This window comes from Buteo buteo, chromosome 7 (genome assembly GCF_964188355.1).
Source record: "Buteo buteo chromosome 7, bButBut1.hap1.1, whole genome shotgun sequence".
Taxonomy (NCBI): Eukaryota; Metazoa; Chordata; class Aves; order Accipitriformes; family Accipitridae; genus Buteo; species Buteo buteo.
Genome location: NC_134177.1, coordinates 15186152 through 15303058, shown reverse-complemented (window position 1 = coordinate 15303058; position 116907 = coordinate 15186152). Strand labels below are relative to the sequence as shown.

General features: G+C 44.5%; 2 protein-coding genes across 6 annotated transcripts; both read left to right on the top strand.

Annotated features, from left to right (window-relative positions):
* Positions 1 to 3905: 3905 nt before the first annotated feature.
* On the top strand, positions 3906 to 74882 carry ACAP2 (ArfGAP with coiled-coil, ankyrin repeat and PH domains 2). Of its 5 annotated transcripts, none has more exons than XM_075031665.1 (24): positions 3906 to 4153; positions 23318 to 23375; positions 26067 to 26186; positions 27516 to 27569; positions 31298 to 31356; positions 31863 to 32046; positions 34334 to 34378; positions 35496 to 35591; positions 40109 to 40183; positions 46980 to 47092; positions 50896 to 50916; positions 54143 to 54194; positions 55615 to 55715; positions 56941 to 57046; positions 57483 to 57691; positions 57907 to 57976; positions 59351 to 59445; positions 60783 to 60949; positions 61771 to 61863; positions 63192 to 63379; positions 63705 to 63814; positions 64856 to 64966; positions 65207 to 65268; positions 70144 to 74882. In XM_075031665.1, the coding sequence occupies exons 1-24, from the start codon at positions 4101 to 4103 to the stop codon at positions 70245 to 70247; spliced, it is 2346 nt and encodes a 781-aa protein (XP_074887766.1). In that variant the 5' UTR covers positions 3906 to 4100; the 3' UTR covers positions 70248 to 74882. The 5 variants fall into 5 exon arrangements, with proteins under 5 accessions (XP_074887766.1, XP_074887769.1, XP_074887765.1 ...); XM_075031664.1 differs by having other exon boundaries at positions 3907 to 4153; positions 60783 to 60967; XM_075031668.1 differs by lacking the exon at positions 61771 to 61863 and having other exon boundaries at positions 60783 to 60967.
* A 66-nt stretch (positions 74883 to 74948) lies between these two features.
* Positions 74949 to 112538, top strand: XXYLT1 (xyloside xylosyltransferase 1). Its single transcript, XM_075031663.1, has 4 exons — positions 74949 to 75397; positions 82043 to 82190; positions 97456 to 97588; positions 111380 to 112538. Exons 1-4 carry the CDS (start codon positions 74963 to 74965, stop codon positions 111774 to 111776), a joined length of 1113 nt encoding a protein of 370 aa, XP_074887764.1. The 5' UTR covers positions 74949 to 74962; the 3' UTR covers positions 111777 to 112538.
* Positions 112539 to 116907: the final 4369 nt, after the last annotated feature.

The window sequence follows — 116907 nt, the reverse complement described above, 5'->3', positions numbered from 1 at the left end:
GCAGTTAAGTCCTATTGAGTGAGTGGCAGCACTCAGCAATCAGACTGGAGCACAAATGGGTCAAGATTTGACCAATGTGTATGGGTAATGCACATGTCTTCTGCAATGCTGTAAAACAGATTACTTGCACTTTGTGATGAGTACAAGTGGGTACTTTGTACCCGCAATTAAGGCAGAATCCATCAGAAGTAGCTCTTATATGAGCTACTACTGTCCTGCCTTCCTTCCCCCCGCCCTCCCTGCCATGTTCTGTGTCCAAGACCTCATTCTCATTTTGGTGCTCCGCAGGGGTATTTTGTACTCTACAATGCCTGCAAAGCATTTTGTTTAACAAGCAAAAAAACCTTTGCTAACTTCCAGTAAAGACCTTCCCTGTAATGGCTTCCAAAATCCTGGATGAAATGGGTATGTAGTTTTGAGGGAGGTACAGTATATGTAGATCCATGAAGATGGTTTTAAATGAACCTCAGAATATACAGTAGGTCCCTTCATTAGTCGGATGATTTTGAGCTGTCTGGGTGATCCCACCTTTTCCGTGCCACCAACCTCCCAAGTTTTAGTTAGATGCCATTTTGGAACTTGTACTTGTTTTAGTTATGGGTTTTATTAAAGGCTTTGTTCTCCTCTTCATTCTCTTCAGTGCTAGCAAAAATTCTGTTCGTGCTGCTTTGTCTCGCTCACTTGGGGTGCAACCTGATGTACCTGACGCTGCTTTTAACTGAAAGGCTGGTTAACTTGATTTTATCCAGGCTTACACCTTCATGCATTTTAAAAGCTAAAATAGGCAAGCTGACTTTGCAGTAACTACAGATACTCTGTATGGCTTTTTTTACAAAGGGATGTCTGATTTCCTTCTATTCTGGAATAGCAATTATAGTTCCCTGCTGAATGGGGACAAGAGAAGAAATGCCTTTTCTCTTTTTACATTTGATGGGGACTTAGCTTGCATGCATGTCTTAATCATGAGGTGCATATGGTAAATGCTCATTCGTACAGTAAAAAGTGGTGTAAAGAGAAAACAAAAGACATGCAGCCCTTACTAATGTGGACATTGAGCTCCACAGCGTCATCATTGTGAAACTTCTTGCACAGGTTTAAGTCCTCAAGCTGCACCCTCTTTAGAGAATATATTTCCAATATGCTTCCAATAGGAAGATCACTTGCAAATAAGAGCCTTAACTCCATCTTTATAAAGTTTTTTTTCTGTTCTTAAAGTTTCTTTCACACCGAGTTGTACACAGTTCATGGAAACAGCAAATATTTTTTTCCATAGCTTGCTCTCTCATGTTAAACTTGTGTATCTTACCAGAACTCTTTGTTTCTGTAACATGCTTTTTGTGGTGTTTATTATGATACCACCTCACAAATGTAATTATTCTGTTTGAAACCAGTGTTAAGTGTCACAACATAAATAAAACCAATGTTTTCATTAGTGCCGTATGGCACTAATACTAGATGTACTGGTTTGACTTCTTGGAGCTTTTTAGAAGAAACTGGCAGATATTGTAAGGTTTGCAGGTGTGTTCATAGATGAATACTTAAACCACTATTGCAGTTTCCTCATCATTGCAAACAAGGAAGTACTCTATAGTATAACTTTGATATACATCAGTTTGTACACACCTTCAAGTTTTGTGGTGGCTTGGCTACCTAGATGTGAGGGCAGGTATGCGAACCTGAATCATGAATTTGAGACAGCAGCACTCCAGAAAAGGTTGCATTTTTCAAGGTAATTTTCTTTGCATGTTGTAGGATTAAAGCAAGACTGGTCTGTCTCTTCACGGTCACCATTGAGTAATCACTCATTAGCATTGTGTAATGGAAAATGCCTAACACCAACTAATTCTTAGGAAGTAAAACTATTCCAAAAAAAAGAGCTGGGCTTTCTTTTTCAATTGCACACTGTACTTGAAAAGTGCATTTCACCACATAAACACAGCCTAAGTGATACAAAAATATCTTAACTTGATGTTTTTTCTACATGGGTGTGATGGATGCACTCGACTCATTAACCAAACTAGTGGTAGTTTGGTTAGTTTTAGTGAGGGACAGACAGTTCACAAAAATATACAATTGTTGCATCTGTGTAACTTGTAGTTTGGACCTGACATTTCACCAGTCTTAAAAAAAAAACCCAACAAACCCCCCCCCCCCCCCAACCGTAAACCACAACTGACTGAACCAAAAAGCTTCCCTTCTGTGAAAGGACACCTTAACCAAGGGAGGGACAGTTCAGGGTACAGCAGCCATTCAGCTTCTTGGAAAGAAGTCTTATATTCCCTTCCATCCTTCCATGTTGACTGTTTATCCTTGTGAGACCAAAAAGAAGTCAGCGAGAGAGGGTAAGGTAAGAAAGAGGGAAAGGATAAAAAAATAGCGGTGAAGCTTGGTGTGGGTGATGGGGCACTGGAGGGCTGGAGGGTGTGAAGACTCCAGGGGGTGAGCAGGCTCTCTGGGGGCAGGTACGGCAGCTCCTCAGACTCCTGGAGGAGCTGAGAGTGAACGTCAGCAACTTGTGTCAGCTTCCCAGCACTGTGTCCCTGTAACTGCAGGATGGAGCCTGTGACTTGGTGCGACGTTGCTTCATCCTTGCCCAGTTTAACTTGAATAGTAAGTTGTACTCCTCTGTCACTGCCTTTGAGGGTGAGAGGGGATGGCTGACACTCCTTTGCCTTTGTCATTTTTACATCCGGGAACACTACGCAGTGCCAAACTTGTTAAAGCTGTTTTCTCTTAAGGGATCAGAAACGTACGATGTTTCTGCAGCCCTTCCCTACAAAGTGGGGGAGGACCAACACGGTCCTTTTCACTCTACCATACAGCCCTTTCACTGTCTGAAAAGCCTTCAGAAAGTATTCTCAGACAAAGCTGCCGTACAAAACCCAAACACGCACGCTTGATAATTCTTTCTACAGATTCCCCCCCTCCCCTTGCTGCTCGCGTTTCTCCTTCAAAGACGACCTTGAACCTCCCCCAAGTAACACCAATCTACAGTTATCGCCAACACCGAGCACGGAAACACGCTGCAGAGCACCCGGAGTCCTAACTTCTCCACGGCGGCCCCGAAGCTGCCGCTGTACCCTCAGCAGGCGACACCGGCTCCCCGCCGGGGCGGCAGCGTGTGTGAGCCCCCCACACCGCAGCGAACGCCTCGCCCGCTGCCCGGCCCGCTGCCCGCCGCGGGGGCCCGGCCGCCCGCCCGCTTCGGGCCTGAGGGCTCCTCCGGGGGGCGGCTGAGGGAGGGGCCGCGCGCCAGCGGCCCTCACCGCCTCAGGGGGGCGCCGGGCCGAGCCGGGCCCTCCCGCGCCCCTCTCAGCCCCCAGGGAAGAGGTCCCCTGCTTAATTAGTGGCTTTAATTTACAAAAATTAAGCAGTTAAAAACGATCAGGCGGGCGCAAACCGGAGAGCTCCGCCAGAGCTCGCCCGCCACCCCGCGACCCGCCCCGCCCCCCCCCCCCCAACGGCGGCAACGTCAACGGCCTCCAGCAGCGGGCGGACCTGCTTATCGCAGCGCTGGATCGGCCCCCTCGGTGCCTGCGAGCGCTGGGATTGGTCTTCCGGTGGCCGTGGCAATGGCGCTTGCCAATTGGTGGGAGGCCAACGGCGGTTTTCCCGTTGGCTTACCGGGCTGTCACTCTTTAGGACGCTCGGTGAGGAAGTAATCCCTGCGGCACCCCGCGGTTGGCTGCCTCCCCTAAGCGGCCCACTTATTGGGCGGTCTTCCTGTTATGTTCCTTCCTCTCGCCGTGTGATTGGCCAGAGGGCTCCCCTGCTGGACGGGCTGGCTGCCCTTCCCCCGGCCCTACGCCGATTTGGGGGAAGCCCCGCCTGCGCCAGCGTCTCGTTGGCTGTTTCTGCTGCTGGCTGCCGCCTATTGGCCGGCCGCGCCGTCAGTCGCGGTTGGGCGCGGGAGGGGGGACAGCGGAGTTGCTCGGCGCGGCGTTCCGCAGCAGCCGCCCCGCCGCTGGGCCCCGCCATGAGCGCCACCCCTGCCTAGCCCCGCCCGGCGGCCGGCCTCCGGCCTCGCCTCGGGCTCGCCCCGCCGCCGCAGCCACCAGCAGCAGCAGCGGAGGCAGCGGCGCGCCCCGCGGCAGGGCAGGATGAAGGTGACCGTGGACTTCGAGGAGTGCCTGAAGGACTCGCCGCGCTTCAGGTACCGCCGGCGAGGGGCCGGGCCGGGGTCGAGCGAGGGGACGGGCCGCGGTGGAGCGGCAGGGTGTTGGGGGCCGCGCAGGGAGCGGGGGAAGAAGCAGGTTTGGGTGCCTGCGGGGTTGACAGGCCGCGGGGCGGCGCGGGGAAGGGGCTGCTGGGGCGGGCCGGGCTGTGGGGACGGGAGTTGTGGGGGCCCCGGAGGGTGACAGGTGGTGGCGAGCTGTGGGCAACCGGCTCTGAGGAGAGCAGCAGGCTGGGGACAGCGTTTGGGGAGTGCAGGGTGGCAGGGCAGGGGCGGTGTGTGGGGAGGGGGTGGCTGTGGAGGGGGCCATGTGTGAGAAAGGGGCTGTTGTGGGTCTCTGTAGAACGAGGGGCCTGCTGGGGTGGGGGCTCTGAGGAGAAGGGGGGGATGCGGGAGGTGGGAAGTGCAAGGAAAGGGGGCAGCATCTGTGGGACTGGGTGGGCAATGTGCGGGGTCTGGGGTTCGTGGGAAGGTAGCACAGTCTGCAGTGAACGCTGCTGGGGTCACCCGCCTTTGGGCAGGTGTGTGGTGGGGTGAAGGGTGGCAGGCAGCTGGTGCAAGAAGCCATCAGCAGCCAAAGCAATGCCTGCTCAGGCTCAAGAGCGTGAACTCCCCAGTGGTCCATCTCTGGTTCTTCACAGTTGTGCTTACACTTCAGCTCCCACTGTCTCCTGCCTGCATCTGCTGCATGCATCCATACTCAGTCTGCCCACTATTGGGGTGCCAGTACTAAACCAGCTTAGTATAATCCTACTTCCCGTTGTCAGACCAAGGCATGTACTGTTTTTCTTTTCCACGCTTGAGCAACCACTTGTCTGTCATTGCTGTAGGCTTACTTCTGCTTATGTTGGGCAACTCACCCCTTCATCTTTCCCTATGCTTTTATCCATTCTACATATGTATTTTGCACCATTGTATCTGCTCAACATAATTCTGCCTCTCTGTGAGATGCGTGGCTGGTCTGTGCACACAGGCCCACTTTCTGTGCCTGGTATCATCACCCTGCTAGCTGAGGGAGAGGCAGACAGCTCCATGACTTGACGTGATGTGTCACTGCTGTGCCCCTCCTGTCCTGTGCTGAGCCCGTGTTTGGAGTGCCTGTGGCTCTGTGGTTGGCACAGGCTGGGTGCGCTCTGGCTGTTGAGGGAAATAGTCCTGCTCTTCCTCTGGTCTCTGGCTGTGTGTTCATGCTGCCTCTTTGTGTCAGCTGTAGCAATCGTGTGGTTCTGGGATGTGGAGGAAGTTGGAGAAGGTTTGAATGGCTCACCCCTGGCAGAAGTTGGAGTTCCTGTTCTTCCCTTCTTTGCTCCTGTCTCTGCTGCCAGCTTGTCCCTGGCTGCTTCAGCCACATGTTTTTCTGGTGACCGTGACTGGTATTGTTGGATCCTTTAAGGAGCTAGCTGCCCTGGCAGAAGAGACTGGATGGTTTTTCTGCTAGGTTAGTGAGTTGAGTCAGCGTTGCAAAGGGTGCGAAACCTACTAAAGCTTATGGGGAGGAGGAAGAGGTAACTTCACTGCCAGAAGCAAGTCTGGAGGAAGGCATTAGGGAGTGAGACCTCCCCTGAGGCAGCAGGGAGCTTTTACATTGGCTTAGCTGTTCCACAAAACTTTTTGCCCCGAGTTGGACATGCTTGCTAGTATATGTACTTTCTGGCACAACTATGTTTAGTGTGGGTCCATCCTATTTGGTGACAATGCAGTCTTAGATTGGCTTAATTTAACCACAGAACTATACCATTAAATATAATTTTGTGTTTGTTTTTTTTAATTCCCAATACCTGCTGAACTATAGAGTACACTTGAGAATGCAAGAAATTGTGACTAAAATTTGTGAGCAGAAGTGTGCTGCTGTCTCTACAAGTTAAGACATAGTAGTTCATTTGAACTCACTATCATTCTCCTTTTGCCCCTCTTGATTTCTTCCTTTCAAGGAGAGAAAGTGTGGAAAACCCTTTGTCAGGGTCTTCTACTACATTGTTGTCTTTTTGACAGTCTCTGATACTACTGCCTTTGAAGAAATTGCAGAAAATCTTATGGTGTAATCTCTTGATGCCCCCAAAACATCCTTCCAACCTTTAACTGATAGGAAGCAGTTAAAATCGTGAAGCAAAAATCTTGTAGTAGTTCTGAAAAAAGTTCATATCTTTTATTATTAGTCATTAGTACTTGCTGTTATAACATTGCTCATTCTTAGCGTTCATATGAATTGCCTAAACCAAATACTAGAAACCTAAATTAAGTTTACTGCAATGATTTTATTAAAGGATGGCAGAGACACTAATGCAGAGCAAGGTCATTACAAAGTCCTAGCATACTTGCAGGGAGCAGTGTGGACATAAAGCACCTTCTTGTGCTGTGTTCCTTATCTTATAGCAAAGCAGAGCTGCAGCTTTCTCCTGACCTTGCTGTGCAGGTGGGTGTAGTCTCTGTCCCTTCCCATCAGTATACCTGTTGGAGCAGTTAAATAAACCTGTTGGGAGGCATATAGTGTATAGAAATGTCACAGTTTACTTTCTTATAGTCGTGGAGAGAACTGGGAGGACATCGGTGAATCAGAGTTCCTGAGTCACCAAATCGCTGTTTTCACAGCGAGCTATTTAAATCTTCTAAAACATGCTACTACATACAGCTTCAGACACATGGCTTTCTTGCTTATCTCTTTCTTATGAAGTTTATGTTGGTCTCTTTTGGCGTTGAGATGTAATTGAGAATATCATAGTTACCCGAATCAAAGAAATAAAGGTTTGTTTGCTTGCTTAAAATGCATAAAAAGGGAGCATGGGTTGTTGCTGTTGAGTTGCTGATATGTGATTAGATAATAATGGCTGTAAAGATTCACATCAGAAGTATGGTGGGTTATTTCATAGTAAGGCATGCTTTTTTTGTTCCCCCAGTAGATAAAGAAGTCTTTGAGTTATAAAACCTGAAGCAGTGATGGCCTATTGCATCACTAGGTTTGTAAACTTATGACATACCAGATCAGTTTGAGGTTGGAAGCTTGAGGTTTAGAAACTGATTTCAAAAAGGGTAATGAAAAGGCTATGAATTCAGGCATGCTTGCAAATTTGTAATCTTTTTTTTTTTTAAACGTACTTTGAAAATAATCTCGCTGAAATCACATGCTTTTCCTTCATGACTCCCTCTCTTACAAGTGTGGACAGACCAAAGATCTAGCAAGGAAATGCGTTTGCAGTTCTCCTACAGTGTGTTGATGACTTCCTATCAAATGAAGAAGTTGCTTGGGGAGGGGCCTTGAAGCAGTCCTTGAATAGTAAGAACTGAGCTGTGCTGGCCAAGTTCTATGTATATAATCAGGAATTCCTGAAGTGGTTTTTTGATATGAAAATAGTATTGTGAAATAATATGTTCTCCTTATCTTTACACAATGAGAATTTCAGTTTCAGAGTTCAGAGGAACAGGCTTTTACACTGATGTTCCATTTTTGTGTTTTTCTTGTAACTAAAGAACGTTTTCTCTTAATGAGTGAGGTATTCAGTGTAGCAACCACATGAATCACTCTGAACCTAAATTTTTAGAAAGGAGAAGCAAGTTTAAGTGGTGGGGAAATACATCTGCTGTAAGTAACAGTTAACAAATTTGATAAACAACAAATAACAGAAAAAGCAAAATTCTGTTGCTTGCAATGTGGGCAATTGTAAGAACTCTATAGAAAAATCTTCAGTCTGTTCCAGTCTTTAAAAATGCATCAGTAAAAAGCTGTGTATTTTTGAGATAATTTCTTTGTCCTTATCTGTTAAATTTTTTTTATTTAATTTTGTATTCACTTCCTGAGAGCCAGCTGCAGAACAGATGATGGATGACGAAGGTAGACGAAAGAATATAAATGAAACTGCTGCCAGTTACCATTCTTACTAAAAGTATATCATGGGTAGTTTTTGCGTAGAACTGGTGGTTATAGTGTATTTCCTTCAAGCGACTTGTCTGAGGAGTCTTCCATTTAGATTGAGCTAAAGCACTGCTTTGTGTAGGCAAGCCTGCAGTGTCAGTAAGGCTGACTTGTCACTGAAATTCCCTGCTTTTGTGTGTTGGTTTTCTTCTTCTGTGGCTTTGATTCTGGTCTATCTAAATGGGCCCAGCTGAGATGCACCTCATGCATATGTAGAGGATACAGGCTGAATAGTTCACTCATGCCACTTTATGGCTTTCTAGATTTATGAATTTTTTTCTCTCTTCTTTAGTACTGTGTAACCAAAGTTTAGTCACTAAGCATCTGTTTCCCAGGTAACAGGAAGTGTTTTGTCACTTTAAAATATGAGTAATACAAGAAAGTGACTTATTTAACCTGTTTGGAGAAGGTCTTGTTCAATGGTCAGAGAAATTATTGTTACATGCCTAACCCATACACATTGGCCTGCTTATTACTTTCTGAAGAAAATGTAGAAATTGGAACATCAGTAAACTTGTCCCTGCTGTGTTGTCTTCCAGTGGGTATGGTGCTGCAGTGCAACCTGCTGCATTACAGTACTATGAGTAGCAAGTAAACCGCTCTTATTTATTCAGCATGGGTTTGTAGCGTGGGTAATCTGTGTGTGGTTATGGGATCATTGAAATCACTGAGGTTGCTCACTTGGGTAAACTCAGCCACATATAAAGGTGCTAAGAGGTATGTGACCAAGAACTCTGTCTGCACACAAAAAAATCTGTTTGTTTTGCTGAGACTTACCTAACTGTTTTAGGAGAAATTTCCAAAGAAATGTTTGGTCTGGGCTTTCTGCCCTTGGTGTTTGGGACTGAAAAGCAAGTTTGTAACTTACTTGGCAAGTCAAGGTGGAAAGTGTTGCAGAAGAACAGAAAAAGAAAGATACAGTAAGTCTAAAGAGAAAGCTGCCAGACATTTGCTTGTAAGTTTGCATTTACCATTTTTCATACTTATACTGGAAATTATAAACGTAACAACCACATGTGATTGTAGAACAGCACTTTTCATAGCTGACGTAGTGACGTGGAGGACAGTCTTAGTGGGATGCTGGTAAGTTACATGTGTACAACATCTCCATCCATACTGCTAGAAGTCTCATGGAGTTATTTAAATGGAGTGCTTCTAGATTTCTAATTCTTTGCTTTTTTGGAGATTACAGTGAATGTGGTGTTCTACTCAGACTCTAGTCAATGATTTATTTATTTTTAAATCTGTGACTACATCTTTCAAACGTACATTAAGAAAATAATTGACCTAAAGAAAGGGGGATGTATTGGAAGATAGGACCCAGTGTTAGAGCGTTTTCTTCCAGGTAATTATACTAAAGAAGTTTCATCGAAGATCCCTCTCAAATACATTTCATCGAAATCTCTCACGCCGAAATCTTTTAAAGCCTTTTCAAATATAATAGTAAGTTGTTACAGTCCTTCCTAACGGAGATTAGAGAAATGTGTCCTGAAGTCAGGTTGTCTTGATTTGGTTAGTGCACCTACATTTTTTGAATGGTGATTCTGATTGTGTTTCTTTGTTGTTTGATTATGATTTACGGTAAGTAACAGCAAACTGGAAAACCTTAACTATATCTCAGATTGCCAGTAGGAACTTAAAATGTTAATTTCCTTGGTTTTGGTCTACGTTTTTATCCAGGAATGTTTAAAAAACCCACACACACTGAGAAGGGAGCTTACAGTGGAAGTAGTACCAAAATCTGCTAGCTATCATAATGTTGCTGTAGCACAGCAGCAGGATCAATTGCTGAAGAACTGATATTAATTAAGCCTGTGCAACTGATCTTTAATGAGTACTTGCAGAATTAGAAGGACAGCTTATTTATGCGTGTCTGTGTGTGCAATGTAACTGTAATTATACAAGCTCTTACAGTCATTCAGGTTTTAAATATAGATTTGAAGAGGTTTGGTTCTTTAGCCTGGAGTGTCTCATATATTGGCTAAGCACATCTCATGTAATTACATTAAGAACTAAAGTTATGGAGAAGATAGTTTTATATTTAGTGGGTGGGGGGAGGAATGTCAATGTTAAAATCTCTGGAAAGCAGGGTTAGTAAATAGAATATTCATTAGGAAGTCGGCAACTATAAAATAGAAATCTGTCTATCTTAGGCTAGGTGGGCTTTGGTTAGCGTTGTTTTTTCCTGTAGGCATCTGTGAAATCATTGGCCACCGCATAGCAAATGTGCTGATTTAGCTATGTTAGCAGTGTCCTGTGATCTTTTTTCAGGCTTAGCTTATTGACAACCTTGTACTCAGAACTGTATTATTTAGAGTCAGCATTTTTCCTGTTCTTGCTTCGTGCAGTGAACAATATGACTTAAGTTATTGGTAAATTTTTACTATAGTAAATCACTCTAAAAAGTCACCAAAGCAAACTCCATACCGATAACCTGCTTTGGGAGAAAAAGGAAAGGAAAATATCTAATTTTCATTGAGTACAGAAACATTCCTACTGAAATTACAGTTTACAGAGCCAAGAACCCTTTGCCTGGCTCTTGATGCAGGCCTTCCTGGCTAAATCAATTAGTTTTGGGGAGATGCAAATGCAGCAGTGTCATGAGGGAGTAAAAAAAAAACCAACCCACCAAAAAACCCTATGTGGTTACTTAATGTTATGTCTCATAGTGCGTTTAGGTGGGCAGGAAATAGAAAAACAAATTCTGACTAATTTAGTTACTTTTTTTTTTTGCCTCTCACTTGTACATGCAGAATTCAGTTTAAGAACATGTATAGAATTTTGAACTGTGTAAATGCATTTGTGATCTCTTTGAGCAGGTACTATGCTGTTTGAGATATAGATAATCCTGTGAGTTTAGGTAATTAAGTAGTTTGCTTTTTGATAGTGGCAGGTTTGTAACAACAGCTAAAGTAGCTGTCTGCAATGGAAGACCATTATGAGGAAATGCAGATTAACATGTGGACTGTACCATTATTTTAATATATGCAGGAGTTTTCCATACTTCTCTGTGTGACAGTATAAATCCTGGTTTTGTTGCCACTCTTTCATGTGACTGAAAGGTTAGATCAAGAACATAAGAAATAGTACATATTATTGTTATGATCATAAACTAAACAATTTTAAGCAGTCCAGTAAAGTAGACTAAAACATTGTTTTGCCTTCCTGATGATCTCTTCAAGAGGAGTCCTTGCATATGTGGCAGAATAATTACTTTACAGTTAACGTTTACTTTATGAATATTAAAAGTAGCCAGGCCTCAGACCTAGGGTAAATCAGTTGTTTTGTTTTGATGGGCTGTAAATAACTTATGCCTGTGTAGAGGAGAAATCTAATTTATGGGATGATGTCCTGTATACATTTTCAAACTGACGAGACACAAGGATAGACTAAGAAAATAATTTGCTGCAAAATAGTCCCTTCAAGTGTTTTATGAATGAGAGGAGGTTTTGAACAGAGAAAATGCCTGTCAGATGGTTGGCAAACTTGCTCGTGTGGCACGAATCTTTCTGTGAATCAGGCTTTCTGTTTGATATTCTAAGTTTTCTGTTTGAAATTGTAAGACTCTACAATATGCAGGCACGATGCTCTTGAATAATTTTTAGAGTTCGTATGGCAATAGTAAAAGGGATTTAAATAGTTATGGTTTTGCATGAGATTTAGTTTAACAGTAGTCAGTGCACACGCACAAACTACCTTTTTTCTTTTCATGAATTTGTGATATGCCTTTAGTAACAGTCATTAAAGGAAGACCTGTGCATTTTGTATGAATAAACATAAAGCAGAGCTAGTGATCAGTTTGCACGTGTGATTTTGGAGTTTCTAAACTTCCAAAATGTATTTTAAGCTGGATATAATACAAAGAGAAATTGGAGAAGCCATATGTAGTGAAATGTATTCCATCTGACAGAATTTAAAAACACAAGTTATGTGCAAGAGAATTCCAGATTTCCATCTTTCTAGGTCCCAGATGTTAATTTAAGTAGGAACACATGGATATCAAACATACTCAACATTTCTGTGCATTTTAACTATCCTAGTCTTCAATTAGGAGTGATCTTGTAATTATTTTAAAAAATGTATAACTTATGTAATGCTGTAGATCATGTAACAGATTTTTGTGTATGGATGTTTAGAATGACATTTTGTGGATTGAAATTTGAATCAAATTCACTCCTTTGGTACAAAGGAAAGGCGTGCTATATTCAGAGTCTGACTTCTGGCCGTGAATGCTATCCCTTCTTCCTGACAAAACAGAGGTGTGGAATTTGAGCTGGGAGATGGGGTTTGGTTTTCTCCTCCATGGTCTCTGCCCAGGGAGGCACTGAGCCTCTTCTGTCCCCTTCCTCGCTGCCCCAGTGATCCGAGCTGGGTTCAGGGCTCCCTCTGAGTCGGTGCTGGGAAATCTGTCCTGCTCTCTGATGCCTTCCTAGACTCCAGCTCTCCAGTGATTCCCTTGCTGCTATGGCCGCTCATCAGCGGGCATTAATGGGAAACTACATGTTGCTTATTTTTAAGATAGAAAGGTGCAGCTTGTGTGTTTGTTTGTTTGGAGTACTTTGTGAAAGTAGTCAGACTCTGCATTTGACTTGGATTCTTCTGGTGAACTTCAATGTAAAGAACACATGGTGGTATTACAATATCATTGGTTTTATGTAACATGCTGTTGCTAATATACTTGAGGTTTAAAATGACCTAAGTAAGAGCTGTGTGGGTGAAGAAGAAAAATAATGTAGGTGGAGCAGTGTTGGGCCTTGTGATCTTAACTGGGACTAGCAAAAGGCATTAAAAAGACTCGCTGCTCGACTGGAAATGTAGGTTATATATTGTCTTTCCTACTCTTGCAGCATTCACGTAAGTTGGTTGGAATTGCTGGCTGTATAAAGAGTTCAGTAATTAATGAAATAGGCCCCTTCTTTCTTAACCTCCTTAGACAGGAGAGGTAGAGTTCATCTCATCTACTGTATAGCCATCTTTCTTCTTAAGGCAGATTTTAGGCTTAGGGTCCTTCAAATCTAGTGAAGATTAATAGTTGTATCCCAAGTGCCTCTTGATTTGTTTTAGCCACGTATGTCAGGATAAGGTGAACTGCACCCTGGGAGTAGAGTGTTTCTACTCTATTGTTTCCAAAGGTGATTTAGATGACTAACTTAGGTTTCTATGCATAGATATCAGTATTTGATCAGATAAGGCACACTACAAGAATAGAACAAATGTATTGGCTTTGCCAGTCAGAGTTGTTATTGAAGATAAAAAACTGTTGAAGATGACTGAGGAATCTCTGATGTTTCATTGAGGATGCAACTTCTGGGTGAATTTGTGTGTTGCTAAATTGAAGTCTGTTTAAAAAGTATATGCACATATGCACACCCTTTCTACAGGATTATTTTCCAGAGGAATCTCCAGTTGTGGAGAAAGATTTTTTTTTTTTTTTTTTTTTTTGAAAGTACTCATTTAATTTTCTGGAGTACTTTCTTTTGTTAAGTGTCTGATTTTGAAGAATATATCTGCCTGTTTATTCTATCCTACTTGACTTATCCCAAAATGAATGATGAAAAACGACAAGATGAAGTGTGAAATATGCCAACTATTGCAACGTATCCACTGTATTGTAAGTATCGATCTTGCAAGGTTTTGTTTGAAAATATTTGCAGTTGATTTGAGATGAAAAACCTTTAGTATGTAATTAATAAAGGATATGTAAGCTTCTTTTTGGTTGAGAAATAGCTTACCTGTGGTTAGCATCAATAGATGAATGAAAGCCCAGGGTCTTTAAAATCTCCTGATGACTAAAAGTGGTGGGAGAAAAGATACTAAATGTACCCAAAGAATATTTAAACCTTTTCCAAGGTTGTGGGTGTACCATATGCATTTTGTAGTTTTTATGTTATAATATTCCACCCATTATCATTTGAGAGGGATGAAGAGGAAAGGAGATTGGCTTTTCCAAATGTGAAAACATTAAATTTGAGGAAAACACCAATATACTGTATTTCTGTATTCTCCTACTCTTAATGCTTATGTACTCTGTTATCTTGAGACTGGATCATTTGACTGGTTGCTTCAGTACAAAGGCATAAAGGGCAAACAAAGACTTGTTTCTTTGCAGTATAAGGGAATAATAAAACTACACAATAAAACTATTAATTTACATGTAAAATACACTTATGGTGACTGAGTGTGAGATATGTGTATGTATATACACCTACAAGCTAAACAAAAAATTTAAGTTCAGAGTTTGTCTATTGCAATGAAGCTGCAACCTCCCCTCCGACTGTCAAATAGAGCGTTCTGATTTTGTGGAAGTGTATTACCAAAATATTCAGCTTCTGAAATGGACAAAGAGGGTAGATACTTGCTGAGGACTCAGTCTTCATAGCAAATCTGAACCTTTACTCTGGTTTTGGTAAAGCAGATCCACCCGATATAACTGGAATTGTAGAGAGCTAATGGTCCTTAGCTCTTCTGAAACATGGTGACCTCTTGTTATAAAGGCTTTGCCATCTCATGGTGGTTTGGACACAACAGTACTTTTCTAACTGTAGTAGGTGTAAGTTACCAACTAAGGAAATTACAAAAAGAAAGGGACAGATATTGCCTTAGTTTTCTGAAATCAAAGCAAAAAAAAAAAGACTCATATTAAGGTTATATGATATGTATAAAGAATGTTCTTTGATTAATTACAGAGTACTCTGATCTCCAGTTGCCTCTACTTTATAGGAGGATTTCTGTACAGGTGATTAAGTCTTGCTGTATCAGTTCTGAACATATTGATACTGAGAATCCTATACCAGGGGAATCTAGTGATGTCTACTCTTTCTGTTTTTCAGGCAGTGCTACCCTGTCTTTTTATATTGGCTGCATTTGAGGTACATAAGGTCTTTCCAAATCAGGGATTAATTTCTTCATTCTTCCTCAGGTTGTTATTACTGATAGCTTTTAAAAAAAAAAAAGTTGACATGACTTCTTAGCATCTGACTAGGAACTCCACATCTTGAGGCTGATGGGGCATAGTGTTTAGATGGAGGGATGTCCTCTCTTGTATCCCTTGCAGTTGGTTGCTTGATGGTTTTATTTATGGTTCCACTTCCTGACCTTACTACATATTTGAGTTTTCAAATGTTGATATCCTTCATTCCTTCTGCTGCTTCTGTGTTTGAGCTCCTGGGTAGTTGCTGAGATTTAAAAGAATAAAACAGTCCTGTGATGTTTGCAAGTTTTCAGCAACAAGAAGTTTCTGCATAGCACCATCAGCTTCTTGAGCTTGTTTCTGCTGCCCTTTCTTTTTTTGTTGCAACATCTTGATACTATAGTCCTACTTCCTTATCTGATGGCAAGGCCTCCTAAAAAGCTTTTGACTCAATCTTGAGATGTTGGAATTACTAGTCAGTTGTGCAGGATAGGTATTGTGATGTGTTGCATTCCTATCTGAGTTTACATTTAGCAATGGTTATCAACTTCTCTTATGTGAAGCTTTCATGGTCACCATTGTGTCCCCATCTTATTAACAGCTGTGCCATAATGAACAAAAACATTTAAGCTGAAAGGTGAAGAAAATTCTGCTTATCAGAATCTTTGTGGAAGAAAAGGGTTGCTAATTTCCTACTTAGGCTTAGTAACTACCAGTCTCTCCTGGGGTAAAAAAAGTTTAGGGGAAAACTATTAGGCAAAACTACTGGGAAAAGAACACTGTTGGGCATTTCTGACAATTTACTGCTAAAGAGTAATGAGAGAAAAAGCTTGAGAATTTAGGGCCTGCAGGTAGCACAGATGTCCTTACAGACTGTGCATAATACATTAAATGCTGCTGCAAATTTAGTGGTAATCAGTTTGACTTTCAGCCATGTATATTAAGTGGAATAGAACTTGTTCCTTTTTGAAGACTGGTTTGTTTATAATGTTCATTATCTTTTGAGCCATGTGTAGTCTCGCAGTGAAGAACAAATCAGCTCAAGCATACATCTTGGAGGGATTTGTCCTGTTTGTTTGTTATATCAAAGACCATATGAATTGCTGCGGATGAACTAAACTTTGTAGATGAAGACAACCTTAAAAACTGGTACCTACAAGCAGACTTTTGCTTAATGATTAAGTGAATTCAATAAATAGCCTTGTCTTATTTTATTTGATTGTTTTATAAGAGGAGAATTCTGACTTGGAAGGAATAGAGCAATGGCTCTTCTAATATTGAGGACTTGTTTCTTTTCTCTGGGGGAATTTGGAATGCGGATAGTGCTTGCTATAGACCTGAGAAAACTTGGCTTTTTCATCAGCATGATAATCTTCAGTTCAGGAAATGCATTTCTGTATTTCAATCCACCAAGCTCATAGAAAATTTCTAGGATTTTGGGGTGGGGGTGAAGAGGATGTCACACTTCTGATTCAAAGTCCTGCTGTTCATGTTGTAGAGCTTTTCCAAGCGATTGATAAAGTGTTTTGTGGCAATGACTGAAGAACTAGTAAGGTAAGGAGTACTAGCATGACGGAGGAAGTTTATCTCGGCATGTCAGGGAGCATTCATCATCTGTTCCTCAGCATGGAGGGGCTCTGTGCCAGCAGGGAAAAATCTCTGTGGTGCCAAGCCAGGACTTCAATGGGCTCTGTGACAGGCTGCAACAGCGTTCTTTCTTCAGACCATATTAATGGTTATGACACATCTCATAAGTTATAAAACTCTTCTTGTATGTATCTGTGCTGTTATCCAAGGTTATTAGGCCTTATTGTTCAGTGTATGACTTCTTTGTCCCTCCATATGTCATGTTTCTTTTTTAATCTGTGTTTGTCTGGTACCGTTATACGTGTACCAAATGTATTCCTTTTTAGCATGTTTAAGATGCCTCTAGATACCTTTTTATATCTAACTATAGATGAAGGAAATCAAATGGAGTACACAATGATTGGAGGGAGCAGTTGATATGCTGGAGGGTAGGTCTGCCATTCAGAAGGACCTCAGCAAGGTAGAGGAAAGAAAGCACTGGTAGAAAGCTCCTGAAGTTCAACCACAAAAAAATGCAAAGACTTCCTCTGAAAAGGAACAACCCCATGCAGCTGTGCTGGCAGACAGGGACCTTTGCGTCCTGGTGAACAGCAAAGGGACCATCCATCAGCTGTGTGCCTGTGCAGGAGTGAAAACTGCCAGTATATTGGGCTGCATTAGCAAGAGCATAGCTGGCAAGTTGAGAGAAGAGATGATTACTCTGTATTTAGCTCTCATGAGGTTAAGTCTGGAGTGTTATGATGAATTTGAGACCCTGCCGGTAAAAGAAAGATATTACAAAAATGAAGGACATGCAGCTAAAGGCAACTGGAATGGAGTACATGGAGTTCAAGGGGAGCATGAGGGCTGTGGCCTTCTTCAGGCAAAGAAGGCTCATGGAGGATCTAATTGCTACCTTGAGTTACCCAGTAGATTATAGAGTTCAGGTAATAGGTGTAGGTGTGGGGTTTTGGTTTTAGGTGCACAGTAGGAAGAGATGATGATTGAAAGATGCAGCAATTCAAATGGCATGCACTGAGGGTTAAGCATGGGAACAGGTTGCCCAGAAAGGTTGTATTACTTCCATTCTCGTTCAAAGTGGAGAGGATCAGGAGTATTGGTTATAAAGTAGGTTCAACTTGTTTCGGGTGGAACAGCATGATCAAATTATTCCCTTTTTAGTGTTTTTGCCATAGCTGTGTTATGTTACAGCCTCTTGTAGGTGAAATGTGTGTTGATCCTTGGGTTTTTTAGCAGAGAGGGCAGACTGGATATGGAGGCTTGAAAGTTGTCTCCAGTAGAACTGACTGTTTACTTGTTTGGCACAGTGTTGCTATTTTGTCTTTTCTGTGTTGTTCATAACAGATTTCTAGTTGGAGGACTTTGCTGTCAACATTGTATTTCTCTATACAGTGGCATTGGTGGTGTGTGTGTTTCCCCCAGCCTGATTTTACCCTCAGCAGTTAGTCTGTGGCTGTTTCTAAACTAATTTGTAAGTTGTTGCTTATACCTGAATTGTATTACCAAGGTGCAACTGCTATGTGTGCAGAGAGAGAGAGCGAGAACGCAGACCAATTAGGCAAGCAAATATAGTATCTTGTGTGGTATACCTGCATTTTAATTTACCTTTACATCATACTTACAGCTTGTGGCTCATCCTCTGATTAATGTCTACTGGCCTTTTTGCTGTCACCTGATTAGGCTCTGGCATACAGGAGGAGACATTCCTGTAAATCATCAGGTGCATTTTCTTGTATTTCTGTATCTCATCCTATTTCCAGTTTTTCACATTCAGTAGTACTTTTTTGCAAGTTGTCTTTAAGATGTTTTGAAGTTATCTTGCTTTGAAGTCTCTTATAATTATATGAAACAGTGACTGATTTCCTATTTCCCTCTGTCACTGAGGGTGCTGGTGCAATCACTGTCAAGAGTGGTCCATAAGCAACTCCATTGCTGATTTTGTTTCAGTCTGATAATTGGGATCAAAAGGATCTTATGACTATCTTGTTGGCCTTTTCATCTGACTCTGGTAGCACAGGTTGAAAACCAAGTCTGGTATCATGTAAAGCTATAGCATGAGTGCTTGGTAATTTTGATGTAGTTTGATTTTTACATGCATCTAGAACTGTGATACCACTGTGGGATGCACAGATAGCTTGCAGCTAATCTCTGCTAGTGTCTGTATTGGGTTTGTATTTAATATGAGAATTAGAATGATCAATTTCTTTTACTTTAGCCAGTTACAAACCAGCTTTATCCAGCTTTGGCCCTTGCAATTATTGAGCTGTGCATATCTTTGTAACCACTTTTCAGTTTTTGTCATGTCCTTAAATTTCAAAATGAAATGCAATTGAAGAGGACAAAGGGGTGTTAATCACAGTACCATTTGCTTGTTGGTTCATGTCCAATGTTCTCTGTCCCTCCGAGGCTGGATTGTTCTCCACTGGCAGTGGAGCATGGTAATGCTTCTTTATTTACTCTCCTGATATACAGCTGGTCTCATGAAACTATACTGCAGTAAATGAAAGAAAATGTGACTGTAGTCATACTTGAATATGTGTACTCAAATACTTTGATTTAGCTATTGATAATTTGTGGCTAGTCTTGCACGTCAACTTTATACTATTGAACTGTAGTGGATGTTAGTTGAAAGGACATGTCATCCTCAGTGAAGTCCAAGTTGTGTATTAAGGGGCTATTCTGCACAGAATATGTGCAAGTAGGAGAGCTGTGTCTTTCCAAAATTTGAAGACAAGACTTCAGCAGTAATAGTATTGAAATTGTGATGGTGAGAATCTGTTATTCCTATTTCATGAGTCCAAATACATGAATGTATTCAGAAGTCCCAGTCTGAATAGCAGTTGATTTTGTGTGCTTGTTCCTATTCCTCTGAAAGTATATTCAAGAGGTGAATCTAAGATTTAGGCTTTAAACTTTCCTCAATTAAAAGTAAAAAAAAAAAACAAACAACAACAAAAAAAACAACAAACCAAAACAACTCCAAACTATGGGAAGATATTTTATTAATGGGCTTTTATTCTTATGAATATTTTTTATAGTGGGACATGCTAATTCTAGAATTAAAAATAATTAATTGTTAATTATCCATAGCACCCTTGACTTCTCCAATTTGTTGTTTGTCAGCATGTAATTTATAATGACTGCTGATTGCAGCCTCACTTTCAGGAATGCAGTCTAAAAATGCAAGGTAGAAAGTGATGAATGAGTGAAAGACTAAAGGCAGGGTGTGACTTTGATGGCAGTTAGATATAATTTGAAGAATAGCTGACTTTAAAAGCATTGACCATTGCCACCTTTTACACTCTAAGAGTAAACAGGCCAAGCAGACACTTGTCTGTGGCCACAGTGTGGTTGGGATTACAGTCAGCAGTGTGTAGTGGTGTAGTCCGGACTAAGTTTTCCTTAGCACATGTCTACAGCTCGTGGCCTAAGAGAGACCAACTCTTTTTCTAGAGGAGAGTTTAGCTGTCATCTTTCTGTTTGGTTCCTGGGATTCTTGGAGTCCCATAGTACCTTAACCTGGAAGCACGTCTTTCACTGGTCACTTAAGGGGAGTGCTGTGATGGACACCAGAGTTCAGCTTTCCTTTGTCGTATGCTAGGCTAGGTAACTGGTGACGTTATCCTCATTTAAAAAGGCTGTTAAGTCAGGTCTTGGGTTTTCTTCCATAATCTCCTATATTCCTCCTGCATTGCAGCTGCAGCTGTGGAGGAAGCTGTATCTAGCAAACTGAACTATGTTTTAGGACGGGGGGGTGGAGGACAGAAGGAACACCAGAGGAAAGAAACACATTCCTGAGAGTCCTTGTTACGGAGCATGAAGGGTACGGGAGGCTGCTCGGTTATAAAAGTCGTCCTCCACCCTTAAGCAGCTGTTCTGGTTTTGTGTGTTGCCATGCAGTGTTTGAACATCTCGGGAAGCCACAGATGTTTGACTTTGATTCATATACTGAGGCAGATTTGATCCTTATTCCTAATGCCAGAGCCTTCTGGCTAAGATTACCCTGACACAAATCCCGCTCCCAGCTCCCACTTCACTAAGGAACAACATTTTTGGTACATGTCAGGTCTGGCATTTGGTCCTCAGCTGTTTTATGGCCACTTCCTGTGTTTATATCTGGAGATTTTGTCTTGGCTGTGGACATGAGATTTACTCAGAATTATGACAATTTTCTGTGAACTTTAAGTAGTTCCTGACACAGATGTTTTAGAGAGAGAAATGCACCTTTGTATTCTGTGGCTTCAAAAAGTATTAAATTAAGAAAACCAAGTACATTAACAGCACAGCTCAGATCAGCTGTTCTTAATGTGTTCCAGTATGAAAACAACCTTTGTGACTAGATGGTGTTAATACACTGTTAGATATAAGTGTCTGTATTCTGATAGTCTGAGGGCATCCTCTCCATTGTTCTTATGCTTGTGATCCAGTGTTGGTCTAATACTGTGAATATGTTTGCATGAGAATAAGTTTTCTACTAGTTTTTATATGATGGAAACAGTGAAAGTAGCCAATTCTATGCAATGAAACAAGGAGTTGAAACAGAGTTTGGCTGGAACCTAACAGCTGTTTGATCTATATCCAGCTGTAGGGCCCAGATGTGCCTTCCCTCCATCATGTGGTGGTGGTGGGAAATAGCCCAGAGAACCAGCCTGGTACTTCAGGGGCCTGTGGTAATTCAAAGATGATCTGGAATGAATCAGGTGGTGGAGGGGCTGTATGTCTCCCTTCTCCCATGATACCTCTTTCTGCTTTGCTTTATACTTTTTTTCTTGACCTGTCCCTCATCTTGTCAGTCATTTGATGTTTTGTTTTGTACTTCTTTTTCAGTTGAGCTTATTCTGTCTTAAAATTTTCCCTTTGGAATAGAGTTTTAATTGCTGAGCAGATGTGTTGTCTTCATTCTGCCTGTGCTAACTGCCTTTATCTCTCTCCTTCATCTTGAATCTTAGACTTTTAGCTCATTAAGTCCTGTGGAGCTAGAACTCTTTGCTAAAGACACTAAAAAAAAATATTCTTATCAGATCTTGCTGCAGTTCTGTAAACAAGCTATTTAATCATGCTTTTATGCTAATGCCAAAGAAACAAATAAAAATTGGTTGCACTGTGATTATAAACAAACAAATACAAAATTGCAGTCTAAATATTGAGATACTTTTCCTTCCTTGGTTGTGGTTCTGCCCCCCCGTAATGCTTTCTGAAACAAGATTAAACTCTGGAGACTTTAAGTTACTTTATTTTCTTCTATAAATTATTAAAAGAGAAATTGATGTTGCCTGAAATCCTTCATGGTCTGAAGCTAGAGAAGAGGCAGAAGCCAAAATGTAACTGTGCAGGAATGTGCTTAGATATAAAACCTAGGATGTAACTGTGGGAATGCCTTTAGATACAAAAACTGGAATGCAACTATGTGTTAGTGAAATCTGCAAAAAGCTGGGAATGTCATGCTCAATGTTTGAGAACTTCAGGCAATTGGCAGTGTTTTTCGGAACTATTCTTATAAAAACTGCTTTTCTTGAGTTTGGGGCCTGATCCAGTCCTTTTTTATTTTTTGTTCTTGGCTTGAACTCATGTGAACTAGAATGGAATTAGCAAGAGACAGTAAAGCTGTGGTTCTGGGTACTCTCTCCTCAGCGGTAAGGCTGGCTTAAGAAATTCCTGCTCCAAATAGTACTTCCCTGTCTGTCTCGCCTTTTCCAGGAAGAGTTTTTCATAAGAGTGAAATGTATCCCATCCAATTTTCCAAAAAGCATTACAGAAGCCTTCCTATAACTTTTTTTTTTCCCAAGGCGGACCACTACCGGTGACCGGTGTGGCTCTGTGAACAGTTATGCTGGAATGACTGAAAGAATGAGGCACCCTGTGATGGGAGCAAGGGATGGGAATACAGCTGTTCCTACCAACCTCAGTGTAATGTGAAATCTGAGCCTCATTGAATAGATTTCTGTAGTGTAGCATTCCTTGCCAGAAATTAGTACATTTAAGCTATCAAGGCAATAGCCTGATGAAACAGCAATGTTCATGAGTTCTCTGAACAAAGTGTCATCCTTTCTTAGTCTTCTATTTTTGTGGGTAGCAATAAGCAAGGAAGGAGGTGTCAAAGGAAACATCAGCTCTTAAGCAAAAAAAGTTATGCTTTAGAAATGCTTCACGAAAGAAGCTTTTGCTGGCAAGTAAAATTTGACTGGCCTGAAAGTTGCAACCAGTCTAGTCTAGAGGCAAATGATGTAAACAAGTGTGCCATTTGAACTTACTGCTAAGGCAGTTGACTTGTGGCAAATGCTATGTTTTTCATAATCTCATTGCAAGGTCCTTCATTAAATAGCTGTAGGTTCATAGGTTTGCAGGTTTGAGCCGGATAGTCACCAAAAGAATTACTTAAGAGATTTCACTCAGACTTTTAGTTTCTTTCCTTTCTTATTACCTTCAAACGTATAGACCATTGGTTATACAAGAAGAGAGGAAACCTATTTTGATGTGACAAACGTTAGGATTAATAAAATTTCATCTCAAATCTTTATTACTAAGCTGTATGTTTTATCAGTGATGTAGTTTTTCTTTGTACTGTCATATTTCCTGCAATTCTTGTGGTTCTCTAAAATCTATGCTTTTTTATAGCTGATGTTTAATTGAAATTGTGATGGCAGTAAATGAGTTAAATTAACATGTCCCTGCCCCTTCCTCCCAGTCCCAGAGTATTTTTGTGTAAAGTTTTACAGGAAAACATTTTTTAACCCTGCAGGGCAGCTTTAGAAGAAGTAGAAGGAGATGTGACAGAACTGGAACTGAAACTTGACAAGGTAAGCTTTTTAATTCAAGCATGTCTGCTCTGAAAAATATAAAAAGATGTGTTTAGGTTTTGTTTTAAAGTTCACAGCTGGGAAGTGGCAGTGGCTGTTCAAGCATTCTGCTCCTGCAGAGGGAACGGATTTGGGTCGAGGGCACAGCTGGGCCTCAGAGACCCAAGCTTGAGTAACAGCAGCAACAGCCAGTGTGAACTTGCTTTCTCCCCCAGCTGAGGGTTTGGATTGTGCAATACCCTCCTGACTGTATGGCCCCCTCACACTCACGTGATTCAGCTCCACAGTGGGAGCCGCATGCAAACTAATTCAGCTTTCAAGTGAGTTAAAAGTCAGGGGTTGGCCATCCCTGCACTTAGAGCTTATGTTTTATGACAACTGCATACTGTGAGGACATCTGGATACTCTTTGTTTTAGAGATTTAAAGTCAGTGCTTTCTGTCTTTGGTAGGCTGTGGCACAGTCACAGCAGGATAGGTATAGATATCCTTCACTTTCGTGTGGAGGACTTAACCACTGTAAAATTCATCCTGCTTTTTGTCATGCTTTGTGCATGTGTATAAAAGGTTATATGTCACATCTTTTCCGTGCCTTACAATCAATTTATTGGTTTTGTTACCAGTAGTATTTGGAGGCTTTTGTTCCTTCTTTGCTAGCATTTTGAGGGTGGCTTACTTTTTGTTTTACATCTGTACAAAGTCTCCTTTCCTTAGCATTTTATGTTAAATGTTTAAATTTTTTTTTGCCTATGTTTTAATATGGTAGGCAGATGTCATTTGTTCACCTCCTTAGCTACTTTTTTAATATGAACTTTTGTTTCTACAGCAGTGGGTTGGCTGCAGAAAAATAGAGGTGAAGTCAGTGTCCAGTGTTAAGTCTGAAGACTTTTTGTTACTACTTGTAATATTTCTACCTTTTGTTGTTAATAATGTAACCATTTGCTCTTTCAAAATAAATTTAAGATACTTGATTTTTGATTTGGTGTGACTTTTGGTGAACCTGATGGGCATAAGACACATTTTTACTGTATGGGTGATGAATCTGTTTTGGTAGATTAAACCATGTAAGTATTTAAAGGATCTGAAAAATCTATCTTGGAAGTTTGTGTTTTCCACTAATCTGAAAGGGTCATTCTGGGGGAAAAGAATTCTCAAATTCCATAAGGGGTGCTATTCAGGGCCTTGTCCCCAGCCTCTTGCATGAAGCCAGTGCCAGGTATACCATTCTACCATGTAAAAGCTATAATTGTAGTATTACTCTTTGCCCTGAGATTGTATCCTAGTATTCTTTAAAACAAAAACACCCAAACCCATTTACTTCCCTGACAGGAAAGCAAGTACACGAGGTAAGTATTTAAGTAGTTCAATTGTAATGTGAAGTCATCTAGTATAACACTTCAGTTGAAAGCCAAGCTTCTTGTGTGAGCTGAAGTAACTATGGCCTGAGGGTAATGATTTGTCTAGACTGGTTGGTGACTTTTTCTGCTCAGTTTTACTAAACTTATTTTTATTGTTCCACAATTGTGACTTTGGGCAATATTATCTGCATTTTTTTTTTCCCCCTCTGGAAGAAAGGACACTGGGTTCAGGATTGTGAACCACAAGAAAAAGTGAAGGAAAAAAGGATCATGTTGGTAGTGATTTTTCTGTCCATTGTTCAAGCAACTTGGCCATTCATCAGAATGTGGGAGATGATGCTCAGATTTCTTCTTTTCCTAAGAGGGTCTGAGCCAATATAAAAATTACTGGGTAAATAAGGAAGGTCACTTGGGTGGTTTCTTTGCCCCAACATAGGATCAAGTACTTCTGTGTTGTTCTTCATGAAAATTTGTCTAACATCCTTGAAAAATATTTCAGAGGCAAAGGTTCAGTCTTCTGATTTTATCCTCAGTTTGGTTTAGGATGGGGGAACTCAGTTATAATATGCCTTTTCTCAAGAGAGCATCTTAGTGATCACACTAATCATTCTTTCTTTCATTAATGGCCCAGTGCATAAGTGGTTCAAAAAGTGGGAAAACATTCATCACAAGATACTGTTGATCTTCATATCAGACTGGAGTACCATGACAGCTAAGGTGCTGACCTAAGCAATGAGTGGTAGGGATGGAAACTCATCAGAGAAGTACTAGTCTGTTGTATGAATGAAAACATGATTGATTTTGCCTTCTGAGATGTAACCATCTCTCTTCAGTTGTGCTTTGTGCACATAGCCTTTTGCTTTCTTGTGCCTGTGTTCAGAGTGTCTCAAGATGAAACAACCGGTGTGGGTTTGTTTGGGGTTTTTTTAGCTTGGAAGCTGCAAAACACTTATGTGCTTGGGTTCTAACCAGTTATGTTTTAGTTGCTGCACTTTTTGCCCTCGTACAGCCCTCTCTTGAAATATGTGCAAAATCTCCGTTAACAAAAAAACAAATTAAAAATAATAACAAAAAAATTATAAAGAGTAGTAACCTTCTCAATGGCGTATCAGTTGACCTAGAATAGTATTTTTATAGCTATCACTGTACAATAGAAAGCTTTTCATAGAATGTGGGGCTCTGTAAATTTGGAATTTAACTTCTGAAATCTTTGTTTCTTAGTAACTTTCTTTCTTTGTAGCTAAGGTCAGTGTGTTTCATGGTTATATGGTGATGTAAAAAATAAAAAACAAACACCAAAAACTTCTACTTTATCATTTTTTTTCCTCCTCTTAGCTGGTGAAGCTTTGTATTGCAATGATTGATACTGGGAAAGCATTCTGTACAGCCAACAAGCAGTTCATGAATGGAATTCGAGACCTTGCACAATATTCCTGTAAAGATGCGTTGGTTGAGGTAAGCTCTTTGAGAGATGAAAATAGAAGGAGAAAAACATAATTTAAAAGAGGTGAAATATAACAGTTGGCAAGAGTAATAGTTGAAGTTTATTATTTACCTTTTTGCTCTTTTTTTTTCTTTGAGATGTCTTAAGAGTGAGCTTTTTTGACTGTGGTGCACTGCAAGGGTCTGTGCTGTTTAGTTTCAGCTTTAACCTGCAATGTCAAGGGTTTTCCAAATTCCAGAAAATGTGTTAGGTTAGGAGTAGTCATCTTGGGAGGAGTGGAGAAAGTCAGGTTGAAGCTGTGGACAGCTGCCCTGTTTACTTTGCTAAATAAAGGGGTTCTAGTCATGAGGTCCTAAAACCCAGTTCTTTGCAACTAAATTGCCAGAGTCGATCTCTTGTGTCCTGGAACTTGCACTCTCTAATACACAGAAATTTAAATGTTTAAATGTACAGAGCCCACTTTGGTGTAACCTCAGACTAATGTCTTGTTAGGCTAATTTGGAACACCTAATATTTCCTGTCTATGTTACTTTGAAATGAGGTATGAAATTGTGTAATATGCAGGTATAATTATGTGCACATCTCTGTGTATATCATCTATGTTTAATGCGTGTTATGTAATAGGACATCAATTGTATGTATGCATCTTCACACACTAGTTGAAATAGATAATGCCTGTGAACTTCAATTTAGTCTATGTGCAACTGAAACTGTTGTCTGGAAATTTACTTGCTAGAAACAGTGCGAAGGCAAACTAGTAAAACTTATATTATTTGATTTGAAGTAGGTTTTTGTTACACTTGTTGTGTAAGCAATAAGCTGTTATACAAATATATTAGGGATTGTTGTTTTCTAACTGTTTGAGACATTGATTCTATAGATTGATGTCAGTGTTGCTAAGCATATCAGCTGTGAGGCAGTAGTTCCTACAATGTGTGTGTACTGATGACTACAACATGTTAACCAGGTTTTTGGTGTTAGAGTATTGAATGTTAATAAATATTTAGTAGTATAATATTAAATATTGTAAATTAATGTGTTTAAATTAAGTTGACTAAACTATGGGAAGTTCACATAATTTGAATTTTTCCTACTTTGCTTCAGTTTGGTCCTTTATATATAGGTAGGTAGCAGTAACATTTTTGTTGCTTGTAGCTTTAATAGATTTACTTGATATTACCCGCATGTTCTCCTAGCATAATGGTTTTAGTTTAATAGTCATGCTAAGGAAAATCAACTCCCAAGTTCTTTACTGAAAAGCTGTAAACCTCTGAAACATTGTTTTTGTGCTGTGTATTTCATAGGACTTAACTTAAACCACTTTGTTTTTCTCTTTACAGACCAGCTTGACAAAATTCTCTGACACCTTACAGGAAATGATCAATTATCACAATGTAGGTATTTCTAGCTGAAACATGACACTGATAGCTTACCTCCAGTTATATTTGATAACAGAATAATGCTAAAGTTTTTCTTGTTTATAGTATTTGCAAAGTCATGGTTTAAGTGGTATTAAATACCACTCATTTTATACTTGTTAATATTTTATTTATATTTTGTTTATGAAGTATATAAATATCCCCTTTTCTGCAGATTTTTATCTCGCTTTATTTTTTGTTTGGAGCTTGTAAGCTTTACTAAAACCCAGTGCTGTAAGACAGAGTAAATACTGGATTGTTTCATCTTTTTTAATCAAACTGATGGGCAGTAGTGACAAACTATGAGCATATTTCTTTGCTGGACTGAAATAATGACTACCTCTTCCATAATTTCTACTTTTTTTTTCCCCATCCTTTATAATGCATAAAATGAAGCACCTCTGATTTGTGTGTAGTTTTCTTTTTGGAAGTATGACAGATTTAGACAAGTGTAGAGAAAGGAGAAAATGCTAGCATTTAAGACTAATGGTGATTTTTAGCACGTCAGGCTTTATTGGAAAGCTCAGTTTTGCCTGGATTGAAAACTGATTTATTTTTTTCTCCTCTGAAGAGTTTAGTCTTGTATCCTGAAAGCCAAAGGGATGTATGTGTTCTTCTGTTTTCTTCCTCTTTCCTTGGCCCCTATTGTTTTTCTTTCACTTTCAGCAAATTGCTGGAAAGCAACTGAAGTGTCTCCAAAGTGCTGAAAATATGCAGGACACTCAAATTTTTTAATTTTTTTTTTTAATACCACTAGGCGTTTAAAATGTAATGAGATACAGAGGATGCAGTTCAAACAGCTTCAGCTGAAAATAAGTTCGTTAGCATTAACTTAGCTTCTTAGAATTGTCATCTTAATAATTTTTTTGAAAATGCATGCTTTTAGAAGGGAAGGGAAACAAAGGGAAGCAGGTTAGTGCTGTTGAGTTGGATTTCCTTTCCATTATATGAGGTGTACATAGCTACACCTAATACAATGAAAACTGTAAAGAGGGGAGGAAGTGGACAGTGATACTTTGATGGTATAGAAAAGCCAGTGCAAAGGTTCAAAGCAGCAGTAGTGGGAGAAAGTGTTACTTTCATGTCAGTGATTTCTGCAGATTAGATTGAGCAGATGAATCAAGTTGGCTGTCCCTACTTTAAACTCTTCATCACACTTCTTGCTGCTGGTTACCCTCTTAACCATGTTTTTGCTATATGGTATGCTCTTTGACACATCTGACCTAGCTCCTCTATTCTTGCTGCTGTTACTGTTCTACGTGATTGTGGATTACAGTGCTCTTGTAGAATTTGGCACAGCACAACTGTCCCTCTAGGGCAGTTTGAAGGCAGAAAGCAAAGAACAAGCTATATTAAAAGAAGATTTATTTGCAGACTTAAGTAGGACCACTCTGAGTTCTGCCCTGCTTTTTTTCCCTCCACTTCCTTACTGTGCTTGAGCACAGTCAGTAGAACAGTGCCTTTATCAAAAGGCACAAACATAAAAAGTGAGGCATGTTATGGTGTTCTGACGTAGAGCTTTGCCAGACAAGTTGTGGTCCCTGCGTTGCTTTTTGTGAATCTGTTTGGTTCAGCTGGACTTATTAGCTCAGAGTGTCAGCTCTGTTGTTGTCCTAGTTGGCAGGAGAACCATCATGAGTGAGAAGAAGCTAGAGGAAGAAAGAGGAGAAGCAGGCATCTTCTAGAAGAAGGAGGGAAGGGGTAGGAGGTGGTCCCACTGAGATCTGGATGACTGTCAGTTTTCTCATATGAGGCTTTGCTACAAATAAGGCTAGGAACCAGACTAGTGCAGCATCTTCACTGATTCAGTAGTGGGGGAGTAGCTTTGACAGCTTACAGCAAATAGCAGCTTTCTTAGACTTGGTTTGGAGTGTGTGAAAGGTAATGTGTTAGGCTGTAAATCTAGTCAGATCGTGGTCTGGGCACTTTTTTTCTGTTCTTTTAAGGAAAAAAAGTATACATATTTTTCTGCCTAGCACTTTTTTTTTTTCTCTTCATTACTGTAAGCAGAATTTCAAGGCTCATATTTCTGGGAGTCCACTAATCAGTTGAGCTCCCATCTGGTTATACTCTTTCTGTATTGATCTTGATTGGTGCACTCCTCAGGCACTGGCAAGCTTAAATGTCAGCAGTGGGAGTAGTCCCAGCATGACTTCCAGCTTGTCAAGAAGTTCTTTATCTATTCTAGTTGTCTGTTTTTCTGGTTTCCCAAAGTGGGAATACAAACAGGATCTTCCATTTGTTACTGTTGGATATAGGACAATTCAGGTTGGAAAGGGCTGCAGGAGATGTCTGGTTCAACTGCCTGCCTAAATCAGGGTCAGCTCTGAGGCTGGAGCAGGTTGCTTAGGGGTTTATCCCATTTGGTTTTGAAAACCTCCCAAAATGGAGACTGGATGGAGGATATAGTACCACTGTTAATGAGTGACTTAGTCACGTTCTCCTTCCCTCAGTGTTTCTAGAAAAGAGAAACAAGCTGGTAAGAGTTTTGCTGCCAGTACTTGGCATTGCATGGCTTTTCATCCCCAAATTTTGTGAATAGGGAAACTAAGACTGAGAATGTTTAAAGAAAACATTGTTTGACCTGAAACTTTGAGTTCTTGACCTGCTCTTTCAATAAAATTGTTTAACACTTAAATATCTTTTGCCTTTTGGAAGAGATTCTATTCAATTGGGCCAACTACTACTTTCTTATATTCTTTCACCTCTTTATTTTTTGTGATCATGCCTTGTATATTTCCATAACGCAGAATGGGAGGTGTAGAGGAGTTGAAAATTAAGGCATCATTTGTGGTTTGCACAATAAGTGGCAAAAGGATTTGTCCCATAGCCATTTACCTGTTCCATTCTGTCCTAAAACTCAGAGGGTAGATGTGAAGCTGAAGGAATGTGTGTTTTCATTCCTCAGTTAGAATTTCTGGGGTCATAGGAGAAAATACAAGTTGTCTAACATTCAGGTATGCTTTGGCCTTGGAAACTTATTCAAATTGTAAAGCTTGAGAAATTTGTTGAGTAGATTATATTCTGCATCCCCCCCAGCCTCCCCAAATCATAAGAAATTTGAGAAGCATGGCTTAGGACATTTAATCTTAAAAAAGCAGCAGCCATTCTTCTTAGCAGTTCAACAGTGGGTGTTTTTTTACAAACATATTATGTAAAGGAGATGGTACTAATTACTCATTTATGTTACATTTTCAGCATTAATTTCAATCTGTTTTTTTGCCAGAAGTTAGGGGCATGTTCTTTCTATGGTTTAATATGTCTTTCAGTTGTTGGTTAAATTGTGAAAGTCTATAAGAATTAAAAAAGGTTGTTACTTAGCATTCAAAGTTGTTTCTTCAAGGCTGTTTGTACAGTAATATTCTTGACTGTTTAATCATAATAAATATGGTCTATGAAAGCGGACATGTCTTACATTGTCAGGATGAGAGAATAAGATGCCAGGAGCTTTTGTCTCTCCTTATAACCACAGTCTTTTAAGAAAAGACCACCAAAAGGTGTTGGGTTTGTGTTGTTTTCCTTACTTTATTCCATTTTTTTAAATTTCAAAACTACTTTGAAGGGGTTTATATTTTGATATTAGACACACATTGGTTTAATAATAATTCTCATCTAATTCTGCATAATAACCATGTGTATGTCTAAAATGAAAAGTTGTAAATACCCTTAAGTTATTGACCTACATAATAATGAGTTTCTTTCAGATCCTGTTTGACCAAACCCAAAGATCAATTAAAGCACAGCTTCAGACTTTCGTTAAAGAGTAAGTTAATTTGCACTTGTAATGGGAAAATTATAGGTAAAATAGAATTTAAAAACATCTGATTTGAGTGGGTTGGTGAAACAACTTTCCTGAAAATCGCCAGCCCTAAACTGAGAAGTTGCATATTAAAGCTTGTCAAAAATCACCCTAAATCAATGAGGCTTTAGATCCAGCTGCAGGAATGTTGAAATAGTATGAATTACTGATCTTAATTACATGTTGTCATTGTCTAAACTTAGGGGAAAAAAGTGCTTACCAAAGCTTTTCCCCAGTAAGCATGAGATGCATTTATTTAAATTTCAATTTTGTCCTTTCCTCAGAAGAGAAGGACAGAGAAGCTTCTATCATACTTTGTATAATTTTCATTTGATCCAAGCATTTATTGAAGAATATGAAAACAAAGAAACTAGCTGTAGCAGTCACGAGCCTGGTCTGTCTAATCTATCTTTAAACGCTTTTTTCATGCTCTGGAATTAATTTGTTATCCATCTTTCCTCCTTCTTTAGAGATATTAGGAAATTTAAAGATGCAAAGAAACAGTTTGAAAAAGTTAGTGAAGAAAAAGAGAATGCTCTAGTGAAAAATGCCCAAGTTCAAAGAAATAAGCAACATGAAGTGGAGGAAGCAACCAATATTTTGACTGCAACACGGAAATGTTTTCGACACATAGCTCTGGATTATGTTCTTCAGGTAAGTGCAGCAATACAAGTTATTTAATCTGTTCCATATAGTTAGAGATCTGTCCTCTAGCAGTTCTTATTGTAAGCTTCTCAGAAGCTGTGGAGATTCAGTGAAAAAGGAATAACTGTCTGCCAGTAATTTCTTTTTTAATGAAATCTGAGCAAAATTAGTTTACTTGATGCATTCCTATTGCCTAATGCTTTGGTATTCAGTGCTGTTTCTGTAATGACACAGTTTAATTTTCAACTTGAACATTAATTTTGGAAAAACAGTATTTTCCTGATAGTTACCTAAATCCATTTCCTGAGTTGGCTATGTTGTAGTTCCTTATATATTTGAGGTAAAAATGTAACCTAGCCTAGGAGATACAAATTACCTGAACAATTCTGATATAGGATGTTGGCCACTACTATGATTTCAGCTGTTTGCTTTGGGTTTTATTTAACAAATCCTACTTGTCTAGAAGACTTGGGGTTTTGGCATTGTGCCGTGGGGAAATCAAGAACATAACTCTTTTGCTTTTTAGTACAGATCTCCTACAGAGTGTTGAGAGGTGTTCTTTGTCCTATTACTTTGAATTCTGTGAAATGATAAGAAATTTTCTGTCAATACTTAAATTCATCTGTTTCATAGTTACCCACAACTACAGAAAAACAGGATTATTGTAACTCAGATGGTACGAGGGGTTGGGGGGTCCTAAATGGGTCTGGGGTTCTCCTATGATCAAACACAGAACAACCCTTCAAAATTATGTTGGTTTTATATTAGACATTATCATCTTGATTTGTGACAGTCTGGTCAGTTATTTAAAGATTAGTTTAACTTTTCTTTAAATAGCATGTGTTTACCTGTAAAGTGAAGTGGAATTCATCTGATCGGCCGATGCACATGTACAGATACAGTAGTCAGTGGTCAACACTGAACTCCTGCCTTTTGAACACTAAGGACAAAGTTCATTTTGATGTTTAAAAAGTCATGTGAATTATATACCACTTGATCATTTGTTCTAACATCAAATTAGTAGTGGGGGGGAGGGGAAGCTGGCAGTCATTACTGTAGGCCAGTTCCTTGTGTATGCATTGAACTGCAGATCGTTTGCCTCTTGGAATTCGTATGTTTGAAGTGTGAGCAGTTCCTGTGATAAAGATGCATTTAAAGTAACAGGGAAAAGTTTCAGCACCTCTTAATTAATGTGAGCAAAAATTGAATTCAGCTTTAGGAATTCTTTTTACTTGGGTTACTCTTCTGGGAAAGTGGCTTCACAATTATAGTCTCTCTGTAGCTATACTTGTCTTTAAACTGTATTTCAAAACCTTTGCTTTCCTCTTTTTTTTTTGCCTCACAAGTTGAGGGTTTGTTCTATACAAACAAATCTTAATTATTTTTGCTGCAGAAGGTTTTCCAAAATACTGACTATTTAAGTATGGAAGTACAATCTGGCTTTGATTATAGCTTCAGTAGTTTATTTCTTTTGCTGGAATTTTAAACTGACTTAGAGGTATTAAATTACAAGATCATGCATGTTTCTGCCAAATGGGGCTTTTAAAGTAAAATCTGTACTTCTGGATGACAACCTTAAAGATTAGGGGACAAAGAAGATAGAGGAACTAGGTGAATGTGAAAAACCAGTTATTTTTTCTATATAATGTGAAATTCTTCAAGTTCTAAGGCAACACTATTGATCAGTGGCTTCAGCTAGCTTAAAAGTGCACGTATATCTGAAAAGTTACTTATTGAAGCTATTATGATCTTGCTTGTTTCATAGGTTGGGTCTGTATCCCAATTTTGGGACACTTTAGACAATGTCAGCCTGAGGGGAAAAAAATAAACATGCCCCTGTCCTTTCCTGTCTGCTGGCAGGAGACGGCAGTGGTGCTGAGTGCAGCTTCTTAAAGAAGTTGGTGGGCTGGGTTAGCTCATGCTGTCAGATAGGGTATTTGAAACATGTTGAATTCAGTCTCTTGAAAATGGGTACCAATTTTCCTTGCTTGAAAGGTGTGTTTATATTACTTCCAATTAGCATGTGATGTCTTATATTTTCCCTTCCAATATAAGAAAATTGTGACTATCACTGTGAAATTCTAGCTTTGCAAGCTTTTTTCTGATTGCATCACTTTCATGTTACAAAACTAGTGTGCATCTTCTTTTAAAAGTGCTTTGTGAAGTCTGATATTGAGTTACATTCTTCCAATGTTTTAAGCTTTGTTATGATTATTTGGAAGTAATACAAGTTTACTTCTGTAGAGAAAATTTGCAAGTAGAATAAAATAAGTTGCTTGTTTGTTTTTTTTTCTAGATCAACGTTCTTCAGTCTAAAAGGAGAGCAGAAATCTTAAAATCAGTAAGATACACTTTATTTTCTGTATAGAAAATATTTAAATACATCTGAAATTAAAAATGTGACTGCAAAGCATTATATTAAAAATTTATTTCTTTTACCCATCAAAACGTTACCAGCACATTTGGCACTTTGGTCACAGTTTGGCCTTTACTGTAACTGGTCGTAGATGCTTCACTGTCTTTGGCAATCCTTTTGGTTTGGAATTGAACACTTTAAGGTTTTCACTGCTGTTGACTCTTTGGTATGCGATTCATGGTTAAAATCGAGCTTTGCCAAGAATTCTGCTTTTTAGGTCTGCTATATTAATTTATAAGCCATAAGTACTACTTATAATCTAGTCTAAGATGGATTCAGCTTTTTCTACAAAAAATTGTATTTTATGTAAATAGCATATTGTAATAGCAAATATACAATAAGCTTTAGTATAGTATCTACTAAATTAATATTCAGCTGTATCTGCATGATAGTTTTCTTCTGATTGTATTCCCTTTTCTGCTTCACATTATCTCTGTAAAAAGCTTACTGAGGTAGAGACTGTCAAATTCAACGGTGCTTTTTTTTCAAAGGTCTAAAGTTGCACTCCCATAATTTCCTTAATTCCTTTAAATAGCAAAAACTTTAGTTGGATCACAGCTTTATAGCTGCTTGCCCTTCTGCTATGCATCTTCCCAACTTGTTTTCTTCTTTAAGACTAGACAGTCTTCTCAGCTATGTTCATAAAGGTTGTGGTTTTGGATCATTAGTAAATATATCCTGTAGCCCCTCTCTAATTTACATGTCCTAGTTAAACAGGAGATAACAAAAGTTTCAGGTGACATGAATTAGAAGTAATTTTCTGCCCTTAAGTAGATTTGTTTGTTTTGTTAATGGGGTTAATCCTATTAACTAATTTCTGAGATTTTTTGCTTGATTCTTTGCTGCCTTTACCTTGCATGTTTATTTGCAACATTGGAAGCTCTATGTGATATCAATGTAAAATTGCCAGGACACAAGAGAGCAGAAGTTAAGCCTGGAACTGCATTTTAAATTTGTTCATGTGGATTAGTTAAGTGATATATTTATGTGATATCTGATAAATATTTGTCCTTTAAAAAATATACTTTTTTTTTCCTTCTAGATGTTATCGTTTATGTATGCCCATCTGGCTTTTTTCCATCAAGGCTATGATCTTTTTAGTGAACTTGAGCCCTACATGAAAGATCTTGGTGCACAGGTAACAAATTACTGGAAAAATTCATAACTATATGCTGGAATTAATAAAAACTTGATATATGCATACGTATCGGGTACATCATAGATTTAGTCAACAAAAAGGGAACTGTAGTGTGATAAAGGCAAAGCATAAAAATACACTGTAAGTGGTTTGAATGAAAATAGTTAGAAACTGAAAGTTGTCTGTTTACTAAAATTAATACCACGTTTAGGACTTCCATACTTAAACATAGCCATGTGGTGATGTTTGAGGTACTCTATGGTATTCAGGAAACTGGATTATTTTGTTTTAAAATTTTTGGTATATGACTCATGTTATAAATATATTTAAAAATAAAAAGTAGATTTTTTTTCCTTCTGCTTATATACATTATTTACTGTATAAATTATACAGTGTGCCAAAAAGAACATTGATGTTAGCAACTTAGACCCTAAAACAGAATTCTGATTTTAATAAGTAGTGCAAAACTGAGTTCATACAGTGAGTCCTTCTTGCCCATTGTGGTGCTTAAGAACACACAATGGCAACTTCTGGGTTTTCAGTGAGGGACTCATAAAAAGGTTAGATGGACCACAGCCATCTGCACACAGGAGGCATTGAAAATGGTTATGCAAAATAGATTAAGAACATATAATATTTAACTGAAGATCTGTCTGTGGTGCAGGAATAAGGCTCAGCAGTATCTTGACTTGTTTTCAGTGCAAGCTGAATGGGCCTGGAAATAGTTGTACACCACTTTTTTTTTTTTCCTCCTCTGAGGACTTGCAACAACTGTACTGATGCAAAACCCTCTATTGCCGCTTCCAATCTGATCCACAAAACAAAGCCAACCCAAATTCTAAGTATCTGTCCAGATACAAAAGTAAATGAATGACAGCAAACATTTATTTGCATTCATCTCAAGTGGATGTATCGCTGAATGTCCAAGAAATTGCATTGTTCTGAGCTGGTAATTCTTGCCACAGTGCTGTTGTCATCTGTGCCCCACAACTTGCTTCTGTGTCTGTGCAGTGATGCAGATTGGGCACTGTAGAAAAGTCCAACAATCACATGTCTAAGTAGTTACTTTTTTGCTAGACTAGTTGCCAGTCAGGTTACTGTGGGTCTTAATTATTTGTTCAAACACACATCAGGGAGGTGTGTGCATGTGCGTGGCAAGCAAGTGATGGAGCTGAGAAGAGAGACAGGCTGCTTGAGCTGGCATTGCCATCAAGAAGGGAAGTGAGTGTACAGCTATAGCCCTCTGTGTTTGGTGTAATAGTGGCACTTGAAGGGTTCAGGTGCACATGACTTTCCTTAGTTGTGCTTTTTATTCTTTCACATCCTTCCATTTTGGGTTGTAATTATTGAACTGTAGTGTTTTGATAGTATCGAATGTGTCCTGTACCTCTGTAGAAGAGGGGATGGGGAAAGGAGACTAAAACTACAGAGTTGGTAGTGGTTTATGCTACCAGCTAGCCTTCAATGTTTCCATATCATTGTGTTCCTTGCTCAAATAATCTCAAGGTTATTTTTCAATGGCTGGTCATCTTTTGCCTGATGTGGTAAGGAGCATTGTGTAACATTCATTTTGGTGCTGGTATCATAGCAACTGAAAGAGTTAAATTTAGAAAAACCAAAGCTGAGAATGTTTAAAAAATATTGTAACTGGAGCAAAGATAGACTGAAGACCCTAAAGTTGTACAACTTGCTGAATTATTCTTTTGTGGCAGACTTTGGCATTTAAGTAATGGATATTTTTCATGACAGAAGTAGACTTGTAAATAGCTTATGAAAGTTTAACAGTTAATGGCTTTGCAGTTTGTATTGGTTGAAGCTTCTGCCTTTAACAGGTCAGAGAGAAGGTATGTTGTGACATAACAAAACAGGGATTTGCTAGATTTTTTCTGAAAATACTGTCGGATTCTTTCTGTTGGTGAGTTTTCATTCCCACATAAATTTTATGTATAATCTTAATTACAAGGTTTAACACCACCTGAAGTATTAAAATTGAAGTCATCTTAAATGGTATAGTTATAATTTTTAATTCTTTTGTTTTGCATTTTCAAAATAACTGGTTTACATGAATGGAATAGGATTGAGCAATTTTGCTTTCTGGATGTTTTAGGGTAGGATTACTTGTGAATCAGATCATTGTAGGGGAATCTGTAATGGCACACAAGTGTAATATAAACTTTTTGATGGAAATTACGGTATTTGGCACTTTTCACGTGAAATGTGGTGTTAGTTTAAAAAGAAAACCTACCTGAATTTCCATTCTGAGATGGCTATTGAAAAAGCTAAACATTTTAATCTGATTTAGTTATCTACAGAATACCGCTTATAGCACTATATGTTTATAAAAATACATTTACTGGTAAATGCAGTATTTTGAAAACCCTAATTTTTTTGAGGACCACCTGGTAGTGATATAATGACTGGATTTTGGTAGTTTAGTGTGATTGGCCCCAGCTCTTGATAGTTGTACGCTGTTTGTCTTTTTTGTTTAAGACTGTTGATGTGCTGCTCACCTGAGTGAAAAGAAGAAATTCTGGTCTGAGCTTGGCAACTGGAATGATGCAATGCTGTCTTGATAGTAAAAAAAGTAAATGAGGAATGAGCTGCTGTTAAGAAATTTGTTTTGGCACTTACGCTGTAGTAAATGTGTCCTCAAACACTTGCATTTAAGATAAATTAGAGGTAATTCCCCTAATCTGAACATGGCTACCTTCTGTTTCATCTAGCAGGGTAGGAGGAAGAACTTCTTGGGGGCCACATGCAGATTCCTGAATCTGAGGTTTTAGCAAGAAACTTGATTCCTATAAAGTCTTGAACTGCCCTTGGACCACAAAAGCCCTTTTATCACAAAAGAATGGGTTTCCCAGGGTTCTTGGTGCCAAACAGTCTTTGAGCACAATGACAGCCCAGCGTCTGTTTTAGAGGATCTTCTATCATTTTTAAGTCATATAGCTACATAAATAGGACATCTGGACACTTCAGTCTTTGATGTGTTCATGTTCACAAACACCTGTAAGGTGTGAAAGTGCTGGTATAGTCATTTGGACTAGAGAAGAAGCCAGGGAAAGACAAGAAAAGTAACAGAGTATGAAATTGGATCCAGATGTCCCGGTTATCTGATGGCTCCTTAACTGCTGGAGGTTCTCTAGCATAAGGGTGTAGGAGCCAGTTATTGTCTCTTTTCTTTCATTTGTATCATTTCAAGCAGGGGAAATACAACACTGGCAAAAATGACCAGAGTTGGCAGGGGTTCTCACTCGTGGTTATGAGAGTGGATGGGGGTGATCCTATTTGTGTGTGAACTGGAGGTTCTGTTAGTCATACTGTGCCCTCTGCCACGTGACTGACTTCGGCTGGAAAACTGGTGTTGCACACTTTTCCGGGTCTCCTCGTTCTAGGCCTGGAGTAGAATAAGGTCTGTCCCACAGATATAACGCTGCACACTGTACCGCTGTGTTTGGTACTGCATCTGCATCGTTATTCAGTAAGGTACTGTGACTGGTGTTAATGGCAGTCGTGTATTAAAGGCTGGATAAAGGAGGAGTTCGTCAGATTCCATAGCATGTCACACAAGATAACTGGTCTTTCAGGCAACATCTGTTCCTCCACTTCACTGTATTTCCTATTTAAAGATCGAAGTCTGGAAAAAAAATGAAGCAAACAAACACACACACACAACCTGCACCCCACCCCTAAAAAAAACCTGCAACCCAACCAAAAAAAAAAAAAGGAAAAAAAAAAATATCCCAAGCAAAAAAAACCTTACTCTCTTATAGGATATCTTACATTTCCTGCCTTTTTTTTCCTTCTGGTTTTAAAAGGAAAAAGTTAATAAGGTAGTGCTGTAGACATGCTTGCAGCAAGTTTCTGGTAGTGTTTTTTTTTAATCAGCACAGACTTTGTAAGGATGCTAACTTAAATCCTCTCTGTTGTGACACTCTGTCTTATTTGCAAAATCATATTGTTGTTATTTCTTAAACTAGAAACAGTTTGAATGATTCTACCTAAGATCTCAAGGAATCTTGCTCAAATACTGCTGGTGACCTGATCAAAGCTATCAATACAAAAGCCTGGTTGAGGCAGTTCCCCCATTTTGTGGAGGAGAAAAATCACTAACATTCACTCCTTCTAGTTTTTGCTGCTAATGCCAGTGCTGCTGCATAGGCCAGTCAGCCAGCAAGAGCAGCTAAAGCATGAGTCATTCTCTTCAGAGACTGAGCACCAATGCGGTATAGTCGCATATGCTTGGCACCATGCTGTTCTTTGAAACATTTCATCTAAGGCTTACAAGAAATGTACACCTTTTGTAGAGGTTAATTCAGGATGGTAGTGCAGTGCTTTAAACAAGGCTTCAGTGGTAATTCAAGGTAAACACTTTGTGACCAGAGAAGTAATTATACTATGCAAATAAAACAAGTCATGCAATGTCTAGACGTGTTCTTTTTTGTCAGCATTATGAAATCTACTGAGCCAAATTTCTCTTGATATCTAAAGATCCAATTTTCTATTTCTCTTTACAGCTGGATCAGTTGGCTGTAGATGCTGCAAAGGAGAAGAGAGATATGGAGCAAAAGCACTCCACTATTCAACAAAAGGTACTTGAGACAACGTAAAAGGCAGACTGCACACACATTTTTGTATCTCTAATATCTCTCCCCAGCAGTGCATCTCTGCATCGGAACTGTGAGGGGTGGTATCTTTAGTGCAGAGAAATAGACTTACACATCATTAAGCACAGGGTTGGATTGTAGATAAGCTTTTTGTATTACAGAACAGAATATTATGTTTAGTTTTGAAACATAGTACAGTAGAATTTATTTGAATGCTGGGACTCTAACATTTCGTTAGAACTCTTAATTCCTATTACATCTTGGATTCAATATAGTTGTAAAAGTTGCTATCTTCCCCTCTTGCGTGTCTGTAGAAGAGGTGTATATGCTGCACAGTCCTACAGTCATAGGACACATTCTGGACTGTGCCAAATATGAGTGCAGCACTTTGAGGTAGTGTGGCAGCTGCTATTGCACATAAAGAGCAAAAGTAAACTTTTGTAAAGGTTGTCTAATGTATGGTGTTCAGCTGTACACAAATATGAAAATGATAATATTAAATTGCTGTTTTGGGAAGATTTGTATGTGCAATAATTCTTATTTTTGCTTGTTGAGAAAAATTTAGATAATTCATTTTGTGGGGGGAATGTCTTCTGTTGTTTGGATGTTTCAGAAGCTCTAGATCAGTATTGGTTTTGCAGGTATAATGCTAGAAGTTAAAAATATTTCCACTGAACTCTCCGGTAGTGAGCTAATACTGCAGGTACATTTGAAAGGGAGTAGATACCAATTTAAAGGTAATGCAACACTTCTTACTCTCATTCAAATACATTCTGTATTGGTTCAGGTGGCATAAATTAAAGCCTAATGTAAATGAAATCTGATGAGTAAATAAATTCAGGAATGAAAACATGCTAAGATTATAATTTAGGTAGCCTTAATAGGAGTCAATATTAATACTTATGGGAAGAGGTAACATTTTTGGTTGCTGAAAATGTTTTTGTCACTTCATCCTGTCATTCCTGCAGGAGTTGGTGGGAAGCATTAGGATTGCTGTAACCATGAAATTGAGCAGACATGGTGATGGTTTTTAGGGCAGTGTTGATGTTCTGTTTTAGGAGGCAGACAGGAGATAACTAGAGGCAAAGAAGGGGAAGAAAGAGGGGAAATGGGAAGGAGATGGAACTTGAGAATTAACATTGACATTCAAATTTCAATTTGAGCTCAATAGGCCTAGTTTCAGGAGTGGGCAGTAGTTGAGGGTTTTACTGTTAGAGAACAGCAGTGCTTGGTGAAGGATGTAAGTTATGGGCAATTATCTTTTGGCCATAAAAATAATAACTTGTTATGGTGAATTATGGTCATTGCTGTTGCCAATGGTGTTTACAGTTTGTTTTTTCTTCAAATGCTGCTAAAGGCTGCTTTACAGGTAAACTGTTTCTAATAGTATCAATGGTTATTGAAACTTTTAAGCTTCATGAAACTTCATAAGCTGTATCTGTGTGTAATATAAATATTCTTGGTTTCTAGTACAAATGGCAATCTTGATGAGGTTGGTTATATATTGTTCCTTATTTTAATTGAATGACAGTTTTATGCTGTCTCTAAAATATAATCAGGGCAGTCAGATTGTATCATATGTTGTCCTCTAAAGTTCTGTGTTTCAAGTTGTGTATGTTGTCTCCTGTCCTTATCAGTGAAATCACTGATGCATTTTTGTGATGATAATGCCTAGATTTAATGCATTTAGGCTTTGGAGGGCATGCTTTATTGGAGATTCCTCTTATAACTTCTCTAATCATTTTCTTGGTTTGTTACTCAAATCATGTTGTCTGTTTAGTTTTTTGTCTCCTCCTACTTGCTTTTTCCAACCTTCCCACCAAGTTTATTTCCAGCTCATCAGGATTTCAGAATCTTGAACTGCTTTAGACCTTGGATCTGGTTCTTTATATCATTGTTTGTCATCTGGTCAACTTGACCAGGATGGCTACTTTGTTCTCTGTTCTCTTCTCATGGCTTGTCATGTTGCTTTCCACGGGGCTGCCTCTTAGGCATGTGTTCCCAAATATTCCAGTGCCAAATCCTTCCATGTTTTATAACTACTGAAACTTCTGCTTCTTGTGTTGAATATTCCATGAGGTATATATGTATTTAATATACTGAAGTTCTAATCTAATGCTTCAGAATGATGCCTTTTCTTCATTGTGTGGATAAAGAACAGTTCCTTTTCTGAAATGTATAGGTAAGTGCACATGTGCACACACCTACCCACCCACTACCTGTGTTTGCATATATGTGCATATGCATGCGGAATAATTGCACTAATTAAGTAACTCATGTCACTTTTCTTTATAATCATCATCCTATTTAATTAGGCTGTTGTCTGAGAGGCTAACACAAAAGTCATGGAAGGGCTTGGTCACCACTATAATTTGACTTCTATTGTAAGAGAACCGATGTCTGATTTTTTTGTTTGTTTTAACTTTTATGTTCTATTTACTCAGAAAATACGCAGAAAACAATTGGTTTTTTTGGTGTTTTGTTTTTTTTTTTTAGTGTAAGAAATTGTTTTTTCCATATTAATCTGGAGCAACACCTACTACGAATGTAGAAATGTCATGATCATTCTGGGAACTTTTTGCAATATATTTTTATAGGGAAAGATTCATATTAAAAGAGTGGTGTCATGGTGTCAGTATCACTTAAGAATTGTAACTGTTGTTTTCTGAACAGTTTGCAGCCCATTGCTGTAGTAACATGTTGAATTAAGAAAATTTAAAAATTGGTTGGGCCTGTAAACAGCATTATGGCTTTTTGGTTTTGTGACAGAGCTAATATTTTTTTCTAAAATGGGAGAAATGATCTAGGAAAAATGTTTGCGTCGAACTTCAAATAGTTTTCGTTGTATTCAAATCCCTTTTTCATGAAAAAAACCAAAACAAAACCAAAAACAAACCAAAAAAACTGCATCCAAAGAACTGCTCAGGAAACAGCTGGAGTGAGAATGGTTTAAAAATTTTTAACCTCTTGAGTAAACAAGGTCATAGGAAACCAGATGCTACCACAGCCATAAAGCATGCATAAACCAGAGCTGCTGATGAGAAGTAATGCAAACTAATTCCTCTCCCAAAAAACAAAGATATGCCAGTATTTCAAGTGACTTGTATGCTCAATGAGTCTCTTGCCTTCTTTCACTTTGTCTTGGACTGTAAACCTTGTTACTTGTTGTATCTGTTGTTGTTTTAAGACCTTCTGCAAGGGACTTCCAACTTAAGCATGACAAACATCTCTTTTGCCGATGGGATGGGAAGGGAATGGAAGCAACTTTCTAAATGGGTGGGTTGTACAATTAAGGTCTTCTGTTTAGTAAATGCTGGAGTAACTTTTCAGATTAGTGTTTTCTTTAGTACTTATGCTTCCCCCATTTACTGCCTTTTTAAAAACTTTAAAAATTCTGCTTCTCTAAAGTAAAAAACCATACTGAATACATATTCAGTGTTAAAATGCTGATACTCACTCTCCCTAAGATGTACTGGTAAAATGGCTTGAATAGCTTTCATGACCTGCTAGCAATCTTTATATTGAAAGTACATCGAAAACACTGCTGCTGAAAACTATGGGGATTTATGTTTTGGTAACAAAATGATAAATTGATAAGCTCGTGTGAAAATGCATTCACTGAAACACTATCAAGAATAGTAAGTATTCTGTGACACACCAGGTTAGTGTTAATTGTGGAAATGAAAGTTGTTTTTCCATTGCCAAGTGGTTTGCTATTCCTCATGGGCATTTAAAGAAAGATGTGAGGAAAAAAAAGGCACGAAAGCATGCTGTACGTTTCACTTATATAACCTACTTCTAAATGTTTCTCTTCCAGTAGCTGGCCAACCTTGAAAAATGAGTATCAGAATAGAAGCCATACATTTTCCTTCCTTCAGATCTGAATGAAATGTGTGATAATAGCACTTCAGTGTAACTTTCATAATACTGGCTTAATTTTCTTAGTTCTGGTTAAGTGAAATGTACTTCAGTCCTAACTGACACCTGATTAGTAAATAAATTATGTTTAAAATTCAGTCTTTTTCAGCTGTGTGTTTGCTTAAGGAATGTAAAATTCTGAATCATGTAAAGTGACTGGATTTATTAACATGTGATTCTCTTATGCAGGTCACTGGAAAGATATGGATGTATTTCTCTCCACCCCCTGATTATTTTTTGTGATTCACTAAACTTTTCCATGCGCCAAGATAAAAATAAACTATAATGTGACTGCTTTTCTCCTATTATTTAATTACAAAATAGCAGAGACTATAAGAACAGACACAGCTTATATAAGTGCCTTTTTCTACTTTTCTCCTTTTAATTGAAATGAAGCGTGGGGGGTTTTTTGTTTGTTCATTTTTTTTCCTGACCACAACTTTATCAATGAAGTGTTATGGATTAAAGCACATGGAAGCTTTATTCCACACACCCCCCACCCCCTCAAGTTGGTAGCCTGCTATGAATAGTTAGAAAAATATTCAACATTTCTCTGTATGCTCTTGTGTCTTTATCTGTTCTGTAAAGGTGGAAGTCAATCAGGGAAGCCATTAAAAGTGACACTAAGTACACTTCATGAGGAAGGCTCAGTATTTTAGACAATTTGGACTGAGCGTAGCATGATAAATGATCCAAAGGAGTTTTCTTGTCATGCTTGTATATATCTTCAAAGCATAAATCTGGATTCATTGGAAAAGGCGTTGCATTTTCTGCAGCAGTTCTCCAAACCTGGAGGAAAATGTGATTACATAGTAGTTTGGACAGAAGAGACTGAGGGAATGTATATTGTCTTTCACTAGACAAGGAGTTGCAGGCATCACTGAGGCAGGAAGATGCAAATCTTTAGCAGGTTTCATTATGTTTGGGAGCTGGTAAGTTAGAGTGATTTATCAGTTTTTTTGGGAGGGAGGGAATGTGACATCAGTATTTCTAAGTCTGTGCTTACAGGGGTTGGTTTTTTTTTTTTTGGAGAGGATAAGAAAAAAACAAAGGACTTTTAACACTGAGAATGTTTGTTTATGTCATAAGTTGTGACATACACCAACATTCTCTAAGTTAAAATTTTACTGTGATGTTTGTGCTTACCTGAAGTCTTTAATGTTCAGCATGTTCTGATCTAGAAAACAGAAAATCAAAGTTATTAAATGCTGAATAATAAATGCACAAATTTGTGATTTTTGAGAAGCTTTTATTTGCAACCTATATATTTATTCAGATGAGTATATGGTAGTGATACAATAGTTCCATTTGCTTTTGGAACTCTTTTGCACTGATCTTGTGCCAGTGAATTAATAAAAATCTATACTTAATATTTCAAATTCAGTTAATCTATTCAGATTGATAATAGCTGAAAACACTGAGTAATTTTATGGAATTAGATGCTGTGCTGGCCTGGGAGTGTAAAGGACCCATTTTGATATTTATAACTGCTTCACTGTCTTGTTTGTTTAACCTTGGATTGGACCAAACCATCTGCATGTATAAGAGTAAACATTGTGTGGAGCAGAAAATTTGTGTTCAGGCTGGACTATTACATAGGGCTAATGGTATTGTTTTGGAAGCTGATTTTTTTTTTTTTTGGTATAGCCTCTTTTCCCCTATGTACAGACAAATTCCTAAGGAGCATAGTACAAAACAGAGATTTACAGACATGCTTTTCACACAAAGCTGATGTTTGCAGTTTACAAAAAGTACCTGCTGAAGGTATGGGAGAGTGACATTATGAAGTGTCCTGCATCTTCAGTATTTAACCTGGGGTTTTTTTGTTCTGAAACCTAATTTTCAGTGATGTTTCTCTTCTGCCCTAGTTAAGGGGAAGAAGCCGTATGTTAGTCTACTTTAAGGATATGTTTTACTAACAGTGAAATTAAATAATAATGTCATTATTTTTTATCTCCGGACATAGCTTATGATAAATGATGTCACTCCATGTGTGCTTTTTCATGCACCCCTAGCAGCTGTTAGGCACCCACTCACTGAATACCTGAACTGTGTAGCTCCCTGGGAAGAGTCCATGCTGTTTCAGATGATATGAAAGCAAATAATCACCACATGTATTGCTACTTAGTTTACCTTTGCTGGAGATGTGAAGTAGTTAACCTTTCTAAAACTTTTAAAGCTATTATTAGCTGTTACTATTTGTTATTAGCTTGACTGAAATGTATATTCCCTTGTCCTGCTTCTAGCTTCATATTCTTGTCAAAGATCATGAAGAAAAAATTACTGCTAAGTTCTTGTCATCATTGCCAGCACCCTGACTGCTATAATTTAGAGATAACTGATAGTGTCATCTTTGTTTGGTTACTTGTCTTCTAAGTTCTGATCTGGCTCACCTGTCAAGATGACAGAGCTGAAGAAAATGCTAAAGCATGACTGGCTCTATATAGTTGTCTGTAACAGGCTGCAACTGCTTTTCAGTTTTGACTCCTAACTCCCATTGCCCCTTTTCCTCTACCTTACTCTTCCCTTTCTTTGGAATATATGTGAGACCATTTGAGCAGACACTCGAAGCATCAGATGCTCTGTCAGTAGTGTTTGGCCTCTACTTGGCCATAGAGGTCACCAATACCTGAGCAAGAAATTCCCCTTGCGTGCAGGTAAAGTAAAAATCTTTAGCATTCTGATCTCTTTAAAATGCTTTTAAAAAAAATTGTCAGGGGCTGAGAGAGTCATGGCTTGACTAATCACTGTTGCAAGCAAAACATTATTCCTAAATGTTTACTTTTTGACATTAATACTGCCCATATTTGAAGTTTTATTTGAAACTGCAATGTCTTTTTCTTCTCTTGTTCCTTTGTACTAGGATTATTCCAGTGATGATACTAAACTAGAATACAATGTAGATGCAGCCAATGGTATTGTTATGGAAGGTTATCTATTTAAGCGAGCCAGCAATGCCTTCAAGACTTGGAACAGGTAATTATTCAGAACCTCTATTTACTAGCTCATTAAGATACTGCTTGTTAAGCTAAATTCTGGTCTGACTTATAACCTATGCAACTCACTGATTCCACAGTTTTGACAGAACACTTGGAAGACTCTGTTAATTGGCATAGAGATGACACTTCAAAGCCGTTTTTCCTTATTTTCTGTCCTAGTTGTTGGCAAGCCTTTTTCTAAGAGTGTATCTTAGTCTGGAGAAGTCCTATGTATGGAAAATGTGCTTTGCTGCGCGCAGTCTGGCTCTGTAATTGTGTTTTGGCCTTACTTTGGAGTTGAAACAGAGCAATCCTTATGATTTTATACAATAAGCTATCTGAATGTATATGCTGGGAAAATACATACTGGAGAACAAAGTAAAATGGAAGTTGCATAGCTATTGGAAACTGGGAAACACAGTGAAGGACTCTAGTACTCAAGAACTCAAGTTATTTTTCCTGAAAGATAAGCATGTAATTGTTAGCCTTTACAATTCCTGTCCTGTGCAGTGACTTCTGCTTAGTAGTTTTGATGGTCCTGTTGAGATTCAAAATATGTTGTTAGTCATGTCTCTTTAACAATGTATGTTTTACTATTTTTTAAATATTTTTGTCCCTGAACAGGATTTCTTTTGCATTTCCAAGGGTGTATGCTTTTTTCAAGGAAATATTATAGATGCTGGAGCATTCGCAGTGTAGCTGGAAACAGTTCTTGAATTTTAAAGTTAATTTGTTGTGATAGAGAGCTCTTTTTATTATCTTATGCTCTGTAATTTTTGCAGGAGTGCTTCTGTTAAACTATTTGCTGTGTTTCGAAGGCCAGAATGTACATTTGGATATGTGATCCCTTCTAACCTTAATTATTCTATAATTTCTTGAGCATCTCAGAACATCACAAGTCTGTAACAAATTGGGATTGCTTCACTTAAATCCGTAGACTGATGCAAGGGTCACTGGTGTCAATAAGACTGTATCTGTATTAGCAAGTCATGTGCAACTAGTATAAGAGATCTTGCTTCAGACTACTAGTCTGGTGCTGTGGTCTGATTATCCATCTGTAATTGTAATGTATCTTCTGTGTTAGTTTCATCCAAGCAGAATTCAGAGTTCCCCAAGACTAATCTGTGAGGCATCAAAGGACAGTGAAGGGAGAAAACTGGGAGATATGCTTCAAAACCATGTTCCTGGTCTGAAGTAAAATGTTAGTGTAAGGACACTGAGAAAAATCCACAGTAACAAGGCAGGAGATTGTCCTTTATTGGATTCTCAACAGGCTGAAAGGGTCCTTTTTGCAAAGTGTTCTGCAGGATTGACTGCAGCCTCTTGATAAGTGACTGAAGGCAAAATTCTGACTCACTCTGGGTTCTTCTTTTGGATAGCTTGAAGGTCTTGCTCTGAAGGGAGGTGGCAGGAGGGAGCAGGACAGTAGTGTTAGAAGGTAGCTGAGAAATACTATTCTTCCACATGGCTTCATACTTAGTAATACTGTACATGTATCTTACTTTAAGGTGGTTAGGGAGTAGGATTCAATTAAAACTAACTCCTGTATGTTGGAAATTTAAATGGACACAAAATAAGTACAGGGAAGTCATAATTAAATCAAGATACACAATGACATTCTTTCAGGTTAAGTTACAGGTTTGAACATATATGATAAAAACATATCCAAACACTAAGTTATTTAAGTGAGCCAAGGTAAGCAGCTCAGTAATGAGTCAGAGCTACCTACTTTTACTATATAATTTATATTTGCTTATAGTTTCTTCTTCTAATTGTCACAAGAGTATTCAATAAAGCTAAACCTGTAACCTTCATTTAATCTGAGATTCTTGGTAACTTATCTCACTGTGATAGGCTAGTTGGATGCTTCAGAATTACGCAAAGAATAGCATTGGATATGCTATCTGTAAACATAGTTTAGAAATTGAATCAATCATTTTAATTTTGTACTTCACAAACCATTGCTAGTTGTTATGAAACTACTACTACTATTATTATACATAAAAATATATGTTTAAGACCTCCTTCCTGAAGACAACTATTAGTTTCTGAATCCAGCCCTGTTTTTCATGTTTTAATAAAAATAGAGAAGTATTTTCATCTTATTTTTATTTCTGAATACATTTGTAATTGCTTGATATGTTCTAGGCACTGAAGTGGTCATTGCCACTTTCCACTGCCTGTTTCCAATGATGGAATGCTTTACTTACGTACTATTGCAGTTTCAGCTGCAGGGAGATAATACTGATTAAAGTTTAGCATATATTAGAGGTGAGTGTGTTTTTCCAGTCACTAGGTAGAGTACAAGAAAGGACTGTGTTGTTGCATTGAACTGTTTTGTGCCTAAAAATGTACAATGAAATACCAAAGGAGGAAACATTTAGAGAATTATGTATTTTATGTGAGGGAATTCAGAGCTGAAGTCAGAGACACCAAGACAGACAAGATATTTTCAGTGTTCTTATCAGATAGGTAGTTTGCTGCTTTATTGTATGTCCATCTTTGGGGGAGATGGGTGGAAAATCAACCAGCTGAAACAAAACTAGAAGAATTTGCCCAGAAAGAAATACTGGAATTTCCTCATGTTCTGAGCCAAGGGGGATGGCACTGATCTTCCTTGCTAACTGCTGATTACGCTGTCAGTAGTAAGATGTATTTAAAATGGTAGTTTCTCTTTTCCTACTGTTGGTATCGGTTGGTGTTTTGATGGTTCTAGGCCTTTTTAAGTACTCCTTTAAAACTGAATTAAAGGCACCAAAAATCATTGCAATTACCACTATTAGTGTATACTTGCCACCATTAAAAACATAAAAGGAAACTGTACAATGGATTTTGTCTGGATTTGACACGCATCAGTATGGTTCTAGGATTCTAGCTGGCAAACTCAATAATTGTGATGCTTCTGTGTGCATGTCTTGGTTAATGAATCCATGGACACCATAGTGGATCGTCCTGGCAAGTCTGGTTGCTGGGGGAGAAAAAAATCAAAACCATATAATGCAGCCCTTTGAAGGGGGGCAAATCTGTTCTGATGAATGAAAACTTATTTTGTTTCCAATCCAAGCTAATTTCTTGCTAGGATGTTGTAGTTTCTTCTTGGGCAGCTGGCAGCTTGGCTTTAATTGTCTGAAGACTAGTTATTTGGGCTTTTGCTTCAGGTTTCCTTGGGATATTTCTGCATGACACTGGCTTGAGAAACAAACAGTGTTTGAGCAGGTTACAAAGTAAACCACAAGAGCTATTTGCAATTCAATGTTGCTGTGTTTTGAAAGAGCTGGAGATTTTGCAATCTCTTTTTATTGTGGCTAAATGGAGAGTGTATAATGTACCTGAGTATTTCAGATAATATACTTTAACGGAATCAAAATGATATCTTTATACTGGACAGTCTTACAGTAACAGGTATGGAGACCTATTTTTTGAATGTACGTCTATCTGTAAATGATGTATCTTATTGTACACAATTTTTCTTAAGGCATCAGGAACTGAAATCAGGTGCATTTATTATTGTGGAGCAGTGGGTGGAAAGCTGTTTGAGTTCCTAGAAATTCAAATGAAAAATAAGTCCATATCATAAAGAAAGATATTCGTCAATAAATGTATATAGGGAGAGAAGCATTTATCAAACACTAGTATGTTCTAAATAGGTTTTAGGTTGGATGCATTAAATGTTTTCCTTTTTAATTCTGCTGTATTTTCAGATCATGCTAATTCTTTGCTTATTTTGCTCATTTTGCATTTTTCATTCCTTCTACTCCTTTCCCTTATGTTTTAATCCTACCCCATTTTTTCACATGACAGGAAAAAGCCAGATCACATCAGGTACCAACCAGCTTCTTTTATACCTTCCCAATGTTTCTTTGGCACGCAAAAAGCTCTTAATTAACCCTGCATTTAATTTTGATTACTTGCAATGGATGTATAAGTGGCTCAGTCTAAGAAAATAACAGAAGGATTCTGCCTGGGATGCCAGTATACCTGCTGCTCAACACCTTTAAAAGAATTAGAAAGATTGAGTTAGTTTTAGCTAAAAAGGAATTACACCAAAGTTTCTGCACACAAACTTCTGAGCTTACAAGATCAGTGTTTTGACTTTTTCCAGTTGGCGTTGGTGAGGAGGTTCTTACCAACTGCATTGGAAATAGAAGTGTAACTTTTAAATGTTGTGCATTCTTAATCATTCTGTTTTATTTGCATGCTGATAGCAACTAATGAAGAAAACTGATTCCTTTTGAGAATCAATAAGCGTGATTCATTTTTTTAATGTAAAACTCAATTTAAATTTTATATTTCTTTTTTGTATTACTCCCAGTTCTCAGAAACTGGAAATGTTTTTCAATGAATTTTGTATTGATTCGTACTTAACAAATACTCTTTTGAATTGTGTAGGTATAAATGATGGAAAACATTCAGTTTCTAAACACAAACAGCTATATTTAAGCACTACTGAGTGAGGCAGTGCAAATTCCTTTAAGATTCCCCAGCTATGTTTTTTCCTTCACCATGCTTCTCTCCTATTTTTGACAGAATGACACATTTAATGAAACTTTGATAATGGTCAGTACTTACTGCACACATGTTGCCTAAAAGTTTATGAACGTTAATTCTTAGAACAGGATAGATGTGGTATACCCTGTAACAGCACCTTCAGTACGTATACTGTACTTCAGAAATTCCTGGCTGTTACTGCTGTAGACCCCCAGCAGTCTGTTTCCTTACGGTAATGAGTTTACTGATGATACTTGGTTAATAAGAAATAATTCAAAGTTTTTGGCCTGAATAAAACTGCTGTGGTGCTGACATGTTGGGGGGAGTCTGCCACTTGTATTTTTTCAAGCATACAATAAAATGTATTAACTTTATTTTCCATTGACACCTACTTCAGAAGTGTGATCTACAAGTTATACTACATTCTAAATTGTTGATCTTGTTCAATAAAAGTTTCTAAAAAAAATAAATAATCAAAACCCCCACACTTTGGCTGGACTGAAAAGCTCTCTTAGACTTAATTTCTGTACTAGAAAAAGAAAGGGGCTAGAATACTTTGAAAAATTCTAGACTAGGCTTTAAAGATGACACAAATTTATTTTACAATTTGTGTGCTCACTTATATCCAGTTGATCAGATTGGACCTTAATTACTTTAGTAACTCACTAAATATTTAGCTGTAGAACAAATGAAGCATTGCATTAATGAAGTTAATTACACTACCTAAGGCCATTATTAGGGTTTTGCTCCATTGCATGTTATCTTGCAAAGGCTCTGTTTTTTGGTTTGGTTTTTGTTTTGGTGTTGGTTTTTTTTTTTTCCCTTTATCACTTAGGTACTGCTTTTCATGGTTTTCTATTTGGTGTTACGTTCACAAAAAGCACATTAAAAAGCCTGGGTTTATTTTCCTTTTTTACTCTGCATTTTTGTTGAGTTATATATTTAAATATTAGCAATAATGTGTCTTAGGCTCATATTTGAGACTTAGTTACCTCATCTATGTGTTTTTTTTTTTTTTTAAATAGATGGTAAAGGTGATACCTTTTAAATAGCAGTGACCAAAACTACTGCTGCTAATAAATTGAAAAAGTAGTTAACTTTTTGCATTATTTTGTTCAATGATTTTAATCCAAAAAGATGACTTTTTATGTTGGAAATCCAGTATTAAAAGAAGATCCTGATGTTGCTTTTTAAATTAAATATATCTGCACAACATTTGAAAACATTGTTAAAAGGTAGAATCTCATCTGTCTACTGAGTACTAACTTTTCTAACAAATACTAGATTTTTCTGATTTGTATCTAACTTTTCTGTATATCTTAATTTTTCTTAACAGTCTTTGTGTGCTTCTTCTCATGAATGGCTTGTGGTGGTTGAATAAATATATGGAGCCCTCTTGTTACTAATTGTAGTAAACTGTAGCTTGAAGTTCAACAGCCTGTGGAGAATAACAAGATATGTTGCAATACAATATTTTGTATACTGTTACTATTCAAAGTAATTGGCAGTGCAGAAAAAAGTAGTGTGGCATAAAGTGGGGTATTAGAGATAATTGAGTAATTATGCAATGATAAACACAGGTTCACATTATAAGCCTGAACAAAACAAAGTAAGTGTAGCAGGACTGAATTATTTTTTACGTTACCTTGATTTTTGTCAGTATATCAAAATCAGTGATGATTGATTAGCTTTTATTTTGTGCATCCCCAGAAGAGCTAGAAAGGGATGGTTATATTTGCTGCTTTTTTTATATTCAGTGGTCTGATAAAATGCAGTTGTTAGATCTGAGGCCCTCACTTTTTTTTCCACAATATGAATGATCTTTCCACTCTCTATGAATTGTATCCTATCTGAACAGTGAGTTTGACAAGGAATGATAGAGTTCAGAGGAGTTTTTAAGCGTTACGTTATCTCTTAGATTTTATAGGATGCCTTCATTAAATCTTTTATATGTTGTTTTCCTATAAAGCTGAGGCTTAAGTTAGGATCCTATGTAAAAGATTTTCCTTGGTTTTGCTTTGGGTTTTTGTATGCAATCTTTTTATTTCAGTGTCTAAAATTTTAAGAAATGCCAAGTATAGATAGATATTAAACATGCATGGGATAGCAACATGTAGTACTTTTAGTGCCTTAGTAAGTTATTTCTTAGTTCTACTCAAAAATATTTCAGGAGTAAGTAGTTTACATATTTTAAGTATTTTTGTTATTCAAACTATCCAAATTTGTGTTATAAAACAATTACTTGTAGCTTGCTGCTAAAATACAGAAGTAAATGTTCTTTGAAATGAAAATGTTTTGTGTGATAGCTTAACTAATGTTGTCATAACATGAATGCATTTGTTTAGGACTCAAATTATTTGAACCTTGCTTTCTTTTCTGTTTTGTCTTTGCTTTCCCTTTTTTCAATGTTCTCACGAAATAGTTGCCAAAACTGACTGCGGCATTACTTCTGTGAATTCTTTTATGCAGTCTCTCTGTAGACTGTATGTTAGCGCTTTTTGGTCAAATAAGTACTGTAAAATCAGTTATGTATTCTCTGGATGTCTCTTCATTTGAATAGGCGCTGGTTCTCAATACAAAATAACCAACTTGTGTACCAGAAGAAATTTAAGGTAGGTATCAAAAACTGGCTTGGGATAGTTTGGGGTGTGGGTGATGGTTTTCCTGATTGATCGGGGGAAGGAGAAGCAGTGCTGACATTGGCATCCTGTGTGTTCTTCAACAACCTACTGCATTTTCTAAATTACATTCTCCTTTGAGAAAATGAGACTTCCCCCCTTGTAAAATGAGACTAATTGCTACACTTCCAGATTTTGAGATTCCTGCACAGTGACTTGTAAGCACATACTTTATTTGCTGTGGGTTTTGTTACCTTGTTGCAGAGAAGGTTTATGAAGAGCCTTAAAAGTTGCTGGTCCCAAAAGGCTTGTAGGCACTTGGTGGCAGTGGAATATTCCATGCTGGTTTTTGAGCAGTTGTGTTTAACTCTTTCAGGACTTGCTCCTTCCGGTTGCTTACTGGGTTCACATATCCAGTTTAGCAACTGGGGAGAGAGGGGGGAAAAGAAGGCATGAAAGCATTTGTTGTAAAACAGTCAGGAATGTTATGTACATGTATTTGATACTGAAAATGTGAGGCGGTCCAGCAGCCGATATCTGTCTGCTTGCTGGTGGGAAAGTACAGTTGTATATTACATCGATGAGTGCAGCTCTGCCCCAAGCTGTGGAAGCCAGCCTTTTCAACCAACATTTGGGCCTGTGCTCCTTTATTTACTGTTCTAGAATCTGCTTATGCACCACATAGCTGTAACTGTTCTTCGTGTTGGAAAAAAACAGAGAACTGTATGGAGATGGGGGGCGGGGGGGGGGGGAGCTAAAGGCAATTAATTTCTCTTCAGTGTTAACAGATCAGAGGCTATTCCTTGTTATCTGATACTATCAAATGAAGGGGTTTCATTTTTGTGGTTGGAAAGGAAGGAAACTGTTGACTTTGTGTAAGCACATTTGAGTTGGGCATTTTGTGTTTGTGAATTCCAATTACATTTTTATGTTTTTTAAAAACTCACCTTTAAAATGACATTAGCTTAGAATAGAATTCTTATGAATTGAATGAAATTTTCAAAACCAGTGCATCCAGCTTCTGGGTTTTGTACTTGGCACTTATAATACTGCTGATTTAGGTGTAACCTTTCTGATTTATTTGTGATTTAATTGCATCTCTTAGAAAGTATCTTTGAACTCCTTTGAATACTGTTGTTTAAATTTAAGGTGTTGATTATTTAGTAGATTGGATTGCAGGTAAAAAGTAATTCTCCAAAGTTTGCATTAAATTTTCATTAAATACAACTAAACACTAAAATTTATCTAAATACTTCCTGCTAAGTATCTCTGATTCTACCTACTTACACTTATATTTTTGGAGGACAAATTTGTGTAAACAAGCAAATATAATTCAATGATAAATAATTTGGGACTATTAGCAACTTTATTCTCTTTCCTCTATGTGACATTTTTGTTAATTTTTGTCTCATAGGATAATCCCACGGTAGTTGTTGAAGACTTGCGGCTTTGCACAGTTAAACACTGTGAAGACATAGAAAGACGTTTCTGTTTTGAAGTGGTTTCTCCAACAAAGTAAGGAGAAGTGATGGAACACATTTATGTAAAAATAAAAAAGTCATTGCATTCGGTTGTCTTGAAGTGCAAGATTAACATTTCTCTTGGAATAGATCAAAACAGAAAAAGTATCTGAACAGTTCTGTTCTCTGAAATATTTGCTAAGAGAAGTGATGCTGTGAGAAGTGTTCCTAGTATTCAGTTTACTTTGGCATTAACATAAACATGCATTCTTGTGCTTTATGCATAAAAGGCTTGTGGTTGTGGAGCTGTTGGGGCTTAGTAGTAGCTGATACTATCAAACTGCATAGTAATGTAGAAAATAAATCCGCTTCTCCAGATTTCTGATTGGTGTAATGAGAGAGAAACATACTATCAAACTGTTGTCTCCAGTAGTACTATATTACACTTGAGAATGCACTACATGAAACTACCAAATAAAAATATTTTTCAGCTCTAGCAGTGCAGGGTATTGGTTTGGTTGTATTTGGAGAAGCATGGCAGTCCTGCCGCAGGAAGGGCAGGACATGGATTTCTTATTAATGATTTTGAGATGTGACCATATTTAAGTTTTTGATATAAGATCAACCTGCTTTTAGGTTTGGATGTTATCTACACTCCCCACTCCTACTTAACGTTTCTCCTCTTAATAGATTGCTGTCCTAATGTTTGCATCCTCATTTGTGGTTCACTTTAACGTGCATTTTGCTCCTGCTTGCCTATGCTTTTTCAACCCATAAGTGTTTGAATAATTTTGTCCTTCATGACCTGTTTCCTTTGATTGTTGGTGTGAAAAGTAGTCCACTCTTTGTCAGAGAGCTTTAAAATAATTTTCTCTTGATCTCAGTGAATGAAACTGTTTTCAAGGACTTATGCCTGTATCTTGTGTAATTAGTCATGGAGGCAAATTGCATGTGAGGATATAAAAATGAAAAACATGGAATAAGAAAAGAAAGGGAATAGGAAACTAAGCCATTCCCTGGGTTACTTGAGAAGTCATATCTATATATTTTAGCATTACCTGCAAATAGTTTTGAAACAAGGAGTTCGCAATTCATAAAGGGTCAGCTGCTTCGTTCTCTCAAAATAAACAGGTTTATCAGATGATGCCTATTAAACAATATACTTGTGGTGATAGCGAGAAACTTTCTCAAGAGTCTGTATTTTATTGAACAATGTGTTATTTGATGTTAGCTGCTTGGTCAGTCTCTTTCAATCTGAGTACACGTGTGATTTGTCACAGAAGCTGCATGCTTCAGGCTGATTCGGAAAAGCTGCGGCAGGCATGGATTAAGGCTGTTCAGACCAGTATTGCTACAGCATATAGAGAGAAAGGGGATGAATCTGAGGTAAGTTTAAAAACCAACCAAACAACAACTGATCTTTAGATCCTGAAAATTAAAAACAGAGAAAACCTCTTTTTATGAGAGGGAAGGAAAAAAAGAATCCATTGTTTGTCTTCCGGTGGAAATGCAATGAAATTTTGAAGGCTATGACTTATATCTAATCTATCTTTTACTCCATTTTACTAATGTTACTTTGACCTATATGTTTTGATGTTTTTTTTTCTAAAGTGTGATTAAAATTCATAGGATATTCCTATAGTCAGTTCTAATATTTCTTCTAAAAAATGAAATATTTTTTCAGTTCTATGGGTTTCCTTGGCCATAAACGCAGAAGTTTTTTCTATGATTCTAGTGCACAGTCCGTATCCATAGGACTTTTATTTCTTTAATTTAGTGTGTGTGTCTGTCTTGTTTGTTTGTTTCTTTTCTTTGCTTTTAGAAACAGGAAAAGAAATCATCCCCTTCTACTGGAAGCCTAGAGTCTGGCAGTGAGACAAAAGAGAAGTTGTTAAAGGGAGAAAGTGCTCTACAGCGAGTTCAGTGTATTCCTGGTAATGCTGCCTGCTGTGATTGTGGTTTGGCAGATCCTCGCTGGGCCAGTATCAACCTAGGAATCACACTGTGCATCGAGTGCTCTGGGATACACAGGTTGGGGAACTCTTCAGAACTGTATTTAATTTGTACATTGACTTAATTAGGAAGGGTGGTGTTTGCCTCTTCAAATGTATATTGAAGCAAGATTAGAGACCCCTGTTTGTAAACAGAATTAAGGTAACTGCTTTATTTGCATAAATTATTGGTAAAGCTGTCTGAAGTAAGACATAGCATGCAGTTACAGGTTAATATTTTTTCATGCTGTTTAGGAGCTTGGGAGTCCACTTTTCAAAAGTAAGATCTTTAACGCTGGATTCATGGGAACCTGAACTTCTAAAGGTATGATAGTAGTTTTGAAACAAGTTTCTATTTGGTACTTAGATTGTTGTTCTAAAGCTTCTGCATCAGAAAGTTCAATGCAGGAAACACTTGCATTTGTATCCAGTGTATGTCTTGCACTTTTGAGTAGAAAATGTTGTGTGTTGGTTTTGTTGTTTGGTTTTTTTTTAATTCACACTTTCTTATAATACATGCAGTAGCAATAGTTATTCTTGTTACAAACTTGTGAGTCAGAACAGCTTAGGACACCTTCAGGTTCACAAATGCAATTTGAGTAGTAAGTTTCATCTGATACTTTAAACATATAAAAAGGGAAGTCTGTTTACAGACCAATAATGTAGTGGGCTGAAAAATTTTGGAAGTCCTATATCAGCCTAAAGCATGATCATATTTGAAAATTCAAATGCCAGCTCTTACAGTGAGATCTTGATTTTGTACTCCTACTGGCTTATAGGAGAACACTCATGCAACTGCTCTTGTGTGCTACTCGTGTGCCAAAATTCTAGCTTGAAACATGGTTATGAAAATCATGTTGATAGTGAAATACCGAAATTGGAACTCGTGCACTGATGCGTGTGTGCAACTGGGTAACAGTTGCAAAGCATTTGTTTTTAGGTGTGATGTTCTGGTACTTAGGTATTGTTTCTCTGTTCTGAACAATCAGAAGACAATGTGAAGAGGGGTGTTGCTCTTGCAGTTTGACCTTAAATAGTTCTAATATCAATGTGTTCATGCTGTGGAAACAAACAGACAAAAACCCCCCAAAATTATACCTCTTATCCTGTTCATGTAAATACCAGAGCTAAATGTTCTATCTGGTATTAGAAGCAAGAAGTCTGTTCATTGCCATCAGTAAGTTTGACTTCATGGGCCAAATTCTTTTTAAAAGTAGTATCTGCAGGCTGCTTTTTGTCTTTGATCTTTTTCTATAGACATAACAGATTATGGTTTAGCAAAAAGCCTGTTGGACAAGATGGAGTAGAGTTGATTGAATTGTCTCTTGCTGACTGATGGGATAAGAATAGCTACTGGCAAAGCTGGTAGAAAAGAGTACCTTTGTTAATGAGGCTTGCAGATGTCACTCTGGACAGAAAAGATTCTTGAATGACAGATGGTAATTTTTGCTCTCCTTTTTCAGAAGGGAATGGCACTTTAAAAGAGTGACTATATTTTTTGCTATCTTACTCAGAATTTGGTCTCTCTATTCACTGATTGTTTCATTATCATGATGTAAACCATGCTTATTTCTGTAAGTGTACTTTTACCAGTGAAAATACTAAGTTGTAAAAATAGGCTAAGTGAGGTTAAAACCAACTAAATAGGTAGATAAAGCCTTTTGCAACTGTATTTGAGTTTGTTTACTTTGCTTCACAGCTTATGTGTGAATTGGGAAATGAAGTTATAAATAGAATATATGAAGCAAAGTTGGAAAAAGTGGGAGTAAAGAAGCCACAACCTGGAAGCCAAAGGTAGTAATTTACCAGCAGTGCCTCTTCCTTCTATTGTTGCTTCCTTCAGCCTCCAGCTTTAAAACATGCTGCTAGTTAACTATCTAACACTCCTTTGATTTAATCTTTGTTTCCCCTTATCACCAGTATGTTTTGCTCTCCCCCTTTTCTCACTCCCTGTCTTTACTGGGTATTCCTTCTCTTGGTTACTTTTGGCTTCTCTTGTTAATTTGTTCTTTTTCTGATCTCAATCCCTCCTTTTGGTGACAACTTTATAGCATTCTGTTCTGTCTCATCAACGTGGGCATGTTGATTTTGTTTCCTGTTTACTTTGTACCATTTCAGCCAGCTCTACGTTGTGAGTGCTCCTGGAAGGAGCCTTTGGCTGTGCCTTTTGGTTACAGTGACTTTGTTCTTGAGTTTGACTTTTGTTCCCTGATCCCCAGAATGCTCCCTTCTTTCTGCCTACATTGTACATGAGCTCTGCTGCTTTACAGCAACCTTTTAATTGATTGTACTGCTGTCTTCCATTTCTCTGATGCTAATTTGTGTTTGAAGGTAGTTTCCTAATGTTTGGTTCTGCTGTATAAGATGTCTCTTAAAACTTTGGTTTTTACTAGCTTTCCAGTTCTGTGCTGCTTGCTGTCAGACAGTTTTATGGTATAGAAAATAGCGTTTTATAAAGTGTTGGCAATTTGGAGACAATGATAATGATATAAGTAATGTAAGAGATTTGCTAGATATTCCTTCTAGTGGTAACTGCTTTTCAGCAGTTTCAATAGTAATACTTTTATAGCCCCTTTCATCAGGTTGTCACAACTGATGTGTGTGTCTTAAGAGGATAACCTCAGGTTACAAGAAGAAATATTTCAGTATGCATTATGGAACTGGTGGCTGTGTCTACCTGAGGCTTATTGTTGTTACTGTTCTCTTGTGCAAGCTTGATGTTCCTTTAACAAATGTTGCAATTTATATTTACCTAAGAAACTAAATATATGCTATATTAATTGGTTATTAACAATGTAAAATATGTATAAAGGATTAATACCAAGAAGTAACATACAGTGACTAATGCTTATTTCTTCCACATACCACTTTCTAAAGTCTGCCTGAAAGGAAATATACTTATATGAATTTAACAAAATTACTTTCTTTTGACCCTTATGCAAAATTTAATCAAGAATCCAGAAAGAGTTAGATAGTGTCCTTTTCATATTTCTGAAAATGTGCTGTGTGTCTTATGTGCAATGCCAAACTACAGTTTTGGTTACTGGCTTTAGTATGAAATAGATGTTCTTTTAATACATAAAGATACTAAAATATTAGCTTACTAACTCCAGGGATTTTGTATATGACAGGCAGGAGAAGGAGGCATACATCAGAGCAAAATACGTGGAGAGAAAGTTTGTAGAGAGGCAGCCTGTGTCAGTATCTCTGCTTGAATCCGGAACAAAAGTTTTGCCTCAAAGTCAGGAAGAGAAAAGGCACAGTGGCCCTGAAAAATCCCTTTTGGCAGGGGAACAAGGTGCGGCATCCCTAAAAGGTATTTACATGCTTCTCTCCTTAGCTATATTACGTATGTTCTTTAAGTAACATATTTTTGTATTAATTGATTTCCTGCCTCATGCAGAGAAATCAGAATCTGTTTTCTAATGGGTCATAGCCTAGTTCAGAAGTATAAGGGAGAAAAGACTTGTTCAGAGATGTGTATTTTTAGGTGGGGAAGAATTTGTAGTGGGGATGCTTATCTTTCAGAAACGTATTAACCACCTTCTTTCCTCCGTATTTTCATCCTTAATTTTTCCAATAACGTTCTTTCCTGCCCTATCCCTTCCTTACTGCCTGCTTTGTGCTTTGCTAACTTGCATGTCCCAGCGGTTGCTGTAAGTAGCGACGAGGCGAGGCGGGAGTCTCTGTTCTGTCCTGATGAACTAGATTCACTCTTCTCCTACTTTGATACCTCTTCAAAACTACGTAGTAGTAAGTACTACAGCTATGGCGTGTTCAGTATTTGCACTAGTGATCCATTGTGTGTTGTGGCCATCTCCCTGCCTTTAATCTATTGTCTCCAGGCTACTGCATTGCTTAGTGTTTTCATGAAATAATTTAAGCTTTTTTACTTATCCTGATCTTTTCCTTTCTAATAATCTTTGACTATTATTACGGTTGCAATATGTGACTTCCTATTTTTCTATGGATGCATTAAGAATATTGAATAATTATTAGTAATTTTAAAAAAATCATGTATTCAGGACCAAGTATAAGAGCTTGCTTTATTATCATGGTATCTGTGAAGAGTAGGTAACTTACGGTCTGCATAGTAATTACAGTTTCTCCCCAAAACAGTGCGAAGCAGTGACAGTGGGATCCAACAGAGTGCTGATGACAGCAGAGAACACCTTGTCTCTACTATATCAGCTAACAGTTTGTATGAACCAGGTGTGTTAGGCTTTGCACTTTAAGATGAAAATTTAATCATTTCTTGGTAGCATGTTCTTGTAAAAGGAGTTAGTACTTGGTGATAGAATTCATGTCTCTTCTATCCTGGTGGGCTGAAACATTTTTAAGAAGGGTAGTAATTGCTTGAGTGACCTTTCTCTCCTCCAGGCTTGGTAGCAAGAATGACACTGAGTTTTTCTAAATGAGTTCAGAGAACTATGTTTTTTCCAGTCAGATGATACTGAGCCAGAACTTTGTTTTTTTACAGATAGAGCAATGCTGCATTTTGATACAGACAAGTCTCCACAGAAATGCATAATCCTTTTATAAATAGTTAAATCCTTGGAGGTAGAATTCCTGTTAAGTCACAGATAATAGGCTTTTATGTGTTATTTGAGCATAGTTGCTTAATTTTTCTGTTTTCTGCTTATGTGGAATTGACCATGTCTTTAAACACTACCCCCTCTTTATTCAAAGTTTTATAAATTGATTAATGAAATTATTTGCTATCTAATATTAGCATCCTGGTCTGATGGATATTTTGGCAAGCTATACTCAATACATCTAAAACATTTATTTATAAAGCAATCTTATTCTTCTACATCACAACACTCTTCTGAGGTATGTTTTAAATCCAGTAGTTCACAGCTGTGGTTTACAGGCAAGCAGCATGTGGGTTGGATCCTTTCTTTGGCTGCATTGTAGAAACGCTTATGATGCTGTAAGTCATGAAAGCTTATATATAACAATGTCTTTATCTCCCAGACTTCGCTCTCTAAAACTCTTATTGAGATGAAAAGAAAGATTATGCTTTAGTCCAAAAGATTATAGCCACAGCAAGTAATTGGTAAATGACAATGGTATGTGCTAACGAAAATTAGGTCAGAATGGTATTAGCCTCATATTCAGGTGTATCAAGCTGTTGCAGATAAAGATATATTTGTATGACTACATCACTGCAGGAAATTAGTTTTATTCATATCTTGCAGTATAGGATAAAACACACTTGTAACCTAAAGTCATTTCTTAGAAATGACATGGGATATGTAGATTGAATGATATTCACATGTGCCAGTAACGTGGAGAGAATGTTTTTTGGGCAGTAATAATTCTGTGAAGTGGCCATGCCTGAATGCTAGAATAGGCTAAAGGCATCTGTGACTTCTCCTGGCAGAATGGGGCAACAATGCACAGCATTCTGCAAAACCTGAGCTACCTTATGCTGGAGAAATGACATTTTGGTCAGAATTCCAGGAGGTACCTTATAAAAACAGGGATTAGATAAGCAAGTCTTTTTTTTTTTTTTTTTTTTTTTTTTTTTTTTTCAGAAGGAGACAAGCAAGAGTCTTCTGTGTTCTGTGACTCCAAACAGTCTAGTCCAGGATTGCAGCTGTATCGAGCTGCCTTTGAGAAGAATCTGCCTGATATGGCAGAAGCATTGGCCCATGGAGCTGAAGTAAACTGGGTCAACGTGGAAGAAAACAAAGCAACACCACTTATTCAGGCAGTGCGAGGGGTATGTGACATACAGCACTGACTGACATGGGAGGAGGGGAAGGGGAATAATAGGGATATTTCTGTGTCACTGTTCCTTTTGAACTGCTTGCATCACTAATGAATGATAATGTGGTGCTGAAGTTGTCTTTACAATGTTCTCTCAAAGTTGTTTCTGAACTATTTAATGCTTTGTTTGGAATTATATAACCTAGTAGTGTTTAAATTTGATATGGAAGCAAATCCATTTTGTTTCGCCACATGACTCAGCGGTGAGAAGGCAAAACGTGTTTGTCTCTTACTGTAGAGATCTGTTGATGAATTGTTTCTTTGCATTTATTCCGTAGGGTTCGTTGGTTACTTGTGAATTTTTGCTGCAGAATGGGGCCAATGTGAACATCAGGGACATGAAAGGAAGAGGACCCCTGCACCATGCCACGGTTCTAGGACACACTGGGTAACTGTCTGCTCCAGAATTTGTAAATGGCCATCCTTTACTGTAGTTGTTAATGTGAAGCTTCTTCATTTCCCCAAATATTCTGCCATTTTAATATATTTCAGGTGATCCAGGTTTTTCTCTAAACTTTTGTGGTGAGAGAGGAAACAACATTTTGAATTAGTAGTCTCATCTGCTAGCTAAACGCAGGCCTATAAACACACTTTGGTCCATTTTGTAAAAACGTGTATTTAATAATGCTTTGAAATAGCATGAACTTTTGGTGAAGACTCATGAGATTTTTTTTGTTTTCTTCAGAAATATGATACAAGTTAGAGAGATAGTGGTGTGTGAGGGCCAAGGCTTTTTCTGACTCATTCCACCTGTGTGTTGCACTAAGAGTGTATCTTACTTAAATGTACTGCATTACATCTTGAGTTTTTGAATCATGGCTTTTAAGTGAAACCCTGGCTTTTAAGTGAAACCCTGTACCACCTCACTTCAAGTGAGGACATAGTAATCTGGTTGGTGGTGCCCAAACTCTTTGCATGCATGAATTCTAAATAGCGTGAGTGTAACAACTTGGGAGAGTTTAAGACGTAAGCTTAGTCAGTATGCTATGTTTATAAAGATGAAGAATTATAATAGCAGAGAAAAATGAGATCAGTTTCTGTTGGGTAAATCAGGCATCTGTGAACTGTATTCTTTCCTGTATTGATTTATCCTGTTCAGTGGTTCTTGTCTGTTGTAGTAAAAGGGATGAGGTTTTTTGGTTCTACAACCTAAGGTGATACAGGAGGGTAGAGTCTTGCTTCTAAAGGGTTCAACTCCTTGCTGCACTAGTGTGATTTGAGTTAGGCATCTTTCTAATGTGGATTAAATAATTAAAGGTTTTGCTTACTACTGTGTTAACGTCTTAGTTGTTCTAGATGAACAGCACTGTTTTGAGATGTTCAGGAGACTTCTGGCAATTTAAGTCAAATATGTTGCATCCAGCTTGAATTTATTTGCTTTTTTCTGTTATTGTTGTGAAAATTATTCTTAAATGCTTTTTCTAAACAGACAAGTGTGTTTATTCCTAAAACGAGGAGCAAACCAGCATGCCACTGATGAAGATGGGAAAGATCCATTGAGTATAGCAGTAGAAGCTGCAAATGCAGATATTGTAACATTGTAAGTTGTACGTTCTGTTTTTGACTAACTGGGTTTTCTTTTTCTGTTTCAAGCTAAAAATATAAGAAATGTCAGAATTCCTTTACATAAACACAGGGAGAACAAAAGAAAAAGCAGAGTGCACTATCCATAGATGACCTGACTGGTGTGAGGTTCAGGAATGCATTGTAGGTCTTGAATTGTAGTCTTTTTTTTAGTGCTTTAAAGATGACATTGTTGTTCTTGTTTCCTAAATCATAGGTTGCGTTTAGCAAGGATGAATGAAGAAATGCGTGAATCAGAAGGACTCTATGGACAGCCAGGTCAATACTCTACTAATAACCATACTGAAATGCAGTATAAGAAGTGTATTCAGGAATTTATCAGTTTACAATTAGATTCTTAGGAGCTGAGGGAAATTGAAGATAGCCTCATACAATAATGTTTTTTATAAACAACTGACATATGTTAAAGCTTCATTGAAATTCACTGGTGTGACTTTGTCAGAGTATTTAGGGGACTAAAAGGAGAGTGTTTAAAGTACATTATTATAGTAGTGTATGTAACTACAGCCATTACCAACCTGTTTTGCTGGTAGTTGTCCACAGTTTTCTCCTATTGATGTTCCATTGAAATTCACGTGATGTTAGGATTTACCTGATGTTATTTAATAGCAGGCTTCTGTCCCAGGTTGCTCAGAGGCAGTTGAGCAGTTCATCTTATTATAGGATACCATTGTCCTTCCTGTGGAATGGTCCTCTTTTTCTTTTTAAGAAAAAATGCTTGCACACCAATGTAAAAATGTACATCAAATATTTCAAAATAACTCCAGACAGAAATAGGAAAGTATTATTTCCTCAAATTTTATTTTTAAATATTTTTATTTGTTAAGATACAAATAAGAAACAAAGCAGTCATTCTTAAGTATGTATTTTTGTATGCATAGTATCTTACCATTTGAATTAAAAAAAAGAAAAGAATTGGCAGACATTTGAGCCAACTGGTACAGGGAAGTAAGAAATTATATTTAATGAATATGTGCAACTTCTCAGGCGTTCAGCCCCAATTTACACTATGTTTTGATGTGACATTTATGCAAGCCATTTCTTCTGTTATGGTATGCTTCCATAGGAACCTAATTTAATCTCCTGCAAATATCGATAAGGAAGGTACGCATGACTGTCGAGTTAGCTAAGAACACGCCGCTGTACCTGGCAGTACTGAAAGGCAAGCCTTATTTTTAAGGTTTAGTGCTGAGTACTCTTGGCTCACTCCTATAAAGCCCTTATGTACTTTCCACTGATTCAAAAGGATTATGTGTGATTATGTGTTTTACCAGATTGGGGCTGGAATATACTCAAGGGGCAACACTGAATCTCATGTCAATATCCCCGATGAACTCTATTAAATAAACCCAATTTGTTTAGTTTCTCCTTAAGAACAGATGTTTTTCAAATTTATTTTTAAACAAATCTTGTAGGAAATTCAGATTAAAACAATAGAAGTACTATAGACACTCAGAATTCAAATGCTTTCTTTGGTAGAGCAACAGATAATTTAAAAGTATATACTTGGTCATGAGCTTAAATGAGGAAGAATTCCCCACTCAGAAAATGCAGCAGGCTATGTATATGAAAAAAGTCTATTGCCAGTTTGGCCATTTTACATGTAAAGCTGTTTTCTGATATAATGCATACTACTTTACCGACAGGCTGAAGGTAACAAATATTGATGTATTTTTGAGTCTCCTGATTTTTATTTTAAGAGGTAATAACTATCACTTTCAAATAGTAAAATGCCTTTGTTTGAAGGGAGGTAGGTATTTTGATTCAAAAGCTCTGCGCTAAATCATAAATTAATATTTGGGGTCATTTAATTGACCTGTCACAAATCCAAAATTATTATAAACCAGAAAATATGTTTCTATAGTTTGTACAAAAAGCCTCAGTTGGTTATTAAATGTTACAAATGTTTAGTAAAATGTTTCTTTAATAACAAATACAGGCACTAAGATGAAAATATGAATGTGTTTAAACTGGAGATGGGGGGGGACTGTTTTCCCTGACACCTTGTACAAATTTTGTTTTTTAGACAGATTTTTCAATTAGGTAGACAAATTAAAAAGCTGGCTAAGTCTTTCATTGAAAATATCTTGACCTTTTTATCAGTTTATATTACAGTAGAATCTAGAGACTGCAGTTGATACAATCTGATCCAGATATCTTACAGATAGGATCAGATCATTGTAAACGGGCAAGATTGACAATGAAAACTAGAGCTACCACAAAGGATAGAGCTTGCCCAAAATCAGGGGGAGGGTATCCTTAGGATAGTTTTTGAAATTCAGGCCACGAGCTGTAGTACAGTGTCCCAGCCGCAGATCTTGCTGTATCTTTGGATAGCATAGTTCTGCTCTCCTCGGTTCTTTACTTGCTGAAGTCTCTTTTAAAAGTTGAGGTAAATATTTGTGTATTTTAAATGTTCATGTCTGCTAGCCTACTAGAAGGGTTGTGTAAATGTGTAAGTGTATGCACAAAACCTCTTTGCTGTTGCAAGGTATGATATCTTTATGTGGTCGTAGAGGAGGCAGGTCTTTTTCACTGCATATACATGTTCAATTATCTGCACTACCCTTATTTTAGAACTCCTCTCCTCCAAAATTATGGTTCTAGAAGAAAATAAGGATTTTCAAGACAATTGTATGTTTGGTGGGAGCTATGTGAGGGTAAATATCAATGTATGAGTTTGCTGTCATCAGAGTGAAGCCAGCTGCCTATTTTTCTGCTTCAGTAATGCAGTTGATAAACAATTACTAATGTAGCTAATGGCATCAACATTTCTAATTTAAATATACCTGGCTGGTTTGAGCTACTGAGAGAATGTATATATTTCTCTGTGAGGTACAGTTGGTCTTCCAAAATATTCCTAGAATGGGAACTAGCTGAAAGTAACTTGTTCAACAAAAAGTTCATTTCTGGTGGTAGAAGCCATATGCACCATTGTACTGTTTCTCATATAATACTTGAGTGTTCATCTTCTGGTGCTACAGTATGTCTGCTAAATATTTGATATTAGTTTTGCTACTTTTTCTTTCTATCTTTTCTTGAATGTATGATGTGTGCCTTTTGAGTTACTGTGGTGTTAAATGGTAAAGCGGTGTTATAGTATTTTTGTACATAAAATTTGCACTTTAGGGAAAACATTGCTTGGAAAAGAAATTTCCAGAATTCAATTTTAGAGTAGGATTTTAAAATAATTATAAGGTTTACAGTATTAAGTATTTTAATGCAGCATACAAACTAAAGGGACACTTTATTTTAGTCTATTTTTGTATGCAATATTTTTGTTATGTAATAGAGCCAAAAACAGAGCCACACTGTATCTTGCAAAAATCCTTTGTTTTTTCTTTCAAGTTAATTTGAAAGAACCAAATATGGCAACTTAAACTACACTACTAGTTCACCAGTGGAACCCACTTCTGTATTAAAAGCATAATTGCTTTTATCATACAAGCTTGATTCCAATTTGTGCTCTTCGTAGCTGTTCTTTTGGTGAATGCTAAAACTCCCTTCATTCTGTGCTTATCTCTCAGTGCAAGCAGTTACCAGAAACTGTTACAATAAAATGTGTCCTGTGCCTGCTTCATCTCTAGAACATACTTGAAACTAAATCTGAAAATCAGAAGGGAATTTCACTAGAGCTGACTTTTCCTAGTAGAGCCATATTGAATGTATTTATCTTTTAAAGTCTGGGAAGAATTGTGTCATTACATTTTTATATAAACCCACATGCCATGCATGTTAAATATTTCTGGAAGGTCAGTTATCATTTCTGAAAGTATTTTCAAATGAATGGAGTCTCATCTCCAAAAGAACAATAGTTCTAATATTGGAAATGTGCATTAAAAGATGGAAAAAGAAAACAGTTTAACTTTTCACTGTAGTGCAAACTTTTAAACATACAAATATTCTTTTTTTAAAGCTGCTCTTTGGAAAGAAAAGTGAAATAATACTTTTCTTCTGCAATCATTTTGGAAAAAAAAATCTTCATGTTCAACATACATTATGAGGCAGATTTTGGGTTGATTTCTTTGTCATGCTACACTAAAGCTGTCAGCAAGGAACAGTAGTGCTGGGCTCTTGTGTCCTATGTGGTCGTGTGTGTTGGGAAGACAGCAAAATTTGGATGGCTGCATAGTTCCTGACCAGACCAAATGTTTTATGCAATTAATTCCCTTTGAAGGCAATAGGGTATGGTTAATGTTTTAAAATGAAACCTGAACTCAAGGCCCAAAATGCTGCAGCAGATGAAAGAATGTGAAAATGTCCATTTTAAAGTGGCAAAAGAATGACTTGGCAATGACTCAAGAAGTAATCATTCCTGAATGTGTTTTCCTGTGTAGACAGGGAGGGGGAGGGAGATGGGCCTGGTGGAAATTGCTGCCATCCCACATTTTGGAATATGTACTAGTAGTCAGGTTGTGTTTAAGCACAAAGGGTGAAGATTTTAAAAACAAACAAAAAAAAACACAAACCAAAAAAAAACCAACCAAAAAACCAAACCCCAAATGAAAGATGTTTAAGTAAAGTATTATCACTTTTATAAATAAAACTAAAAGATGCAATGAATGTTCAGTAATGCATGTAAAAATTTATATTTGCTGAAGTAATAGACCAAAAGGATTTATGAACAATAATTTCTCTATTTAGGATTGCTTTTTTTTATACTATTGCTTGCTGATTGTTTCTTTCATGGAGACTTCTGTCTGGCTGTAAGACTTCTGACCTCTGTTTCCAAGTAAATCGTTATGCCATAATTCCACTTTTCTGAAGAGAATCTTGGTTAGCACTTCCTTGCAAAAACAAGGATTTTATTCTTTAATAGCTAATAAACATTTTTCTTTTCACATTGCTTTAAAATGCTTTTGTTTTTCCTTTCTAACTCTGAACTTTCCTCTATGTGGCTGCCTGTGAGGTACAATTTCAGGTATAGTTTGGCTTTGTTTAATTTGCTTCTACAGAACATGCATGCAAGTTAACAGTCCCAAAGAGTTCACATCAGCATCATTCCATCTATAAGCAATCTTTATACGTGAATAAGTATTATACAGTGGTAGCACAGTAGGGCATTTGTGCAATGGTGGGTGATGTTAATTATCACAAATGTTTAAAACTGTTTCCCTTTTCTTTTCTATCTAGGAGATGAAATTTATCAGGACATTTTTCGTGACTTTTCTCAAATGGCATCAAATAATCCAGAGAAGCTAAACCGTTTCCAGCAGTCAGATTCCCAGAAGTCTTAAGTGTGAAGAAGGAAAAGAACCTGATCCTTATAGTGCAACTCTTTTTTTACTTTAACAGAATGAATTATATGCATTTTGTTAGATAGTTTGGATAAAATGACCACTCTAATGTAGCTTTAGATTGTGGTAGCTGGGGAAATGTATGAATTGTTTTATGTTCTACAATACGTATACCTCAGCAGCTGAAGAAAATGTTTAAAAAAAGGAATACCTGCTAGCTCAGTATAAAAATAGTACCTGTTAGCAAGTACCAAGTTTGTGGTTCGTACATAAAGTTAGCAGTGTGTAGCTGTATGCGTTGCAGACTCCCGATGGCAGGACGAGCAGACCAGCTTTGCTATTTAGTATTGCCTACTGTCATCTGTCTCCCTATTGCCATAAAGAATGTGCCTCTGACAAGAAGGTCTGGGTTGCATTTTCTGGGACTGTTTGGAAGGGAAATCGGATGATGACTTCTTGAGTTGTCCTTCTGTTTGTGGGCCTATAACTTAACAGGTTCTCTTGTTCCTATGCTGACTCTGGTTAGAGGTAGGCTGTTAATAACAAGACATGGCAACTCCTGCTCTTTTGTAAGTTCTTTCACAGTGGAAGCTTTAACACCAGGCTGGCCTTTATGCTAGTGACTGCGGGTCAGTCACAATAGGTATACATCCTGGAGGACCAAACTTCTAAGAGCAGTCTGTTTTCCTTTTTTTCTCTTAACTTAAACTCTCTGTGCAGCAAGTATACTTTTAAATGAGCATGTGGAACCTCTCATGAAAAATAAACTTAATCATTCTGGACATGATGTGGGGTTTGTTTGTAGTATTTTGACATCAAAACTTGAAATTGGAGACATGAAAGTAAATATTGAGCCAATGGAGTTTGTGGAGAACAGTCGTACGAAGGCTGTTTGTTACCTTTTCTTTTTGCTGTTCTCACTACTAGCCATAAGCTGAATATATAAGATCTCATATGTAATGCAGCCATGCTAAATTGAGGGCAATCGATCCTTTTTACCAGGAAGCAGTATCCTTTACATAATCTGCAAAGATATATATGTATACATGCTGTCTAAACTAACGTGTGCACAAGAAAACCTAGGAATTTCACCACACATTTGAGCGAAGTAATGAATGAGCATAGTCTCCAGCTGTATTCTGAGGGCAGCAACACAATTTGCTTTACTCAATAGTGAGCTCCACTCTACTGATACGCATGCATAAATGGTGTCTGTAGATACGTGCTTATGTGTCAGGTTATTTAATACCTAGACTGTAATCACCTGAAGCCCCAAACCAGCAGATGCCATTCTTTATGCTCTATTTGTCTGCCCTGTGGACAAATTGAGAATTTTTAGGTAACATGCTATCAATGTGAGTTTTTAATAATCCTAATAGCCATGGCATTTTGCTAACCTGCTGTTTAAATGTATTTAGGAAATGAATTAGCTTTTCTCCAAGCTGGCTAAGCAAAATGGGGTAAACAAATTCTGTAAGCTATGGTAAAATTAAACTTTCTGGCACGTTAAATTTCAACAATGTATTTCAAATATTTATAATTTTGCATCAAATGTATAACAATGCATCAAATCTGAATGATTATTGCTGCAAAGCTAATAGCATTTCAGAATTGTCCAATAGATTCTTTTTCCAAGCATAAGAATCTTACAAAATAGGGGTTTTTTGTGTATGGTCTAATTATGCTAGGAAAAGCAGATTCTGCCCATTTAAAGAGTGCGTTTAGTCTGAATAATAAGAAAATTAGGAATATCACCTGTAATAAGCAGTAATTTCTAGTAAGTTGTTTTTTAAATAGCTGTCTGTGAAATTATAATATACTTCCTAATCTGCAGTATTTAACAGCAATGGATGTTTTAGTAGATCTTAGAGAAAGTAAAATTCCCAGTGTACAGATGGGACAATGTAGGATATGACCATGTATAGTATACACTTCAGACATAGGTTTTTCTAAAGATTTGTCTTTTGCAGCCTACATGACAGGCAGTATATAGTGTGATTGGCTGTAATGTAAAGCTACCTAAAGCTTAATGGCATAATCGCTATCTCAGTCCGTGCTGCTGAAAAAATGTCCAAGACACTTATTTAAAATCTCCACTGGTATTTTCCTTCCTAGCCACAAAAATCCGTGACAAATTTTGCAGGATGACTTCCTGTAGACAAAAAAAGTTTCTTCCCAGTAGCTCTGCAGATCCATGTGCTGCATTCCCGACTCTCATCTGTCTGGGAAGCAGTATCAGTCTATTTATGCTAAAGGACTAATAACATAACATACCTGATCCACAGACTGTATTACTCTTGTCAGGAGCTCTGGAGTTGTAATGGTTCAGGGAGTAGGTATGTCACTTCTGATCCTGCAGCCTCGTTCCCCAATCCTTTTAGGTACTCTAGGATGTCTAGTACAAAGTGCATGCAATTAAAGCTTTTTTCAGGTCGGGTGCAATACATATGTTTAATATGTTGCTCATCAGCAAAAATGAATATGCCCTTAAGTTACATGAAATGTATTGAGGGCTTAGTCCTACCAGACACTGGCAGGCTCAGTGCTCCAGGGCCTCCGTAACTCACAGGATTCAGCCCTCAGTAGTACAAAGTATGATTATTACCAGGGCTCTGAAGGTCTGGATTCTATATCAAGTTCTGACTCAAGCGCTAATCTGCTGCTCAGTAATATTAGGAAACTTCCATTTTTATTACAATAGGAATCTGAGTATAACTAGAATAGTAGACCGTAAGGCTCCATTGTGGGTTAGCATCTTGTACTCTGTACAAGACGATGGAAAGCTTCAATTCCAGTTCATGTTTCTCTGTAGGTATGAAATATAGTAGGTCTTAATTGGTGAGGTACAAAGCAGTAGATTCCTAACACAGTTTAAAATCAGCTTTCATATGGATTTATAGTAATTTACTAGATATGAAGGATTTTATAATATTTTTTCTAGCCAGAGTTAGATCATATGTTCTAGAAGTCTCTTGGAAAGATGTATGTTGAGGAGCTCAACGTATATTCTAATGCATCTTGATTTCAGAGGTGTAATTTACTTAACATTACATGTTGATTCAGAGAGTGTCCATGGGGTCTCCATAGTGGTCTGTATTGTTCTGATTGTTTCTCTAGGGTTTCATATTTTATGTTAATGTCAGTACAGGGCATATAAACTTAAACTTCTTAATTATCATACTGAATTATGCCACTGAATTATATTAGACATGCTGGACTTTGTTCCCATAAATTTGGGTGAAGGCGGTAGATGGTAGAATTCTTTCTTTGCTTTCACAAGCTGCACATACTGAACGCACAGTCTGAAAGCATGTTTCAGTTGTTCATTAGTACATTGTGGACTTCAGCCTCCTTACCAATTAGGACCTAATCCAAGAAGTCACTGACATCAGTGGCAGTATTTCCACTGATTTCAGGGGCTTTGGATTGTACCTTTTGTGGCTTCTAATGTTAGTGTGTTAAAGGATCCTGTATTAATACTGTGTTTTTCACTCTGTGGGGTTTTATATTTTACCTCTTTATATACTGAGCTGAAATAGTTTTAGAAAATGCAACCAGACCTTCCAACTGCTGTCAGCAAATCCCCGTACAAGAGGAAGTTTCTCCTGTTTTGCAGTATGACATCAGTACACACATGTCCAAATTATTAAGAGTTCTCCTTGATAGAGCAAAAACTTTGTAGCACTAAAGAAAAAAGGTGAGAACTAGAATTAGCACAGGGTTGGCTGTGATGTTTTCAGGACTTCGGTGCTTCCCTGCAGCCATCTGTTTTAGTGTGGATGTTAACTCTGCTTCTTGATCATGAGAATCTCAAATGACACAGTGACTATCAAAGGACCATTTGACAGAATTACAAATAATGTGTGAGTGCTAAGGATGTAACATTTTTATACTGTCAAAAGGACTAAGCTGATTATTCTGGTTATTTAATACACTGAAAGTATTTTGAGAGTCAGTTTTGTGGACTAGCGTCTCTGCCCATTCACAGATGGACGCTTTTTCCGAAGTTAGAGTTTATGCCACTTGATTGTGCAGCCTGATAGCTGAAATGTCTTGCTTGCACAAAAGGGCATTTTTAAGATGGGGACAACTCCAGAAAGGCAATACGGGGGGGGGGGGGGGGGGGAAGGACGAATGTGCTGCTTTGGTATACCCCCTTTCAGATGCTTGCTTTATCTTCCTGCATACAGTATTTTCTTGTTTCTCTTCCCATGGAAGGAGATGGTAGAGGAGGAAAAAATCCCGCTCACTTTTTTTGTTAGGAACCCAGATTGCCTGTATTTTAATAGAGAAAGTGTCGTTTCCTCAAGCAGAGAGGTAACTCTGTCTGAAATAATGAACTTTTTTTTTCTTTATCCACGCGTCTCTCTGTACTTGGTGTTTTTTAAGCATTCCAGCAGTAAAATGCTTGCGTTCCCCTGTGACCCCTTCCCCCCCTAAGGTGTAACTGTAAAGAATGTATAACCGGCGCTAGTTCGCATTTATTACGTCTGTAGCCTCTGTATCTAAAACTTGAATGTAGTTTTCCGTAGTTTGCCATTGTAAATGAGAGAAGCGCGTTCTTACCTTTGTAGTTACTTCATGGACTGTACATGCTGTAAGGATTGTAAATACCGATTAAACCTTTGTACGCTGCCGGCGGCCTCCGTCTGTGGGCGGGGCAGGGGCGGGGCCGGGGGTGGGGCCGGGGGCGGGGCGGCGGTCCCGCCCCCGGCATGGCGGCGATGGGCCGCGCCGCCCGGGGCTGGGCGCGCTCGCAGCCCTGCGCCCTGGCGCTGGCCGCCGCCCTGGCCGTCTGCGCCTTCTACTACCTGGGCGGCGGCGGCGAGACCTTCTCCAGCGCCACCCGCCGCCTCCGCGCCACGCCGCCCGCCCCGGCCCACCGCCACCCCCAGCGCCCCGCCGGCGAGGAGGCGGCGGCGGCGGCGGCGGGGGGCCGCGACCTGCACCTCCTGATGATGTTCACCAAGGCGGAGCGGAGCCCGGCGCTGCGCGCCAAGGGGCAGGCGGCCCTGCGCTCCCTGCTGCGGCACGGCCGGCTGGGCGGCGGGGACGCGCTGCACCTCCACCTCGTCACCGAGGGCCAAAGCCGGGACATCGGCCTGGGGCTGCTGCGGGACCTGCTGCGCGGCGCCGCCTTCCGGCACCAGGTGCGACCGGCGGGGCGGGCGGCGGAGCGGCCGGGCCGGGCCGGGCCGGGCCCCTCTGCGGCCGCGGAGCGGAGCGGCGCCGCCGGCCTTGGCCTTCGGCGGGGCGTCCCGCGGGGCTGCCGCTCGCCCGCCGTCCTGCCGGGCGTCGCGACGGAAACGCGCGGGGCCTGCGAGCGCGGTTCTGCTTCCCGTGAGACAAAGGGAGCGGCAGCCGGCCGGGAAGAAACTTGCTCGACCCTCAGCCCTTCCTCTGGCTCCCTACGGCGCCGCTCCGCGGCCTCTCCGGTCTGCTGGAGGGCTCGTTCTGTGCGAGCCGGGACCCGCCGCTGCTGCCGCCGCTGCCTGCCGGGAGGTGTCCCGGCGCGGCTCGGCGGTTCCCTCGCCCGGGGCTGGGTGGCTGCGTGGCCTGGGGAGACCTCTGGCGAGCCACTTCTGCGGGAGAAGAGCAGCTGCTCTGAGCAGTGCTGCTCCTCTTCTAGAGACCCTGCTGTTAGCCCTGGTTCAGCCTCTCAGCGCAGGGGCCAGGCGTGCCCCCACTTCCCAAGTGGTCCCGCGGGACCGTGACCAGAAAAGGCTGTCGCCCTGCTGCTCGTGGCTCTTGAAAAGGGGAACGGAAAGCTTGCAAAGGTTGGAGTGCTTCCACGTGCAAATGTTCACCCGGCTACCTGCCAGAGAAACAGTTCCGCCTCCCAAAAACGTAGTCAGTGCAGTCCATGAAAAGTCAGGCTTTCCTTCACGTTAAACACAGTGTCTGAAAACTGAAGGAGCATTAAGTTCAGAGGCTCCGGGTAACTTGACTCTCCTGTCCTGAGGTGCTGCTGCAGAGTATTGCCTGGAAGCATCCTCTGCTTCTGCTGTAACTTTCCATTTCTCATCTTTCAGGTGTTTAATATTAGCTGAACTCTGCTGAGATGTAACCTCGACATTGATCGTACAGATCATTTGTTGGTAAATAATCCCAATTCTTCTCCTTAAACAGCACTTTACTAGTGCTGGCGCTCAGTCAGGTCACGTATCCGTCAGTGGGGGGTAACCTGCGCCCTGCCGGCAGTGCTCAGCTGGCTGGAGGGGGTCTGCACAGCTGCCTTCAGGAGCATTCCTCCCTGCTGCAGCGGGGTGGACCAACCATGCCCCATGACGGCGCAGGGCAAATGTGCAGAGCGACAGCCCAGCTCCGGTTTGTGGTACCGTGTCCCCTGGAGGGGGAGGACCCCTAGGCCACCGCAGCGTGCAGATCCCTTGCAGACAGCCCTCTCTGCATGCGGCTGCCTTACTGCCATCTGCTCTTAGAAACCAAATTCTGCGGGTGGCCTTGCCGGCATTGCTTCTCCGGAGGGACGTGGGCTTGTGAGTTGAATATTGCGTGAGGTGGGGGCACGCGGCGATATGTCTGTTGCAGGGTGGGCCTCTCTCTGTAGGTGCCTGTGGACTCGTAGTAAAGCCTGGCTCGTGGCTTGGTGAGTAGGTCTTGTGCCAGAGCTGATCTTTTGGGTGTAAGCCAGCAGCGTGGTCTGGTGGGCTCAGGTGAGATCTCGCCTGGGATCTACTCAGTGGGGCAGCTTCTTTCCTCTCTCCTGGCAGAGCCTGACATATCCTGGTTTCGTTAGCTGGCCTGTGGTTGGCAGTAGACTTCAGATCTATCCACTTTCCTGTTTTTAGGTAGAGTTCCTAGTACAGAGCAGAGGCTGTTGCCTGCTCCTCAAGTGTACAGCCTCGCCCCTAATACTGCACTGGTTTCTGGTACGCCAGCAGGTGACAGCACCTCTTTATTCTTGCTGTAGCCTACCCTATTCCTCCTCTCTATCAGCAAGAAGCATCACCCTGACTTGGACCTTTGGTGCTGCTAAAATGTTGAAGGCAGTTGATCCTGATACTCGGGTAGCCCTAGCAGTAACCCCTCTTCATCCTGAGACCTCTCCTGGTTCTCTTGGTGTCCCCAGAACACTCTCCTGGTTCTTCTGCTGTTTTCCTACAGCAGGCCCAGAGATGAGGCTTGATAAAGTGCTCAGAGGGCAGCATGAGCTGCCGAGGCAGGATTGATAAAAACCTTGAACTTTACTTTTTCTTCGTGAGGATGTGATTCAGGCTCTGCTTTTGGAGCTGTCCTTGCTCTCCCCTCCCAGCAGAGCTGGGCTCGGTTGGGTCCTCTGTTAGAGTGAAGCCCAGGAATCAGACCTAGATCCTAACCCTTGGGGAAGGTCATGGGCCAGCTCTTGTCTCTCCCTAAGCAAGTTCAGAAACTCTCAAGATCTCCTGGAGACTGAAGCAGGCGGCTGCAGCCTGCCAGGCAGGGCAGCGTGCGGAGGGTGAGAGCAGAGGGGCTTTGGGATGCACCGCGGTGGGGTGCGTGGGAGCAGCTCAGGCACAGGACCCTCCCTGCCACGCAGGGTGGACCTGGGCCGCCCCAGGCGTGGGGGCGGTCGTGACGTGGCATCACCGGTCCCACGGTGCCTCTACAGATGTGCCCCAGCTGTGGAGCTGGGAGCGCGGCGTGCCGAGGGCGAGCGGCAGATGGAGCCGGTGCTCTGCGCTGTGGTGCCTGCGTGGCTTTTTGGCGTGGGGTGGAGAGGAGGAAGTTGGCCGGGAAGCACCCGTGAGCGGCAGGGACGGAGGAAGGACTCGCCGCACGCCGGCACCCAGCCAGGACCTGGCCTTCCTGCCCACGCCTCGTCCTCCGAGCCTCGGCTCCCGGAGGTTCTGCTGGGCTTTTACCAGGGCTTTTATCCTCGCAGTCGCAGGGAGCGTGTCCTGCCCCGTGGGTTGCAGGGTGATCCCTGCAGCCTCTCCCGCTTCGTGGCGAGCGGGAAGTGATCCGGAGCGAGCCTGGGCATGTCTCAGCAGACGATACTGTGCTTACAAAGAGACCCGACTCGCCTCGTTTCCTGCAACTCTGGGCTGCACGCTCTGACTCCTGGTGCTGATTCATATCGCTTATTTATTCCGTTCCCCTCTGAGAATAAAATTAACTGCGCGTTCTGCTCGTTGCTCTTCCTGCTTGCTTGTTTAGATCAGCCCCACGGAGGATGCTGCCAAACGCTGACTCCTCTGCGGGTCTGGTGCTGTGCGAAGACGTGCTGGGGTGAATTTAACTGAGCTGCCGTCACCCAGCGCTTACAAGAGAGCTGCAAAGATACCTGGCACGAGAAGGAGGGAAAGTTAAAGACAAACGAAACGTGGGTTGTTTTTTCCTAGTGAATCAGTTGAAAGGGTCTTTTCTCAGTGCGGGACACGTGCTTATAAAACTGCTTGCACAGGAAACCCCTAGAACTTACTTTTCTTAATGTTCTCAGCAAATGTGGTCGGATTTAGCTACAGGGATTTACTGAAAGCTGCTACACAAATAAATAACGAAGCACAAAATTAGCAGCGGATCAACAAGCTGTGCTAAAGTCAGCAGTGGGGAGAGGAGAAGCCCTTGCGGTCCTGGAGAGACTGGCCGGCCTGTGGCTGCGGAAGGAAGGTTCAGCTGCTCAGGGGTTTGCTTTGCAGAAGTGCCTAATCAAAGGGTGGGCAAAAGACACAAATTTCCCTGTTTTCCTTGGCAGGGGAGGGAAGGCGGATGATGCTGCGTCTGGAGTTTCAGGAGTATTTTTCCCATGATTTTTGTCCACTGGTGCTTGGCACTCTGCTCATTTCAGAGGTGACTGGAATTGGTTTGACTTATTTTTCCCCCTGCTCAGCTGTTTCCCATGTGCTGTGCAGACCTCAGGCTGCCTTTGCCGGATGCAGAGAAGGGTGGTTACAGGTGCTGTATTTCTCCTCCGTGCTTCTCCAGTCCAGCCAGACCCCGAAGCTGCCCCTACCGCGCTGGGCTGGGAGCAGAGCGTCGCGCATCCCGGTGGTGGTGGTGCCTTTGCACCTGGAGAGTAGTGGTGTTTTGCTCTGTTTTGTCTGTTTTGCTGCCGATCTGCTCCCCGCAGCCGTGCTGCTCTCCTGCCTGTTCCTGCAGCGCTGCCGGTGCTAACCGCGACGGCGAAGCCGGCCGCGCAGCTTGGCGGGGCTGGAGCGAGGCGCTGCCGTAACGTTACCGGTAACGGCGTTTCCTCCCCTGCGGTGTCTTGGGGAATATGCTGTGCTATCCATAGCCAGGTGTGGCTGCTGATGAGCTCTCCTAATGCACGTTCCTGGTACATGTTGTTCTGCGTTTTTCCTGCCGTCCTCCTGCAGGCGCTTGGCCCTGAGCCCAGCAGCCGGGACGCCGGCAGCGTGGCCGCCCCGCCGAGGGACATGGCCGCGGAGCCTGCACCAGGGCTCTCGGACGGCACCCGTCTGACAGCAAGGGCCAGTGGCTGAGGGTGGGTGTTTGGGGTGGTCTCCCCAGGAGGGGAGGCACGGGGACTTTGCTGTGGCTGTCCTCCAGCGGTACCCCGCTGTGCCGGCGGTCAGGAGGGGCCCGTCACCTTGCCTCGTGCGGCGTACTGCAGGTCCCACGAGCGGCTCCCCGCCTCCGGCAAGCTCTGCTCTGATGCGAGAGCACTTTGATCTCGGTAACGTTTTCTGCAAGAAGGTGTGGGAGGAAGAAGCTCCAGACTGCTCACTGCCTCCACCTCTGTGCCAGCCTTGCTGGGTGTCAAAGCAGGCCCTTGTGCATCCCATAGAGAGGACGGTCATTGCACCAGCTCGGGCTCCAGAGCTGCTTTTTCCTTTGAAGCACTTGACTTGGTTTAGGGTTGTTTTTTCTTAAACAAACAAACGAACAAATGCTCTATCCTGCATGCTTAAGTGTGTAGTGCAGGGCTCCTTGCTGTTAAGCAGATGAAGTTTTAGTAGGGAAAAGGAGAGAAACCGCAGAACCCTTGATTAGTTTAGTTTGGAATGGACCTACAGAGATTGTGGGGTTGAGTTCCCTGCTGAAGGCAGGGCCAGCTTGGGGAAGTGTCTCGGTATCCCTCAAACAAGGGATATAGGCTCCCCTTTCCAAAACTCAAGTACTGCTGCAAAGTTGTGTCCTTGCTGGCCTTCAGTTCCTGCGGGGTTCTTCCTGCTTTCTCTGGCCTGAAGAAGGCAGCGCGACCTCGAGCCTCCACACTTGAGTTCCTGCACTCCCCCTTATCCGCACCAGGGTCGTGTCCCTCGTCTCTCTTAATTGCCCTGAAAATCCCTCTGGTTATCTTGCGTGATTCAGTGACCTGCATTCTTCTGTGTGTATAATGAGCATCAGGCTGCCTGAAAGTTCCTGTTCATCGGACTTTGACCAAAATTAATTATAAGCTTGTAAAATTTCAGTAGCTGACAAGGTACATTTGCAGTTGCTCCTGTTTCTGGCTGTCACGGTTTAACCCCAGCTGGCAACTGAGACCCACACAGCCGCTCGCTCACTCCCCCAATAGGATGGGGGGGAGAATTGGAAGAGTAAAAGTGAGAAAACTCGTGGGTTGAGATAAAGACAGTTTCATAGGTAAAGCAAAAGCCACGCACACAAGCAAAGCAAAGCAAGGAATTCATTCACTATTTCCCATGGGCAGGCAGGTGTTCAGCCATCTCCAGGACAGCAGGGCTCCATCACCCCTAACGGTGACTTGGGAAGACAAATGCTGTAACTCCAAATGTCCACCCCTTCCTCCTTCTTCCCCCAGCTTTATAGGCTGAGCATGACGTTGTATGCTCTGGACCACCCCTTGGGTCAGTCGGGGTCCGCTGTCCCGGCTGTGTCCCCTCCCAACCCCTTGTGCCCCCCCAGCCTGCTCGCTGGTGGGGTGGGGGGAGAAGCAGAAAAGGCCTCGGCTCTGTGTGAGCACTGCTCAGCAAGAACGAAAGCATCCCTGTGTTATCAACACTGTTTTCAGCACAAATCTGAAACATAGCCCCACACTAGCTACTGTGAAGAAAATTAACTCTATCCCAGCCAAAACCAGCCCCCTGTCCCATAGCCACGACCTGCACAAGTGTGCCGGGGCCGGTGCTGGTGCGTGGGCTCCAGCAGGGCTGAGATGTTCAGAGTGTTGCTGGCTGAGCACAAGCAAAGCTCCAGCACAAGCGGGTTGAGATCCATCTAGAGAAGTTGCTTGGCTCTGCTGTAACTCCTGATGTTTGGATTTTCATTGGCATGCTGTGGCCCATCCTCCCTTTCCCCCTCCAGCCCCGGCAGGACGTGCTGCACAGCTCGCCTCCATGCCGGGCTGAGGTTCAGGAAATCCGGGCTGCGTCCCTGGCCCTGTCGCAGCCTGCCTCTGGAGCAGGGAGCAAGTTTTGGTCCTCAGGGTAAGTGACGTGGTCTGGCTTGCCTCAAAACAGCAGGATGCCAGAGCCTGGAGCGAACCGTCACCTCTTCTGATGGACTCCATATGGGCGACCAGATATGTGGTTGCATTAGGCAGTGGGAACAGACCAGAAAAAAAACCACGAAACATAGAGCGTGCTTGATTGTGTGAGTGGATTCGAGTCTGCCCATCTCACGGTTATGAAATGGCTGTAAAAATCCTTCCCTCCTTTCCCTGCCACGCTTAGCTGGCACTCGTGGTACGGGGATGTGCAGGGGCCGGGGCAGTTGGGCCCCTTTTTGCAGCTGCAATGCCACCACCAGTATTTGGGCTTTAACAACCTTCCCCCCATCGCCCCATGTCGGTGCAGGCTGAGCAAAGGCTGCCAGCGCTGGGCCAGTCCCCAGAGGCAGCAGCTGAGTGGTGTTTCTGGTGTCTCTCCCAGGTAATAGTCCATGATGTGAATGAGCTGACGGAAAAGCTGTTCCCAATCGTTGAAGCCATGCAGAAACACTTCAGCGCTGGATCGGGGACCTACTACAGCGACTCGATCTTCTTCTTGTCAGTTGCAATGCATCGCATCATGCCCAAAGGTAAGCCTCTGCTCAGCTGCCGCAGCAGCAGCCTCCGGCAACCCGGGCTCTCTTTTTCTTCTGCACGGAGATGTTATCCGGCGCTATTTGAAATGCCAGGAAAGTTAATAAACTTTTGGGGTGGGCTCGTGGGGTTCTGCTCCTTCCTGCAGAGTGAAGGACCCTTCGGTCCAAGACCGCCCACATCCAGGTCTCCACCGGCGTGAGCGGCAGGAGGTTATCCGTGCCGCACGGCAGCTGGCCCTGCCCTTGTGCCCTGAGATGGTAGGAGAGGTGAGACAGGAGCAAGCGTGATTGCTCTGTGTGTGTTTACAGCCCCCCTTCCCCTTGAGGTGTCAGCAGAAAGAGGTGCCACACGCTTGTGGTGCAGCTGCGCGCTAAACAAGCAGCAGCAGAGCGCGGTTGTCGAGCCTTTCCTCTTGGCTTCGGTGAGCTCTTGGAAAGCTTTGCTGATTAGCAGCCACTGATCACTTAAGTTTCCTTATTGTGCCTTTGCTCTGCTGTTATCGAGTGCAGGAACAACAATAAATCTGCAGGAAAACAAGGCAGCTGGCAGAAGGGGCTTGGTTCAGTTGATGCCATGTTTTCCTTCCCCGGCTGCACGTGGGTGCTTCTCCTGGGACCAGCACGCTCTCTAGCCTTGGAGCGGTTGCATGAGGAGGAGTGTTGCATCCCTGGGCTCCAAACCCCGTCCCTGGAGCTCCCCCAGCCCCGCATGTCCTTTCCCAGCGCAGGTCCCTGGGCAGTCCTTGCCAGCTGCCTGGCTGGCCCGACGCACCGGTGATGGCATCGTCCCTTCCCGGGCTGGCCACGTGCCCTCCCTGTGCCCTGGCAGCGGTGGCAGAGAGCACCGGGGTCCTGCCTGGCCATACAGCTGCCCCAGGAGGAGGTGACCAGCCTCAAAGCTGTTTGTGGATGGCAGACGGTGGTGGCCCGTCCCCAGAGGTGTGTGTTGCTGAAATAGCTGTTCCCGTGGCTAGCACCACCGGCACCAGCAGCTTTCTCGGCATCTGGAGCCTCTGCCCAGCCATAATGTTCCCTGTAGACTTCCTGCCACGGATCTCAGGCGCAGTCTTGCTCTTTCTTGCTGGGACGTGGGCAGCTACGACTCCCCTGCGCCCCTGCTGAGCCCTGTCCCAATTTGGCTCTGCCCAGTAACTCCTGCCTCTGCACTGGTTCGTGAGGCTTCCTCTGGGCTTGCCCCTGTCGTCCTGGCACAGCTGTCCCATGCTAGCTCATTAGAATAGGGCATTAGTGTTTAATTTGCGCGGGCAGGCGTTAGGGAAGAGCAGGCAGGAAGGTGGCCTGCTTCATCCCCCTGGGGGCTGTGGGGTGAGGTGGCCCCGAGGGTCCTGTCCAGCCCCTGCCGATCATTACTCTGGGCTCCAGCGAATGTGCTGTGCATTGGTCTCCGTTAGACTTGGGCAATTTTTTTGTGTGTCTGGTGATGTCTGCATTGCGAGTGCTTTGAAGTACGCTGAATACAAACGACGGTATTAATGCTGGCTAATTCATTCCTCCCGATTCCCTACCCTGTCTTTACCGTGTGCTAAAGATATCCGTGTCGTGCCGCCTGCCAGCAAGAAGCTGCTCAGTCTGAAATGCCTTTTCTCGGTTTGTCAACCCGCGAGTTGTCTCGTCTCTTGGAAAGCTTGTTTGCTCTCCCTCAGCCTGACGGGGCTTTCAGTGGTCTGTTCGGGGCACAGGATGTTTAAAGAGGCATTTTTACAGTTTCATGAGCTTAGTTTTTGTTTCAGAAGCTGCTAGTAAAGCTGATTTATATTTCCCTTGCAAGGGAGGTCAGATTTACTGCGCTGGGCGCCTGGTGATTTATGGGGCTGGCGGGGCTCCCCGGTCCCTCCCGTTTCCCTGCACAGCCGGCACTGGACAGGAGGCAGCGGGGAAGGCTGCAGGTCTGCTGCCCGCTTGCAGGCTGCTGGGTGGCGTGGGAATGGCACTGGGCTCCTGCCGCTCTCCTGGCTCTGACAAACCAGCCGCTACTGGTATGAAGAAGCTGCTTTGCTAAGTTGGAGGAGAAAGGACTGAACCTTCCTTTTCAGGCAGCGTTAGCATTTTTCCTGGTGGATTTCTGTGCCATTTCACCTGCCCTGAGTGCTGCATCTTTTTGTGCACCTCTGCAGGCACATCTGGCTCCGTAGCGTTAGCACCTTTTTTGTGGAAGCCAGGTTTGATTGGAAGCTTAAGCATCCTCCGGCAGAAATGAAGGCCCTGATCTGAATATTAAACTCTCTTGTGTGTTTGATTGCATTTGTATTAATCAGTCTATAGGTTATCTTCAATAGCTAGCAACCTTTGCATTAAAGTTGCCTGGCTTTAGTTTCCCAAATTTATCATTTTTGAAGGGAGGCATTTCCGTGGTATCATGACTTAGTGATTTGTTTGGAGCCTCGGGGCTGCGATGGGGCACTGACTTTGGAGAGCAATGGCACTGAAAACTGAACATCAGGGTTGTTTTTTTTAAAAAAAAAAAGACTTTTGTGGAGCACGTGCTGGCTGCGTGCATATTGCGCTGAGAATAAATGGGGTTTGCCACTCAGTTGCTCTGTCTTTCACTGTTGCTTGGGATCCTTGCCCAAAAAACTTGAGATCTAAAACCTGCAGCTGCCAAACTATAATATAACAGCTTCTTAGCTGGTGTAAATCATGGAACTCTCTTGCCTTAAATGTCTTACATCAGTGGAGTTAATCTGATTTAAACCAGCTGGGGACTTGGTATGCAGCGTGCAGAAGTGCAGACTGCATAACTCTTGTCTGTGCTTGAGGCTCATAAATCCCGTTTTAATGCGGTGTGGCCAGGCCCAAAGAGCTCGAGGAGGGCTTGATGCATTGCAATGGTTCTGCAAGGGAGAAGTGATGGGAAGGTTACAAAGAGAGAGGGCAAGCAGGGTTCAGGCTTAGGAGGAGCTGCCAGGATGAGGACGGTGCCAGCATGAAATGGCCTTGGGACTTGCAGAGCAGTGCTAGGAGGAGGGAGGAGGACAAGGACTCGGACCTTTCTGCTTTCCTTCTCAGCATGCCCATCCAGAGGTGGTGACCTCTCAATTCCCAACTGGCTTCGATCCCTCTAATCACTTGTCATTTTAGTTGTGTAACTTGAGAGGACCCAGCAAGCTTTTTATCACTCTCCTTATGGGCACATGAAGCAGCAATGTCTGGGCAGGTCTGCCTGGCAGGCAAGATCACGGGGCAGAGTCCTGGTGCTGCGGGCGAGGGGAGGAGGAGTTGGCATGGCAGAGAGGCAGCCTGGGGAAGCTGTGGGCTCCCCAGGGAATTCTTGGCCCCCATCCCTGGCCCAAGTCAGGTAGTTTTCAGGGAGAATTAGTTTAGCAACTGGGTGTCCTCAGCAGCTGGTGGGGTGAGGGAGAGATGTCAGCATCCAGCAGCTTGAGCAGAGCTTTGGAAACTGCTGTTCGGTGTTTGACTCCATTGGTTTTGCTGACCGTGCTGCAGCAGGATGACCCTGTGGGAGAAGAGCAGAGGGAAAATGGGACAGGACAGAGAAGCAGCTTTGTGGCTTATCTCTGCCAGCTTGGACAGAGGAGCGGAGTCCGTTAGATCAGGGAACCTGGCTGGAGGTACCGTGCCTCACGTGGAGTGAGGGTATTTAGCAGAACTTGACTGAAGATGGTATTTGACAAATTGGAGGCAGCAGGGTTTCCTGGCCTGTAAGAAGAGCTGGCAGTCTTCCTGGGGAGTAGCGTCATCTCTGAACATGGTCTTGTCCTCCCTGCCTGGCAGCGCGTGGGGGAGCCCTCGGGGTTTCTCTCTCACTGACCAGCCCAGCCTGAAGGTAGAAGCCCTGATGAAGGGTGCGAGATGAGCGTGGGGTGCAAAGGGCCCGTGGGCTCTGCCGTGCATGAGGTTAGCCCTCGTGCAGCATGCTGCATCTTTCAGGCGCCGGCGAAGCACCAACTCGTTGATCCTGGTATGGCTCTGGGTGGGCAGGGAGAGGAACACGGCTCTGCTCCCCTGAAGCTGGTGGGATGCAGCTGATCAGAGCCACGGCTGGGATGTCTGCCTGGAGAGGAAGTGCCAGTGAGGACGGGGCCCCTGCTCATGCTAACATGGCTCTGTGTCTTCACATGGGCGGTGGAGGGAAGAGCGCGGAGCAGGATGGCATGTGACTGCAGTGTTTAGTTCCACTGATGGGATCTCTTACAAGCATATGTATAAAATTAGGCTTGGACATCTCCAGGAAAGCAGCTGAGCAGGATGGTTCCTCCTCGTGCCCAGCCTCTCTTCTGCTTTGATGCCTCCTGCATCCCAGAGATGACCCACGTGCCTGCAGAAGGCTCCAAAAGCAGACAGCGAGAGCCATCAGAAGGTGTCTAGCTAACAGGTGGGGAGAGAGGCAAACGCTGTTCAGCTCACCCCCTGCCTGTTTTAAATACTTTGAAAGCATGGGACCAAGAAGGGGAAGAGAGCCAATTCCCCACCTGGTTTATTCTGGTGTTAGGAATTGGGGTAAGAAAGTGGATGTGTTGCAAAATATTTGGGAGAGAAAACTTGGTGAGGAAATACTCTACATAATTATCACTATTGAAATCGGTAGGGTGAGAGACAACCAAATTATTAAGACCACTGGTTGCAGTGCTTATGAGAGGCGATGGATAAGAGAAGTAGGAGCTGGGCAGTACTCTACCATGAAGACACACCTGGGGACTTGCTGACTGAAAACTCAGGAGCTTGGTCTGCAGATGTATTTGATAAGATTATTCATCAAAGGCAGGTAAGGGAACTAAGCAGCAGTGGGAGAAGTGGGTAAGTTTCTGTGTGACTAAACAAAGATGAGCAGCTATGAGGAAGGAGAACAAAGCAAGAATGATCATTATGTATTGCTGAAATTTATGGCATATCGACATGGTCTGTTGGAAGAAAACTGGAAGAGGTTCAGAGAAGAGCGGTAAGGGACAAACCTGGCTGACTGGGACTCTCCAGTCTGGGAGAGGGCCAGCCGAGGGGGTTACGGTGTGGTCCATGAAGCCACAAGCTGTGCGAGGCAGATGTTCGTACAAGAACTGGGAGGCATCGAAGTTGGTGAGAGGTGGGTTTATAACAGAGAGTGCGGTGATCTGTGGAGCTCCTTGCTGCAGGACGTTGTAGATGCTGGGCTGCCTCAGGGAAGAGGAAATCATCGCAAGCTGCTGCCTGATAGACACCAAACTTCAGGATCTCCCCGAGCTGCAAGCTGTGCAGGAGCACATCGGGGGGACGGACGCGGCTGTGTGTGGTGGGGGGAAGCACAGCCGGCTGCTACAGGTGAATAAGCAGCACCGTGTCCGGGGAAGTGGCTGCCAGCCGGGAGCTGTGCCATCGGCTTCATAGCGGGTATCCAGCATCGGCTTCATAGCGGGTATCCAGACTTCAGCGTCTGTGATCACATGGGAGGTCCAGTGGTATCCCCGGCCTCAGACTCTGAATGGGGCAATTCCTCCAGCTCATTATCAACGGCTGTACTGATTATTAAGCGTAGACCAGATTATAATGAAGTTTGTCCAAGCTGCCTCTTAATGACCAAGCCCCAGGGGGCTTGGGGTTTGGTGCTGCTTGCAGCAGGCTCCAGCTGCTGGCTCTGGCTTGGTCTCCCATGAAACTGATAGCAGCCTTTGCCTGCTCTGGGAGCCCCGGCCCCGAGACAGCGGCCCCTGTGAGCATCGGCTTACTCCTTTCCCACCGAGCAGAGCTGGAGGAGGGCAAAGGCCAGGGAGGAGACGTGTTGGAGCGAGCGCTGAGCCGCGCTCTGCCTTCTCAGGGCATCTTGCCTGCGCCGAGGCCAGGCGCCCGGAGCACTCCTGCCGCTGGCTGTGGAGGTGGAGAGCCTGGGAGACGGGGGGAGTGGGTCAAGCAGAGAGGTATCAGGAAAATAGTCTGTTGCTGGAACAACGCCTTGACAAGTAACTGTCTTCTGCTGGTGCGCTTCTGTGAAAGCAGGCAGGCAGCGTCCTGAAAACGTTGTCTGTTGCCTTTGTAGGTGTGCATGCGTGAGGGTTCGCCATTGCAGCTGCAATGTTCAGATCCATAATGCGGCATTGCCCGAGTCGGGGTCTGTTTGCCTGCAGGGTGCCAGGTGACTGCACACGATGTTTCCCCTCAACAGCACCTGTGTGCAGTGAGTTGCAGCGCACTAATCCTGCGTCACACGATGAACAAAGAAATGTGCATTAGAGGTCTGTAAGGTAGAGCCAGGCTAAGGGAGATGAGGAAGCATCACCTCCTCTTCTTCCTCCTGTCAGCTGCAGAGCAATTCCTGGCGCACGGTGCAGCTACCCACAAAACTCAGTGACTTGCACGTCGCTCCTGATCCTTTCCTGCTGGCTAAGCGTTGCCATCGTTGCTGAGCCCCACCACATTGGGGCTACGCAGAGACGCAGCAGGTTGGGAGGGTGCTAGGAGGAGAGTGCTTGTGTCCCAGATGCTCCAGGCCTGATGGTGTGTTATCGAAGTGGAGATGTTGTGAAGAGGCACAGAAAACTGGGGTCTGTGCTGAAGTCGTGGGTGATGGCCCCAGAGCCACGTGCTCCCAAGCCGCAGTTCCCACGGGGTGCTGCAGTAGCCAAAGGGTTTATTTTCTGGCAAAAATGTTTCCATCTTTACAGGGATGGAGGGAGCGTTAATAGTTTCTGGTGTGCTCTCATAACCTCCCTCCCTGCTTCACGCTGCCGCAGCCATGTGAAAAACAGCCAGATTCCTTCCCCAGCCTGTCTCTGGGCTGCACGCACTCATGTCAGATCCTGCGATGAGGAGAGAAGAGGCTGGAGTGATGGATTTGCGAGCAAGAGGGAGAGCGGTGCCAGCCATTGTTCCTTGCTGGGGCGAGCCTGTTGTGCCGTGGGAGCTGTTTTCGTGGTGCTTTTTGGGAGCCAGCAGCAGCAGACCTTTAAATAAGCCCACCCCAGGTAAATGCCAGAGGCGGTGGCCTTGTAGGGGGGTCTTCACCTGCCGAAATGAGACGCTGACCCTGTCCGGCTGCCTGCAGGACGTGCCTCTCCTGGCAGGAGAGCCCCTCGGCCCCAGCCCTGCTGCGGAGATGCCGTCGGGAAGGGCTGCTGAGACGAGGGGGACGCGGCTGCTGCTCCGCAGGTGCCCGGCAGCCCCCCGAGCGCTTTGGCACAGCGGAGACCCCTTCCCTGCGGCACCGCCGCCGATGGGGACTGGCGCGACCCGCAGCCCCCGGGGGTGGTGTCGCTTCTCATCGTTTCCGCTGGCCGCCCCTTGCTGCGGTGCCACCATCGATTATTTTTGGATGTCCTAGATCTGTCAGGCCGGGGCAGGCGCGTGCGGCTGTTCCCCCCTCCCCGCGGAGCGGCAGGGTCCCTGCGCCCAGCGCTGCGGGTGGGTGCTGCCCTCCTCCCTCCCCAGCCGGCCCCTCTCCCCGTCCCCAAAGCGTGGAACCTGCTGGGGGTCACTCGGCGTTGATGCCGGGGCTGCTTTCCCCCACGGCCTCGCTCCCCGCTCTGCCGAGGCTCATTAGAGCTTAGCAGGAAGAAACAAGGACAAAATCTGCCTGCAGCCCTGCAGCCCCTTCCCCCACCATGTGCAGTTAATCGGGACGTGAGCTCATCTACCTTAACGCATTTATTTTCCTGTATCTCTTTTTGGTTTCCCTTTCCATCTTGTCCGCTCATTACTTCACAGCTTTCTATCTGTAGTGCTTTGTAATTTACGGCAACCTGGAATTAAACCTTATTTTGTCTGATTAAAAGGTTTCCTGCTGCTCTTCCTCCAGCTCCAAAAACTGTCTTCACACTCCTCCCCCAGCGGCACCGTATATTAAAAACATAGCAAGCAGCACTTCCAGCTCCGTTCTGAAAGCTGTCGCGTGCTCAGCAATGTCTCTGCCTTGGAGTCAGGTTAAGAGCCGAGGTGTTGAGCACCGTTAAATATTAGTCCCTCAGACCTTGATGGATTACAAGGAGACACTTGGATGCACAGGAAAAATTAATTTCCTGGAACAAAACGCATCCATCTCCTGCTGAGTCTTCCCCATCCCTCTGGAGATGGCTGCGTGGCGTGGAGCGAGGCGAGCAGGGCGATGCTGCCATCAGTACCCGGGGCCATTGCTGCTGCACCAGACCCCTGAGCCCACCCAGGTGCCTGCCCTGCATGGGTGGTAGAGATGATCTGTCATCTGTCTCTGGCAGGTAGCCTAATTTTTAATTAGCTGATAGGCTGGAATTGCTGTGCAGCAGTTGCTGCTCTGCTCTGCCGGATGCCTAATCGGTGCCGCAGAAACCTGGTTAGCAGCCGGGGCACTTGGGCATGTCCCCCCTTGCCTCCTGCCCTCCCCTGGCACCCTGTTTGGAGGGAGGGCAGGCTGTTTGATGGGGAGGGGGGCTGCTAGGCTGCCCCAAGGAGCAGAGAGGACCCTTGGCCGCATGGCAGAGGCGAGGACCTGTGTTTAAGCGGGCAGCTGGAAGGTAAGCTGCACCTTGGTAAGCCCTGCCGGTGCAGGGCTTTGTAGGATCGTCTTCTCTTGGGAAGGTGGGCTCCAGAGCACCACCAGGTCCTGGGAAGGCGACCGCAGCCCCCCCAGTCGCCAGCACACTGGCAGCAAGCTCTGCGGAGCATGTTGTGCTTGCACGCATGCGTGCGTGCCCCTGCCTCGGGTGCCTTCCTCTGGGTGAGGCTCTCGGTGCTGTCGGGGTCAGCTGTGCGGGCAGTGGTGATTAATCCTGGAAGCAGAGGGGGAGACTTTATCAGCGGAGAAAATAAGGCCTGGCAGGGGGAGCGCGCAGCTGGAGAGGAAGCTGCTCACAGCCCTGCTGACAACAGGAGGGAGAGCGGCTGGGGGCAGCCGGCAGTGGAGGGGGGAAGAGCCAAACACAGGCAGCCTCTAATGAAGGGCAGGATGGAGGACCCAGTGCGTTTGTGTAAATAAACCGTGCATATCCACGCTGGGCTTGTGGCGCTGGCATTGCCGCCCAGCACTGCAGCTGCACTTGTGCTCTGCTCCTTGCTGCAGCAGAGGCTTTCGGGGGTTGCACAGGGACCCTCCGGAACCTGTTGTCCACCCCGCGCCCACACCCGGTCTTGGTGCTGGCCGTGGGAGTGGTGTTTTTCTTGGCCGTGGGTTCCTCTGAGCCAGCAAGGGTGGAGGATCCTGGTTTCACAGCCAGCACGGGCGACTTTGCAGACCCGCACGTTGCTGCCGGCAGGCGTGCTGCCCGCTGGAGCAAGGGCTGCTGCTGCCCTGCTCCTGGAGGTTTATCGCCCGGAGCAGTGATCCGAAGGTCACTGCTGGTCCTTCACAGCTCCTGATTTCCTTGGGATCTCACCCTGTCGTGATGAGGACAGCTAAAAAACCTTCCGGCTAAAAAAAACCATCGGTCATCGGTAGTCAGAGCCAAACTCAAAGCGATGGAGAGAGGTGGAGGGGAAGCTGTCCAGGTGTGCCCAGCTTTTGCAGACCAACAGACCTGAGCCCTCCAGCCCTGCTGACCCCAACTCGGAGAGCCTGGGCTGCCCAGCCCTCTTCCTTCTGATGGTTCAAATCAGGTGGCAAAATGCACAGCCACCCCCTGGCCCTCCCCAAGACCCCGGCAGCAGCCCCGCAACACCCGGGGCTGCAGCCAGCAGGGGACACTCCTGACCCTTCGCTGCGCGGTGTCACCCATGCTGGCTGCACCACTGCTGTCCCTGCAGACGGGTCTCTGAGCGGCTCCGCATCCACCAGCTGTCTGTCCCTGCCCATCGGCCTGCCCTTGCGAGGCCACTGCTCCCCGCACTGACTCCAGAAGGATGGAGGGGGCTCTTGCCTCCTTGTATTGCAGGACTCGCCGCTGCTGGCTCCGCGGGGAAAGGCGAAGCGGCGTGCCCGGGTCGCACGGCACGGTCGGCGATCCCGGTGGTGTCCTCCTTGATCCCACCTCTTCTGCTCCGCGTGGGCGCAAGGCGCCCCAAAAGTCGCTGCTGCGATGCGGAGGAGGTGCAGGGAGGTCGGGGTGCTCCCATCCGATGCGTGTCGGAGGAGTCTCTCCTCAGCATGGTGCACCAGGGTGCTTAGGTCCTTAAAAACCTGTTTGTTGAGACACGTGGAGGCCCTGGTGCAGAGGGTGGCGGGAGCAGAGCCAGATCACCACCAGCGTTGGTGACGGGCGTCTGCCTCAGGAGTGTGTGTGAGATTTGGGCGCAGCGCAGCCTTGCAGGGCAGGGGCCTGTCCCCTCCTGCCATCCCACCGTTGCCTGCAGCATCTCCCCTGCCAGACCAGCTGCAGGCAGGATTTTGTACTCTGAGGAGGGAGCTGAGCTTGTGCCAACATGAGCCTGCCAGTGGGCTGGAGAGCTACACCACCTCCAGGAGGTTTCAATTCTTGCTTCTTCTACTCTAAAGCTGTTAAACCGCTGCTCAGTTGACAGCAATTAAGACCATGCCATTTGCCGGACAGCTTCTGCCCTTTGCATTGTGATGGCAGCTCTCCATTTTGCTATTTGTTCCTGGACATGAGTTGTTATTATTTTCATTCTTTTCCTCTCTCTACAGACTGGTGGCTGCTGTTGGTGGCATGCCTCTGCCCCAGATCTGGTGTGGTTTGTATGGAAGAGGGTTTGGAGACGAGGCCAGCACATATGCCCCAGCCCCGTGCCCGCTGTCTGGGCTTTGTCACGGTAGCAACCCTCGTACAGAGAAAGTTGTTGGGATAAGTGTAAATGAGTTTGCCTGCAGAACAGCCTGTGCTGCCTGCAGAGGCCAGGCTGTGGGGCTGCAGGAACTTGCTCTTCAGCCTCGTCTGTTAGAGCCCAATGCACCGTTGGTGAACTACCCTGGGGTGTCTGGTGCCCAGGAGTTTTGTAGCTCATGTAGGAGCCTCTCAAATCGCTTGTCGTACACCAGAGACTAGTTTTGGCCATCACTGGGTGACCTGGGAATGCCCAGACTGTGCATGGAGGGTGTCAGCACCGTCTGTGCCACGGGGAGTGCACGCAGCTGCTGCTGCCTGCCTCTGCCCTGGCTGCCTGCAGCACTGGGGAGGCAGCGACTCGCTGGTGGCAAAGGCACTGGAGCAAGAAAAGGCTCCCATCAGGTTTGTAGCCGGCAGCTGGCATTCCCAGAGCAGCCAAGGGAGTTGTGTCCACAGGCTTACGTGCTTGGCAGCTTCCCCCAGGCTCCATACAGGCTCCTGCCTTTGCATCTCCTCTTCTCCTGACCCTCCATCTGTCATCCAGCCACTTTCCTGTAGTTTTAAATCCGCTGTTTAAATCTCTTGCAGGCTAGGGGAAAGTAGTCCTTGCCTACAGGCTCAAGGCTGCCCATCCGTAGGCTGCTCCAAACAATGGCTGTGGGTCAAGAAGGGCTGGAGAGGTAATAGGCGCTGCAGGGTTGCTCGCTGCACAGCCTCCCCAGAGCTCTGGCTGGGTTGGCCAAAGCAGCACGCCTCCTCCCCGTGACCCCCCTGCTGCCGCTGCCGCTCCCGCGTGACTCTTCCGAGAAGAGTAATTTGCTCCTCAGAGTCACGCTACGTGTTGGTGGGGTGGTCTAGCTCGCTGCACGCCCGCCTGCTCCCATCCCGCTCTGTCCCCGCTGTGCCATGGGGCAGGCTGTGGAGTCCTCCTGGGAAGGGCCACCAGACTTGCACCCTGCCAGAGGGGCTCCTGGGCTCTGCTCAGAGCATCCAGACAACCCGCCAGGCCCCTCGGCACACATCTGGGGTGCCTGCCCACATGCCAGCATATAGCTCTGCTGGGTCCTGGCCAAGGATGCTGGGCAGCGGGGCGCAGGGAAGTGACCTCTGCCTGCCTGTGCCCCCTTGTTGGGCTGAGGCTCTTGGGGGGGAAGGAGGGAGCGCCTGCACGAGAGGGGTCTGCACCGGCATCTCTCTGGAGTCCTGCTCTGGGATAACCTTGATTCTCCCTCTCTTCGGCAGCTGAGCCCCGGTGCAAGGCAGCTTAGGCACTGGTAGTGGCTTTCTCTCCTGGTTTGCAGCTCCGCAGACCCTGCTGCGGGATCGCGCATCCTTGAAGCTGGTCTTTCTCCTCTGGACGTGGCTGGAGGGAGGGTTTGAGCCAAGCCTGGAGAGCAGCCCTACTGTGGCTGCTGGTATGAAGCTGCAATAAAACATTACGAGCTTTAAACGGGGCCAGCCTGTGCTGTAAAGCTGTCACTGCTAATGGAGATCATCTCTGCTTTGAGTGGCATAACTCCCCTTTACAAACTGTGGCTGGAAGAGCTGGAGTTGAACAAAGCAGAGGGTAATGTACAGTATGGCAAAGTTAGAAAACTCGCTTGCTGAGCAGAACCCTCTCAGCCTATTCCCACATTTCCAGCTGGACCCCTCCAAGCAGTTTGTGCCTAAGAGAGCATGTGATTCCTCCACCCCCACATGGCAGCCAGGACAAAGCACTTGGTAAAACGGTGAAAGAGCATGATACATCATAAATATTAGCGACTGGCCCCTTGCCAGTCACAGGCAGAGAAATCGTCTTGGCCATTATTCTATCCGTGCAAGCTGCATCTGGCAAAGTGGTGCTCGACGTCACCCATGCTCATTTTTGTCTCGGTGTTGCAGTTCACGCTTGCTTTAAAAAAAAGAAAAAAAGGAAAAGTACTTTGCGCTCTCTGGGACTGAATTGTTAGTGAGTTTTTCCTGGGGGGCTCTGCCACCACAGTGTGGAACCAGTGCGGGGTGCTGGTGCTGGGGCAGGCAGGGCTGGGAGCTTCCCCCAAGCTCAGCTTTCATTCTCTGCTGTGATTAATTGCAGTTAGTGCTCATCTGTAATTTTAGAGAACAATCGGATGACGTGCCTCGCGGTTGATTTAATTGAAACCTGATGAGGCATCAGAAGGCTGCTGTGCACCAGGGTGAGCTGTGCTGGGATCCTCCTGAGAACCCTCTCCCCATCCTCAGCAGTGCCTTGGAGGGCTCAGGCTACACCCCGGTTTCACTTGGGCTGAGCTTGTGCTGTAGGTCCGGCGTCTCCTTGCCCTGGAGATCTGGGTCTCCTCCCCTTGAAGTTTTGTGACCAGTCTGGATGTTCTCAAGTGCAGTAGCATTAAGGATTTGGGGTTTTGCACCGCTGTGGTATGGACCACTGGGGAGGTTTAGGGTATTTCGGATACATGTCTCATTCCCCATTGCAGAAATACTCCGCTCTGCCTGTTCATCTGCTTGAGTTGTGCTAGCGATTTCTAAGGCAGTTAGGAAGGCTGAGGGAAATTGCTTTCAGGTCAAGACCTGCTTTAGCCTGTAGTGAATTACTATGCCTGGGTTTTAAATCTTTGCAAACAGAGGATTATGGTGGTGGTAAATACTAGGTAGGCCTGGGGATTGCCGTGCTGCTGGTTGGAGGGAGTGTGGCCTTCCCCTTTAGCATATAGAGAGTGATGGATGTTAAAAAAATAAATTGAGATACAGCCTGGGTTGTAGCTTCGATACTATTTCTCCTTGATTTATATTTCTGCTTGGATGCTTTGCAGAGTAAGCAGTATATTTCTTGCTTAACCTCACGGGGCTTTTTCCTTCTTAAATGAGGACAGTGTGGTAGATACAACCAATTGCCGAGAGCCCTGGATTAGTGCAGGATCTGCAAAAAATTCAGAGCTGCTGTACAGCCCAGCATCTGCTTGAAACACAAGTGACGAACGCATTTGAAATGTCAAAGCTGCATTCCTGTGCCGGAGGATAGCTGCCCATGCCTGGCTGCACTCAGCATCTCTGGGTCTCTAGTCCCAACGGTGGCTTTAGGGGCTGAAAACAGCGATTGCCTCCTGCTCTCAGCAGACCGGGGGTAGCCAGCAGCCTGTCCCGAGCACGGCGGGACGAGGGGGTGAGGAACCACGGTGGTGTGAAGGCTGGAGCCTGGGCAGCGCTGCAGAAACGCCAGCCTGATGGGAAACCCTGCCCGTAGCCGTGGAGGGTGCAGGCAGCAGAGGGTGAGGGCAGGCTGGGGTCGTCCTCCTGCCTGCAAGGACTGGGCAAGGGGAAGGAGGAGGATTTTGTTTGCTGATTGCTGTGAAAGCAGTGGTGACACGCACATCTAGCCTGCAGAAAGCTGTAACGGCACCTGTGCATCATGAATGGGGGCCAAAACAGGTTGACACAGTCTTTTTAATCCAATTAGTGCCGAGTGCTAAGCAACCCGGCCAATTTGCTCTTGGCTTTTATAACACATATAAATAGCGTTGGCATTACATAACACCATGGGGAACGGCTCCACTCCCCTCGCAGTCCCCAAGTAGAGCTGAGCTTGGCTGGCCAGAAGATGAACATGGCTTTGCCTGGGGCTGGAGGAACCCATCCAATGGTCCGATCTCTCATAGCGTTCGCTGCATTCCACTTGGCCTGCTGCAATCCGTACAACATCCCCAGATCCACCTGGGACAAGCAGTCTTGACAAGGCACGTCTCCTGCACCCCCTCCCAAGCAACATCTCCATCAGTCGATCTCGTGTGCTGTAGAGGAGGCTATGACAAATGCAGGCAGGGGCCTGACCCTGTTAACGAGCTCAGGCCTGGCCTTGACCCTGTTAACGAGCTCAGGCCTGGCCTTAATAATGATGTCCTCCAGCTGCTCTCCACTTTCCCGCTGCAAGTGGAAGATGCTTCCATGTCTGCACGACCCTCCTTGTCCCTGACAGAGTACCACCAGCAGTAATAAAGTTTTGCAGGCTGCCGCAGCCTGCCAGCAGTTTCGTGCAGGCAGGGGGCTGTAATCTCTGCCCTCGGAGAAGCCCGAGTCAGGCCAATGGCAGCTAATGAGCTTGTGCAGGTGTTGCTGAGGGTGTCACGCGGCTGACTGAATTATTGATGTTGTCCGTCACGGGAATTGCTCTGATGCTTCAAGCCAGGGATGCTGTGGGGGAAACGCTGGGAAACGCTCATGGAGTTGACAGCTTTTCCCAGAAGTAGGTAGCAGAAGGTAAGCATGGGGGTTTGTGTGGCTGCTCCTGCAGAAGCACTTCAAGAAAGGGAGAGGCTGCGTTGAAGCTACCTCTTGCTTTTGTCAGTTGTATGGCAAACCGGCCTTCTGGAAGGAAGGAGGGACTGGATAGAAGCAGGAAGTCACCAGAAATGGTTTCTGAAGTATATCATGCCTAAAATGCGCAGTGGTAAACGCTGTCGCGATCATTGAAGGTTGGTAGCTTTATGTAGAGGTTGCAGTTGGATTGTGTTTGCCCTGAATTGGCCGAGTCTTGTCCACAGGGTTGATTGCACCAAATCCGTGTTGGGTGTAATTCATCAAGTTGCTATTAGTAATCACTGATTACAATTTTGTCTTATATAGCTGACTTTTCCTCTTTATGCTTTCAGAAATAACACAGATCATCCAGGTAGACTTGGACCTGAAGTACAAGACCAACATCCGAGACCTGTTTGATGAGTTTGACAACTTCCCAGAGGGAGCAGTCATTGGGATTGCCAGGGAAATGCAGCCAGTGTACAGGTACAGCCACCTCCCCATGGGGAACAGGGGGTGGGCAGTGGGCAGCTGGCATGTCTTCTCTTCAACTCACGTTGGTCTTTGGAAGAAAATCTAGGGGGAACCAGTCTCCCTGCTTTAATCCCTGCAGGGGTACTTAATCTGAAACTTGTACATCAGTATGAAAAAAGTGTTGCAGTGGTTCCCCTGTTCTCACACACCATCACAGGGCTTCCAGAGCCAAGTTCCTGGTCATCGGTGCCAAAATCCATACCTGGATTATAGCACAGCTGCTAGAGGTGTGTTTGCCCAGCCATGCCTGCTGACGTGCTGTGATTGCATTCTGGAGCATCAGTTTGTATGTCAGGGCTCAGAGGTTTTGGCTGTGAATGTTGCAAAGAGTAGGGGTTGAGTCTGGGCAACAGTGAGGTTCTGGGTCCCTGGAGTGTCAGTGCACCTTCTGCTGAAGAATTATTCCCCCAGGGAAGACTGAGTGGGCAACTCTGTTGGTGACCTGGGCTTGAAAGCCTGAGGATAGCCCCATGGTCACTTGCTCGTCAGACCCTCGGTCCACCAGCCAGTGCCGACTGTGGTAGCAGCTAGTGGTGGGAGCTGCGCACCGAGGGGTGGCCCAGCTCTTCCCACTCATGGGCTACCAGTGGGCTTCAGAGACACATAGATTTCCAAGCTGGTGCTTAAAGAAATTGGTTTAGTTTAGCGTGCATTGTTCCAAGGATGAACCTCAGGTTTTGTTTTAATCCAGGGTGAATCAGATCATCAGCTCAGGATGCCTTAATGGCTTCTCAGCTGAGCAGAGTTTGAGTGTCTGAGATGGCTTGGCTGGATTTGCTAATCCTAATGGAAATGTTCTTGGAGAAAGATAAAAAAAGCTTAAGAGCTCCGTATGTCTTTTCCTTCCCTACTGGGAGCCTTAGTAGTGAGATCAATAACTGAACCTCTTAAGACATGTCCAGCAGCACTCTTGGGCAAAGGCTGAGCTGCAAAGATCTGGAGCAGCCGTTCCTGCTGCATGTGCATCCAGATGGGATGAGGGTGGAGACAGAGGGAAGTTCACCAGCCGGGTATTGATGGTCATTAATCACCACTGGTCGTTTCCTAGAAGCCCAAGCCAGCTGAGAGCATGCTCATGAGAGCATTTCTGGTTGCTCAAGCTGCAGAAGTCGCCACTGTTCCCGGGCTGGAAAAAGACATCTCTATGCCTGTGGTAGAAGTGTCACCTCCCTCCTGACTTGTGCTCTTGGCAGGGAGAGCTGGGACCAGAGGAATGCGGATGCTGAGGTGTCGTCGCCATAGAGTGGCACCACGCTCAGAGTATGGAGGGCTCCTGTATCTGCTTTGGGTGTCCTGGCAGGATTTTGGTGCCCAGAGTGGTAAATCCAGCCCCAGTTAATCATATCCAATCATTAGAACTTACAGCAGGATGGAGGGAGCAGAAACAGCTGAGTGCGGCTGCATCGGACTGGCAACCTCAGTCAGCGTTGCCCAGCAGGGCAGATCCCATTTGTTAGCGGTGCAGCCTCTAACAGGATAAATTAAGTGTTTGTTTGCTTACAATTAGTCCATGGTGGAATCGCTCTGTATTTCTGTCTCTGCAGGGATTGTCTTTGTATTATTTCCATGCATAGCTAGGGAGCAGGGATGGTGTTCCAGTGCCTGGATGTGGTTTGTGGGACCAGGTGTGCCTGGAGGGGACCGTGTTAAGCTTTGGGGTGCTCTGCTGGAGGGAGAGATCTCCAGCACGGCAGGGGACAAGGCACGGGACCGCGGGGCTGAGCACTGAATATCTGACCCGAGCCGAAGCCGTGCTCTCCCCCCTCCTGCCGCCCGCGGTGGGGACAAACAAGCCAAGCAATAACAGCCCTCACAGGCTACATTTTTGGGCTGAACTTTCTGTTGTTGCAGTTTTGACGTTCTGGGTCACTTTGGGCTATGTTGTGCTTTTCTTCTTGTGCTGTTTTGATCTTCATGTGAAAACAAGTTCCTGATCCTTCTTGTCGCCAGATCACCCGGCGCGGGGCGAGCTGTGCAAACGCCAGCCTGCTCTCCTACCGAGCCCTCTGCCCCGCGGGGCTCACACCTCGCTGCTAAAAGGGTTTCCAGACAAAAACATGAGCTGACAAAGCATGAGCGTCTTTGTAAAAAAAAAATCTTTGCTATTTTTATACTTTTAGCAAGATAAAAACATGTTGTAGGTGTGAAATAAGAGGTGCCAGCTCCAGCCATGTGATTTGCCACATGCACAGACTTGAAGCATCAGTTGGGAAAGTGGTTGTGGGGGTGAAGGAGGGTTACGGGGCGATGGTGGGGTCTCTCCATTGCCACTTGTGCTTTCCTCCCCGCTTCACGCAGCTCTCTGCGGCACCAGCTTTGCCCCAGCATTGGGCAAAACGTCAGAGGGCTTGGGAGGAGTCAGCAGAGCTTTCCTAAGCTTGGTCACAGAGCTGTGGACTGGCACCCTTGGGGCAGGGTAAGCCAGTGGCTGGCAAAGCCTGGATGCCATCTTCCCCTCTCGGTAGCAATGGGGAAGATGGATGGGGATCAATCCACTTGGCTGCGTTGGATCCTTCTTACCTGCTTGGCCCATCAGAGGAGATAAATGGGTGCAGACCAGTGTATTTTGTAGACGATGCACCCTTTTCTGGGAGGTAGTGCTGTTCCTGCCAGCTGCCCGTTGGCTGTCCGGCTGTAGGCTGCACTTTCCCGGCACAGGCTGGGGCTGCACAAGGCTCAGGCTGCTGCGCTGGTGCACTGAGCAGTGCTGGGCGCAGACGCTTGCGGGAAACGGAGGAGTAAGGGAACAGCAAATAGGAAATGTCCCGGAGCCTGCCTGCACATCCTGAAGGTAGGGGGAAACCTCCAGACAGCAAAACAGGATGGCACGGGAGCGTTTCCACTCATTTGACTCATGCTGAAACAATGCCCGGCCACTGTTTGTCTTGGACAAACACATTTCTCTGAGCAACAGGATCTCCTGGCCCTCCTGCAAGGCAAACGCTGGGGTTTAACTGTTACGCAGCCTGGGGCTGGCCTGTCCTTTGGGGTCGCTCGGTGGCCTGTGGAGAGCGGTATCTCCTGCTGAAGCTGTACGTGGATCACGCTGCAGACCCACCTCCCCGCCGTGCCCCACAGGGCAGTGTCTGGCAGGGGGTCCTGGGTGCAGAGGGGGAGGCTGCAGGAGCCCACGTGAAGCGCAGGAGTCAGTCCGAGGTCCGAAGCTGTTGGCATCAGGTTTGCTTCTCGCCAACCGCAGTGGGGGAAGCGGCACTCTGTGCGTGGGTCAGGCGTGTTGTCCTTTCTGCGGCGTTTGGATCCGACGCGTGACATGGGGTATGGCCGACACCTCTGTGGATGGGGTTGCAGGCAGAGCTTCGTCCCACAAGAGGCTGCCCCCACTGCCAGCGTTGCTGGGGACACTGGTACTGTGCACTAGACTCGTAGACACTTGTGGGCTTGCCATGGCAGCACTGGATGCCTCCTGCCAGGTTGACGTTTGCATGCTGGCCTGCAGGCAGAGCCTCTTCCCAGCACTGACGTATGCCTGCTCATGTGTCTGCCTGCACAGGATCCACACCATGGCCAAGACCAGGAGCTCCTGCTTCAGCAAGAATGATTTTGATGGAAAGATTAAAATCTGCATCTGAAGTTTGCCTGGTCCCCGACCATGCAAGGAAGTACTCTTGCAGAGTCATAACCTTAATTAAAAATCCAGTTGTCCCCTGCAGCGTTTCAGCTACTCAGGTGTGCTGGCGGTGTCCTGTTCACCAGGCTACAGAGGGTGAGCCATGATGCTCTGTATAAATATTTATGTTGCACTGGGCCTTCCATGCCAGATCCTGGCCAGATGGAGAAGTGCAGGCCCTCCTGTGCTCTTTCTTAGCCCTGCTAAGAAACATGCAGGCTTAGCCGTGGTCCGGGCTGCCGCGGGGCTGAGTGATGGGCGAGTGAGGCACAGCTTGCTGCAGGCTGACCCCCGACCAGCACGCCGTGCCGTGCTCCCCGCTGCCATCCCCGCAGCCATCCCTGCCTCTTTGTTTCCTACGTGGTGCCGACGCCGTTACTGGCGCTGCCACGTGGCAGTGGGCTCTGTGTGCCCACCCGTGCCGGCACCGCCTGGGGCCCTCAGCGCTGCCCCGTGTTGCTCCCCTTGGAGGTCTCACTGGAGAGGAATGGTCTGCTGGCAACAGGGAGGACTAACCCACAGGTCCTCAGATGGGTGCTTTTACCCTCTTGCTGCAGCTGGGAGCAAGGTAGGATGGTGGGCATCAGGTGAGGTCCCAGACCTTCTCAGGTCCGAGGGTGCATGTCGCTGGGGCTGGAAGGGTGGCTGCTGCCTCCGTTCCTGCCGTTGGGTGAGATCTTAACTGCTGTCCCCCATGACAAGAGGCCAATGATGCTGGAGGCGTCTTGGGAATCCACAGTGCGGGAAAAGATAACAGTTTGTCCTGCAGGAAAGGATCTACATCAAAGGGACAGCTACAGACTACAAAGGGCTGACAATTGAGTCCTTGTATGGCTGCAAGGCCATTTGCCTTTGCTTCTGCCTAAAACCTAGGGAGAGCTTGAGCAGGACATTATTTTGTGGAAAGGGAAAGCTTTGTTTCTGCCTGTGATCGTGTGGGAGCTGCTCTAGGTGTGCTGTGTGCTCTGTCACACAGGTTTTGTTTGTTTGAGAGCTGGTAAAATAACCCTGGGAAGTCCGTTAATGAGTGGAAGCTGGACCCGGAGGCACGGCACTTGCAGCGCTCGATGTTTGCTGGGAGCTCAGCAGCAGCAGTGCTAAGTCACTTTGTCAGATGTTTGGAAGAGGAACGGAGTTATCCTGGGCTGTGAGCAAGCTAATGCTGAATCCACAGCCAGGCCGGGCTGTCAGCGCATCTGGGCTGAGATGGTACGTCCTGTACCTTCTCTTGGGATTTAAAAAAATCACAAAGTACTGCTGACAGCTGCGAGCCAGGAGGAGCAGCTGGATTCCCTGGGTATCAGCCGAGGCAGTGGTGGTGGTTATAAGATATAGCAGTGCAGGTGGGCTGTTGCCTGGGATGGAGCTTTCTGGAATTGGAGATAACCATCTCCAGCAGGCAGGTCCTCCTGCCTGAGTTTGCCTGGTTTTGTGGGCTCCTCATGCAGGCAGCTTGCCCTGATTTGGAGACTTTGCTCTTTTCCAAGTGCTTTTGCCCTGGGGGAGCAGGGAGCTGCCTGCCACGACGGGCTCTGTGTTTCCCAAGCCCCTCAGTCAGCGAAGGCAGGAGAATTTGCCTTGCCTGTGCCCTGCCAGGCGTGGTGATGCTAATGCTGCCTGCCCACAGTCCTGCAAGCCGGACCCTGTGCACTTTGGATTTTAAAGAATTTCAAGGCTTTGACTTGATTTGTAGCAAGTGCTGCTGCATGATGCACAGCGGGAATGGTTCTAGGAATTCTTTGGCAATGGCTGCCAAGAAGCAGCCAAAATTACAGAACAAGCAGAACCTGTAAGGAACTGGCAACAGAATTGATTTCAGGAATTCAGCATTACTTTCTCATAAAAAAAAAAATTATCCAGGAAGGTAAAGGGTTTTGTTGCTCACATCTGTACCCATCATTAATATGTAGGACCCGTTGCACTGATTCCCATTACCAAGCAAACTTGAAATGTCATTTAAAAGCAATGAATAAATTGGACAAGACCTGACAACCACAACTGTGCATCGATTAGCACAAACACTATTAATAATATTAATACTATTAACTGTCCCTTTTGAGATATTGGACATTGCAGACATGATTTTTTCCAACAACCAAAACACTTGTGTGTGTTTGGGTAAGGCAGTCAGGACTCTCCAAGCATGGGTTCAAGTGTTGCCTCCAAGGACTTTGCTGTCCTGCAGAGAGCACATGTGGATGGTGGTCCTCATTTGCAAGGGCTGCCTGAGAAGTTTGCTATGACTTTGCTATGGGTAATTTTTTGTTGGCCATAGCACACAACTCCAGGGTGTGTCGGGTGAGCATGTATCAGTTACCATACCTGCACTTGTCTTCAACTCCTGAACTTCTCAATTTCAGCTCCTGAACATCTCGATTTCGGTGCCTAGAGGTAGGCGTTACACTGGTGGCATCTTGGCGTTGCTGGAGTACCTGGCTGCACTGGTAGGTCACCAGCCCCTGCACGCTAAACATCGTGAGCAGGTGGTTAGATCCAGCTGGGTATTTGCACAACTGCTGTCATCTTCAGTGGTTACTTTTTTGTCTTGGGAGAGCAGGAACTGAAGAAAGAGCAGGTCCGTGCTGGGCAATGACACTTTTGGGGAGGTCACAGCTTGGTTTGGGGCTGCTAAGCAACATGCTGTTCATGGGCAGTGGCAAGGCTCCAGCTGGCCTGTGTGGTGCAGGTGTTCCTGACTCCTTGCACCCCAGTGAAGGTTTTGCAGTGTGGTGAGGAGGGGAGTCTGGGCTGTAGATGCTAGCAGAGGTCTCAAACCAGCCCAGCATGGCTCTTGAGCCTGCTCTGGAAAGCAGCTGCCGGGGCTGAGCATGCAGAGATGGGCCAGGAGGAGCGGATGGGGCCACTGGCAGCTGGAGGGCAGCTGGTGCCGCTCGGCCAAGGGCTTCCTCACCAGCGCTTGGTGGAGAAGGAGCTTCCGAGAGCTGAAGCCCTTTGACGGAGGAACAAACAAACAAACAGCAGGAAATCGAGAGGTTTTGCTGCATAGCTGGGATGCTTTCTGGAGTGATGCGGTGCTGGGGCCTCACGAGGAAGCTCCCGGCAATCCTCTGGAGGGGTTCCCGCAGTGCCCTCCCTCTGAAGCTCAGTGGCGATTCCCTACGTGCCAGGACTCCCCCATGACAGCACAGTATCCCACGGCTGGGACTCCCAAACAGGGATGAGGGGATGGAAGCCTTTTATTTCTCCTCCCCGCAGCAGCAGGTGAGCGTCTGTGGAGGAAGGGCATCTCCCCTGTTCGTGAGAGCCCCGTTGGCAGGCAAGGGTGGCCTGGGGCAGGCTGCCTGTGCCTCCGAGGCAGGCAGGAGAGCACTGCCCGAGCAGAGTCCATGCACAGTTGTTAACAGAAATCTACCGTTTTGACAATAATTAGGCGCGCGGTGTTTCAGAGTACCCCCGTGAACGGGCTGCCCCCCGTCCTTCCCCAGCGCTGAATGAGCAGATGGTCCGATGCACACAGCCGATCGCGCCGCGCTGCCGCTAGTGCCACGGGCGTTTGATCTGTAGAAGGAAGGAAAGCGATGCGGCCCAGACAGGGATTTATGGTCCCACCTCTATTCGGAGGGTGATTTTAGCACTGGCATGGCGCACAAAAATTTTAGATGAGGGGGACTGGCCTTGAAAATCCACGTCCCAAGGAAAGGTTTTGCTTGCAAGCTGCGTTGGCAAGTTGCTACTAATCATCTATTTAAGTGTGCCCATTTTTTGACTGCTAAGTCCATGCAGGAATGTAATCATTGAGAATCAATTTGCTACTCCAAATACAGGCCTTTTAAAAGTTTGGCATGCAGACTGTGCTTAGAGACCATCACTGTACAGACATAATTTGTGCATTACGTGAGAAGTTTATTAAGGAATTACTGATGTCTTCATTGAAGAGCTCAGTCCATCGGTTCGTCAGCGTTTTCCACAGGAGGGCTGGAGGTCCTGCCAGAACTGGACCCTTGCCCTGAACCCATCAGAGGAGGGTAAGGTGGTCCCGGTGTGCACACCGACAGATCCTGCCCATTGTCCTGGGCTGGGAACTGGGGTTGCTTTGCCCCAGGCTGACGTTTCCCCTGCAGAGCGGGGTTACCGCTGTGTTGGCGATGCCATTGCACACTGCTGGGTGCGTGGTGCTCCCGAGAAGCACGGAGCCAGGATTTCCTGGGTTACACAAACTGCTCAGCCTCAGCTAAGGCGCTCTGGACCAGGCTGGTACTGAACCTGCCGCTCCAGCTCCTTAAGGGGTTTAGCATTTGCACACGGAAAGTAAGCAATTAGCAACAAGGGCCACTTTGTTTGCAAAGCCTCGGTCTACAGCAGGGCTGAGCATCCTGGCGGAGGTCTGGCAGCACCGGAGCGGGAAGGGGGAGCGCGGGTTGGATGCTGCTCGGGGTGCAGCCCTGGGGCGGATGCCTCCCTCTGGCTGCGGCAGAAGCTTGGAAGGGCCCGTCTTCACTGTAGCAATGCCTTTTGGGGTGGGGTGGAGCTGGAGGAAGGGGAGACGGCCTTTTCCTGAGGGCTAATCTCGATCGGTGGTATGGGGCCGGCAGCTGCTTGCCACAGTGAGGTTTAGCCAAGGGGAGGAGAAGGGTACGCGGAGGTTTCCTGGCTGTGCTCTTAATTCTTGCTGTGGATTAGGGGGGAGAGCCACCGTCATCCCCTGGACAGATGATGCTGTCGTCCCCATGCCATCACTCTTCCCTCCCCACCGCGCACACGCTCTGCTCTGGGCTGGACAGAAGCCGCTGTCAGGGGGTCCTCCAGGCTGCTTGTGGGAGCCAGGTTGCTTTTAAGCCTGGTACGGGCTGTCCCCAGAAGCCTTTACAATTATTTACTCCCTCTGTTTGCTCTCTCCCCCTCCATTTCAAACACATCCCCCTGTCCCCATCATTGCTGCATACTTCCCATTGGGGGTCCCATCCCGTCCACCTCCTCAGCCGACTGGCTGGGACCCCGCAGGTACTGGGCACCAGGCAGATGGGCAGCTCGGCCGGGGATGGCGCAGTGGGACCGCAGCCACACGCCGTGACCTCCTGCCCATCCTGGGGGAGCACCGGCAGCGGCACAGAGTGGAGGAGCGCGGTGTGCTTGTGCCTCGTTGCTTATTGCACAGGAACAGTGGCGTTTGCCAGCAGCTGGGGATAACACTGCCAGCCGTCTGTTTTCTGGCTCAGGAACCAAAAAGTGTATTTAGAGGTAGCAGGAGCGTGCACTTGTTTTAGTTGGTGTTTGGGCTGGCAGGGCTGCTGTCAGAGTGGTGCAGAGAGGGACGGCCAGCAGCCCGTGCCTCCTTTCTGCACCAGGAGCCCTGTGCCTGGCTGGATGGGACTCGGGGTCCCCCAGCCCCTGACCCCCATGAGAGAGGCTTGGTGACAAGTGTGTCCTGAAGCTGCTGGCCTGCTGCTGCTGCCCGTCCTGCCCTCCCATGCAGCTGGCCCAAACTCTGCCACCGCTGGCAAGGGGTGGGAGCAAAGCAGTGAGCTCCAGCGAGGAGTTTACTGGTCCAGGGATGTTTATTGCATCCAGAATCTTGCAGACCCCTTATTTTTGTGGGTTTATCCTGTGGTTGTTGGCTTTGCTTCCCCGTTTGGTGAGGGAGAGGCTGTGCAGCCTTCCTCCCTAGGTACTGCACTGCTCAGGTTCATGCAGTGCACACGCATGGTGCACAGGGGTGTTGGGAGAGCCTGCAGCCTTCCAGGAGCATCCTCTGACCACAGCCACCCTGGGGCTGGCCCGGCACCTGGTTTCACTTTGTGTCTTTTTGACCTGGCTCCTCAGTTCCCCAGCTGCGTGGGGGGGATCCTGCAGGCTGTCCGCATTTCTGGAGATGCGACCGCATGGTGAGGATCCACATCCTCATCAGCAAGGCCAGCAGTGGCTGCGCAGCTGGTGTGGCAGGGTTGCAGCCTCTTGAACATCTCAGGTGGGTACAGGCACACGAGTCCAGTCTGCTCCCTGCGGGCCAGTGCTTTGGGCTTGCTGTTGGTCTCCCAGCTGGCAGTACCTCCTCCACCCTGCCTTTTCTGCCAGCAAGGGCACCCTGCTGCTTTACCAGTGGTTTCCAGCTCATCCCATGAGGTTGTCCCGTAAGCCAGAGCTGAAGTAAACGAGTGGAAGTTCATGGGTTTGCACAAAGTCTTCATCCCACCCAGCGTTTGCCCCGTGGTGTACGTGAAAGCGAGGGAAGGACCTGCAAAGTACAGCTGGGAGGTGGAGCGGTCCCCTCTCCCCCTGGCAGCTATCCCCAGCGAGGCATTTTAGAGGGTGCGATGGCAGCTCTGCGAGCTGGGGCTCCTGACCGCCAGCCTGCGAGGCAGGGGAGGTGCGGCCGGAGCGCCCTGTGCTGGGCCAGCAAGGGAAGTCCTGGTGGAAGCGGGTTTTTTTATCTGGGCTGCCTGGGCCCAGCGTTTGAATGCTTGGAAATGCTCTTCTCCAGATGTTTCCTAGCACACGCCGGCTCTGTTTATAAACAGCTCCTCAAAGCAAAGCCCATCAGGGCTGCAGGCGGGCGCTCACAGCAGCGGCCCCGCATGGCTCCCCGCACCTTGCTACGGGGTCGGGGGCCCAGGGTCACCTCTTTTCCCTCCCGGCCAGAGGGGCCGGGATGGTTAACAAAAGCCCGAAATGCCTCCTCTTCCTTTCTCCTCCCCTCCTCCCAGCCAGCAGCTTCCTGCCCCATTGCATCCCAGCAGTGGCCAGCATCTCCGGGCTGCCTTCCTGCCCTGGCTTTCGCTGCCGGAGGGGTAGGGAGGAGGGCACCCCGGAGCTGAGGCTGGTGGCACGCTGCCCTGCCTGAGCTGCCTGTCCCTAGGGAGATTCTGGCTGCTCCAGGAGCTTGGGGCAGGGAGGCGTTTCCATTGCATCCAGTTGGGGTTCGGTTCCTTCATGGTTGTCTCAGTGGGGGGGCTGCACCCCCTGCACCTCCTCCCTGCATCCTGGCAGCACGCTCATCAAGCCCCTTGGATTTTCCCCCCATGTTTTTGCCAAAATTTGAGGTGGATGCCAAGGGGTGGTGTCAGGGAGGACAGAGCGGCGCGTGGCACAGGCTGGGTTTAGCTGTTTAGCTGGTGGCTGTGCTTCCCCAGCCCCATCTCCTCCAAAGAAAATGATGCTTTCATACCCGCCACTCCTTCCACTTCCAGCTGGGTGGAGGTGCCTTTCAACCACGCTCTTCTCTGTCCTGGCCCCTGCAGAAGGACAGCGCCAAAACCCTCCATTAGAAGGACAAAAGCCAAGCAAAATCCAGGCTAAACAGATGCTGCCAGCAGCCCTGCCAGAATACCTTTCCCTCGGTTGGCCCGAGCCCAGCCCTGGAAAGGCTGTGGTGCGGTGCTGCGAGCGGGTTCCCGAGCCGTCGGCGCTGCGGAGCCACCCACAGCTCGTTGCATCCTGGATCTCGCCCCAGCATCGCTCCCCGGGGACAGCCCTGTCCTCCTCCCAGCCCTGCGCCCCTGCGGTCCCCACGCACGGCCGGGAGAGGATGGCCCCGTCACGCCAGCGCCGGGAGGAAGGGCTGAACAATTGCTGCTTTGCCGGTCTGTCTCCTCTCCTCGCAGAAAAAGGCACGTTCCTCCCTTCTCGTTATCAGCCGTCGCCGAGTAATCCGCTGGGGAACGGCGTTGCTGAAAAATTGAGTCATTCGATACAGATCTGCTTTCGCCCCACTGCGGCCTGGTGATGCTGAGGGCTTGGGCACTTGCGTTTTGTCCTGGTTTAGCTGCTTGCAGGGGCTGTAATCTCGTCCCTTAGCTTGGGCAGTGTGTTTTTGGAGGTAAGAACATGGAAGAAGTCAGCTCCGCTGCTGTGGAGCTGGAAAGGTGCCTCCCTCCACGACACTGCTCCCCCTCTCCCTCCTGCCAGCTTCCAGCATAATTTTGGGGGCATGGGGGTGGCTTTCCTGGCACTGCTAGGGAGAAGCAGAGAGAGGAGGAATGCAGAGGTGGGCTTGAGTCAGCCTCTGCTCAGACCCCTGGACCTGAGCACCTTGGGAGACGTGGCTGGGTCATGTCGTTGCAGGTTGAGCTTCCCTCTAACGCTGCGTGGAGAGTGCTTTGCCTGCCTTTTCTCATGAGCATCCACGAGTCATCTCTGTGGTGGCCTGGTGCCTGTCCCCAAGACATAAGTGCTCTTTGCAGAGGCAGAGCCCTTTCATCCCTTCCCTGCCCTTTAGACCAAGCGAGCGCTGCTGCCCGCCGGCTCCGATGAGGCAGCCAGTCCTCCACTCCCCTTCTCCAGGAGGCGTGGAGACGGACGGCTGCTCAAAAACTGAGCGTTTCCTTCCATGGAAAACTGGCACTGGGAAAAACCCTTTCTGTCCTGAATCAGGCGACAGGGAGTGGTGTAAAGACCCTTAATGAAATGAGAAATATCAGAGGTTTGAATCTAAAGCATCTAAATGGAAAGTTGTAAGGAAGCGATGCTGTGTGGTGGTTGTGGTTCTCCAGATCAGGAAATAAAAAAGGTGCTCGCAGTTGACATCATTAACAGGTCCACATTTTCTGCTGGGATAATTCTGCTGGTGGCTGTTGAATCCTGGCTCTCGCCTTGGCCAGTCTCACAGTGCTGTGCTGGGGATCCAGAGGACAGGCCAGAAGGATGGATTTAATAGTCTGATCTCTGTGCAAGCTTTAGGATTCCCTGAACAAGTGCCTGTTGGAGCTCAACATAGCTTCTTACAAGAAAAATTCCAATCTAGACATTTGCAGTGTGGGAGTACCCACCGTGACTCTGGAGCTCTCCCAGGGGCTAATGTCTATGCATCTTCTTACATCTGAATTAGCACAGCTTCAGCTTCCAAGCAGGGGACCACTTTAAACCCTTGGGTGTTAAACCCACACCATCTACCAAAAAATTCTTGTTTCCCGGAGATGCATGGAGACTTTGGTCAGTGTCTGACAGATTCAGAGAGGAACCACCAGCAGGCTTGGCTTATTTTTTTTAACAGTGTTTCTCCTTGACATCTTCACAGTGAGGTGCAAAAACTGCTGTAGCTTTACCTTAAGTGTTAGGGCTGGAAGGAGAGCACAGTGCTGGTACCCCATGGCTGTCAGGCGATGGAGTGGGGGCTGCGGGTCCCTGCTGCCCTCCTCTGAACCACAGCTCTCAGCTGCCTGGCTTTGCAGCAGAGGATGCTGCTGGGGGGCAGAAGATTTTCAGTCTGAATGGGAGCAATTTTCTGGGACAGATTCAACCCCAGCTTCTTGGGTAATAGCATGGGATGAATTCAATTCCTGCAGGTGGGAGCAACCAGTGTGTGTATGGTGGGGTGTGCTCACTGCCCCGGGGCTGAGGAAGGAGCCAAAGACATTTTTGGCCTGCTTGTTTAGGTAGTCTAAATTTTTCCCATTTAAATCACCCTCTGGAGTTAGTTTTGTGTATTGCTAGACTTGCACCGCTCTCTTCTCCTTGGCAGCTGGAAATTAGCTGGTGAAGATTGCGTCTGCCAGAGCTGCTACAGCTGAGCCTTCCTAGGCTGCAAATGCTGAAGGCACTGCTTGTTTAGCTAATGAGATGTTGCCATTGGATTTCTTTCTTTATTTTTATTTTGAAGAAATATTTCTGTCACTCAGATTTATTCCAAGCCTTCTTTTTGCACAATCTCAAACCGGGGCCCATCTTTGATCCAGAGCTTCCCCATAATCAAGTAATAATAATAATGATGCTACGAGCTCTGCTGCTGAGATCGCGTTAACTGCAGGACATTTTCCTGGTGCGTACCAGCCGTAGGGGCACTTCTGGTGGTTCGCCCTAGGCACTGGGGATGTGGTTTTGTCTCCCCACACAGCCGTGTGAGCAGTCATGCGATCCTGTGTCCAGCTGGATCACCAGAGCGATGGCTGGTAGAAACAAAAGAGGCTTTAGGAAAGAGCAAGAAGAGTGGTTTGAGGTCTGGCCAATATCCTCTGCAGGGGGATGGAGAGAGACGCAGCCCAAGAAGCACTGGGCTGCTCTGGGAGGCTGGGTGCTTCCAGCTGCCAGAAGACAAGCACTGCGAGATCCCTTGGGTGGGTGGTAGATCCTGTGCTGTCATCCAGACCTGCCCAGACTTGAGGTGGCTGCTCTTCAGGCTGCGCTCCCTGACTCCCCTGTTCCTGTTTTTCCTCTCTTTGCAGGCACACGTTCTGGCAGTATCGCCGCGAGAACCCCCAAACCAAAGTGGGGGACCCCCCTCCCGATGGGCTGCCCGGCTTCAACAGTGGCGTCCTGCTCCTGAACCTGGAAGCCATGAGGCAGTCCAAGCTCTACAACCAGCTGCTGGAGCCCACCGTGGTGCAGAAGCTGACAGAGAAGTACCACTTCAAGGGCCACCTCGGGGACCAGGATTTCTTCACCATGGTGGGGATGGAGCACCCGGAGCTCTTCCACGTGCTTGACTGCACGTGGAACCGGCAGCTTTGCACGTGGTGGAGGGACCATGGATACAGCGACGTGTTCGACCAGTACTTCCAGTGCGAGGGTGAGGTCAAAATTTACCACGGGAACTGCAACACCCCGATCCCTGAAGACTAGGGCACCCACCGCCCCCGGGAGCAGCTCTGGCTGCAGCAAGCCCTGCAGAGCCGTAGTGGCTGCACCAGCAGTCCCTCAGGAAGGGTGGCCAGCCCTGATCCTTTGCATCCCAGGCGGATCCCTAGGGATCCCAAGGGCGTTCAGTATCCCATTGCCTGTAGCCTCACCCCTCCAGGAGGAAGTGCAGTGCGGTAGTTGGAGCGGGACATCCACGGTCACCGTGCCTGGGCTCAGCTCCTGGCTCTGCTTGGGGCAAGTCCGTGGTACCTGTCTGTGCCACAGCCACTGGGACATGGGGACAGCCAAGGGGCCATCAGGTAACCGCTGCTTTTGCACATGGCAGGGTGCTGCTCCCTGGGTGCTGTGCAGCCTTGCCTTCTCTCATGATCGGCAGGAGTCCACAGCCGGGCAGTTGGGTTTCATTTTGGCACTCCTTGGTGGCCCATTTCTGCATCTCACGCAGAGCATCCGTCTGGTCCCTCTGGAGAGCAGATGCCGTCCTCAGGTCATCTTCCTTTTGAAGCATTCCAGAAAGGTGAGAGGGTTTTAAAGACTGAAAAGCTGCTTTAAATTGGGTTACTTACAAACAAAAATTGAATGCTAGATGTGCTTTAAAGCCTTCTGTTGGTTCTTCTTAGCAATAAAAGTTTTACTGCCCTATCTTGTCTTAGAAGTGTTCGGTGAGCGTGTACCAATAGGTTCGTTTTTCTAGCTTTGCCTTTAACCTTTTGTACGAGAATAAAGCTGCAGATCTGAAACACACTCGGCTGTTTTTCTGCGGCACAACTGAAGTCCTGTGCAATAGGAGGTTTCATGCTCTTCTTATCATGATTAAAAGGTAGTTGATGTATATCTGTTGGGCAGTTGAATGTGGTGCCCCACATAGCTTATCACTGTGATTATCCCACGTCTGTCCCGAGCAAGCGATCCAAATAAACAGGCCAGTGCACAAACTGGATTTTAAAAAAAGATCATCATCACCATAGCTGGGCTTGGTTTGGAAGGAGCGGGGAACTGCCTGTGCTGTGAATGAGTGGCCTTCAGACATGAGCACTCTGCTCCCTAAAAAATCCTGACTCGCCTGGCCTGGCTGGCAGGTGCAAGCTCCTGCGCAGGTCTCTGTCAGAAGAGGTGCACAAGCGCATTAACCCACTTTCAGCCTGCTTTTTTTACACCGAGCCAGCGTGTGCCTGTCTGTGCAGCTGTGTGACGTGCATGTGCAAGAGAGAGGGATGGGGACCTAATTATGACTTAACCTAATAACAGCACATGCAGTGTGTGGCAGGAGTTTCCTGGGCTCCTTGCCCTGTGTCCATGAATGAACGTTGATCTTTGCCGAGGGAGAGGCTCTCCTCCCTCTAACTGATGCAAAGGGAACAGCAGGCTGCAATGCAGGCTGCAGCCCTAACCCTACCCTCTTTAATTTGCTGAACCGATCCATTTCCAAATAGCATAAAAGCTCGACTTTAAGTATTTTCACATCCCCAGGGAAGGAACAGCGAAGAGGTGATTAAAGGTGAGTGAAAGAAGCAGTAGCCTACTGTGTTAGACTCACATTTTCACCCAAAACCAAGGTGATGAGGCCTCACTGTGCAACCAGCCAGGGAGCTGGAGGCTGCAGTGGGGCAGGATTCGGGGCGGGCAGCGCGCCGTGATGATGCACCCTAAGGATGAGGAGGGTTTGCAACGGCTCAGACGGCCAGAGCTACTGCCGTGCCCGGAGAGCACATCCCCTCGTAGGGACTCCAGAGGGAGACTTTGCTCGGTGGGTGCCCGCTCCTATTTGCCATCCACCTCGCCCCTGCCCTGGCATTGCCACACGGCTTTCCAGGGCTTGCTGGGAAAAACAGAGAGACGGCAGGGCTTCCTGGTGCGCTGTCACGGTCCCGTGGTTGGCATCGGCGCCTCCTCACCACCGTGGCATGTCCCGAGGCCCCTGCGATTGCCCCGAGGAGCTCCTGGGGCTGCCCCACGTGCACAGCCCCTGCCGTGCCCAGGATGCTGCTGCGAGGACTCAGCCGGGATCACCAGTCAGGGTACGCCGGTGGCACCAGTGACACGCACCGGGCCTTGCGTGCCAGGGCAGGACCTTGCCATCGGCTTGGAAATGGCCCTGCTGGAAATACAGGCCAGGCGGCTCGTGTCACCGGCCCTGGGGGCTCACGTCACCTGCCCTGGGGAGCGGTGGGGCAATGAGCAAACGTGGGGTTTTCCCGGGGCTGAGCAGCTCTGGGGTGGCTCTGGGTGTCGGCGCTGGCCCGAAAGCACCGTGATGGGTTTGGGATGGCATTGCCACAGGGTGACACCGAGGCTGGTGGCTTTGGGAGCCGGGGCTGCGTGGGGCTGGGCGCTCCCCTGCTCCGCAGCCGCCCCTGGAGCCGGGCCAGGCGCTGGGCACCCTCCGCCTGTGGCCAGGGGATGTTCTCCGCAGGGTTGGGACCACCTTTCCCTCTCTGCGGGGTCCTGAGGGCTGTGAGGGGCGTACACCTTCATGTGGCCACCCTGGCCCTAGGCTGAAACCTTTTGCTTAGGTATTTTCCAAAAAAAAAAAAAATTCCATTCTTTTTTTTTGTTCGAAATGGCAGTTCACTGGGAAACTCACTGCATTTTTTCAGCTGGGAAAAATGTAGTAAGTGAAACATTTAATTCAACTTGGGGTGGTTTTCCCCAGGCACCACAGACGGGCCAGTGGCGCAGCTCCCGCAAATCAGTGCCTGCCCCATCCCGACCCAGACGGTCCCCAGGGCCGTGACTAAGCACCGCAGGCAGCGCAGACCCGCACAGTGCTATATATAGACCCTGCACGCAGCCGGGGCCGTGCTGCCTGTGTAATTATCTCCCCTTCATGCCCTGCTGATTGCAGGCACTAACGAGCTCAGCTGCAGAAGCTGCTGTGGTAGCCTGGGGTCGGCTCAGCCTTTTGGAAGGGTGCTGCCACTGGGTCCACTTTGGGGCAGAAGCAGAGCTTGCTGTGCTTGGCCAGGATGGCAGCATCCCTGCGGGCACCGCCTGCCCGGGGAGCCTTCACCCCCCGCAGCCAGTCCCTGCGCTGGGCCATCGGCTGGGCCATCCCATGCCTTTCCTTCGGTGGTAATTCCTGGTAGAATGGGGACTTTCCATCCCCATCCCTCCTCGCCCTCTGACACCCTCCTGCTGCACAGCCCAGCCTCGGGCAGATGCTGCTCCAGGCTCACGAGGCCAAACCTGAGCATCCCCTCCTGGTCCCCAGGTCAGACCCGAGCATCCCCTCCTGGTCCCCAGGTCAGACCTGAGCATCCCCTCCTGGTCCCCAGGTCAGACCCGAGCATCCCCTCCTGGTCCCCAGGTCAGACCTGAGCATCCCCTCCTGGTCCCTGTGACGCTGCCCTGGGACCACTGCAACCAGCACTAGCAACTGCCAGCACAAGCATGGTCAAAGATGCTCGGAAAGCATTAAGCAGCACCGGTTTGCCACTGGGCACCGGGGGTTTGTCGCGGTGACCCTGCGGCAGCAGCTCTGGGGCTGACGGGCAGCTCCTGGTCCCCGGGGGCTGGCGCCATGTCCTCGGGCTAGCGCTGGTCCCCTGCCTGGCAGAGGGGTCCTGCAGACTCCAGAGCCCGGTTTTGGGTTGGATGGGGCCCCTCTGGAGACGCGGCAGGTGAAAGGCAGCCCTGGGTGAGCGGCAGGTGGGGACACGCTGCTGTGACACATGGTGATGGGGGGGGGACGCAGCTGCGGGGAGCAGGGGACCGGCCCTGCCAGCATGGGCTGGCTGCAGGGGATGGGGCCGTGCCTCGTGGGCTGTGGGCATTGCACCCATGGGAGAGCTGCAGTGGCCCTGGCCAGGGTCCATGAAAGGGGGTGACAGGTTTTACACCAAGGTTACTCAGCCCAGAGCTTCTCCGTCACAAGTGTGGGCTTCCTGCTCCTTGTCTTCTCACCCGCTTGCTCACAGCAAAGTGCTGCTTGCGCTGAGCGCCCTGTGTTTTTCCAGGATGGAGAAGGAAGTGGGAGAGCAGAGAGGTCTCCTTGAACTCTTTGTAGAAGATTAGGCTGTGGAAAGTAGTTCTGTAGCTTGAGCTTAAGGAGAAAATTCCATTTGTTTTCTTGTATTGTTCAGCATTCGTGAGAAATTGCACATAGAGCAAACAGTATCCCCTAATTTCTGGCCAGCTTTGCTTTCAGCCCTGTGCTTGAGCTGCATGGGATTTTTGCTCTCCTCTCCTGTGTTTCGTAATGCTGTCAGTGTTTATTCTTTTACTCATTTGTACTTCTTTCCCATTTGAAACGATCAATTGTTGGTATAAACTCACCTAGGGAGCAATTACTGTAAGCCTAACCCAAACAGGCACTGGGGGTGCTCCATTAAGCAATATAACCACCCTCCCCTCTCTGCTGCTCCCAGAGGATACAATATTTACTTTTCAGCTCTCTGCTATTCATACCGAGCGCACTTCGGTCAGCGTGCCAAGAATAACACAAACCATAACAACGGGCTTAAGCACTAAGATGGAGTTCCTGACTTTGGAAAAAAAAAAAAAAAAGAAGCCAATCTATTATTTTGCCTTCACTAAGAAATGCCTGGCTTCAGCAGAGCGAAGGTTCTTTCCACAGAACCACCCCTCTGCCTTCGGCAGAGCCATGGGGAGCATGAAATCTGCCCCCAGGGAATGCAGAAAGAGGCAAAAAAAGAGCAGGAAGCCTGGGACTTGGGTTGGCAACTGCCAGTTTTTCCTTTTAATGCAGATTTTTATTAGGTTGCTGCATTGTTTTGTGAGCTTTTCCTCAAAAGCTGTGCAGAGCCGTGGAGGGACATGTTCCCTAGCACATCACTTGTGAATTTTTCAGCCAGGTTTTTAGTAGCTCCGTCTCTGACTGTCATGAGCCTCTGTGGCTTTAATTACTAATTGCACAGAAATTGCTGCCCGGTCCTGTTAGTCTTTTCAATGCTGTCAGAGTTCAGTTTGTGCAGTTCTCCTCTGGAAATTATTTATTTGCTAACCAGCTACTAATTGGGGGAGCACTTGGAGAAAATTACCTTACTGAGATGCTTCACGGAAATTAGCTGTATTGCACCTACAGTCTCAATGTTAATTTAGGCAATTTTCCTGTTGGAAGAAAAAGCAGAAACAAAGCAGAGTCTGGAGCTGC

Bases quoted from the DNA above. Each gene is read 5' to 3' on its own strand.
- XXYLT1 (XM_075031663.1), top strand. From the start codon at position 74,963: ATGGCGGCGATGGGCCGCGCCGCCCGGGGCTGGGCGCGCTCGCAGCCC. The intron at 75,398-82,042 runs GTGCGACCGGCG...TGTCTCTCCCAG, and splicing joins GCGCCGCCTTCCGGCACCAG to GTAATAGTCCATGATGTGAA. The intron at 82,191-97,455 runs GTAAGCCTCTGC...TTATGCTTTCAG, and splicing joins GCATCGCATCATGCCCAAAG to AAATAACACAGATCATCCAG.
- ACAP2 (XM_075031664.1), top strand. From the start codon at position 4,101: ATGAAGGTGACCGTGGACTTCGAGGAGTGCCTGAAGGACTCGCCGCGC. The intron at 60,968-61,770 runs GTATTTACATGC...TCCCCAAAACAG, and splicing joins AGGTGCGGCATCCCTAAAAG to TGCGAAGCAGTGACAGTGGG. The intron at 65,269-70,143 runs GTCAATACTCTA...TTTTCTATCTAG, and splicing joins AGGACTCTATGGACAGCCAG to GAGATGAAATTTATCAGGAC.